Genomic DNA, 144,179 nt, shown 5'->3' with positions numbered 1-144,179 from the left:
TCTCTTGAGTGTGGCTCTGTGATTTTGAGTGAGTGACTCTGTGAGTCTCTTGAGTGTGGCTCTGTGAGTCTGAGTGAGTGACTGTGAGTCTCTTGAGTGTGGCTGTGAGTCTCTTGAGTGTGGCTCTGTGAGTCTGAGTGAGTGACTGTGAGTCTCTTGAGTGTGGCTGTGAGTCTCTGAGTGTGGCTCTGTGAGTCTGAGTGAGTGACTCGTCATCACCATCGTCATCAACATCATCATCACCGTCGTCATCATCTTCATCACCACCTCCATTACCCAGGTGCCATGGGGTCGACACGCTGAGATGGGATGGGTGGCCAGCACCACGCCTGGCCGCCTTTGTCTCCTCCCATTCACCGAACCTGGATACTCATTTTAAGGCAGAATAGACCTGGGATGGGACCGAGATTGGTTCAGATACTCGTCACCGATGTTGGCCGTGAGTGGGAATAGAACTCGGGTCGCCGGATCCCGTCGCACGGTGCGCTAACCACTTCGGCACCGCTCCCCATGTAATCCTCACTTCAAGCACACACCTCATCACCGACACAGCTTCCACATCGTCATATCCACCACTCCTCCCCCAGCCCCATCGCTTACAACACTCTCACCCCTTCCCTCTCCACAATGCCGATGCACCTCACACTCCCCACACCTCCCATGCTCCCACCAGCAGCTTCCACTCCCGATGACGCCTCCTCACAATACCCCTTCACTCCCTCCCATCGGACCGCCGTTCTCAAACTATAACTTTTAAACTAAACTATATTTTGATTTAAAGCTTTCGTGAATGCAGGGATTCATATTCTTGGTTCTTTCGGTAAAGTCACGTAGAAGGGAAACAATAAAATAATAAAAATATAAAACAATAAAATTCTCACGACGTTTCGACTGCAACACAAGCAATCATCATCACCTGATGATCATCATCATCTGATGATTGCTTGTGTTGCAGTCTAAACGTCGTGAGAATTTTATTATTTTATATTTTTATTATTTTATTGTTTCCCTTCTATGCGACTTTACCGAAAGAACCAAGAATACAAACTATATTTTTTATTTTACCAGTTTGAGGCCCCACTGAGCTATGGAGCTATTTTTCAGAAGCAACCTGGCTATCACAAATGTTATCTTCAACGAAGAGGCTTATCCCGTCGAAATTTATAGAGGCTAAATACTCTAAACGCGTGATGTTTATTCTAAATGTAGTGAGAGAGACATGCAACCTCAAAATATACAGCAGGCGACAGGGTCCGGATTGAATCCACGGCCTCCTGCGTACCAGGCGAGGTAGTTAACATATTGCCACTGTGGTGCCCTGTGGTCACGTGAGGCCTACCACTTCTGAATGGCTTGTGATGCATATTTGAACATTACTGCAAGCGTCTTAGCCTCATTCATTAGTCAGGTATTCGAAGGGAATATTGTCATTTGGTAACGCTATTTCAAATATCGCTCATTAAACGTTCAATTTTAATGCAATGCAATTGAGGGACTTTGTGGAGTCTTGTCGTGGTCTGGAGCTGTGGTTGTTGTGTTGCTACCTTGCCCAAGCTTGCATTTGTTGACAAATTGGCCGGAATGTATGTACTTTGTATTTTTAGCAATTTGCTTACATTTTCTCCATCTTACCTCTCATTGGTTTTGGAAATAGCTCGCTGACCCGCCCCTACTGTACATATGTGAAAAGATCTTCATAGCTCATCGGATTCCTCCAGGATATAAAAAAGATTCTGATTAATCAGTGGCGCTGTGAACAACCTATTACCTGTATTGCTGCAGAAATCTGCATCCACACTTGATCAAGCACCCCTGTGTAATTCAATACACATGGTTCCTTTATCATAGACATGTAATTCTGCAAATGTGCAGAAATGTCTACCGTATGCGACTGACTCCAGACAAGTTTAGACGATTAAACGTGACCTGTTGTGACACGTCTAATGTGTATTGTGTGGTCGTTAGCACAGAAAGATGCGTCTGGTAATGTCCTAATGGACCAAAAATAGTCAAAAGGAGGCTGGGTCTGTGTTGTTCAGAGTGACCACCATATACAGACTCTTGTACGTACAAACGAGTTCGGTTCCAGAGGTCTGTTCGTCAGTCGATTTGTTCGTGAGTCCAACTTTGCTCCCGTCGATTTCAAACACGTTTTACGGCTTGTACACTAAACACGGGGAATGGCTTTAAAAGTTGCCTCTGGTTCTTCACGTTCTGCAGATGTAGATGCCACCATCACCACCTATTGTGCGGCGGTTGAACTTACGACTCTCGGTCCGAACAGGAAACTGGACATATGGACAGGTTTGACCATATCTCTGAAAGTTCGTAAGTCGAATGTTCGTAAGTAGAGGAGTCCCTGTGTAGTGGCATAGAATGGTAATGTAACAGTATTGCGCTGGCTGCTGGCAGGGAAAGGGATCTGCGGCTTACGGCCCTGATGTCAGCAGGCCAGGTTATACACCAGAGGGGGATCTAGGGAAAGGTCGCAGAAGGGGCACTGAAGTCATAATGATACAATAATTCAGTAACACTGTACAAGTGTACAGCACGCCAGATCATTACATGGCCTAACCCTGGTTGGAAAAACCGTGGGAGTGAAGAAGATGGATTAATAATCATTATTATTTACATTTGTAAGGTGCATTTCATCCGTATGCCACCAGACTTAACTTGAAGTGTCGAAATTCCCTTTGCCCACCAGAATGAACAGACCTCATCTTTCCCACCCCTGCAGACTTGGTATTGAAGTAGATACATGCTAATGTTTACAAAGTAACGGACTCTTGACCAATTTCATTTCCACATAAATCAATCATTCGGAAATAGGCCCCACTATACCCCACCGACTACAGCACTCTAATCTTGCCTCCTCGTTTTGCCTCTTCCACCTGCCTCATGCTCGTCAGCACCGCCTTTTGTGCAGCCATGCGGGTGTGAGGTCATCATCACGAGAGGCCGTGCACTTCATCGTTCGCACGCGGCGGAGGAACCACTGAAGTCAAACGTTTACATACGTGCGGTTTAGTGGGGTCATTTCCGAGCGAACTCTGTTTGAAAGTGTTTATCGTTAAATGTGGAAGGGTTTGGGTTAGTTTTCGGGTTACCACCTTTTCCACTATGGAGATCAAACCCAGACCTATGTTTCAGTCTGTCTAGGTCTGTCAACAACCATGCAGTAGTAAAGTTCAGCACAGTACCGGTACCAGATCTCGGTACAAATTAATTCATGCCACCCAAACACAGATGCCAATTCACAGACTGTCTCGGCTGGACCGGGACAGGAGGTAACCCAAGGGTAGTGGGAGGATAACCGCTTTGTGAGCTATTTGTAAGTATGCGTTTAGAGTATTTGGCTGCTATAAATTTCCACTTCGTTAAGCTATAATTTGTGGCCAGGTCGCTTCTGAGAAAGAGCTATATAGCTCTCAATGGGCCTTACCTGGTAAATAAAAAATAGTTTACTTTAATGGTATACGTAGTTGAATTTTACTGCGGATGTTTTAAAACATGTCCTGTCTAACTGTCAAATTTGTTTGAATTTCAGTGGGAGAAGATGCTTCTCACACAGACGTTAAAGCAGGTACCAGAGTCCACCTGAAGCTCCTGCAGTGTGCGCCTCATATAGGATTCCGTCCATTACTGTTGGTGCGATGGTTTGGATTTTCAAGTTGAAATCTAGTTCATTTTATTTTTACCCAGGCGACAACTCAATTGTCAAGGGTAGTCCTGTTTGGAAGAGGCTATCCTCGTCTCTTGAGTTCCACATCTTGGAGAGGATGTGATAAGTCAGCATCGATGCCATTTTAGTTGGTGTCACGCATCATGCGTGCATTCTTAAATTACTGACGCCGACTGAAGACTGAAGATGCAAGTGTACCATCTGACAATGAAAGTTATGAAGCCATTTTTTGTCATTGCCAATCTTCCTTTGTGCTCTGTCACAGTCTGGGATAACACGGCCTTGGTGAAGTCCCCTGGACTTGTGTAATTTCTGTATCAATTGTTTTTTTCATTTTGAAACCTCTGCTCCACGTCCTTCAATTGCATCCATCTGCACCTCCAATTAGCACGGCTGACTGACGTACGGCGCGAAAGAGGTTCAACGTACATACCTACAAGGAGTGTAAATTCATACGGTGCCAGAAACTCTGCACGAGTTCGTGCCGCGTTCTCCCGATGTTGCCGTCGATGTTTGTCCAGCGACAAGCCATTCGTTGCCACGCGCGAACCTGTCTCACCTCCACAATCACAGGGCCGAGTGCGTGACGTGTCCGGCAAGCCGTGTGATGTGTCTGCGGATGATAATCTTCAGCAGAGGCCTGTGCCTTCTCCCACAGACGCCACGCAACTGACGCCGCTCCCATCGCCGCCGACCTCTGCTTCCCCGGCCACGGCCACGGGGAGTTCCTCTCCTCTGCTGGACACCCCGTGTGCTGGACCTGCTGTTCCACCACACTTGCCTGCCCACTATACAGGCACAAAGAGGTACGGGCAGAACTAATGCATAAACGCTTTCAACATAAGTTGGAGAGAGCTGAGCCTTTCTAGGAATTCGGCAATGCTTTCCCACCTGTGACTGCTCCCGATATATGACTCGAGAGCATGTAGGTTTTGCTTGCAGGCCACACACACACACACATGAATGATGTGTTTGGTATTATCTCATGGAAAATAATAAATTGCACAAGGGCCAGGGTCATGCCCCATTCATTCTGAACGATTAAACCAAACTGACCCACGTTCACACACGAGAGCAGAGAGGTTGGCTGCAGGGTGACGCACGTGAAGAACGCGTCACTGTGAAAGAGTTAGAAGGTTCCCCTTCGTACCTTCTTACTCTCCCTCCCACCCCCCTCCTTCCGGTCAGGTGATTTTGAAGTGTCGTCCTCACGCGAGGACGTGGACCGAGACAGCGCGTGGAACCAGTGGCTGTGCTCCGAGATCCCGGGGCTCTTCCTGCTGGCCCTGCACACGTTTACCGTGAGTCGGTGCAGATGTGGCCTCGCGACTGGGGCTGCCACCTGTCTGTGTTTGACCCCCGGACAGTGTTCGGGTGGCAGCAGGAATTGATTTGGGCCAAGATCTGGTACCCCGGGTATGGCTATGGTTGAATTTTATCACCGTGAACTGCACAGTTTTAACAATAGACCTGGGCTCGCTGAGAAATGTGCCTGGGTTTGCTTTGTCGTAGAAATGGTGGCAACTGTACTTGGGGCATCGGCACGTTTATTTGCGCTCCGGCTCCATTTACACCGAGAGTCACGTGCTCGTCTCGTGTGGGGAGTGGTGGTGTAGCTGTTAGGGGGCATCCATTTAGTATGTATGCATGGAGGGGGGAGGAGGGGTTAACCCAAATGCGTACGCTTGCGTATGGGGGGTCTACTGACAATGTGTAAGCCGACTGCAACGGCATGAATCTGCCCATCGCAGTGACATGGGGAAGTAATTGCTTCCGACAAAGGCGTTCTATAACCTTTTAAATCGTACTCAGGTTTGAGAACGGGGACAGTTTGCATTCATGATCCTGAATCATGACAATTCCTTGACTCTCCGGCAGTGGTGAATCGTGTCAACCATCAGTAGGAATCGTGTATATGTGTGTACGTGTATGCACAGCTGTACCCATTGGCTTCTGTTATGGTCATGTACGTTTATTTTTTATTTCGTGGAATATCACTTGCTGTACTCCACGCGGTGAGTGCTTTGTGTATATAGGAATCATGTTATGTAGAGAATATAAATCTAATTCAGTACCTCTATATGTCTCCCACAGACGAGCGGGGAGACAGCAGCCAGGCGGTGAGCCGGCACTCCCAACAATCGCCCAAGCTCTGCGGTTCTCTTTACATTCCGATATTTGCAGCCACTTACTGAGTGTTTACATGTGGGGGGAAACCAGTACACTCGCAGAAAACGAATGAATGTGAGCAAGGGGGCAACGTTCTATCCCGTGCAGATGGAAAGGATTCCACAGTTGTGTTTCACTGCCTCCTGGCAAGCCAGGGTATGACTCATCCTCGATGTCCACCGGAAGGGAGATTGCACACTTGCAATTTAATTCCCTGAGATTATTTATATCATGGGGTAGGCAGTGACAAAGCCCCTGACTCACTTAACACGAACATGCGGTCCAGTGCATTGTACGTGCAAGGATACTCGCTTTCCAAAATGTATGAATGTGTGTTGAACTTGAATCTTGACTTAAAGCTTTTGTGACTGCAGGAATTCATATTCTTTGGGTCTTTCGGTAAAGTCACCTAGATAGAACAATAAAATAATAAAAATAAAGTGAATACAAAATAATAATAAAAATATCACGACGTTTTGATCACAACACATGCAATCGTCTTCATTTTTCTCCTGATGACGATTGCTTGTGTTGCGATCGAAACGTCGTGATATATTTTACTTTTTTATTCACTTTATTTTTATTATTTTATTGTTCTATCTACGTGACTTTACGGAAAGACCCAAAGAATATGTGTTGAACTTCTTTTGCAGTGTACGTAGCCATCCGTGCTAATCTGTGGTACATTAACACCTTGCCACAAATGCCCTGTTGCTCATGAGCACACCGACTCAAATGAATCAGGCGCAAGGTTTGCGTGATTAATTCTTACAAAGTGGGGTCTATAATGAACAATATGGCTGAAGCTCGAGTTCTATTCATTTAAAACCAAACGTGTTTCTTACCAACCATACCTGGTGTTTGCACACAGATACAGATTATGGGCGATGCGTTCTACACCATTCGGAATGCGCTGTTGCAATGTGCAGCCACAGCCGCTATAAAAATATTTGTCTCGGTTTGATCCACTGAACAATATCCACTGACCACACCGCACGCGCAACAATGATATAACTATGAACAAAAATATGAATAAATTAGGATGGTTTATTAAATATATTGCACGTAAGAAAATACAGCAATAGACGTAAAAATACATGGCAGTTTAACACGTAGGCTTTCGCGACAAATATTCATAATACAGGTTTTATGGGTTGGATCGCGTAAATATGTCGTTAAACCCGCCACCACCCGACAGGCAACTAGTAAGGGTTGTCACGTAAACAGAACATGCCAATTCATCACTAGTACAGCACACCGGTGTGTGGTGTGTTGGAGAGCCAAGCCACAACATTTACTATCAGAGTACGACGTTTCAGTAATTACAACTAGCTTCATCAGGCAACACAAGGTTTGGGAGAAGTCCACCTGTTTAATTCCTTATATAGAGGCGTAGATGTGATGACAACACTTGTGCTCTCTTTGAGCGCACAGTGGGGGGGGGGGGGATTAATGAATCAACGTACATTATACATGCACATTATGCGAGCCCATTAATCTTGTAGTTAGTGTCCATTGTGTGTACTAAAATAGCCGTACAAACGGTAATTTGATGATTCTCTTCCATGCAGCACTAAGTCGGTAGCTATCCAAACGATTGCAGTTATTTTTATTTCTTTAAATTTCGATAGATTCTGTAATTAGTCTTGGCCAGTAGTAACAAGTTTTGCACAAAACTTCAACATTATCAAAATCAATTGAGTGTCTTTGTGGGCACGCATGTTCTGCTACTGCTGACAGTTGTATTTGTGAGCATTTCATATTTCTGTGGTATTCTTTTAGTCTCGTGCTGATCATTCGTCCTGTTTGCCCAACATCGCATTTGCCACAAGTGTAATTAATCCGGTACACACCTTCTGTTGATAGCGTCAGTAATATAACAGCAAAGAAATATTCAATAGTCCTTTTCGTAGGTTTCCATATGCCTTCTGAATTTGCCTGGCTGATCAAAGTTTCGACCGCAGATGCCACTGGTCAGGGGTCTCTTTGTCCGTTCTCATGTGGGACTCTAGGCATGATGGCAGTTGGAATGCTTTCCCACAGACTTGGCAAGACATTTGTTTTCTCACTCTAGTGACTATGGGAGTGAGGTGGAGTCGAGACGGGCGCTGGTCAGGCGTGGCGTTTCCCAGCAGGCGCCTTCGTTCCATGCGCGGTGGCTGTGATAGCAATAACTTCGTTGCACGCAGGTGCGCCCTTTGCAGAAGGTGGCATTGTCTGCAACTCTGCCTCCTCACCACCAGGACTCGACAAGCTGCTGGAGCTGCTGGTGCCATCCATGGCAAAGGCAATTCTTCCAGCACCATGACTCGCAGCCGAGTAGCTCTGACACACCTTCAACACCGCATTGGCAAAATTGCCGTCATTCACCATGCCACGTGCGCCCCTTGAGTTCTTTCCGTGGGTTACTCCATATGCCTTCTGAGTTTGTAGGGCCGATCAAAGCTTTGATCGCAGATGTTGCAGCTTTGACCACCGGTCTTGTGCATTCTCATGTGGGACTCTAGGCACCATGCCAGTTGGAATGTTTTCCTGCAGACATCGCAAGAGATTCGTTTTCTCACTCTAGTGACTCTATCAGATTCTAGTGACTCTATCGGATTCAACACCGCATTGGCAAAACTGCCGTTATTCACCAAGCCTGGTGCACCCTTTATCATGTAATACTTTTCGTGGGTCTTCAAATGCCTTTTGAATTTTCCTGGCTGATCAAAGCTTTGTCCGCATATGCCGCCCCATTGATCACGGGTCTCCTTGTGCGTTCTTACGTGGGATTCTAGGCACCATGCCAGTTGGAATTTTTTCCCACAGACGTCACAAGAGATGAGTTTTTTCGCTCTTGTAACTCTACCGGATTGAGGTGGGGTCGAGACGGGTGCTGGTGAAGTGCCATCGATGGTAAAGGCAATTCTCCCAGCACCACCATGACTCGCAGCGGAGTTGCTCTCACACATCTGATACAAAAGACAAAGGTTACGCGCATGACACCCGTGTCACGAGTGTACTCACAAAAGCATACTTAAGGTGACATGAGATTAATTACAACAGATTCATTATAACAGAACTCCTCAATAGTGCAGATCCTATCATCTACTATTTTACTCCTTATCAACCAAAATAAGTACTCTTTGGTTCTTTCGGTAAAGTCACGTAGGCAGGAAAAATAAAATAAAAAATAATATATCACGACCATAAATGACGCCACGCGATTGTGGACGATTTTTGACCCCCCCCCCCCTCGTCACACGGCGTCACAAAAAGTCAGACCCCCCCCCCTCAAGTATGACGTCACAAAGCTCTGCCCCCCCCCCAAAAAATATTTTCATTTTGAAAATAAAACATGCTTCAAATCGCTTTAAACTATTGTCATTGTATTTAATGTGGCGCTGCACTCTGATGTAGGAGAAAACATTTATTAAAAAGTCTATTTAACTAAATAGAACGTGTTGTCTATATTTATTTAAAGTTGCGCATTTTGACGGGACGTCACATTTCTCAAACCCCCCCCCCCGTCACAAATGTCTGACCCCCCCCCTCCCCAGGTGCGTGACGTCATTTATGGATGGCCCCCATCGCCTTAAAACGCGAACTCGCGCTTGCAAACTGAAACCGCGGAACTTTTTTTGTTCCGCAGCGCGATCCTCCGCAAGATGTAATGAGTCGGCCTCGCGCTGTGAGTGAGACAGCATCGTCCCCCACTCCTCATGTCGAGGGTAAATGGGCGAGGTTTAAGCCTGTGACTCATGCAGCTGCAATGGCTGCTTTGCGTACGCGGTCCAGACCTCCCCAGAGACCCTGGCTGACAGAGGAGGCGTTCAGGATGGTTGAGAAAAAGCGACAGGCTTTTAGTTGAGCGGCATTATATTTTCATCGGTTGTGTAACGTGTGGAAGCTACCTGGTCTGTCGCTCCGCATGAAGCTTCGGGTCTTCTCGGCCACAGTCATTCCCTCCCTTCTCTACGCTTGTGAAACGTGGACCCCCTTAATGCAGCATCTTCGCCGGTTGGAAACATTTAAGCTGGCCTGCCTACGATCAATCCTGGGTTTAACCAGGCTGGATTGTGTGAGGAGCTGACAAATCCGCGAAAGATCTGGACAAAGTCCCATCGGTGAGCTCCTCCAGCAGGCAAGGCTGCGTTGGCTGGGCCATGTAACCCGCATGTCCAATCACCGCATGCCCAAACAGCTTTTGTTCGGCCGGATCGAGGGGGCTAAACGGGCGTGGCGACGGGCTAGAGAAGAGATGGAGCGATGTGGTACAGGAAGATGTGGAGCTGAGTAGACTTGCCGATGACTGGTACCAGCGGTGTCAAGATCGGCCTCTGTGGAGGATGCTCGTGAAGGATGCTACTGGGCAGTTGGAGGCAGTCGCCCTCCAACAACAACGGAGGGCGGAAGAGCGACGCTCACAGCAATGAGCGGAGCGTCGGGTGGCTAAAGCTCAGCAAATTGGCACAGTAGGGGGCACAGGTGGTGCATCAGCCAGTCACAAGCGTCGTGGTGCTATTTAATGGCGGTTGTTGTTTTGAGACAGTGAGAGAGTGTGAGCTCGACTCAGCCTCAGATGAGTACCTGGTATGGTGTGTCGTAAACATCGCTACTGGGGGAGACAAAGGCCGCCGTGGAGGAGAATCCTCCAGGTGCTCACCGACAACACTCACCATGCAACTCACCAACCTGACTCACCACCCCAATCACACCTCACCAACTGCACTCACCGCTCCAATCACACCTGGCAGCATCGACACGCCACAGGAGTGGCGACCAATGTGGCGTGTAGATGCTGCCACCTGCCGGCCAGCAATAGGGCGTGTAGATTTTGACTTAAAACTTTCGTGACTTCTGGAATTAATATTTTTGGTTCTTTCGGCAAAGTCACGTAGATTTGAAAATTAAAATTATATAACTTAATTTAAAAATATAAATTGAAAATAATAAAAGCTTTTATTATAATAAAATTTTAAATAATAAAAGCTTTCATTATAAAAGCTTTTATAATAAATTGAAAATAATAAAAGCTTTTATTATGAATTATATAAAAATACGAGTAATAAATTGAAAATAATAAAAGCTTTGATTATTTTCAATTGATTATTTTATCATTTTTATTTTGCTGCCACCTGCCGGCCACTAACGTGGCGTGTAGATTCTTTCAATTTAAAAAAAAGTTACAAATAAAAATCAGAAATTTAAAATAATAAGCAAAAACCCAGATTCATATTCTTGGTTCTTTCGATAAAGTCACGTAGATAGAAAATAAAACAAAAAATAAAATAATAACATAAAATTAAAACTTTTACAAAAGCTTTTATTATTTTCAATTTATTATTTAAAAAATAAAAATTCAAATAATAAATAGAAAATAATTAAAGCTTTTCTTATTTTCAATTTATTATTTAACATTTTAAAAATACAAATAACAAATTGAAAATAATAAAAGCTTTTATTATTTTCAATTTTCAAATAATACATTTATAATAATAAAAGCTTTTATTATTTTCAAATTATTATTTTAATTGTATTATTTTTATTTTCTATCTACGTGACTTTACCGAAGGAAGCAATAATATGGCGTGTAGATTCTGCCATCAGCCGGCCACCAATGTGTCGAATAGATTGTGACTTCAAACTTTCGTGACTTCAAGAATTCATATTCTTGGTTCTTTCGGTAAAGTCACGTAGATAGAAAATAAAAAAGAATCAAATCAAATAAAAATGTGAAATTTAATATAATAAAAGCAAAAAACCCACATTCATATTCTTGGTTATTTTGGTAAAGTCACAGAGATTAAATTTTTTTTTAAATAATCAATTGAATAAAAGCTTTTAATATTATTTAAGGTTTTATTAATTTTAATTTATTATTTAAAGTTTTTAATTGGCAGAATCTACACGCCATATTCTTGTTTTTTTCGGTAGTCACGTAGATTTTAAAATACAAATGATATTATGTAATACAAAAATACAAATAATAATTTGAAAATAATTAAAGCTTTTATAATTTAAATTTAGTCTTTATTATTATTTTCATTTTCTATTACGTCACTTTACCGAAAGAACCAAGATTATGGCGTGTAGATGCTGCCATCTTCCGGCCACCAACGTGGTGTGTAGATTCTGCAAATTAAAAAAATTCCAAAAAAATAATAAATTGAAAATAATAAAAGCTTTTATTATTTTCAATTTATTTATTGTATTTTTTTATTTAATTTAATTTATTTTCCTTTATTCTTTTCTTTTTATTTTCAATCTACATGACTTTACCGAAAGAACCAAGAATATGAATCTGGATTTTTGCTTATTATTTTCACGCACTCACAGCGCGAGGCTGACTCATTACATCTCGCGGAGGATCGCTCCGCTGAACAAGGAAAGTTCCGTGGTTTCAGTTTGCACGCGCGAGTTCGCGTTTTCAGGCGATATAAAATAATTTATATTTCATGCCAGTTGGTTCTGAAGTGCGGCTGTTTGTAATTTGGGCGTTCGTAAGTCGAGGACTGTCTGTAAATAAAGATTCCGATTGTGGATGTGGGGCTTTCACCGTGGGATGAGCTTGGCCCGATCCGCGGGGGCGTGGCTTGCACGACAGTGGGCGGGGCATAGCCGTGACGGGCGTGGCTTATCCAGGAAGTGGGAGGAGGAGTCTCGAGCCTACGTGGGGGCGTGAAATAACAAAGGGGGCGTGGCGTGTCACCCTGGGTGACGCCTGCGCTGACCAATCGCAGAGGAGACCGCGATCGCTGGACTGCAAGCCAGAGAGAAGCGCGCTCCTTTTAAAGTTAACAACAACATTGTTAATACATTACTTGTGGTGCCGTGAGTCGAGTGAAATGAGTCAATAACCTTGCTAGACATGGCTAAGCTTTTAATAAGGGGCGCCGCGGTGTCGAGATGTTAACTACCTCGCCAGGCCTACAGCAGCGTGGAGGTTCCATCCAGACCCTGACGCCTGCTCTGTATTTATTTTTTTCCCCTGTGGTCGCGAAGATTCTTCTCCTGGTCCTTCGGTTTTCCCCTCCACATTTAGAAACGTGAGTTTAAAGTACTTGACTGCTATAAATGTCCACATGATAAGCCACTTTCGTTGAGCTATCATTAATGTCCAGGTCGCTTCTGATAAGAGTTATATAGCTCAGTGGGCCTTACCTGGTAAAATATAAATAGTTTATAGTTTAGTTTATAGTTCATAAGAACTCGTGACAAGGGTCAGTGTCTACTTCAAATATTGTTCAGGCTCTGAAGACCTCCAAAGTTATTCGTGGTGTTATACATTTGGTTCGTTTTGAGCATAATCGCGACCTTGTATAATTATTACGTGATACACACGCTGAATATACGCACACAAACATCGTGTACACGTGTGTCGTGCCCTCTATTGTCCACATAGACGACTTGTGCTGACTAGAGAACGATCTTAAAGTACAATGTCGTGACATGTATCAGCCCTTTGTCGATCCAGCGTTTTGATAGAGGCCTCCCCCACACCATGTCGTTCGTGGGAGTTGTTTAACCATACTTCACCATGCCGGTCAATGCGGGTTTGGTGAAGTGAGGAGGCCCAGAAACTTGTATATGCAGATACGAGTTTGCCTGTGCTTGCATCTGCAGAATTACATTCTCACACATCTTCAAGTGTAGTTTAATACTTCTAAAAATGCATTTATTCTTGAGGATTCCATAAAGTACTGTGGTAAAAAGAAAACAACTTGATTTGAATAAATTTCGATTTAAAGCTTTCGTGACTGCAGGGATTCATCTTCTTGGTTCTTTCGGTAAAGTCACGTAGAAGGGAAATAATAAAATAATAACAATAAAACATAATAAAAGAAAATTCTCACGACGTTTCGGCCACAACACAAGTAGCCTTCCTCAGGTGAAGAAACAGAACTGTCGGAAAGACAGCGCTCCAATGAACACTGCTAAGCTTCGTAGCGTATTTTAAGCTGGGTGGGAGGAGCAGAGCGCCTTGCCAAAAGAGTTTACATATCAACAGAATAATTTAGCATTGAAGTAGCTGTGTTAATGTGATAGATTAGCAGGATGTTAAAGTCAGAAATTAGCATGTAACTGTGAGATTAGCATGATGTTAATGTGAGGAATTAGCATGTAACTGGTCACGGAAGTAGCTATGTTAAAGTCAGAGTTTATATATCAACAGAGGCATTTAGTATATTGACGCTAAAGAACTGCAACTACCCAACAATCATACAATAAACCGATGTGAAAGAACTAAATATAAACTACATCAATATAATCAATGTACTCAATATATTCTCCATTAAGTTGAGCTACTAACAATAAGTTATTATACATTACACTTCTATGTCGCAAAAAATATTATTATATGCCTTCAAATAATATTTTTATTATAAACTGGCATAGACAGACCACAACATTGAATTATACACTGAGTTACTATACACTACCCAATACGTTAGATTATAGTAATATTAGACTTGTAATATTACACTATGTATTATTTTACCAACCCTACTGTATACCACACTGCTGTAGATTCACTATACAATTACGATACTATATATTACCAAATAAATTATATTAAACATTACACTGAGTACTTTGTTGAACAGGGAATGCTTTGAGCTTGTGGGTTGAATCCATCTGTGTGGAGTTGTGTTATTTCCCAATATGCAAGGTGGGGTCTCTCTGGGTTCCACTCACACAAACATCTCAATGCAATGGGACCTTTCTGAAAATGCAGTACTTAGACTCAATGAAGCTTTCCTGGGTAACTAGTTAACATTGTAATATTAGCATGAGAGATAATGACGTTCACTTATAAGTGCCATTAATAGTACTATACTGTACTTTTAATGAAGACTATTTTACGTAGTTTTTTGTAAAAAAGTGTCCATTCTCAAAACTTTTTGATCGGCCCTCGTACAGAAATTATATTACAATCTTATATGGAAATTGCGAGTCAGAGTGTTGTGAATAGTGGAGTGAACATGTAGTGCCATCATTATATTGTTGGTGTGTATATACAGAAAGGCCTATTGGGTGGGTAACATTAGGAAATTGTAGGTAGATAGTCATTGTTGTTTAGAAACAAAATATTACTTGGGTGGATAAGAGGGTAAAATCGTACATGATAGGAACTGCAATATTGTGGAGTTCTGGTATAATGAGTTGTGGTATATATGAATCTTATGTCACCTTAAGTATGCCTGTGTGAGTACACTCGTGACACGGGTGTCATGCGCGTGACCTTTGTCTTTTGTATCAGATGTGCTGGAGCAACTCCGCTGCGAGTCATGGTGGTGCTGGGAGAATTGCCTTTACCATCGATGGCACTTCACCAGCACCCGTCTCAACCCCACCTCAATCCGGTAGAGTTACAAGAGCTAAAAAACTCATCTCTTGTGACGTCTGTGGGAAAAAATTCCAGCTGGCATGGTGCCTAGAAGCCCACGTAAGAACGCACAAGGAGATCCGTGAGCAATGGTGCGGCATATGTGGACAAAGGTTTGATCAGCCAGGAAAATTCAAAAGGCATTTGAAGAGCCACAAAAAGGATTATATGATAAAGGGTGCACCAGGCTTGGTGAATAACAGCAGTTTTGCCAATGCGGTGTTGAATCCACCGTCGCCCTATGAGATGTGCTCAGTCTGCGGATTTTTAAGTCCTATTGAAATCCTGAAAACTCATGAAAGTCTTCAAGCACAGTTCTTGTACAGACCGAAGCCTGAACATGATTACACTTCGACAAAAGATAGCGGCGTTAAGATAAATGACATGAAATCCAATTTTCTTGAATGCTTTGGCCTAGTTCCACATCAACAAACTGCTTCACCAGTCAGTGAGAATAAACCATACGCTGCTCTTGATCCTATTACGAGCATGAAAGTGTTGATGGCCTTGCAGCAGAAAAAGAAGGAAAAGCGAAGTAGACCTAAGCCCATTAAAATAAAGAAGACCACCACCAGCGTCACCAATTGCAGCAGTAGCAACAGCCAGAATTCGGACATCAAGAGGATGGACTGCACGGAAGCAGGAGGCTGCGTGGAGCAGAGCATCCCCAAGGTGGATGAACCCAACCTGGCACCTTTAGGTACGTCCTAGTAATGCACACACTACATTTCATTTGGATGTAATTCATAATTTCACAAATTTGTTAATGTACGCATATGTTGACCATATTTGTATGCCTGCGCTGAGGAGTCTAGAGATCTGATGTGGTGCTGCTCGGATGTTGGGTTAAACCGTGAACCGGGAACCGGGAAAATGTTCCCGGTTAAACCGGGAACATTTTTGAATGTATAGACCGAGTCATTTCCACAATGGGAATTTCCTCTTCATTGTACTAACACCTAACTTCCATGCACATTTACTCATTCTTTTGCAGGTTATTATTGTGTAATAAATGAGCTGTAATAGAATAATCTGGCTCAACCACCTCAATGTTAAATTATAGTTGTTGCTCTGCATCAACATCAACCACACGAAGAAGTGCAAAATGTTGGGGCTTCAAAATATGCCCCAAAAATGTGTTCTTCTGATATTTTGCAGGAAATCAGTATCTTGCTTTTCTACTATTTGTACGTATGTTGAACTTCTTTCGTACCATACATAGCCACCCGTGCTAATCGGAGGTATTTGTTGCTGGCCATTTGGCATTTTGGGCCTTTGGGCCTGTGGTTAGCAACCGTGATTGATAAAACGTCCCATATACATAGTGATGCAATGGCATCCACTGCATGGTGATGAATAAATTATGTATTAGCACGTGCGTGTGCTCAACGGTGGATGTCTTGTGTTCCAGAGGAAAAGCCCTTCCCGTGCAGTGACTGCTCGTACGGAGCGACGCAGAAGTCGAAGCTCAAGAGACACGTCCTGAGCGTTCACCACGTGCCCTTCGATAGCGCGCTGGACTCCGACTGCCCCAAGAAGAGAAGGCGGCTGGCTGGGTGCCGAGACCGCGGCTCAACTCTGGATTTGGAGCGCGCACGATGCTCACGGAGAACTCCCTGATGATTTATTTCATCCTGAGGCTGAGGTACCACATGTGGGGCGATGAACTCAAGGTTTTGTGCAGCGGACATTTCCATGATTAAATTTCGTCACGTTCACTGCTGCGAGGTTACATCTATTGCCGTATATTTCTAGTCAATTGCTGTATTTTCTTGTATTCAATATATTTAATAAATTGTCCTAATTTCATAACAAAGGTTTTTGGGTTAGATCGTGTAAGCATAAATGTGTCATAACTCTCCACCACCTGACACAGCCAATTAGTAAGGAATTTGTCACGTAAACAAAACTCCACTTAGTTACTACTTCAGCCCACCGGTGTTTTGGAGAGTAAATCCACAAGATGAGTACGACGTTTCACTGGTAATTACATCCAGCATCATCGGGCGATTTGCCAGAATAGTGAAGCCATCCCCCTGCTTCCGGTCTTAAATAGAGAAAGGCGATGTCATCACTGAACCCATCAGGTGCAGAAATCAGAGGCGGGGAGGGGGATTATTGAAATTATATAATTGATAAGTAATAATTAAATTAGTATGTTTCCTCTATAAGTAATGCTAAATGTGAGATGTCTTCTTCCTCCACGCGTTTGTTCCAATCACGTGGGGTCCGCCGTCCTTGCCACCTTCTCCACACCGCCCCGTCCCGCGCCATCTCTCCCTCCGCTCCTTGGGCCACCACGTTCGACCGCATCACCACATCGCCCCACGTCTTCTTCTTCTGCCTTCATCTCCTCATCTTACAATCACAATAACTTAATAATACGCTTCCAGGCCGCACTAAGCCTGTAGCTGTTAGAGAGGTTAAAATAATACAAATTTTCTCAGTTTCAATGGATTCTCGAATTTGTCTTGGCCAGTAATAATGAGTTTTACACAACACTTCATCGTTATCAAAATACATTAAGTGTTCTTGTTGGCAAGCATGTACTGCAACTTCCGACAGTTATGTTTGAGAGTGTTTAATATTTATTTGGTGTTCTTTTAGTCTTGCGCTGTTACATCCCGTCTGTGCAATGTAACATCTGCCACGTAAGGCATTAATCCGATACACACCATCCGTTGATGACTTAAGCAATCAATCTTTAGTACAAGATACAATTTTTTGAATTTTGTGTACCGTGCCAAATCGTACTTAGATTTTTAGCTTTTTGCTTTTCCAAAACTCGCGCTAATTTGTCAGTTACTCCCATGATATGTGGTATTTAATTGTTTAATAACCTGATCACTTTCAGCAGTATTGCTGCTCGATCTTGGTTTGGCATTCACTGCTCTGTTAATTTGAGCATTATTGTAGACATTCAATCGTCGCATTTCTTTGACATGTTTAATCTCTCTCCTCAGACTTTCACCATCTGACACTGTTTTAGCCAGATGTATGAGCATCTTGATGAGAGAGGTTTTCTGTGCGGGGTGATGATGCGAATCTGCATTCAGATAGGCATCAGTGTGTGTTATACCATTTAGGCCTCGTCCGAGAAATCACCTCTCCAAAGGAAATAAGTATTTAGAGGCCACACGGGACCCAGGGAGGGGGGGGGGGAGTTTATTGTTGTGTCTGTTGCTGAGAGCAGATAGCGCGCAATGGAGAGCTTGCTCAGAGCGGAGCTGGGCACGGACTCGGTGAGGACGCTGGGCGCTTCGGCCGGTGGAGGCTGCATCAGCACCGGGCAGAGCTACGAGACGGGGCACGAACACGTGTTCACCAAGATCAACGCCAAGAGCGGGGCACCCTCCTCTACGCCTCCTCACCACGCCACCTCAACACCTCACCTCCTGTACCCTCCTCTTTGCCTCCTCTACACCATCTTGCATCCACGCCTCAACCTTCATTCATTCAGCCCTGTATCACTTTTTTTTTTCGCTGCGACTACTAGCACCACCGTGGTGAATGTTGCAGTGAACTTCACCTCGTTGATTCCCCCCTGCACCCACGTTAAGGGACTCGGTCTACCAGAAACTTTGACCACTTCGTCTCATTCACTCCGCGTTCAACCACCGCGCCTCACTGCAGGTCACAACAACGCACTCAACTAAACAACTCGGTCACCCACTCATCCAGTCACTAACTCATCCAGTCACTAACTCAATCACCCTATCACACACTCATCCAGTCACCCACGCATCCAGTCGCCCACTCATCCAGTCACCCACGCATCCAGTCACCCACGCAATCACCCTATCATCCAGTCACCCACTAACTCAATCACCCGATCACACATTCATCTCGTCACTAATTCAATCACACACTCAGCTAGTCACTCAGTCAATCATCCTATCACACACTCATCCAATCACCCACTCACCCAGTCACCCATTCATCCAGTCACCCATTCAATCACGCACTCATCCACTCACCCACTCATTCAGTCACGCACTCATTCAGTCACCCACTCATTCAGTCACCCACGCAATCATCCTATCACCTACGCATCCAGTCACCCACGCATCCAGTCACTCACGCATCCGGTCACTGACTCAATCACCCTATCACTCACTCCTCCACTCGTTTACTCAAACACTCACCCATTTACTCACCCACCCGCTCACCACCATGCAGGTCACCTCACTCTTCTTTTCAGCTTCATTAGTTTGCACTGCTCCACTCTGGAATCCACACCCGGTCTTCCTGTTTTTCCAAACTCTTGCAACAACAAACTTGATCAATTTAAGGAACACGTTTCTTTGATCTTAATTATCTAATTTCTCATTGGACAGTTATGTATTATTATTTTTGTTGTTGCTGGCCGCTTGGCGTTTTGTATTGTGTGGGGTTTGCATCGCTGTCAACCCCTTATCAGTGCCTTCCTTATTACAGGACAATTCAGACCTTGTTGGTCACCCCGTGCCCCTTATAAGTCCCATGACAAGGGAGAAACACACAAATAAACTTAACAAAAATGTTCTTCTTTGGTTCTTTCGGTAAAGTCACGTAGAATGAGAATAAAATAATAAATTGATAAAATAAAATAACACAATAATATTCTCACGACGTTTCGGCCACAACACAAGCGGCCTTCATCAGGTGAAGGGGGCGAGACTGTCTGGTAGGACAGCGCTGGAGTGAGAGAGCCACGTTCAGATCACGGCTTTTAAGCTGTGTGAGAGGAACAAAGAGCCTTGACAAAGGAATTAGCATAAAATTTAGCATTGAAATGGCTGAATGATTAGCTTGTGACTGGTCACAGAAATAGCTATGTTAAAAGTTAAAGCATACACATCCGCAGAGGCACCCATTGTTAAAAGGAATTAGCATAGAATTTAGCATTGAAATAGCTAAGTTAAGGCATACACATCCGCAGAGGCACCCCTTGACAATGGGATTAGCATAGAATTTAGCATTGAAATGGCTGAGTGATTCGCTTGTAACTGCTACAGAAATAGTTACGTTGAAGTCAGAGCATACACATTCACCGAGGCACTTAGTACAAATCAAACAGGAGAATTTAGCATTGAAATAACTAGGCGAATTTAGCATTGAAATAACTGGGTGATTTGCTAGTGACTGGTCACAGAAATGACTACACATCTGAGCTATTCAGAGTACTATATAGTGAACCAATAAAAACTAAAATATAAATTACCTTCATGTTATCAATAAACTCTATATTCTCCAATCAGCTAAGCTACCAACCATAAGTCGTTATATATCACAATGCTATATGGCGAAAAAATGGGTGGATTCTTACCCTCAAATTTCCGTACCACGGATAGCTACGGGCCCCGTTCAGACGGACGTAGCTATAAAACACAAAGTTGGAGGAAAGTTTATCTCGGGGAGTTAACCCACAACACCTGGGTCTGTCCCGCGTGTTCACACGATAACGCGTTTTCACTACGTTGAGATTTATAAGGGCACGGGGTGACCAATAAAGTCTGAATTGGTCTGTAATAAGCTCGGACATGATAAGGGGTTAACAGATATGAAATAATCGAGCAGACAGACACGGGCCTGACTTCATCCACAGATGCCTTGTTGAGTCTCTAATTTTTAGGATTCTGCTTGAGACGTCTTGCCAGTTCCTCACCAAATAATGTGTACGTGTGAGTAACCAGACCTACCTGAGATCTCACGCCTCGTAGAGAGCCAAAAGAAATATCGTACGTTTATAGATTGCTCGGTACCCTCCGTTCCATGCTGCCATCGACTGGCCAAGAATGTGGCCTGTAGATGCTGCCATCTGCTGGCCACTGATGTAGATGGCAGCATGGAAGGTGGTGAATTGCGGTCGTTAAGATGAGTTTTGATTGGTGAGATGAGTGAGGTTGGTGCTGTGGATGAGATGGGTGCAGTCAGTATAGTGACTGTGTGGTTGGTGTGGTGAATGTAGTGGTTGGTGTGATGAATGTAGTGGTTGGTGTGGTGAATGTAGCGGTTGGTGTGGTAAATGTAGTGTTTGGTGTGGTGAATGTAGTGGGTGGTGTGGTGAATGTGGTGGTTGGTGTGGTGAATGTAGTGGTTGGTGTGGTGAATGTAGCGGTTGGTGTGGTGAATGTAGTGGTTGGTGTGGTGAATGTAGTGGGTGGTGTGGTGAATGTAGTGGTTGGTGTGGTGAATGTAGTGGTTGGTAGTGGTGAATGTAGTGGGTGGTGTGGTGACTGTGTGGTTGGTGTGGTGAATGTGTGGTTGGTGTGGTGAATGTAGTGGGTGGTGTGGTGAACGTAGTGGGTGGTGTGGTGAATGTAGTGGTTGGTGCGGTGAATGTAGTGGGTGGTGTGGTGACTGTGTGGTTGGTGTGGTGAATGTAGTGGTTGGTGTGGTGAATGTAGTGGGTGGTGTGGTGACTGTGTGGTTGGTGTGGTGAATGTAGTGGGTGGTGTGGTGAATGTAGTGGGTGGTGTGGTGAATGTAGTGGTTGGTGTGGTGAATGTAGTGGTTGGTGTGGTGAATGTAGTGGTTGGTGTGGTGAATGTAGTGGTTGGTTTGGTGAATGTAGTGGGTGGTGTGGTGAATGTAGTGGGTGAGATGAGTGTAGTAGGTGTGATGAGTGCCATTTGTGCGGTTAGTGGAGTTGGTGTTTGGTGAGTGAGGTGAGTGTGGTGTGATTGGTGAGGTGTAATTGGTGAGGTTAGGTTTGTGAGGTGTAATTGGGGTGGTGAGGTGGGTGAGGTGTAATTGGTGAGGTAAAGTTGGTGAGTGTATCAATGAGCACCTGGAGGATTCTCCTCCACGGTCGCCTTTGTCTCCCCCAGTAGCGATGTTCACTCCACACCGCACCAGGAACTCATCTGAGGCTGAGTCGACCTCACACTCTCTCACTGTCTCACAACAACAACAACCGCCATTCGCCACTAAGTGGCGGTGACGTCACCACGACGCTTGTGCCAGGCCATGTGCACCTTGAGGCCACGTGAAGTGTCGAACGCCCGCTGGCAGGAGGTCACGGGGCAGACCCAGGTGGTGCCACGGGTCGACTGACTGAGATGACTGAGATGACTGGCTGATGCACCACCTGTGCCCCCTGCTCACACTCACGCACACGCACTCACTCACAAGCGCGAGTTCGCGTTTTCAGGCGATATAAAATAATTTATATTTCATGCCAGTTGGTTCTGAAGGGCGGCTGTTTGTAATTTGGGCGTTCGTAAGTCGAGGACTGTCTGTAAATAAAGATTCCGATTGTGGGGCTTTCACCGTGGGATGAGCTTGGCCCGATCCGCAGGGGCGTGGCTTGCACGACAGTGGGCGGGGCATAGCCGCGACGGGCGTGGCTTATCCAGGAAGTGGAGACCGCGATCGCCGGACTGCAAGCCAGACAGAAGCGCGCTCCTTTTAAAGTTAACAACAACATTGTTAAATGTAAGTGGCGCCTCTCTACTTTATTATTGTTTTATTTGTTTAATACATTACTTGTGGTGCCGTGAGTCGAGTGAAATGAGTCAATAACCTTGCTAGACATGGCTAATCTTTTAATAAGGGGCGCCGCGGTGTCGAGATGTTAACTACCTCTTTAGGCCAACAGCAGCGTGGAGGTTCCATCGAGACCCTGACGCCTGCTCTGTATTTGTTTATTTTTTTCCCCTGTGGTCGCGTAGATTCTTCTCCTGGTCCTTCGGTTTCCCCCTCCACATTTAGAAACGTGAGTTTAGAGTACTTGACTGCTATAAATGTCCACATGATAAGCCACTTTCGTTGAGCTATCATTTGTGTCCAGGTCGCTTCTGATAAGAGTTATATAGCTCAGTGGGCCTTACCTGGTTAAATAAAAATAGTTTATAGTTTATTTTATAGTTCATAAGAACTCGTGACAAGGGTCAGTGTCTACTTCAAATATTGTTCAGGCTCTGGAGACCTCCAAAGTTATTCGTGATGTTATACATTTGGTTCGTTTTGAGCATAATCGCGACCTTATATAATTATGACGTGATACACACGCTGAATATACGCACACAAACATCGTGTACACGTGTGTCGTGCCCTCTATTGTCCACATAGACGGCTTGTGCTGACGAGAGAACGGTCTTAATGTACAATGTCGTGACATGTATCAGCCCTTTGTCGATCCAGCGTTTTGATAGAGGCCTCCCCCACACCATGTCGTTCGTGGGAGTTGTTTAACCATACTTCACCATGCCGGTCAATGCGGGTTTGGTGAAGTGAGGAGGCCCAGAAACTTGTATATGCAGATACGAGTTTGCCTGTGCTTGCATCTGCAGAATTACATTCTCACACATCTTCAAGTGTAGTTTAATACTTCTAAAAATGCATTTATTCTTCAGGATTCCATAAAGTACTGTGGTAAAAAGAAAACAACTTGATTTGAATAAATTTCGATTGAAAGCTTTCGTGACTGCATGGATTCATCTTCTTGGTTCTTTCGGTAAAGTCATGTCGAAGAGAAATACTAAAATAATTAAAATTAAACAATAAAATTCTCACGACGTTTCGGCCACAACACAAGTAGCCTTCCTAAGGTGATGAAACAGAACTGTCGGAAAGACAGCGCTCCAATGAACACTGCTAAGCTTGGCAGCGTATTTTAAGCTGGATGGGAGGAGCAGAGCGCCTTGACAAAGGCGTTTACATATCAACAGAATAATTTAGCATTGAAGTAGATGTGTTAATGTGAGATATTAGCAGGATGTTAACGTCAGAAATTAGCATGTAACTGGGAGATTAGCATGATGTTAATGCGAGGAATTAGCATGTAACTTGTCACAGAAGTAGCTATGTTAAAGTCAGAGTTTATATATCAACAGAGGCATTTAGTATATTGACGCTAAAGAACTGCAACTACCCAACTATCATACAACAAACCGATGTGAAAGAACTAAATATAAACTACATCAATATAATCAATGTACTCAATATATTCTCCACTAAGCTGAGCTACTAACAATACGTCATTATACATTACACTTCTATGTCGCAAAAAATATTATAATATGCCTCCAAATAATGTTTTATTATAAACTGCCATAGACAGACCCCAACATTGAATTATACGCAGCGTTACTATACACTACCCTATACCTTAGATTATAATAATATTACACTGTATTCTTTTACCAACCCTACTGTATACCACACTGCTATATATTGACTATACAATTACGATACTATATATTACCAAATAAATTATATTAAACATTACACTGAATACTTTGTTAAACAAGGAATGCTTTGAGCTTGTGGGTTGAATCCATCTGTGTGAAGTTGTGTTATTTCCCCATATGCAAGGTGGGGTCTCTCTGGGTTCCACTCACACAAACATCTCAATGCAATGGGACCTTTCTGAAAATGCAGTACTTAGACTCAATGAAGCTTTCCTGGGTAACTAGTTAACATTGTAATAATTAGCATGAGAGATAATGACGTTAAGTTATAAGTGCCATTAATAGTACTATACTGTACTTTTTTTGAAGACTATTTTACGTAGTTGTTTGTAAAAAAAAGTGTCCATTCTCAAAACTTTTTGACGGGCCCTCGTACAGAAATGATATTACAATCTTATATGGAGATTGCGAGTCAGAGTGTTGTGAATAGTGGAGTGAACGTGTGGTGCCATCATTATATTGTTGGTGTGTATATACAGAAAGGCCTATTTGGTGGGTAACATTAGGAAAATGGAGGTAGTTCGTCATTGTTGTTAAACAAAATCTTATTTGGGTGGATAAGAGGAGTAAAATCGTACATGATAGGAACTGCAATATTGTGGAGTTCTGGTATAATGAGTTGTAGTATATATGAATCTTATGTCACCTTAAGTATGCCTGTGTGAGTACACTCGTGACACGGGTGTCATGCGCGTGACCTTTGTCTTTTGTTTCAGATGTGCGAGAGCAACTCCGCTGCGAGTCAAGGTGGTGCTGGGAGAATTGCCTTCACCATTGATGGCACTTCACCAGCACCCATCTCAACCCCACCTCAATCCGGTAGAATTACAAGAACGAAAAAACTTATCTCTTGTGACGTCTGTGGGAAAAAATTCCAGCTGGCATGGTGCCTAGAAGCCCACGTAAGAACGCACAAGGAGACCCGTGATCAATGGTGCGGCATATGCGGAAAAAGATTTGATCAGCTAGGAAAATTAAAAAGGCATTTGAAGACCCATGAGAAGGATTACATGATAAAGGGTGCACCAGGCTTGGTGAATAACGGCAGTTTTGCCAATGCGGTGTTGAATCCACCATCGCCCTATGAGATGTGCTCAGTCTGCGGATTTTTAAGTCCTATTGAAATCCTGAAAACTCATGAAAGTCTTCACGCACAGTTCTTGTACAGACCGAAGCCTGAACATGATTACACTTCGACAAAAGATAGCGGCGTTAAGATAAATGACATGAAATCCAATTTTCTTGAATGCTTTGGCCTAGTTCCACGTGAACAAACTGCTTCACCAGTCAGTGAGAATAAACCATACGCTGCTCTCGATCCTATGACGAGCATGAAAGTGTTGATGGCCTTGCAGCAGAAGAAGAAGGAAAAGCGAAGTAGACCTAAGCCCATTAAAAGAAAGAAGACCACCACCAGCGTCACCAATTGCAGCAGTAGCAACAGCCAGAATTCTGACATCAAGAGGATGGACTGCACGGAAACAGGAGGCTGCGTGGAGCAGAGCATCCCCAAGGTGGATGAACCCAACCTGGCACCTTTAGGTACGTCCTAGTAATGCACACACTACATTTCATTTGGATGTAATTCATAATTTCACAAATTAGTTAATGTACGCATATGTTGACCATATCTGCAAAATGTTGGGGCTTCAAAATAAGCCCCAAAAATGTGTTCTTCTGATATTTTTTAGGAAATCAGTATCTTGCTTTTCTACTATTTGCACGCATGTTGAACTTCTTTCGTACCATACGTAGCCAACCGTGCTAATCGGAGGTATTTGTTGCTGGCCATTTGGCATTTTAGGCCTTTAGGCCTTTGGGCCTGTGGTCAGCAACCGTGATTGATAAAACGTCCCATATACATAGTAATGCTATGGCATCCACTGCATGGTGATAAATAAATTATGTATTAGCGCGTGCGTGTGCTCAACGGTGGATGTCTTGTGTTCCAGAGGAAAAGCCCTTCCCGTGCAGTGACTGCTCGTACGGAGCGACGCAGAAGTCGAAGCTCAAGAGACACGTCCTGAGCGTTCACCACGTGCCCTTCGATAGCGCGCTGGACTCCGACTGCCCCAAGAAGAGAAGGCGGCTGGCTGGGTGCCGAGACCACGGCTCAACTCTGGATTTGGAGCGCGCACGATGCTCACGGAGAACTCCCTGATGATTTATTTCATCCTGAGGCTGAGGTACCACGTGTAGGGCGATGAACTCAAGGTTTTGTGCAGCGGACATTTCCATGATGAAATTTCGTCACGTTCACTGCTGCGAGGTTACATCTATTGCCGTATATGTTTAGTCAATTGCTGTATTTTCTGGTATACAATATATTTAATAAATTGTCCTAATTTCATAACAAAGGTTTTTGGGTTAGATCGTGTAAGTATAAATGTGTCATAACCCTACACCACCTGACACAGCCAATTAGTAAGGAATTTGTCACGTAAACAAAACTCCACTTAGTTACTACTTCAGCCCACCGGTGTTTTGGAGAGTAAATCCACAAGATGAGTACGACGTTTCACTGGTAATTACATCCAGCATCATCGGGCGATTTGCCAGAATAGTGAAGCCATCCACCTGCTTCCGGTCTTAAATAGAGAAAGGCGATGTCATCACTGAACTCATCAGGTGCAGAAATCAGAGGCGGGGAGGGGGATTATTGAAATTATATAATTGATTAGTAATAATTAAATTAGTATGTTTCCTCTATAAGTAATGATAAATGTGAGATGTCTTCTTCTTCCACGCGTTTGTTCCACTCACGTGGGGTCCGCCGTCCTTGCCACCTTCTCCACACCGCCCCGTCCCGCGCCATCTCTCCCTCCGCTCCTCGGGCCACCACGTTCGACCGCATCACCACATCGCCCCACGTCTTCTTCTGCCTTCATCTCCTCATCTTACAATCACAATTACTTAATAATACGCTTCCAGGCCGCACTAAGCCTGTAGCTGTCAGAGAGGTTAAAATAATACAAATTTTCTCAGTTTCAATGGATTCTCGAATTAGTCTTGGCCAGTAATAATGAGTTTTACACAACACTTCATCGTTATCAAAATACATGACGTGTTCTTGTTGGCAAGCATGCTGCAACTTCCGACAGTTGTGTTTGAGAGTGTTTAATATTTATTTGGTGTTCCTTTAGTCTTACGCTAATGTTACATCCCATCTGTCCAATATAACATCTGCCACATAAGCCATTAATCCGATACACACCATCCGTTGACAACTTAGGCAATTCATCTTAAGTACAAGATACTATTTTTTGAATTTTGTGTACCGTGCCAAATCTTACTTAGATGTTTAGCTTTTTGCTTTTCCAAAACTCGAGCTAATTTTTCAATTACTCCCACGATATATGGTATTTTAATTGTTTAATAACCTGATTCAGCAGTATTGCTGTTCGATCTTGGTTTAGCATTCATTGCTGTTAATTATTTGAGCATTATTGTAGACATTCAATCGTAGCGTTTCTTTGACATGTTCAATCTCTCTCCCCAGACATTCACCATCTGACACTGTTTTATCCAGATGTATGAGCATCTTGATGAGAGAGGTTTTCTGTACGGGGTGATGATGCGAATCTGCATTCAGATAGGCATCAGTATGCGTTCCCTTTTGGTAAACGCTGTGTGTTATTTTACAATTTAGGCCTCATCCGATAAATCACCTCTCCCAAGGAAATAAGTATTTAGAGGCCACACGGGACCGGGGGGGGGGGGGGGGGGGGGGAGTTTAACGTTGTGTCTGTTGCTGCGAGCAGATAGCGCGCAATGGAGAGCTTGCTCAGAGCGGAGCTGGGCACGGACTCGGCGAGGCCGCTGGGCGCTTCGGCCGGTGGAGGCTGCATCAGCACCGGGCAGAGCTACGAGACGGGGCGCGGACACGTGTTCACCAAGATCAACGCCAAGAGCGGGGCACCCTCCTCTACGCCTCCTCTACGCCTCCTCACCACCTCACCTCCTCTACCCTTCTCCTCGCCTCCTCTACGCCTCCTCACCATGCCACCTCACCACGCCACCTCACCTCCTCACCACGCCACCTCACCTCCTCACCACGCCACCTCACCTCCTCACCACGCCACCTCAACACCTCACCACCTCACCTCCTCTACCCTCCTCTTCGCCTCCTCTACACCACCCCGCATCCTTGCCTCAACCTTCATTCATTCAGCCCTGTCATTAATGTATCACTTTTTTTTAGCTGCGACTACTAGCTAATGTGTCAGTTACTCCCACGATATATGGTATTTTAATTGTTTAATAACCTGATTCAGCAGTATTGCTGTTTGATCTTGGTTTAGAATTCACTGCTCTGTTAATTTGAACATTATTGTAGACATTCAATCGTAGCGTTTCTTTGACATGTTTTAATCTCTCTCCTCAGACTTTGACCATCTGACACTGTTTTAGCCAGATGTATGAGCATCTTGTTGAGAAAGGATTTCTGTGCGGGGTGATGATGCCAATCTGCATTCAGATAGGCATCAGTATGTGTTCCCTTTCGGTAAACGCTGTGTGTGTTACTTTACCATTTAGGCCTCGTCCGAGCAAAATATCCAGGAAAGGGAGTGTGTTATTCACCTCCATTTCCATGGTGAACTGGATGGCCGGTTTTTGTGAATTGAGATGATTTAGACATTCATTCATTAAGTGTATCCTTCCCATGTCGCCAGACAACCAAAGTGTCATCTACATATCTACACCAAAAAGTGGGTTTTAATGTACTTGAAGCAAGTGCTCTTGCAACCCGGGGGTTGAGGACCCCTGTGTTAGAGGCCACACGGGACGGGAGGGGGGGAGTTTAACGTTGTGTTTGTCGCTGCGAGCAGACAGCGTGCAATGGAGAGCTTGCTCAGAGCGGAGCTGGGCACGGACTCGGCGAGGCCGCTGGGCGCTGCGGCCCGTGGAGGCTGCATCAGCACCGGGCAGAGCTACGAGACGGGGCGCAGACACGTGTTCACCAAGATCAACGCCAAGAGCGGGGCACCCTCCTCTACGCCTCCTCACCACCTCACCTCCTCTACCCTCCTCTTCGCCTCCTCTACACCACCTTGCATCCTCGCCTCAACCTTCATTCAGTCAGCCCTGTATCACTCTTTTTTCGCTGCGACTACTAGCACCACCGTGGTGAATGTTGCAGTGAACTTCCCCTCGTTGATTCCCCCCTCCACCCACGTTAAGGGACTCGGTCTACCAGACACTTTGACCGCTTCGTCTCATCCACTCCGCGTTCAACCACCGCGCCTCACTGCAGTTCACAACAACGCACTCAACTAAACAACTCGGTCACCCACTCATCCAGTCACTAACTCAATCACCCTATCACACATTCATCCAGTCACTAACTCAACCAGTCACTAACTCAATCACCCTATCACACACTTATCTCGTCACTAATTCAATCACCCTATCACCCACTCATCCAGTCACCCACTCATTCAGTCACCCACTCAATCACCCTATCACCCACTCATCAAATCAGCCACGCATCCAGTCACCCACTCATCCAGTCATCCACGCAATCACCCTATAACCCACTCATCCACTCATCCAGTCACCCACTCAATCACCCTATCACATACTCATCTAGTCACTAATTAAATCACCCTATCACCCACTCATCCAGTCACCCACTCATCTAGTCACCCACTAATTTAGTCCCCCACTCAATCACCCACTCATCTAATCACCCACGCATTCAGTCACCCACGCATCCAGTCACCCACTCATCCGGTCACTGACTCAATCACCCTATCACACACTCCTCCACTCGTTTACTCAAACACTCACCCATTTACTCACCCACCCGCTCACCACCATGCAGGTCACCTCACTCTTCTTTTCAGATTTATCAGTTTGCACTGCTCCACTCTGGAATCCCCACCCGGTCTTCCTGTTTTCCCAAACTCTTGCAACAATAAACTTGATCAATTTAAGGAACGCGTTTCTTTGATCTTAATTATCTAATTACTCATTGGACAGTTATGTATTATTATTTTTTATTGTTACTGGCCGTTTGGCGTTTTGTATTGTGTGGGGTTTGCATCGCTGTCAACCCCTCATCAGTGCCTACCTTATTACAGACCAATTCAGACCTTGTTGGTCACCCCGTGCCCCTTATAAATCCCAACGTCCATCCTACAAAGTCCCATGACAAGGGAGAAACACAAATAAACTTAACAAAAATGTTGCCCGTATTGAAACGGCCGTCTGCCGTATGGACCTGACAACTCACTTTCCCCCAACAGGATACGGGTAAACCGTGTGGGTTGGCGGCTATGGGTTTTGTTGTGTTTGCGAGTCCAAGTTCTAGGACTGCACCCTGGGTTGTGCGTGGTTCTCATTGGTGGGAGATTCCCTTCGCTGTGTTGCACGCCAGTGGCTGGGGGCTGCCTGGGGCCAGTGACGTGTGAGCCGGTCCCAATGTGCACCGGCAAACATTTACCGCCAGGTGGCCCCAGTGTTTATTGCCCGTCCACACGTGGATACCTGAAACCCATGTCAATCCACTGCTGGATGAGTCCCGCAATGAAGATACAATCAGTACATCCACTTTGCTTTTGGACACCACCTGTTCCATTGGCGGCCGAATGCGAATCTAAATGTGCATACGTTAGAGACTGGTTAATGCGCATAGAAATCAAACCAATTGACCTACGACCCCATCAACTTTTGTAGAATTTTAGACGTGCATTACAGCTACTTTAGCCGGATGGTTGTGGTGGCTATGTATCCCTGTAATCAACGACTACGTGGAGGTGAGGGTTGGTGGATCACAAAAATGTTGCGACAACTCCCACCTCTTGGTCGTCAAGGAGGTAGAGAAGGCGGTGTGGAATAATGTGGACTCCGCCTGTTTCATCTGTAGATTTGTGATAGAGCATTGGCCCCCCCATTTCCTTGGATTTCTCCAGGTGCTCCGATTTCCTCCCACATGTAAACACTCATTAATCTTGATTTGAAGCTTTCGTGACTGCAGGAATCCTTACTCTTTGGTTCTTTCGGTAAAGTCACGTAAGTAGAAAAAACTAATTTAAAAAATCGTCGATTGCTTGTGCGGCGATCGAAACGTCGTGATCCATTATTATTTGTTCTACCTACGCGACTTTACCTAAACAACCAAAGGGTACAAACTCTCATGAATTGGCCGATAACATCTTTATATAAAGAGGACAACAGAGCATGGGCAGGAGTGGTGGGGGGGATTTGTTGCCAGCTGCTCACCATTTGACTGCCGCCTTCCCTCATCTGTAGTTCCTCGCGCCAAAGTGAAGGAATTCTGTGTGCCAGTTACAATTATCACTTGAACGTAACTTGATGTTTCAATGAAAGCAGCCACTGAGATTTAATACTGAAAATCTTTATTTTTCACATGCAGTGAAACAATGTTGTTAGTAGGCTTGTTTCCCTGGGAAAGCCTCACTGAGTCTCAAGACTCTTTTTCAGGAGGGGCCTGCCAACTTTTCGCAGGAGTAATTTGGATGTTTGGCTAGTACCAGTTACATTGTATGTTGTTGTTGTTTTGCTATGGGAGTAAACCCATACAGAGAAAGGGACCAGAATGAGGAAAGCGAAGCCAGGCAGTCCTTCAGAAGATGTCATGCACGGGCGTGACCACTGCACCACCCTGCCGCCCAAACAAATGTAATTTTAATAATGTACAATACTGGCAAATAAACCCTATTAGTATCAACTGAATTTCTGGCCAATGTGGCACGTGTATAGCTGCATCAGTGTTTCTAAAAGTCGTGTTCAAATTGCTTATTAATAATATTATAAAGAACAGGTTTCCCACATCTGGTTTCATTTGACTTACCGGTTGTCCTCATTATGTGTGTCACAGGTAATATGGCAAGGAAAATATTACCCAGCACGAGTTGTAGGATTAGGGCAATTATGGTGACACACGTGACCCCCTCTACACAAGTAACAGCTGAGAGTCAATGCTGGGATGTTGTGCGATTGGTGCAAGCGACCCATCATTGTGTTTTGATGTTGAGCTGTTAAAATTGCACTGTTGTGAGGTGAGGTCAAGGCCGATGACTGCTTCCAGCGGTGTCAAGATCAGCAATTTGAAGAGGCTCGCGGAGGATGATACTGGGCACTAGGGTGCAGTCTCCCTCCATGAACAAAAGAGGGCAGAGGAGCGACGCTCACAACAATTATTGGCGGAGCACCGGGCGTATAAAACACAAAGTTGGAAGAAAGTTTATCTCGGGGAGTTAACCCACAACACCTGGGTCTGTCCCGCGTGTTCACACGATAACGCGTTTTCACTACAACGCGTTTTCTTTACTTTAGGGAACGCTTCTCGCACAACGCGGAACGCGCTCCATCACAACGCGCTTTCTGAGCGGACTACTTTCTTGAGCAGTGAAATTTATTAAAATCTTTTGCTCTGCCATTTGATTTTAAATTACGACTCTTCAAAGAGCTTTGGTTGTAGTAAGCAATATTTGAATTTGTTTAAGCGACCTGTATTCTCTTACAACATGTTTTATATTCCTAGGCATTAAATGTGTACTAAAGATTCAGACTAATTGTAAATCTAATGGGACCACTTTAATCGATGTCCGATAATATATGTAGGCGTGGTAAGGTTTCGAGACGCACTCGGCGATGCGTGAAACGCAGTCCGTGTCCTTCCTCGTCCATTTGTCTTCATTCCAACGTCAACTTTGTTCTGCCGGTCTCTCTCATTAAGGCCACATGGCCACACTGTGTTTCTTAGTTCTTGCAAGCTAAGCTGGAGTCAGTTTCTCTCATTAAGGCCACATGGCCACACTGTGTCTCTTAGTTCTTGCAAGCTAAGCTGGAGTGAGTCTCTCTCATTAAGGCCACATGGCCACACTGTGTCTCTTAGTTCTTGCAAGCTAAGGTGGAGTCAGTCTCTCTCATTAAGGCCGCATGGCCACACTATGTCTCTTAGTTCTTGCAAGCTAAGCTGGAGTGAGTCTCTCTCATTAAGGCCACATGGCCACACTGTGTCTCCTAGTTCTTGCAAGCTAAGCTGGAGTCAGTCTATCTCATTAAGGCCGCATGGCCACACTATGTCTCTTAGTTCTTACAAGCTAAGCTGGAGTCATTCTCTTTTCGACATATGTCCCACCAAATTCTGTAATAATAATGTTCCAGTTTCTCTATATGTTTTTAAATTTAGATTTAAATAAATCTACATTTAAAAAACCACAAATCTGGCTGCCTCCTGATGACGCTGGTTGTAATTACTGGCGAAACGTCGTGCTCAGATTGTTAATGTTGTGGCGTTGCTCTCTAACACACAACCGGTGTGCTGTACTAGTAACGAATTGGCATGTTCTGTTTAAGTGACAAACCTTACTAATTGGCTGTTTCGGGTGGTGGTGGGTTTTCCGACATTTTTATATTTACGTGATCTTACCTAAAAAACCTGTATTATGTAAAAATACATTTATTTTCCTCCTTTCTTTTTGGACAGTTTCAAATCTCTAACGTCTTTCAAATTGTTCTGATGTACAGTGCTACATTTCAAATTACTGTCATGTTTGCAACGGGTTGTTTAAAATATATTTAAATGGTGTAGATTCATGTTTAAACTCGCTTCGAATCTGCATTCATCATTTTCTTCTTAAGCAGTCCGTAACCACAATTGGTGCATCGATGCATGACCCATTTGATTATTGTTTGTTGGTCTTAATGTATCAATTATAACGTTGAGTGTGCCAAATCCTAAAGAGTGGCGTTTGAGTCGACCTTATTTATTTTATATTCACATCTGAAACGCCTGTGCACATGAATGTAATCCAGTTACACACTCTCCTACTTGTTCATCAACTCTCTTCGTGGTGTAGATTTGATGGCTTGTATAGCAACCATAAACAAACACAACAAGTCCGGGTGACTCATGATCCATGACTCACGATGCCAGTGGGCCAGGTTTCACTCTCAACTCTCTACCTGTGTGGCATGAATAAAACGCACCTGTAAATTTGACCTGAAATGATTGCACAACAATTGCCCCGCCTTCATGCGATGTTTATCCTCCACTGTTTATCTGGCTTTGACCTGAATTATATAAAAGTGCGGCTCTGCAACTGCTGTAGAGTCACATTGGTATAAACACATTTTACAATATGAACAGCACATTGAAAACGCGTACTATTTTATGTATTGTTTAACAAGTGTGTTCACAAATCCACACTGAGAAACACGATGATTGGCAGAGGGGAGTAAATTATGTTTTCGATAGTGTATTTAAATAGAGCTTATGTAGGTAAGTAGTTTTCAGTTTTAAAGGCGTAGTTTAACAAGACAACACTTGCCACCATCCTTCAAACCCATTGGTGAAAAAGAGCAAAGTTTATGTTTACATTATAATATGTTTACATTATATATAATATATAATATAATGTTTATATTATAATATAATGTTTTCATTATATATAATGTAATGTTTATATATAATATAATGTTTACATTATAATACAATGTTTACATTATATATAATATAATGTTTATGCAAGAGCCGGGGACTTATGGGACCCCGGGGTCCCACCATAAGGTTCATATGAATGGTTACCTAATAACCTTTGAAACACGGTAATCACTGTGAAGTGCAGTTTCCAATTCTTATTGTTGACTCAATCTCTCTGGCCTTTCTATGCAATATGAAGAAGGGTCATTGCCCGAAACGTCGCTTATCGGATGTTTTCCCTTTTTCAAGGCCCCAGTCCTACTGATGCATGAATTTGTTTGGTATTTGAAATGATACGAAGGCTCAGCAAGTGATTCCTTGCAGACATAAACAGAAGCGATACGCGCCACCCCAGCCACCCATGTCGCGAATCAATCGATTATCGCGATTGAGGGCTCGTGAATAAATTCTAGATTCAACGCCTTGTTTTAAAACGTGAACACAGCCGGCTCTAGTGACTGGAGTGGGTGGGTGTTGGACAATGTGAAACAATGACACGCAACGTATACAAATCTAAAACATAAATTCTTACGCACGCGATCCGGTGTGCATATCGCGATCTTCAGGATGAATGATCACGTCCGAATCAATGCGTCGTCGTTGCTCCCCTAGCATGCGCTCTGCGTAACCCGCTCGTGTTGTTGTTGTTTGCGGCAGAGTTTAGGACCTTCGTGGCCAAGAGCCGCAGCTCCCGAGGCAAAGGAGTGATGGCACGCTTCAAGGTGCCGGACTTGCTGAAGCATCTCATGGAACGATACGGGGCTCCGGATATTCACGATCTGGGCATCCGTATCACCAGCATACCTCTGGGCATTTCCGTACGTGCCGTGCCTGCGTGTACGAGCGTGTGTGTGTGTGTGTACGTGTGTATGCATTGCGTCGCTTGTTGACTGCGAATTGTATTATTATTGGATGCCTCAAGTTATACTCTTTGGTTCTTTCGGTAAAGTCACGTAGGTATAAAATAAAATAAATCACGACGTTTCGGGCGCGACACAAGCGTCCGTCATCAGGTGAGAAAGCCTTGGTGTGCTGCTGAGGCAGACTGTTTTAAATTGTTTGAAATGTGTGTAGCCCATGGGTCATAAAGAAGTGGCCAGGGCTAGTGATGTTAACGTGAGAAATTAGCGTGTAACTGTAAGGTAGGAAAGCGGCCTCCTCCTCGATTTTACGTGACTTTACCGAAAGAACCAAAGAGTCTGGATTCCTGCAGTCGCGAAAGCTTCAAATCAAGATTGCCTCAAGTATGTATTGTTGTTGCCCTTGAGGGGGTTTACTTTCGGAATTAAATGCGTTCTTGAATTGCTGACACACAGCCACAACGTACGTGTCGCTGTGTTCACACCTGAGAGTGACACTGCATCAGCCTTTTACCAATATTCCCCCGCCCCTGCGTTTGCCTTACACGGCCACAATGCTGAGCTATCCTCAGTTGCTCAGGCACACAAGTTTCACACCTGTCTCCCTGTCAAGTGAATGTGGTGTATCCTTTTGTCATGCAGTCTGAGACAGACTTCCAACACGACTTCAGTTTTGTGGGTGCAGTGCTGCGACAAGAGCACTGAAGTAACTGCTCGTGTAAGTACATCATGTTACTATATATCGTATTGAAGGCTGAGGCCTATTTTACTGTACCGCTCCTTACAGAAATCTTCTTTCCCGAGTGGTTGTGCATTTGTCGCTTGTTTCAGAGGTTCGCGATTCGATCCCAGAAGTCGCCCTAGTTAATATTGCGGGTGTATTATCCAAAACTGCATTTCTATATGCTTCACAAATAATGTAAAAAAAAATCCCGTGTTGTTATTAATGAATGAGGAGGACATGTGTGCCGGCGTCAGAATCAAAATTTGCAAATCTAAACAAGTACTCAGAAATGACTGGATTGGGTAAAACCACATGTATATATGTTCAACTTCTTTCGCACTGTACGTAGCCAACTGTGCTTATCGGAGGTGTGGAGGACAACAAACTGAACACAAAAAGCAGTTCTAAAGAAATTGTTTTCAATATAGATTTAAAAGTGCATAGCTCCAATGGCTTCCTGATATCGGAAGGAAGAGCATTCCAGTTGGCCGCAGAAGCCCATCTGAAAGCGAGTGATGCGGTGACTGTCTTTGTTCGATGGCTTGCCAAAAGCCACTGCTGCTAGGATGATCCACCAATCCCATCTCTCGATTGCAATCGTGCATTAGCAGCACACCTTGCATTCGCTGTTGAACCACTCGTCCATCACGTGTTCCATCATCGCAACTACAGCACTGCCCTGCACCTGTGGCCGCCACAGTTGCTAACATTGTGTTGTTTGTTTAGGTGATCGGCAAGGCCCAGAAAGGCGAGCGGGAGGCGATGGACCGTGGGCTGGCTCGCATCGAGTGTGACATCAAGCAGGAGGTGGAGGGCCGGCCACACAAGATCAAGAAATACCTGTTGGAGTCGTTCCCCTTGCCAGGGACGAGCGCCGATCTTCGCCGACAGTTCACGACACAGCCGGCGGCCGAGATGGTGCTGCAGGTCTTCCAGAACGCCGAGGACATCTTTGTGAATAAGCTGAAGAAGGTGGGGGCCATGGCGTCTGGACTTAATGCAACAAAATTACCGTGCGAGAAAGTTCATGCATTTGCTTACATTTGTCAAAGATTTTACATAATACATTTGTCCTCGGAATTATTTAATGAGTGATAATCGCCATACGTTTCAAGTCTGTGGATACTTCCACCATTATCAAAAAACTTTCTCTACCACTGAATTAACTCTCCTCTATAATATTTAGGGCCATCGCTTTCACAAAATTCAGTCACACGTTGAGACAAAAGTAAGGGGGGGCATTGAAATTGGTCGGACATCTATGCATGTATCACCCTCTATTTGTCCCAACAGAGTGATATGGCTGCAAGTGGTTTGGGTCCTTTGTTGTTTCCACCAACAGTGTGTGCAGGACTTCCTGGGGCAGGTGAAAGGGGACACGCTGGCCCGGAAGCTGTTTCAGTTGGCCCTGTGCTGTGGCTCCCTCGAGACTCCTCGCGACCTCGTGGTCAAGGAGAAACCGGCCGCGTTTTTCGGCAACATCAGCACTCCCGACACCAGACCGCCGCTTCTTCCGTGGAGTAAGGAGACAAATTTTCACATACATTAGACTCTCGATTATCCGCGCTAATTACGGGGAAGATGGCTGCGGATGATAAAAAATCTCGGATGATCCAAAGATATCTATTTTCTGCGGATCTCTATGCCACAAACTAACGATCAACCGATCGATGCACGTGGTCGGTGATAACACTTTCCTGCTCCCGAGCAGAAGACTCGGCCCTCTAAGTGGATAGCAGAGCCACGCCAATCACCATCAATCAAACTCCACCCACTGTTGTAAAGATATGCAACTACTGTACTGTCGAGGTGATCACGTAGATTTCGGATTCATGGGCGCACATATTTGCTCGATATAAGCACGTGACTTGTAACAAACATTTCCAAGAATTACAATGTATAACTATTTTTAGATTATTAATTTGGACCTAAGGGAAAATCCGTGAGTTATTAATAAGTAAAAATCTCATGTGCGTGGTTAATCCGCAAATCAGATAAACCGCACACGGATAATCAAGAGTCTACTGGATTGCACGCGCGCTGAATTGTCGTAGCTTCTCTAAACACCTTATTTCACATCTCGTCTCGATTATTACTAATGCATTAGTAAGAGTTTGGCATATAACGACGCATCAGTTTGTCAAATTTACGTCGAGATGACCCGGGTGGCTGAGAGAGATTATTAGCATTGAGCTGGAAACGCTGAGATCCTGGGTTCGAATCTGGGTAACCACCTGTGATTAAACTTGCTTTTGTCAAGTGCAGCCAGTTGAAGGTCTCAGCTCGGTCATTAATGACTGTCAAAAAAAGCCAAAACTTACTAAATAAATGGCTATGCACTTAATTTGACCAAGTCCAATATCGGCTCAACAGAGTGGGTGGGAATGTGCTTCCCTTTACTCTGTGGACCAGAGGTCACTAGAAGCAATGTCAGAGGTAGCTTTGTGATGTTCTCTTCTGCGGGCCATTCTCCAATAGGACGGGTTCCGCTGCTCCGTGAGAGATCCGAGTGGATACTCCGTCTCATGACACGATATCGAAAGCACAATCTGAATAAAATGTAGTTTCTTGTATTGTACATAGGGGGTCAGACCACGGAGGACCTTCAGAATGTTGAGTGTGATCTTGAAATTAATCCTGGACTGGTTCGGGGGTTAGTTGAACAATTCGAATATTGGGGCGATATCGTCTTGCATACGGGTGTGAGAAGTTTGCCAGTGGTTTTTTTACTCCATCTAGATTTTTGGGTTAGATCATGTAAACATGCACTCAATAATACGCGTTAATATGCACTATTTACGTGACCTAACCCAAAAATCTCAATTATGGATAATATTGGTCGCGAAGGCCTTCGTGTTAAACTTGTTTTTTGAGTCATCTGGAGAGTGATGATGAAACTTATCGGGAGGCCGTAGATGAGACGTGGAGGTGGGGGGGCAGAGAGAGAGTTGCAGTTGTTGAGTCTATTGGAGCGAGTTACAGCATCGTTGTCCTCTCCTACAATGGCATTGCTTCTCTCCTTCGCAGAGGCGGTAGCCGAGCATCTGGTCCGTCTGCTGAGCCACGCAAATAAGATGGCAGAGCCCCTGGGCCTACCCACGCTGTCACGCGTGGAGAAGCAGCTTGCCGAGCTTTTGACTCGCGCGACCTCCCCAGCCTGGGCCTCGGCTCCTTCTTGGACATCCTCCATCGCAACGCCCAGGTGCGTACGTGGCGTGCGTGAGCCCACCCGCCTCCAGCTGGTAAGAGGCAGTACAGCAAGTAGGTGTACGACACTGCCCGTGCAAAGTTTGAGTGTACTTATCGCCTCCGAGTGGCGCTCAATGTTAAGTTTGTTTTCAAAATTGTGCGCGGTAATATTAGTTTATTATTACGAACTTAAAACTCATTTGTCGATAACACAAATACGTTCAAGCGTTATGTAATCACTGCCAATGCAGAGCACAACAAAGTGTCACGTAAGATGCATGGGTTTTCTCTTGTCACTCTTAAAAAATATCTGTGAATTTGGCAAACATCCCAAAGGTAGATATTGAAAATCACCGTTAAAATTGAGTGTACAGCGGTGACATTCAGATAAAATATATGATAACACTATATATGCAAAGTGGACGGGTGGCTCAGAGATCAAAGCGGTGATTTGGCAATAATGAGATTCTGGGCTTGAATCTGGATTTTGACCGCTTGGGTTGAAACCGAGGTCTCAAGTCTTATCAAGTCGATCGTCCGAGCCCTGTCACCAGCGACTGCACAAATTTACAGTCTCATTAAACTTGGGTTTTGCACTTCATTTTCCTAATTCCGTCTCTGAGAATAACAATTTCAGCTTGACTCTCGTGCGCCACACAATCTCATAACACAGCTAATGTGAAAGTGTTGGCTCCTATTGTGTACAAGATAAAAGGCCACCCACCGCATTTTATGACACAGGGCCTGCACGGCTATGCGAGATTTACGAATGGATGATTTATTTGTCTCTTGACATTACGCCGATAGCGCATTTGGAAAACTAAAATTGAGAACGAATTTTGTGTTAATTTGCAAACTTAAATCTGTATTATTTAATCAGTTTTCGTGCACTGCATTGTGAGATGCAGCTCCATGCGTATCGTTTAGCTTTAAGCCGGTGTTTGCCTTGCGGTCGCCTCGGTGTCAACCAACTGATGTTGACGGATTTGTTGTGTCTGTGGTAGCTGTTGGAGGAGACTGGGGTTGTGATCTCTGTCCTGGGTGGATCTGGAGCCACAGCGGGAAGCTTCTGCCCAAAGCGCGACGAGCTGCTGGAGTTCATCCACCAGTGCGGCAGCCTCGACACCGCAGCGGTGAGACACGGGGCCCCAGTAGGGGCCACAGGGGTGGCTCAGAGATGGGGATAAGGATTTGGAGATATAGGGCGCTCACGTAAATAAACTCTTCAACTCAAAGCGCCTTACAGCAACGTCTCATCTCAAGCATTCCATTGCTCTGCGGCAGTCTACCCGAGGGGACCCCCCCCCCCCCCAATGGCAGCTGTTCCTATTTGGCACGTGGTGCACGCACTACCGGCCTGTGAATGGACATGTCTGCCATTTGGGAGCGATGTTTGAGTTTCCTACATGGTTTTTTCCCCGATAAAGTAATTTGCAAGTACTTGATCTGATTTGGCAAATTTGCAACATGATGCGGTTACACGTGGCCAATTCAGTTTTTTTAATACAGCGTCACAGGATTATTATCATACATTGTGAAACAGATCTCTTTGTTTGTGGTGAATAAACTGGCAACATTAACCAGGGCGGATGCTGGGCTTGAACCGAGAACCACCACTCGGCCATGTTTCCATAAATTTGTGCAGTCACATTAACGCTGTTCACGTCGTACGCAATGGACACTTTATTATTAGCACCACCTCTGGACCTGTTTGGCCCCTGGTCCATCTTGAGTGGTCTTGTAAGGGCGACGTATTACAGTTTGATTTTATATCGGCACAGCAACTAGCCAATGGAAAACCACCCGTTCCGTGGGGGTGCTACGCGCTGGCACGGATCGGATGCGCCAGTGGAAAAGGGCTGCTAGCAACTCGGCCGCCTCCAAACGAAAGAGAGAGGGTTCCAGGTCTCTGTTGTTGGCTGTGTGCTCTGCAGCTGCCGGCCGTGGACTGCGCTTTGGGGCAGGACTACGGCGTGCATTCCTGCCGCAACCTTGGGCACGGCCCCGTGGCCAACCTGGTAAAACTGGCGCAGAAGGCCAAGCCCGGTGGCAGCAGCGGCGGTGCCCATCGGTGCGCCGTGTTGTACGAGGAGACGGCGCTGTGTGCTCGCGACTCGAGGTTTGGCAGTCCCCTCCAAAGTGCCCTCCTCCTCACCCCTCTGCTCACCTCGTGATCTGCCTGACTGCCACGGGTCACTCCTCAAAATTGTTGAGTCGGCGACAGACACTTGGGGTTCTTTAATCTTTCACATCAAAGGGTCAGTGAGCCACACCAATATGCCATTGGTAATGTAACTTAAGGATTCAATGTTCAAGGCAAGTGATTGTCGAGACAAACTGATGATTGTGTGTGTTACACCCCTCTGGCAGTCCACTGCCTGATGAAGGCCTCGCCACGTTGCTTTGGTCATGGGGGTTGTTGCACCAAACTTTACCACGCTTGGTGAAGGGGGCGGGGATTAGGTTCAGGACTTGTTCAGATATCAGTCACCACTGACGTTAGCCATGGCTAGGAATCCAACTCGGATCGCCACGTTAGTATCGCAGTGCACCAAACATTCCAGCAGTGCTTCAGAAATCATTCCGAAGTTGCTTGATATTGCACACAGTTTGAATAAACCATCATTACTTCAGGAAATCTATTTTTAATTAAAATTTAACTTTGTACATGCTGTGATCGTAATAAAGAGTTGTGCTAGTTAGTAGTAACAGCGCGATACATTGGTTAACTCGATTAATATTTATTATTAAGCTGACAATTCATGTATTGAATTGCACGTGTAAGAATCAACTTCTAAAAAATTGTATCCCTTTTTATTTTAATAGTTTCACATTGCCACTGCAGAGAGTCGACATGATCAGTGTAAGTTCAAAAGAACTGACACACCTTGTGAAAAATCCAACGCAGAAGATCCCTGGGCTTGATATTCCACGAAGATCATGGTCCCCCTAAACCGCATCTGTACAAACCATGGCAGATGCGGATACCTGATGCACAAATGGAAAATTTTAAACTCTCCAGTGTTTGACTGTGGTCATCTAGAACAGATCGTACAACGTGAAACGACGCAATAGAAAATTAAAGTCAAGCCACAGTGCGATTGTGACCATCCAACCCAAGCTATTCACGATATTGTGAACCACAGTCGTTTGTGCTCCTTCAACGGAGTAGTTTTAGTTTAGTTTAGTTTTCATTTATTTGGTATAGCCCTGTGAGCCATTCGGCTCTTGAATCGGGTGCAACCTCAACAAACAAAAAAGACAAAAACATGAACAAGAAAACATCTTAAAGTGACTTTGTGCATGTGCAAACAGAAAATCCAGGAAAAAACGTCAAAATATTCCTGATATAGCACCGTACACCAACGCTGTGTGCAAAAATCCCAGTTGGATGCAAGACAAACAACAACAACAAAAAGAAAACTTAGATTAAGGCCATCAGTCTAACTCCGTACTACAATAAACAAAAACATGGCCAAACCAAAAAACTTTTAGAAATCACCAAAATAAAGCTATACATGCAATGTAACAGTGATCGTAGGAACTGTGACCGAATTTTTTACAATAAACTACATAAATAACATGTATCACCAAACCCTAGAGCCACAGCTGGCTGCATGAGTCACTCCACAAACAACAGGAGGAGCAGGAATTGTAACCCTACATGAAGCCCTCTCGTCGTGACCAGCAGACCTCGGACATTGGCTTATGGCTCCTGAACATGTTGCCCTCATGCGCAGGAATAGAATAGCTCAGGGGTTGGCAATCTGCGTCTCCCGGTGCCGCATGCTGCACTTTAAAGACTGTTTGGTGATGTTGTTTATGAAGGACCACTGTCTCGTATTCACCACAGTGCATTGCGCCTCTTGAAATATTGAGTTGAGTAATCCCGGTAGTTGAGAAACTAAGGTAGTTGAGTACCCCGGGAACACGCTGTGGTTCGTGTCGCGTTAATAGCTCCGTACCGTGCCGTGTAACTCACTAAGCAGCCGATTGCTCGCGTGCAGTGGTAGTGCCGTGTTCATTGATAACACTGCACACTCCGTGCAGTGGTAGTGCCGTGTTCATTGATAACGCTGCACACTCCGTGCAGTGGTAGTGCCGTGTTCATTGATAACGCTGCACACTCCGTGCAGTGGTAGTGCCGTGTTCATTGATAACGCTGCACACTCCGTGCAGTGGTAGTGCCGTGTTCATTGATAACACTGCACACTCCGTGCAGCGTTGTGTGAGGATGGCTCACTAATTGAAAGGAGAGTCGTAGCTATTGCACTGTGGGGTGGTCATCGCCCTCCTCCCCCTGGGCATGTGCCGTGTGTGTTGTGTGCGTCGTGAGTGGTGGCGATGTAAACCCGGGGTAGCTCCTCTCTCCGTCTCTTCGTTTGTTGCTGTCCCGGCGAAGCTCGAGTTGGTGAGCGCAACGCGTGGCAGATCCGGCTTCACCCGTTCCCACTCCTCCCAGTCAGCGACTCCCAAACCCCCACTCAATAATCGCAGATCACTACCCAGGTCCTTATCAACCAAATGATTTTTAACTAAACTATTTTTTGTATTCTTAACAATGTATCCACAGTTCAGTTTTTAAGTACAATTTTACCGGCGCACTGTATGTTTTCCTGGTGTGGACTGTGGCTGTTTTTGCTATTGTTTTACTGCCTTTTCCAAGCTTGGAAATGTATGTATGAATGAAATTGGAACTTATATACTTCATTTATTTACTAATTGACAAACTATTTATATTTTACCAGGTAAGGCCCACTGAGCATATATAGCAGTTTTTCAGAAGCGACCTGGCCATCGCAAATGATAGCTCAACGAAGTGGCTTATCGTCACGTGGACATTTATAGCAGACAAATATACAGCATGCGTCAGGGTTGGGATGTAACCCACGACCTCCTGCGTACCAGGGGAGGTAGTTAACATCTCCCAGTCACCGTGGTGCCCTGTGGTCACGTGAGGCCTTCCACTTCTGAATGGCTTGCGATGCATATTTGAACATTACTGCAAGCGTCTTAGCCTCGTTCATTCGGTATTCGAGGGGAATATTGCCATTTAGTAACGCTGTTTCAAATATCGCGCATTGAACTTTCGATTTTAATTTGCAATGTAATTGAGGGACTGTGCGTTGTCTTGTCGTGGTCTGGTGCTGTTGTTGTGTTGCTGCCTTGCCCAAACTTGCATTTGTTGACAAATCGGCAGGAATCTATGTACTTTGTATTTTTAGCAACATGCTTACATTTTCTCCATCTTGCCTCTCATATCGTTTTTGTACATACCTCGCTGACCCGCCCCTACTGGACATATGTGAAAAGAGCTTCATAGCTCATTGGATTCCTCCAGGATGAAAAAAAGATTCTGATTAATCAGTGGCACTGCCAACAGCCTACATCCACACACGACCAAGCACCCCTTGTAATGCCATACACATGGTTCCTTTCCCATAGACATGTAATTCTGCAAATGTGCAGAAATGTCTGCCGTATGCGAATTACTCCAGACAATTCTTAGTTTTTTCGGTAAAGTCACGTTGAAGGGAAACAACAAAATAATAAAATATATATAAAACAATAAAAAATTCTCACGACGTTTCGACCATAACTCAAACGGTCATATATATTATATTATTATTTTGTTGTTTCCTTCAACGTGACTTTACCGAAAAAACTAAGAATATGAATTACTGCAGTCACGAAAGCTTTAAATCAAAATTTACTCCAGACAAGTTTAGAGTATTAAACGTGACCTGTTGTGACTCGTCTAATGTGTATCGCGTGGTCGTCAGCACAGAGAGATGCGTCTGGTAACGTCCTAATGGACCAAACATCGTAAAAAGGAGGCTGGGTCTGCGTTGTTCAGTGACCACCATATACAGGGACTCTTCTACTTACGGACGAGTTAGGTTCCAGAAGTCTGTTCGTAAGTCCAACTTTACTCCTGTCGATTCCAAACATGTTGTACGGCGTGTACACTAAACACAGGGAATGGCTTTAAGAGTTGTATAATCTCCTGTAGACGTAGACGCCACTGGTTCTTCACGTTGTGTAGATGTAGATGCCACCACCACCATCTATTGCGTGGCGGTTGAACTTATGAATCTCGGTACAAACAGGCAACTGGACATATGGACAGGTTTCTTTGTATCTCTGAGACTTTCTAAGTTGAATGTTTTTTAAGTGAAGGAGTCCCCATAAATATTTTTGAGGACCACTGGGATCTTTAGTTTAAACCGTGAGTCTTGGAGTCATTGGACCAGAAAGAAGCGAGATAAAAGCGACAGTAACATTGAAAAATATGTACACAGAGCAGGGAGGGCCCAGCCGCATGACAGGATTTATTCAGCGCTATCGTCACGGTAACAGAAACAGTGCTCCCGAATGAATCGCAGAATCCCCCGAATATTCCGCCTCAGGCGGGAGAATCTCCGTCCAGACCCGCGTGACGCCTTTGGCCCAATCTTGTCGACGGCATCATCATCATCATCATCCTCCTCCTCGTTGTTGTTGTTGCCTGGTTGGAGAGCAGGGCCCCGCCTGGCAAATGGACGCACGCGCCATCGTTAGCACGGTCGGCTACGGTTAGCACGGTCGGCTACGTACGCGTTCAAAATTATTTCAACGTACAGACATGCGCGTATCTATAATGCCACCGTCTGCCCCATCGTGCATTCTCGGCTGTGCTTACACTGGTTGCTGCAGTGCACCTCACATGTGTCCGGCCGCTCAAATGCGAGGTAGGAGGATACCACACATCTCTCACTATGGCCAGTAGCGGAATGCTACATTCCTATAACAGGAGCCAATGGTGGTGTATAATAGGATCACCGCTGTTGACTTCCCACAAAATGGGATTCATTATTTGACTATAGCTCGGGTTGATAAATAAGCTGTTAACCTTCTTGACCTGGATTTTGAACTCGCAAGCGTACAGTGATCGTGGAGTGCTCTAACCGCAGCACCTCCAAGTGGGATGCAGTGCAATTCATATATTTATAATTAAGATATATATTTTTACTAGGAATGCATTTAGCTGCAGATTGGTGGAGATGAGGTTAGGGATAAGATATTACATCCTGTGGAGCCCTGGGATATTTACATCTTCAAGTGAGATGAACTAAAGAGGTGAATGCCATTACAGAATCCTCATTTCACAACTCCTCATGAAACAGATTCCCCGTTCTTACAATACAGAACTTGTCTCATCTGATACAGAACCCAAATCTCATGTGTCCTCAATATTTTTTACTTCCTCTCAATCGTGAATACTACATTGTGGGAATCAACAGTGGTTGTAATATAAATAGACTTGCCCTTGCTATAGGAATGTGTAATTTACTCAAATAACTAATTTATGATGATGATGGTGTTTGCTATATGCTAATTTATATCAGGAGACACTTTGTCTGAATGACCTCCCCAATACACATTTTTCTCAAGGTGCACTTCTGCCTGGAGACTCACTCTTGTCTCGTGGCCGACTCCATCTCCTCCTCCTCCTCCGCGATGACGTCATTGGTGCCACCACTTTGGGGAATTTTTCAGACAGGCGTGTTACCGCACAGTCACCTGCTGACTCCACTCCCCACTCCGACTCCATTCCCCAATCAGAGTTTGAAGCCCACTCGCTCACAGAAACTGAGCCTGCAGTATTCTGATTTGTCCAAGTGGACTCCGAAGTCTGCTCGCTTGCTGCAGGGACTTGGAAATCTCCCTCACAGAGACAGGGGATTGCCGAGAGGCTGCAGGCCACCATCGGCTCCATTTCCTCTTCAACGATGACGTCATTGGTGCTGTCACGTTGATCGAAGAGTTTTTCAGACATTCGTGTTACCGCACAGTCACCTGCCGACTCCACTCCCCACTCCGACTCCATTCCCCAATCAGAGTTTGAAGCCCACTCGCTCCCAGAAACTGAGCCTGCAGTATTCTGATTTGACCAAGTGGACTCCGAAGTCTGCTCGCTTGCAGCAGGGACTTGGCAATCTCCCTGGCTGAGACGGGGGACTGCCGAGAGGCTGCAGGCCGCCACCGGCTCCGTGTCCATGGCTGGGCAAGGCGGGAAGTTCGCTTGCGGTGGCACGGTCCTGCCGCCCAACAATAATGGGTGGTTGAGGGCCTCCGTGGGTGTGAGGCGACGTTGGGGATCCCACCTGCCAAGGAGGCAAACGGAGGGAGTCAGGTGCCTGTTGCATTCTAAAATCGCTTCATTGAATCGTGGTCTGGGGTGAAATGCGCAATTCTATCCTCAACACTTTTGTCAGAAACGATATTTATTTTAAAAAGCGACGAGATGAAGAAACGATGCCCCGGTGTGACACGAAACTTTGCAGTCCTAGCCCAAACGACACGTGAGGTCTAAGATCGTTTCCAGTAATGTTGATGGTAGACGCAAAGTGATTTATATTTAATTATTTGTACGAGGTGAAATGTAGACAATAGTAACAAGTCTCTTACTGAAGGCACCCGCGGAGAAAATTGATGAACTTTTGATTGCGGGTTCCCAGAACCGCCTTCAAAGACACGGAGCACGGGACGATCCGTTTCCCGTTGACGACGGGGCGATTCTTTTTGTCTGTTTATTGGAGAGAGAAAAAGAGAGAAACACTGAATTAGTTGTGGCGATCAGTGCAATGCGGCGGCGGTCCTTAACCCTCCAATTGCGATGTTTGCAAATATGATTCCATGTTGGCGGTCGACTACAGCCTGTCATCCCTCCAGGGTCGATAAAATTTGTAACCGTTTGTGAGACGTTTGCAGTAGTCGTGTGGAAAGGATGGCTTCTAAGCGTTAAAGTGAAATTCCCACTCTCAACTCTGGGCCACCGGAGGAGACGAGAACCTCCTGATACTTGTTTGAGCAAGGAGACACTTTGATGTTTATTTTAGTATTATATTATTATTTGCATCACTTGGAGAGGATGGTAATTTGTTGTACAAGCGTGCTTTTAAGCATAATATATTTCTCAATCAAGGACCCAGAGTTTGTGTGGAGGGTTGTTCTCTGTGGTTGTTTTGTACTATGGTAGAACTGCTCTATGCTGATTTAGGATACCGTCGCATCTGCCACACAATTTTTAAAAATTGTGCTAAGTCATGCTGAAATTAAAAAAAACGGCCACTCATCTTTATTAAAAATGTGATGGCCAGAATTCCATGTAATTAATACACACGTCCTCTGTTGGATTGCAAATCCCTATGGGTTTTCCAAATATACTAAGCTACCTAAACATTACCGTTCCTTTTAAAGTATTTTTTTCATAAGACTCCTTACTGTCGCACTAATTCAACACGTACTGACAAGTATGTTGCCAAGACCGTTGTGACTTTTAAACCCAAATAAAGCACAGTTCATTTTTAAATTACGCGAAGCAGTTTCCATGCCTTTCTATTCAAGCACAGAGCACGAGACACGCGGCTGCACGGCCACGACTCTCCGGGCAGTGACAGCAGCAGCAGCAGCAACAGCTACGAACTCCAACACCACCACCTCACCACCCCCCCTGTCCACTCACCAAAGGAGATAATGTTGTGGGTCGAGGCGTCAATCATGGCTTTGGGTGGGAGCCCCAACATCTGAAACCAAGATCACAAGAGGGATGAGTTGGATGAGGTCCGTCGCTCGAGTGAACAGAGCGTACATACGCTGCACTTTGTCTCATTGAAACGTCGATGTACAATGAACTTTGCCTGCTCTTGTACATACTGTTTGCAGATATTTATCTCTATCATCAGGCGAGGCATACATATTTGGTCTTTAATTGATGACGTGGTTACTACGTGCGGCTTCGTTGCTCTCCAACACAGGCTGTGAAAGCCTCGGGGATTAACAACAAACCACAATAATCATAACAATAGTAATCATTCCGAAGGACATCAGCCTGCCGCTCTGATTCTCTGGTATTACCGATGAACCCGAAATCTCTCTTTACTTCTTTACTCATGCAAATGGTGCGTGATCACGCAGTGAACACGTCCACTCCTCTCACGTGTACCGGCAGCTGAGCGACATTTTTTGACCAGTGAAAGGCCCAGAGGATGACGACAGCCCTGCACGTAACCAGCTTTGTCGCATGAGCCATCGCACAGCGGGTCTGTATGCTGGTGGATCGTCGTGCGCCATCAGTCATAACCAACCCCCTGCTGCTGCTGTTGTTTATCGTGGACTCCATCGTTGGTTCAAATTCGAATTAAACCCTCCCTCCTCCTTTATATGGCGCAGTTGGAACGGTCCCATGGGAAATATGACGCCCGGTTTGGTGGTGCCGTATCAGGCTCGAGGTTTGTTACAATAAAAATTATTGAATTCATCAGTATGTATATATTATAATAATTAATATTTGTAAGGCGCATTTAATCCGAGGATCCCAATGCACCCCGTGTATGGAAAGCAGGGAAATGAGACGACCAAAACGAGGAAATGAGACGACCAAAACTATGGGGAATAGGCCATTTTACCGAGGTGAGTTTTCATGGCGAGATTTAAATAGCTTTAAAAATTCTGTCTTATTATCAGAGGCCAACGTGTTCCATAGTCTCGGAGCTGCACTGGCAAAAAGCCCGATCGCCCCCAGGAATTGAGACTTGACCTCAGAAAACTGAGTAGGAGATCAGAAGATCTCAAGGACCTCATTGGTGTACATGAGTGGATCAGCTCCTGTAAGTATTGTGGGGCTAACCCACTGACAGCCTTGTAGCTCAACAGCAGGACCTTATAACCAACTGGATATATATTCAATGGTGTTTTCCTACGCGTCAGATACCTGGATGAGATAGCCGATGTGGTCTTCCGAGCTTGTCTTGAAGAGCGGGTTCCCGAGGAGCATCTCGGCCACCACACATCCGAGTGACCACATGTCCGCGCTGCATGTGACCGGGAGCCCAAAGTACATTTCGGGGGCCATGTACCACATCGAGCCAAGACACCAAGCTCCTAGCAGCACACGGACAGACAGGTGACCAAACAAGGTGGCACTTGCACATTATTCACCTGTACTTGTGAAGTGCAGAATAGATGAGGGTATGCACACGCAGTCACGTATGGCACTCAAAATGCGCACAATGACAAAGATCGCCCACATAAATGCGTGTATCAGCTGGGTAGCACTTAGAAATTTAAATGATTTTCATTACACTGGTGCCAGCTATCATAGAGTGCAGCTGTCGTGTCGCGAGAGTTCTCTGCGGTGAGTAACAACTTCTTTAAAAGCAACGGCGCTGCGACGCCTCTCTGAATAAAATTAACGCCGAGCCGCTTTGCGCGTTTCAAGATTCAGTGATGAACCGGGGACACCTACCACCACCCTGAAAACGTGCAGACGTCTCGGAACGGGAAAAGGTTAAGTGAGGAATGAGGACAAAGGAACTTAGGGCTGCCATGCGATCTGTACATTTGCAATCGTAAATCACATGTAAATCACACGTAAATCAGCCATCCGCGACGAAAATTCCAATGGGATTGTCTACTGGCTCCAGACTTTCAATACCAGCAATCGATTATGAAAATTGTTACCGGTTTACTGGTTACTGTTTGACAACTACCCTCCTCAAACCTGGGAGGTTGAGAGTTGAAATCCTGGCCAAATGATTGACGAAATGTAACGTTTGAAGGGTATCAGTGTCACTACCACACTTTGTTTAAGCGGTGCTAACCACCACGCCACCACAGCACGAAGACAAAGACCCCCCCATATAGCTTAAACAGGCTTGTAGCGCAGCGTGCTAACCGTTAACACCACCGCTCCCCACAAACACTGTGACACGCACACACACATGCTGCTACACACGTACACACATTCACAGGGCAGCTAGATCACTCACTTGGGCAGGTCTCGCTGATGCTCAGGCCAAAACCTGTGAGCCTGATATTGCCACTGATGTGGTCTTTGACCAAGATGTTTGCCTGCAAAAAAGACAGTGGTTGTCAGTGAAACTCGTGGTGTGTCGGTGAGATTGCGTCTTGTTGAATTGGTTCATGGCGGTTTACTCAAAGATTTCATGTACTCATTTTTGTTGAACACTTAATGCCCTTTGTAAATGTAATCATGCTTGAAGATCTCCCTACCCCATGCCGTGTTAATCAAGGGGGTTGTATGGCCATACCTCACCATGCTGCTCAGGGGGCTGTTGAAGGCAATGGGATCCAGGACCGGTTCAGATATCGCCCAAACCCTGGTTTTAGCCGTGGCCAGAAATCGAATTCGGGTCATTAACCTCTGAGTGCAGTTTGCGAACTACCCCACCACTGCTACGCCCATCATTTAGCTTTGGCCTTCGGAATTGTTGCTTAGGGCAGTGGTCGTTGTTGTTTAACGCAAATTAGAAAATATTAAATGTTCCGCGGAGCGTTGGTTGTTGAGAGCAAACAGAGATCCACGTGAAAAGTTGTATTTGTATGCAAGTTTTGGCTATCTGTGTTTATGAAATAGCAAGTCGTGGCATGAGTGTTGTTGCGGTGTAGAATAAGATATCTCGAAATCCTGTTACTAAGGTTTACAAGAGTGTTCTCATATTCTTAGTTCTTTCGGTAAGAAAGAACTAAGAATATGAATTACTGGAGTCACGAAAGCTTTAAATCAAAATTTAAGAGTGCTCTCATTTTCTACAACTGCACGAACTGAGGCACTAACTCCATACTGACGGACAAAAGACGCAGCGGGCTGCTTAGTTTACTAACCGGCTTCAGATCCGCGTGAATGATGTGCATCGCCTTCAGCTTTGCCAGGGCCCGCAGCAAGGAGCCCACGTACGGCGTCAATTCCGTCATGTATAAGCCATAGGTCTCGTCCAGCTTCTGGAGGAGGTCTCCGCTGCGTGACGGCACAAAACGTGAACGGTTACAGTTTCTTCCTGCTTGTGACCCATTCCCTGATTGGCCCCTTGAACAGGAGCACACGTGCTTGGCTGAGGCGAAGCCGCACGGAGTAACCATACAGGGTTGCCGCTCAACTCAAAACATAGTCAATGAGGCAGGAAGGCATTATAAACAGTTATGTCTGACCATGGAGCCGCGTACAAATACAATAATTCTAGGGCATTCTGAAAGCCTATGGACATTTATTCTACATCCAAATGATTCATGTGTGTGAACACACGGACGCATCGGTGTTTGGGGGAGCGGTGGTGCAGCGTTTAGCGCGTTGCTCTACAATTCCCGTTCACGGCCAAGACCGGTGACGATTATCTGAACCAATCCTGAGCCTCCCCTAGATCGACTCAGCCTCAAATGAGTACCTGGTGCGGTGTGTAAACATCGCCACTGGGGAGACAAAGGCTGCCGGGCGTGGTGCTGCCCACCCACCCCCTCGTGTGCCTTGCCCGTCTTCATAGGTGCTACTTGCTAACAGCACTTGCCCCAACAATCTTCTCAGGCTATACTGGTTAATCTTTGTCTTTGGATCGGTGTTCACCGGACGCCATGACACTCACCTGATGAGCTCCAGGACGACGCAGTTGTGTCCCCGGAAGGTGAAGTTGTCCAGGAGGGTGACGATGTTGTTGTTGTCAGGGTCCCCCTTGCTCTGCAGGATCTTCATGATCTCCAACTCCAGCTGCTGTCTCTTGTTGTTGATGCTCTGGGGTGGGGGGGGAGAACGCACGGAATGAGAGTTGTCACCTCGCTCTGAGCATCGCAACACGCAGGGGCGGAGGCAATGCTCATTCATCCTCCATGAGTGGTCCTAAGCCAAGAGTGTGAATCCCACTGGCTGAGGGAGCCATTAAACACACCGTCAACACGCTGTTTGTGTTTAGTTTGTTGCCCTTCCTCTGCACCTCCGATTAGCATGGTCGGTTACATACGGTGCGAAAGAAGTTCAACATTACATACTTACAATGAATGTCAGAATCGGCATGTGTATTTATACTGGAGGAATTTGATGAGCTGCAAATAACTTTTTCACAAATATAATTATATAATTTTATATTTTTTTCTCTTTAAACCAAAGTCACAAATATGCACACATTTTAGATTTTTGACTAAAATTGGGGGTGGGTGGGGGGGGGCAGCTGCATACATTTGTATTCATTTGTGATCTCTGTGTGTGGCTAAATGTGATCTATGACACGAGTTACAAGGCGATATAAGTTATTTGGGCTAAGGACAGGCATAGGGAGATTAATTTAGTGTCTGACGAATGCACAGCAATGGGGAAGCTGGCTTAAAATAATGTTAAAGTGGACACCACTACAGATTATCGTTCTGTATGTTTACTGTATAGATGTGTATTGTCTGCTCGTATTAAAAAAACGAAGTCGTTGACTATCGTTTAAAATATTACATCAATAAAAATATTTATTTTGGGTGAATATTGTTGCTGAGGAGCAGTTATGTTAACGTGTTAAGATGGTGATTTTATCTCAAAGTGATTCCCATCCGATATTTTGAGGGGGTAATTGACGAAAGTAACAGGCCTCATATCATCGTGGGAGAGGAATATTGGCGGGCGTATTGCGTCTCTGTACAAGGATTGTTGTTGTTGTTGTCACGGTAAACTCTCAGTGACAGTGGTGTGCTACGTGGAGCAAAATCCCAACGTGAGGCTGAAGAGGAGGTGGACGAGGTGGTGACACCGCCGAGAGGAGGAGGAGGAGGAGAGCCATCAGGGGTGGCCAGGCCTTGCCGAGAGGATCTCAAGGAGCGCTCCCCCCCCCCCATTGACACCACAAGGGAGGAGGAGGAGGGAGCAGACATCGCGGAGTTGCCGCTCATCTCCCGTAGCAGCAGCAGCAGCAGCCAGAGAGCCCCACCACGACTGCCGTGCCACGCGACTGTCACTGCGACTCCGGGAGTCGGGGCTCTCACCACCACCACCACCACCGCCGCCCTTCTGCGTCGACTCACAGCGGAGCTCCACAGCAGCAGCAGCAGCGTGACCCCTGCCGACCCGCGCGGTCTTCTACGCCGTCTTCTTGGGCGGCGGGGACATTGAGTTTGCGGCTCCTTACGGCGTACGGACGTTTCAATAGGGGTTAAAAAACACAATGTCTCTGTGTGGTGTTTCTCCCTTGTCATGGGGACTTTGTAGGATGAACGGTGGAGATTGTTAAGGGGTGACCGATAATGTCTGAATTGGTCTGTAATAAGGTAGGGCACTGATAAGGTAATGACGACACGTGTGCACTAGCGATGAGAACATTGACGCACTTTTGTCGAAGCGTTACTGAGTTTCAAGTCTCTGTTCCCGACAGTTTTGTTTGGTGGAGAGGATATTTGGGGCCTCCTGACAAAGACTTTTCTAGCTAAGCTCTACTACCATCGTAGAGTAACAACAACAACAGCAGCAGCACTGTCCTCATAATAGAAACACTCCTCCTCCTCCACACGTGCGTGCATTCACTTACTGCCACCTAGACACCGCTGGAACTTGTGCAGAGACATTTCGTGAGGTTCAAATGTCAAAGTTTGTGCTCAGAGAGCCAGCCGGAGCCGTCGAGAGTTTGCGGATTGGCGATGCCTTTGTCGAGGCAAGACGCAGCCACACTCGGGCACAATTAGAACCTTTAGATAACTGCAATTGTCTGAGGACTTTGAGTGCACGAGTTATGTGAAACAGTTCTCGGTGGCAATTGTTATTTTGTTAGTTTTAAATGTTTGTTTGGCCTCCTCCATACAATTGTCCTACTGGTGGTGTATTTAATGGGCTGTGAGCTGCTGTTGGTCATTGCTGGTCGATGATGATGATGTGTGGATGTTCAGAGTTGGGACGTGGCGGTGGTGGGGAGGTGAGGACAGAGAACGTTGGGCATAACCCCCCTGACTCTACTCCACATTATCATCATCACATTCAACCTCCTCATTATCTCGCTGCTGCTGCTCATCATCATCATCATAGACTTCACAAGGCAGTAGTAGTAGAATGTGTGTGGTGGTGGGTGCCTTGTGTTTCGGCTCTTAGCAATGTGATCACAAGTTCCACATCGATACCCACACACGCCTCAATTACATTTTTTGGCGGGAAAGTTTATTTAAAATCTTTATTTAAAGCAGTCCTGGGCACAATGTAGGAGATATGTGTTGCTGGATGTTGCTGTGCTCGTGGATATGAAAGAAAAGCGAGACCACTGTGTGTTGTAAGGACAACATTGTGGTGCTCACTCTGTGAGGAGTTTGTGTGCACCTTCCCAGGCAGGGTCGCCATCCGAGCCCCGTGGTCTCATCGCGGCCTACCTAAGTATTGCTTCCTGCGTGTCTGCCGCATTATTACCGCTGATTTAAGTTGTTGTCGCTGTCCAGCTCATTATATGACCGCTCCATCTTCGTGAACCAGCGTGTTGGGACGCTAATTCACTACTTTGAAGGAACAAACGCGTGTTGTAGGATGTGGCAGTGCATTTGTCTGCGTGGTTGTTGATACTGCGAAGGGGCAGTGGTGGCTGCTGAAGTGCGACTTCTGGAGCTTCTTCCTCCTCCTCCTCCACACATTATTTTAAGTGCACCACAGTACTTACAATAATTATTAGTCCATCTGTGGGTTGTATGAATGTCTCCTAACGCAGTGTTGGTCACAGGAAGTATTTGACTATACTTCACCATTCCTGGTGGGTGAGGGCTGGGGAAAGCCCTCCGATTCTATCCACCACACGGGGAATGTTAACAACACGCACTGCGCTTCTGGTCAAATAATTCGCACGGCATGGCAAGGCCCTCATCCAGCAGTGGATGGACCAGGGCTGCCCACGCTGCCTGCGTTGTGTTTGTGAGCGAGGGTGTGGGGAGCGGTGGCGCAGCGGTTAGCGCTACGCTGCGCTACGAACCCGGCGACCCGAGTTCGATTCCCGCTCACGGCCACCAACACCGGTGACGATTATCTGAACAGGTCTTGGGCCTCCCCTAGGTCGACTCGGCCTCAAATGAGTACCTGGTTGCGGTGTATAAACATCGCCAATGGGGGAGACAAAGGCGGCCGGGCGTGGTGCTGGCCACCCACCCCCTCGTGTGCCGTGCCGGCCTTCGTAGGTGCTCGCTAACAGCACTTGCCCCTACAGTCTGTTAAGGGTTCACTGGGGATCTTTGTTTTTGTTTGTCAGTCTGTGTGAGTGAGTTACTTTGTGAGTTCATGTGAGTTACTCCGAGTCTGTGAGTGTGTTACCCGGTGAGACTGAGTTGAGTGGGAGTGACTGTGAGTTACTGTGTAAGTCTGTGAGTGTGTGAGTTACTCTGAGTCTGTGTGAGTCTGAGTGAGTCTCCGAGTGTCAGAGTGAGTGACTCTGTGAGTCTCTGAGTGAGTGACTCCGTGCGTCTCTGAATGTGGCTCTGTGAGTCTGTGGCTCTGAGTCTCTGAGTGAGTGACTTTGTGAGTCTCTGAGTGAGTGACTGTGAGTCTCTGAGTGAGTGACTGAGCGTGACTCTGTGAGTCTCTGAGTGCGTGTTACTCTGCGAGTCTGTGTGTGTGTCAGAACTAGTATGTGAGTGTGAGTCTGTGTGTGAGTTACTCTGTGAGTCTGTGTGAGTGAGTCTGTGAGTGAGTCTGTGGGTCTCCTTGAGTGAGTGTGAGTCTGTGTGAGTGACTGTGATTCTCGGAGTGACTCTATCAGTCTCTTGAGTGTGGCTCTGTGAGTCTGAGTGAGTGACTCTGTGAGTCTCTGAGTGTGGCTCTGTGAGTCTGAGTGAGTGACTCTGTGAGTCTCTGAGTGTGGCTCTGTGAGTCTGAGTGAGTGACTGTGAGTCTCTGAGTGTGGCTGTGAGTCTGTGGCTCTGTGAGTCTGAGTGAGTGACTGTGAGTCTCTTGAGTGTGGCTGTGAGTCTCTTGAGTGTGGCTCTGTGATTCTAAGTGAGTGACTGTGAGTCTCTGAGTGTGGCTCTGTGAGTCTAAGTGAGTGACTGTGAGTCTCTGAGTGTGGCTCTGTGAGTCTGAGTGAGTGACTCGTCATCACCATCGTCATCAACATCATCATCACCGTCGTCACCATCTTCATCACCACCTCCATTACCCAGGTGCCATGGGGTCGACACGCTGAGATGGGATGGGTGGCCAGCACCACGCCTGGCCGCCTTTGTCTCCTCCCATTCACCGAACCTGGATACTCATTTTAAGGCAGAATAGACCTGGGATGGGACCGAGATTGGTTCAGATACTCGTCACCGATGTTGGCCGTGAGTGGGAATAGAACTCGGGTCGCCGGATCCCGTCGCACGGTGCGCTAACCACTTCGGCACCGCTCCCCATGTAATCCTCACTTCAAGCACACACCTCATCACCGACACAGCTTCCACATCGTCATATCCACCACTCCTCCCCCAGCCCCATCGCTTACAACACTCTCACCCCTTCCCTCTCCACAATGCCGATGCACCTCACACTCCCCACACCTCCCATGCTCCCACCAGCAGCTTCCACTCCCGATGACGCCTCCTCACAATACCCCTTCACTCCCTCCCATCGGACCGCCGTTCTCAAACTATAACTTTTAAACGAAACTATATTTTGATTTAAAGCTTTCGTGAATGCAGGGATTCATATTCTTGGTTCTTTCGGTAAAGTCACGTAGAAGGGAAACAATAAAATAATAAAAATATAAAACAATACAATTCTCACGACGTTTCGACTGCAACACAAGCAATCATCATCACCTGATGATGATCATCATCACCTGATGATTGCTTGTGTTGCAGTCGAAACGTCGTGAGAATTGTATTGTTTTATATTTTTATTATTTTATTGTTTCCCTTCTATGCGACTTTACCGAAAGAACCAAGAATACAAACTATATTTTTTATTTTACTAGTTTGAGGCCCCACTGAGCTATGGAGCTATTTTTCAGAAGCAACCTGGCTATCACAAATGTTATCTTCAACGAAGTGGCTTATCCCGTGGAAATTTATAGAGGCCAAATACTCTAAACGCGTGATGTTTATTCTAAATGTGGTGAGAGAGACATGCAACCTCAAAATATACAGCAGGCGACAGGGTCCGGATTGAATCCACGGCCTCCTGCGTACCAGGCGAAGTAGTTAACATATTGCCACTGTGGTGCCCTGTGGTCACGTGAGGCCTACCACTTCTGAATGGCTTGTGATGCATATTTGAACATTACTGCAAGCGTCTTAGCCTCATTCATTAGTCAAGTATTCGAAGGGAATATTGTCATTTGGTAACGCTATTTCAAATGTCGCTCATTAAACGTTCAATTTTAATGCAATGCAATTGAGGAACTTTGTGGAGTCTTGTCGTGGTCTGGAGCTGTGGTTGTTGTGTTGCTACCTTGCCCAAGATTGCATTGGTTGACAAATTGGCACGAATGTTTGTACTTTGTATTTTTAGCAATTTGCTTACATTTTCTCCATCTTGCCTCTCATCGGTTTTGGAAATAGCTCGCTGACCCTCCCCTACTGGACATATGTGAAAAAGATCTTCATAGCTCATCGGATTCCTCCAGGATATAAAATAGATTCTGATTCTGATTAATCAGTGGCGCTGCGAACAACCTATTCCCTCTATTGCTGCGGGAATCTGCATCCACACATGATCAAGCACCCCTGTCTAATGCAATACACATGGTTCCTTTGTCATAGGCATGTAATTCTGCAAATGTGCAGAAATGTCTACCGTATGCGACTTACTCCAGACAAGGTTAGACTATTAAACGTGACCTGTTGTGACACGTCTAATGTGTATTGTGTGGCCGTTAGCACAGAAAGATGCATCTGGTAATGTCCTAATGGACCAAAAATAGTAAAAAGGAGGCTGGGTCTGTGTTGTTCAGAGTGACCACCATATACAGACTCTTGTACGTACAAACGAGTTCGGTTCCATAGGTCTGTTCGTAAGTCGATTTGTTCGTGAGTCCAACTTTACTCCCGTCGATTTCAAACACGTTTTACGACTTGTACACTAAACACGGGGAATGGCTTTAACAGTTGCCTCTGGTTCTTCACGTTCTGCAGATGTAGATGCCACCATCACCACCTATTGTGCGGTGGTTGAACTTGCGACTCTCGGTCCGAACAGGAAACTGGACATACGGACAGGTTTGATCATATCTCTGAAAGTTCGTAAGTCGAATGTTCGTAAGTAGAGGAGTCCCTGTGTAGTGGCATAGAATCGTAATGTAACAGCATAGCGCCTGCTGCTGGCAGGGAAAGGGATCTGAGGCTTACGGCCCTGACGTCAGCAGGCCAGGTTATACACAAGAGGGGGATCTAGGGAAAGGTCGCAGAAGGGGCACTGAATTCATAATGATACAATAATTCAGTAACACTGTACAAGTGTACAGCACGTCAGATCATTACATGGCCTAACCCTGGTTGGAAACACCGTGGGAGTGAAGAAGAAGATTGATTAATAATCATTATTTACATTTGTAAGGTGCATTTTATCCGTATGCCACCAGACTTAACTTGGAGTGTCTAAATTCTCTTTGCCCACCAGAATGAATAGACCTCATCTTTCCCACCCCTGCAGACTTGGCATTAAAGTAGATACATGCTAATGTTTACAAAGTAACGGGCTCTTGACCAATTTCATTTCCACATAAATCAATCATTTGGAAATAGGCCCCACTATACCGCACCGACTACAGCACTCTGATCTTGCCTCCTCGTTTTGCCTCTTCCACCTGCCTCATGCTCGTCAGCACCGCCTTTCGTGCAGCCATGCGGGTGTGAGGTCATCATCACGAGAGGCCGTGCACTTCATCGTTCGCACGCGGCGGAGGAACCACTGAAGTCAAACGTTTACATACGTGCGGTTTAGTGGGGCCATTTCCGAGCGAACTCGGTTTTAAAGTGTTTATCGTTGAATGTGGAAGGGTTTGGGTTAGTTTTCGGGTTACCACCTTTTCCACTATGGAGATCAAACCCAGACCTATGTTTCAGTCGGTCTAGGTCTGTCAACCTTGCAGTAGTAAAGTTCAGCACAGTACCGGTACCAGATCTCGGTACAAATTAATTCATGCCACCCAAACACAGATGCCAATTCACAGACTGTCTCGGCTGGACCGGGACAGGAGGTAACCCAAGGGTAGTGGGAGGATAACCGCTTTGTGAGCTATTTGTAAGTAATGCGTTTAGAGTATTTGGCTACTATAAATTTCCACGTGATAAGCCACTTCGTTAAGCTATAATTTGTGGCCAGGTCGCTTCTGAAAAAGAGCTATATAGCTCTCAATGGGCCTTACCTGGTAAAAAAAAAGTTTACTTTAATGGTATACATACTTGAATTTTACTGCGGATGTTTTAAACATGTCCTGTCTAACTGTCAACTTTGTTTGAATTTCAGTGGGAGAAGATGCTTCTCACACAGACGTTAAAGCAGGTACCAGAGTCCACCTGAAGCTACTGCAGTGTGCGCCTCATATAGGATTCCATCCATTACTGTTGGTGCGATGGTTTGGATTTTCAAGTTGAAATCTCCTGGTTCATTTTATTTTTACCCAGGCGACAACTCAATTGTCAAGGGTAGTCCTGTTTGGAAGAGGCATCCATGTCTCTTGAGTTCCACATCTTGGAGAGGATGTGATTAGTCAGCATCGATGCCAGTTTAGTTGGTGTCACGCATCATGCGTGCATTCTTAAATTACTGACGCTGACTGAAGACTGAAGATGCAAGTGTGCCATCTGACAATGATAGTTATGAAGCCATTTTTTGCCATTGCCAATCTTCCTTTGTGCTCTGTCAGATTCTGGGATAACACGGCCTTGGTGAAGTCCCCTGGACTTGTGTAATTTCTGTATCAATTTTTTTTGTTTCATTTTGAAATCTCTGCTCCACTTCCTTCAATTGCATCCATCTGCACCTCCGATTAGCACGGCTGGCTGACGTACGGCGCGAAAGAGGTTCAACGCACATACCTACAAGGAGTGTAAATTCATACGGTGCCAGAAACTCTGCACGAGTTCGTGCCGCGTTCTCCCGATGGTGCCGTCGATGTTTGTCCAGCGACAAGCCATTCGTTGCCACGCGCGAACCTGTCTCACCTCCACAATCACAGGGCCGAGTGTGTGACGTGTCCGGCAAGCCGTGTGATGTATCTGCGGATGATAATCTTCAGCAGAGGCCTGTGCCTTCTCCCACAGACGCCGCGCAACTGAGCCGCTCCCAGCGCCGCCGACCTCTGCTTCCCCGGCCACGGCCACGGGGAGTTCCTCTCCTGTGCTGGACACCCCGTGTGCTGGACCTGCTGCTCCACCACACTTGCCTGCCCACTACACAGGCACAAAGAGGTACGGGCAGAACTAATGCATAAATGCTTTCAACATAAGTTGGAGAGAGCTGAGCCTTTCTAGGAATTCGGCAATGCTTTCCCACATGTGACTGCTCCCGATATATGACTCGAGAGCATGTAGGTTTTGCTTGCAGGCCACACACACACACATGAATGATGTGTTTGGTATTATCTCATGGAAAATAATAAGTTGCACAAGGGCCAGGGTCATGCCCCATTCATTCTGAACGATTAAACCAAACTGACCCACGTTCACACACGAGAGCAGAGAGGTTGGCTGCAGGGTGACGCACATGAAGAATGCGTCACTGTGAAAGAGTTAGAAGGTTCCCCTTCGTACCTTCTTACTCTCCCTCCCACCCCCCTCCTTCCGGTCAGGTGATTTTGAAGTGTCGTCGTCGTCACGCGAGGACGTGGACCGAGACAGCACGTGGAACCAGTGGCTGCGCTCCGAGATCCCGGGGCTCTTCCTGCTGGCCCTGCACACATTTACCGTGAGTCGGTGCAGATGTGGCCTCGCGATTGGGGCTGCCACCTGTCCGCGTTTGACCCCCGGACAGTGTTCGGGTGGCAGCAGGAATTGATTTGTGTCGAGATCTGGTACCCCGGGTATGGCTATGGTTAATTTTATCACCGTGAACTGCACAGTTTTAACAATAGACCTGGGCTCGCTGAGAAATGTGCCTGGGTTTGCTCTGTCGTGGAAATGGTGGCAACTGTACTTGGGGCATCGGCACGTGTATTCGCGCTCCGGCTCCATTTACACCGAGAGTCACGTGCTTGTCTCGTGTGAGGAGTGGTGGTGTGGCTGTTAAGGGGGCATCCATTTAGTATGTATGAATGGAGGGGGGAGGAGGGGTTAACCCAAATGCGTACGCTTGCGTATGGGGGGGTCTACTGACAATATGTAAGCCGACTGCAATTGCATGAATCTGCCCATCGCAGTGACATGGGGAAGTAATTGCTTCCGACAAAGGCGTTCTATGACCTTTTAAATCGTACTCAGGTTTGAGAACGGGGACAGTTTGCATTCATGATCCTGAATCATGACAATTCCTTGACTCTCCGGCAGTGGTGAATCGTTCCAACCATCAGTAGGAATCGTGTATATGTGTGTATGTGTATGCACAGCTGTAGCCATTGGCTTCTGTTAAGGTCATGTACGTTTATTTTTTATTTCGTGGAATATCATTTGCTGTACTCCACGCGGTGAGTGCTTTGTGTAGATAGGAATCATGTTATGTAGAGAATATAAATCTAATTCAGTACCTCTATATGTCTCCCACAGACGAGCGGGGAGACAGCAGCCAGGCGGTGAGCCGGCACTCCCAACAATCGCCCAAGCTCTGCTGTTCTCTTTATATTCCGATATTTGCAGCCACTTACTGAGTGTTTACATGTGGGGGGAAACCAGTACACTCGCAGAAAACGAACGAATGTGAGCAAGGAGGCAACGTTCTATCCCGTGCAGATGGAAAGGATTCCACAGTTGTGTTCCACTGCCTCCTGGCAAGCCAGGGTATGACTCATCCTCGATGCCCACCAGAAGGGAGATTGCACACTTGCAATTTAATTCCCTGAGATTATTTATATCACGGGGTAGGCAGTGACAAAGCCCCTGACTCACTTAACATGAACATGCGGTCCAGTGCATTGTACGTGCGAGGATACTCGCTTTCCACAATGTATGAAAGTGTGTTCAACTTGAATCTTGACTTAAAGCTTTCGTGACTGCAGGAATTCATATTTTTTGGGTCTTTCGGTAAAGTCACGTAGATAGAACAATAAAATAATAAAAATAAAGTGAATACAAAATAATAATTATAAAAATATCACGACGTTTTGATCACAACACAAGCAATCTTCATCATTTTTCTCCTGATGACGATTGCTTGTGTTGCGATCGAAACGTCGTGATATATTTTTCTTTTTTATTCACTTTATTTTTATTATTTTATTGTTCTATCTACGTGACTTTACGGAAAGACCCAAAGAATATGTGTTGAACTTCTTTCGCAGTGTACGTAGCCAACCGTGCTAATCTGTGGTACATTAACACCTTGCCACAAATGCCCTGTTGCTCATGAGCACACCGACTCAAATGAATCAGGCGCAAGGTTTGCGTGATTAATTCTTACATAGTGGGGTCTATAATGAACAATATGGCTGAAGCTCGAGTTCTATTCATTTAAAACCAACGTGTTTCTTACCAACCATACCTGGTGTTTGCACACAGATACAGATTCTGGGCAATGCGTTCTACACCATTCGGAATGCGCTATTGCAATGTGCAGCCACAGCTGCTGCAAAAATATTTGTCTCGGTTTGATCCACTGAACAATATCCACTGACCACACCGCACGCGCAACAATGATATAACTATGAACACAAATATGAATAAATTAGGATGGTTTATTAAATATATTGCACGTAAGAAAATACAGCAATAGACGTAAAAATACATGGCAGTTTAACACGTACGCTTTCGCGATAAATATCCAGAATACAGGTTTTATGGGTTGGATCGCGTAAATATATAAATGTGTCATTATGAGACCTCCTTTGCCAGTAGCAAGATATAGTAATAGATTTTTACCCTTTTATCTGGCACCAAAACTGACACCTTTATACAAGGAATCATGTTTGCAATAACCACAACACAAGCAATCAAAATGCAAACAAAAAGGGACAACTCTGATAATGATATACACTGTCCTTGAAGTTGATTGGTCCACACCCGAGACGGCTTTTCTTAGAGCCTAGTCTCCACTGGTGTTGATCCAGATGACACCAAAAGGCATACAACTCAAAAACAGCGCACTATCAGAGTATTGAGAGCTCGGGGTAAGCATTTACATTATGAGACCTCCTTTGCCAGTAGCAAGATATAGTAATAGGTTTTTACCCTTTTATCTGGCACCAAACTGACACCTTTATGCAAACATGATCCCTTGTATAAAGGTGTCAGTTTTGGTGCCAGATAAAAGGGTAAAAACCTATTACTATATCTTGCTACTGGCAAAGGAGGTATCATAATGTAAATGCTTACCCCGAGCTCTCAATACTCTGATAGTGCGCTGTTTTTGAGTTGTATGCCTTTTGGCGTCATCTGGTCCAACACCAGTGGAGACTAGGCTCTAAGAAAAGCCGTCTCGGGTGTAGACCAATCAACTTCAAGGACAGTGTATATCACTATCAGAGTTGTCTCTTTTTGTTTGCATTTTGACTGCTTGTGTTGTGGTTATTGCAAACATGATCCCTTGTATAAAGGTGTCAGTTTTGGTGCCAGATAAAAGGGTAAAAACCTATTACTATATCTTGCTACTGGCAAAGGAGGTCTCATAATGTATATTCTTACCCCGAGCTCTCAATACTCTGATAGTGCGCTGTTTTTGAGTTCTATGCCTTTTGGCGTCATCTGGTCCAACACCAGTGGAGACTAGGCTCTAAGAAAAGCCGTCTCGGGTGTGGACCAATCAACTTCAAGGACAGTGTATATCATTATCAGAGTTGTCTCTTTTTACTCATTGGTTTTTTCAGTAAAGTCATGTATGTAGAAATACCATAAAATTATATTAAAATAAATAAATCACGACGTTGCGACCGCAACACAAGCGATCTTCATCAGGTGTAAAAAAACAACAAATAGCGAGGGAGCATATAGGGCGACACCAACGCAACACATAGAGAGCGCCAAACTGCACGGAGGTAAATACAACAAGAAGATGAGAGACGAGAATTCAACAAACCTAAGAAAAAAATAACGTGATGCAAAACCAGTCAGGCCAACAACACAGTTAGACACTTGCCTGGCGGACCACGAATTGAAATTCGTTGAAATTCGTGGTCCGCCAGGCAAGTGTCTGCTTGTGTTGTGGTTATTGCAAACATGATCCCTTGTATAAAGGTGTCAGTTTTGGTGCCAGATAAAAGGGTAAAAACCTATTACTATATAAATGTGTCGTTAAACCCGCCACCGCCCGACAGCCAACTAGTAAGGGTTGTCACGTAAACAGAACATGCCAATTCATCACTAGTACAGCACACCGGTGTGTGGTGTGTTGGAGAGCCAAGCCACAACATTTACTATCGGAGTATGACGTATCAGTAATTACAACTAGCTTCATCAGGCAACAGCAAGATTTGGGAGAAGTCCACCTGTTTCATTCCTTATATAGAGGCGTAGATGTGATGACAACATTTGTGCGCTCTTTGAGCGCAAAGTAGGGGGGAGATTAATGAATCAACGTACATTATACATGCACATTATCCTAGCCCATTGATCTTGGACTTAGTGTCCATTGTGTGTACTAAAATATCCGTACAAACGGTAATTTGATTATTCTCTTCCATGCAGCACTAAGTCGGTAGCTATCCAAACGATTACAATTATTTTTCTTAATTTAAATTTCGATAGATTCTGTAATTAGTCTTGGCCAGTAACTAGTTTTGCACAGAACTTCAACATTATCAAAATCAATTGAGTGTCTTTGTGGGCACGCGTGTTCTGCTACTGCTGACAGTTGTATTTGTGAGCATTTCATATTTCTGTGGTGTTTTAGTTTCGAGCTGATCATTCGTCCTGTTTGCCCTACATAGCATTTGCCACAAGTGCAATTAATCCGGTACACACCTTCTGTTGATAGCTTCAGTAATAGAACAGCAAAGAAATATCCAATAGTCCTTTTGGTAGGTTTCCATATGCCTTCTGAATTTGCCTGGCTGATCAAAGTTTCGACCGCAGATGCCATTGGTCAGGGGTCTCTTTGTCCGTTCTCATGTGGGACTCTAGGCATGATGGCAGTTGGAATGCTTTCCCACAGACTTGGCAAGACATTTGTTTTCTCACTCTAGTGACTATGGGAGTGAGGTGGAGTCGAGACGGGCGCTGGTCAGGCGTGGCGTTTCCCAGCAGGCGCCTTCGTTCCATGCGCGGTCGCTGTGATAGCAATAACTTCGTTGCACGCAGGTGCGCCCTTTGCAGAAGGTGGCATTGTCTGCAACTCTGCCTCCTCACCACCAGGACTCGACAAGCTGCTGCTGGAGCTGCTGGTGCCATCCATGGCAAAGGCAATTCTTCCAGCACCATGACTCGCAGCCGAGTAGCTCTGACACACCTTCAACACCGCATTGGCAAAATTGCCGTCATTCACCATGCCACGTGCGCCCCTTGAGTTCTTTCCGTGGGTTACTCCATATGCCTTCTGAGTTTGTAGGGCTGATCAAAGCTTTTATCGCAGATGTTGCAGCTTTGACCACCGGTCTTGTGCATTCTCATGTGGGACTCTAGGCACCATGCCAGTTGGAATGTTTTCCTGCAGACGTCGCAAGAGATTCGTTTTCTCACTCTAGTGACTCTATCAGATTCTAGTGACTCTATCGGATTCAACACAGCATTGGCAAAACTGCCGTTATTCACCAAGCCTGGTGCACCCTTTATCATGTAATACTTTTCGTGGGTCTTCATATGCCTTTTGAATTTCCCTGGCTGATCAAAACTTCGTCCGCATATGCCGCACCATTGATCACGGGTCTCCTTGTGCGTTCTTACGTGGGATTCTAGGCACCATGCCAGTTGGAATTTTTTCTCACAGACGTCACAAGAGATGAGTTTTTTCACTCTTGTAACTCTACCGGATTGAGGTGGGGTCGAGACGGGTGCTGGTGAAGTGCCATCGATGGTAAAGGCAATTCTCCCAGCACCACCATGACTCGCAGCGGAGTTGCTCTCGCACATCTGATACAAAAGACAAAGGTCACGCGCATGACACCCGTGTCACGAGTGTACTCACAAAGGCATACTTAAGGTGACGTAAGATTCATTACAACAGATTCATTATAACAGAACTCCTCAATAGTGCAGATCCTATCATCTACTATTTTACTCCTTATCCACCAAAATAAGTCCTCTTTGGTTCTTTCGGTAAAGTCACGTAGGTAGGAAAAATAAAATAAAAAATAATATATCACGACCATAAATGACGTCACGCGATTTTGGACGATTTTTAACCCCCCCCCCCTCGTCACACGGCGTCACAAAAAGTCAGACCCCCCCCCTCAAGTATGACGTCACAAAGCTCTGCCCCCCCCCCCAAAACCATATTTTCATTTTGAAAATAAAACATGCTTCAAATCGCTTTAAACTATTGTCATTGTATTTAATGTGGCGCTGCACTCTGATGTTGTAGGAGAAAACATTTATTAAAAAGTCTATTTAACTAAATAGAACGTGTCGTCTATATTTATTTAAAGTTGCGCATTTTGACGTGACGTCACATTTCTCAAACCCCCCCCCCCCCGTCACAAATGTCTGACCCCCCCCTCCCCAGGTGTGTGACGTCATTTATGGACGGCCCCCATCGCCTTAAAACGCGAACTCGCGCTTGCAAACTGAAACCGCGGAACTTTTTTTGTTCCGCAGCGCGATCCTCCGCGAGATGTAATGAGTCGGCCTCGCGCTGTGAGTGAGTGTGAGTGAGACAGCATCGTCCCCCACTCCTCCTGATGTCGAGGGTAAATGGGCGAGGTTTAAGCCTGTGACTCATGCAGCTGCAATGGCTGCTTTGTGTACGTGGTCCAGACCTCCCCAGAGACCCTGGCTGACAGAGGAGGTGTTCAGGATGGTTGAGAAAAAGCGACAGGCTCACTCTAATCGTCTACAGCATCCCACGTCAGAGAATGAGGAGGCTTACCGCAGCCTTCGCTCGGAGGTTCGGAGAGCCGTGAGGCGCTGCAAGGATGGGTGGTGGTCGCGGGTTGCTGAGGAGATGGAGTCTGCCTCAATGGCCCGCGATCACAAATCCCTATTTAACTCCATCAAAAAAGTAACCTACAGCGCCACACCTATTACCATTGTAGGGGTAATCGTCACTCACCACTCTGTGGGCTGGTAGCTTCCCCTTATCGTCAATAGGGGGCGGAAGCGCTATCACGCCAGGGCTAATGTCCATGGCCCAAAAAGGGGCCAACGATAAACCCTAGCAAACGGATCCTGGGACACATTCCCCGGGGCCCCGGGAGGGGGGAACCGGGGGATGATGTCACCTTCCAGAGCGTTCTAGAAGGGAAGCGTGGCTAGGGCGGAGCAAGCCACGAACCAAAAGCCGGACCTCTCAGAGGTCTGGCTCAGTCATCTGCAAGCTGAAGAACGAAGACCTGGGCTGAAGATAGGACTCTGGACCCCAAGTACCATTGTCCTTCTAAGGGCCAGAGCTCAGTGAGCCCAGTGGTCAGGACCCACGGACCGGGTACGGTCAGGTCAAATAGCCTCTCCTATGGTCCCAGCCGGAGGAAGGGTAACGGGGTACCCAGTGATAGGGCCCTATAATCCGGAGGCCATACCTCCCCAGGGATCGGGTAAAGGGACCGATATACCCTTTGTGTTAGGGACTTGTAAGGAAGACAATAAATATCGTGTTGTCTCATCAGAATTTTATTCGTCAATTTATACCCACTACATCATTAGGGGAACGAAGGGTGATCCAATCTCCGACCCCCAGCGACAGGTTTGCAGATTTGCTGAGCATTTCTGTGAGATCCTGGGGGAGGGGGAATCCCTCAGCCTAGAAAACATCATGGGACAAAGTGGGGATGACCCTGCTGAGGATGCGGTGCCTCAAATATTGGAGGAGGAAGTCACCCTCTGTGAGTGGCTGGCTGAGGTACCATCCGTTGAGGAAGTACTGAGGGCGCTTCAGAGTCTGAGACCAGGAAAGGCACCGAGCAGAGATGATCTCCCAAGCGAAATGCTGAGGGAGGGTGGCGTTTGTGCGTAGACTGCCCTACATGACATCATAACAGCAGTCTGGGCCACTGGACGGGTTCCGCAGGATTGGAAGGATGCCCTGGCGGTCCCCCTCTTTAAGAAGGGGGACCGCACAGACTGTAACAACTACAGGGGCATCTAACTCCTCAGTGTGCCGGGAAAGGTCCTGGCAAGGATTATTCAACATCGCCTTGCTAGGTACGCTAAGGAGAGGCTTGCGGAGCCCCAATGCGGTTTCAGGAAAAGGCGGTCCTGCAAAAATGTCATATTTTCTGTCCGTCTGCTACAGCAGAGGTGGAGGGAATTCCAACTAGACCTACATCTCTGCTTTATTGACCTGGTTAAGGCCTATGATACCATCAGTAGGCCTGGACTCTGGGTTGTTCTTCGTGCTTTCAGAGTCCCTGACCCTCTGCTCACACTCATTAAGGACCTTCATGATGGTGAGCAGACCCGAGTAAAACTACATAGCCGGGAGTCAGAGCCATTCCCTGCGACAGGGATGTCCTCTGGCTCCAACATTATTTAACATCTATTTCGACCACATAGTTCGTGAAGCCGTCAGTAGCTGTACCAGAGGAATTTACGTCTGGTACAGATACAATGGGAGGCTGATCGATGCCCAGGTGCGGTCAAGGGATGTCTCCCTATTGGTCAACCACATTATGTATGCCGACGACCTGGTAATTGCTGCTCATTCAGAGGAGGAGTTGGAGGCGCTGCTGCTGAAACTGGAGTGTGCCACTAAGAGGTGGGGCCTTACCATCAGCCCCACCAAAACGAAGCACCTGCCTGGGTATGTTGTGCCATTGGGCACTCTACCCCCACAACTCCCAATCGGTGATGGGGCAGTTGGGGAGAGAGTGGAGAGTTTTCCATACCTGGGCAGTGTGCTCATGATCGGCTCCGGTTTAACAGCAGAGGTCTCACTCCGAATTAGTCGAGCAGCATTATCTTTTCATCGGTTGTGTAACATTGTGTGGAAGCTACCTGGTCTGTCGCTCCGCATGAAGCTTCGGTTCTTCTCGGCCACAGTCATTCCCTCCCTTCTCTACGCTTGCAAAACGTGGAACCCCCTAATGCAGCATCTTGACCGGTTAGAAACATTTAGGCTGGCCTGCCTACGATCAATCCTGGGTTTAACCAGGCTGGATTGTGTGAGGAACTCACAAATCCTCGAAAGATCTGGACAAAGTCCCATCGGTGAGCTCCTCCAGCAGGCAAGGCTGCGTTGGCTGGGCCATGTAGCCCGCATGCCCAATCACCGCATGCCCAAATAGCTTTTGTTCGGCCGGATCGAGGGAGCTAAACGGGCGTGGCACGGACTAGAGAAGAGATGGAGTGATGTGGTACAGGAGGATGTGGAGCTGAGTGGACTTGCCAATGACTGGTACCAGCGGTGTCAAGATCGGCCTCTGTGGAGGAGGCTCGTGAAGGACACTACTGGGCAGTTGGAGGCAGTCGCCCTCCAACAACAACGGAGGGCGGAGGATCGACGCTCAGAAAAACGAGCAGAGCGTCGGGTGGCTAAAGCTCAGCAAGTTGGCACAGTAGGGGGCACAGGTGGTGCATCAGCCGGTAATCTCAGTCATCTCAGTCAGTCGACCAGTGGCACCTGGGTCTGCCCCGTGACCTCCTGCCAGCCGGCGATCGACACTTCACGTAGCCTCAAGGTGCACATAGCCTGGCACAAGCGTCGTGGTGACGTCACCGCCACTTAGTGGCGAATGGCGGTTGTTGTTTTGAGACAGTAAGAGAGTGTGAGGTCGACTCAGCCTCAGATGAGTACCTGGTGCGGTGTGTCGTAAACATCGCTACTGGGGGAGACAAAGGCCGCCATGGAGGAGAATTCTAAAATAATAAAAAGCTTTTATTATAATAAAAGCTTTTTATTATTATTATAATAAAAGCTTTGATTATAATATTATGATATTATAATAAAAGCTATACTAAAAGCTTTTTAAATAAAAAATACAAAAAATTTTGAAATAATGAAAGCTTGTATTATTTAAAATGTATTATTTAATTTTTAAATTGGCAGAATCTACACGCCATATTCTTGGTTCTTCAGGTAAAGTCACGTCGATTTGAAAATAAAAATAATTAAATTAAAAAATATAAATTATAATATTTAAACTAATAAAAGCTTTTATTATTTTCAATTTATTATTTTCAATTTATTATTTTAATTTTATTAACAGGTCCCTGCAGGGTGGGCTGGTAGGACAAGTCTCTGCGCTGTCTATTGCTGATTTTACACCCAACAGCACGAGATTTCACTTCGTTAAAGTATTGAAAGGGGACGGACGGACGGACACATTAATCTATTGCAGGCTGGTACACTCAGTTTACAACTTCGTTCCTACCAGTATTACACTTCATTAAAGTATTGAAAGGGGACGGACGGACACATTAATCTATTGTAGGCTGGTACACTCAGTTTACAACTTTGTTCCTACCAGTATTACACTTCGTTAAAGTATTGAAAGGGGACGGACGGACGGACACATTAATCTATTGTAGGCTGGTACACTCAGTTTACAACTTCGTTCCTACCAGTATTATGACTTTACCGAAGGAAGCAATAATCTGGCGTGTAGATGCTGCCATCTGCTGGCCACCATTGTTGGGTGTAGATTGTGACAAAACTTTCGTGACTTCAGGAATTCATATTCTTGGTTCTTTCGGTAAAGTCACGTCCATAGAAAATAAAAAAATATCAAATCAAATAAAAATGTGAAATTTTAAATAATAAAAGCAAAAAACCCACATTCATATTCTTGGTTCTTTCGGTAAAGTCGCGGAGATAAAAAAAAATACAATTTTAAAATAATCAATTGAATAAAAGCTTTTAATATTATTTAAGCTTTTGTTATATTCAATTTATTATTTTAATTTTTAAATTGGCAGAATCTACACGCCACGTTGGTGGCCGGCAGGTGGCAACATCTACACGCCGAATTCTTGTTTTTTTCGTTAAAGTCACGTAGATTTTAAAATAAAAAATAATATAATTTAATTAAAAATATAAATAATAAATTGAAAATAATAAAAGCTTTCATAATTTTCATTTTTTATTTTTTTAATTATTTTCTATCTACGTGACTTTACCGAAAGAACCAAGAATCTGGCGTGTAGATGCTGCCATCTGATGGCCACCAACGTTGGCAGGTGGCAGCATCTACACGCCAGATTCTTGGTTCTTTGGGTAAAATATAAATAATAAAGAAAAGAAAAAATAATAATTCATGATTTAGTATTTTTTAATTTAATTCTATTTTTTTCATTTTCAAATCTACGTTACTTTACCGAAAGAACCAAGAATATGGCGTGTAGATTCTGCCAATTTAAAAAAAAATTAAAATAATAAATTGAAAATAATAAAAGCTTTCATTATTTTCCATTTATCTTTTGTATTTTTTTTATTTTATTATTTTTATTTTCAACCTACATGGCTTTACCGAAAGAACCGAGAATATGAATCTGGATTTTTGATGATTATTTTCAATCTATTTTAATTTTTAAATTGGCAGCATCTACACGCCATATTCTTGGTTCTATCGGTAAAGTCACGTCGATAGAAAAAAAGTCAAATCAAATAAAAAGTGTGAAATTGAAAATAATAAAAGCAAAAAACCACATTCATATTCTTGGTTCTTTCGGTAAAGTAACAGAGATTAAAAAAAAATGAAACAAAATTTTGATTTTAAAAGAATAAATTGAAAATAATAAAAGCTTTTATTATAATAAAAGCTTTTATTATTTTCCATTCATTTTTTTGTATTTTTAAATTGGCAGAATCTACACGCTATATCCTTAGTTCTTTGGGTGAAGTCACGTAGATAGAAAATATAAATAATAAAAGAAAAGTAAACATCTAAATAATATTTTTAAAAAATATATTTTATTGTTTCCCTTCTACGTGACTTTACTGAAAGAACCAATAATATGAATCACTGCAGTCACGAAAGCTTTAAATCAAAATATAATAATAACAATTCATGATTTTCATTTAATTATTTTCTTTTTATTTTCAAATCAACGTGAGTTTACCCAAAGAACCAAGAATATGGAAAAGGGTTTAACCAGGCTGGATTGTGTGAGGAACTCACAAATCCTCGAAAGATCTGGACAAAGTCCCATCGGTGAGCTCCTCCAGCAGGCAAGGCTGCGTTGGCTGGGCCATGTAGCCCGCATGCCCAATCACCGCATGCCCAAATAGCTTTTGTTCGGCCGGATCGAGGGAGCTAAACGGGCGTGGCACGGACTAGAGAAGAGATGGAGTGATGTGGTACAGGAGGATGTGGAGCTGAGTGGACTTGCCAATGACTGGTACCAGCGGTGTCAAGATCGGCCTCTGTGGAGGAGGCTCGTGAAGGACACTACTGGGCAGTTGGAGGCAGTCGCCCTCCAACAACAACGGAGGGCGGAGGATCGACGCTCAGAAAAACGAGCAGAGCGTCGGGTGGCTAAAGCTCAGCAAGTTGGCACAGTAGGGGGCACAGGTGGTGCATCAGCCGGTAATCTCAGTCATCTCAGTCAGTCGACCAGTGGCACCTGGGTCTGCCCCGTGACCTCCTGCCAGCCGGCGATCGACACTTCACGTAGCCTCAAGGTGCACATAGCCTGGCACAAGCGTCGTGGTGACGTCACCGCCACTTAGTGGCGAATGGCGGTTGTTGTTTTGAGACAGTAAGAGAGTGTGAGGTCGACTCAGCCTCAGATGAGTACCTGGTGCGGTGTGTCGTAAACATCGCTACTGGGGGAGACAAAGGCCGCCATGGAGGAGAATTCTAAAATAATAAAAAGCTTTTATTATAATAAAAGCTTTTTATTATTATTATTATAATAAAAGCTTTGATTATAATATTATGATATTATAATAAAAGCTATACTAAAAGCTTTTTAAATAAAAAATACAAAAAATTTTGAAATAATGAAAGCTTGTATTATTTAAAATGTATTATTTAATTTTTAAATTGGCAGAATCTACACGCCATATTCTTGGTTCTTCAGGTAAAGTCACGTCGATTTGAAAATAAAAATAATTAAATTAAAAAATATAAATTATAATATTTAAACTAATAAAAGCTTTTATTATTTTCAATTTATTATTTTCAATTTATTATTTTAATTTTATTAACAGGTCCCTGCAGGGTGGGCTGGTAGGACAAGTCTCTGCGCTGTCTATTGCTGATTTTACACCCAACAGCACGAGATTTCACTTCGTTAAAGTATTGAAAGGGGACGGACGGACGGACACATTAATCTATTGCAGGCTGGTACACTCAGTTTACAACTTCGTTCCTACCAGTATTACACTTCATTAAAGTATTGAAAGGGGACGGACGGACACATTAATCTATTGTAGGCTGGTACACTCAGTTTACAACTTTGTTCCTACCAGTATTACACTTCGTTAAAGTATTGAAAGGGGACGGACGGACGGACACATTAATCTATTGTAGGCTGGTACACTCAGTTTACAACTTCGTTCCTACCAGTATTATGACTTTACCGAAGGAAGCAATAATCTGGCGTGTAGATGCTGCCATCTGCTGGCCACCATTGTTGGGTGTAGATTGTGACAAAACTTTCGTGACTTCAGGAATTCATATTCTTGGTTCTTTCGGTAAAGTCACGTCCATAGAAAATAAAAAAAATATCAAATCAAATAAAAATGTGAAATTTTAAATAATAAAAGCAAAAAACCCACATTCATATTCTTGGTTCTTTCGGTAAAGTCGCGGAGATAAAAAAAAATACAATTTTAAAATAATCAATTGAATAAAAGCTTTTAATATTATTTAAGCTTTTGTTATATTCAATTTATTATTTTAATTTTTAAATTGGCAGAATCTACACGCCACGTTGGTGGCCGGCAGGTGGCAACATCTACACGCCGAATTCTTGTTTTTTTCGTTAAAGTCACGTAGATTTTAAAATAAAAAATAATATAATTTAATTAAAAATATAAATAATAAATTGAAAATAATAAAAGCTTTCATAATTTTCATTTTTTAATTATTTTCTATCTACGTGACTTTACCGAAAGAACCAAGAATCTGGCGTGTAGATGCTGCCATCTGATGGCCACCAACGTTGGCAGGTGGCAGCATCTACACGCCAGATTCTTGGTTCTTTGGGTAAAATATAAATAATAAAGAAAAGAAAAAATAATAATTCATGATTTAGTATTTTTTAATTTAATTCTATTTTTTTCATTTTCAAATCTACGTTACTTTACCGAAAGAACCAAGAATATGGCGTGTAGATTCTGCCAATTTAAAAATAAAATAAAATAATAAATTGAAAATAATAAAAGCTTTCATTATTTTCCATTTATCTTTTGTATTTTTTTTATTTTATTATTTTTATTTTCAACCTACATGGCTTTACCGAAAGAACCGAGAATATGAATCTGGATTTTTGATGATTATTTTCAATCTATTTTAATTTTTAAATTGGCAGCATCTACACGCCATATTCTTGGTTCTATCGGTAAAGTCACGTCGATAGAAAAAAAGTCAAATCAAATAAAAAGTGTGAAATTGAAAATAATAAAAGCAAAAAACCACATTCATATTCTTGGTTCTTTCGGTAAAGTAACAGAGATAAAAAAAAAATGAAACAAAATTTTGATTTTAAAAGAATAAATTGAAAATAATAAAAGCTTTTATTATTTTCCATTCATTTTTTTGTATTTTTAAATTGGCAGAATCTACACGCTATATCCTTAGTTCTTTGGGTGAAGTCACGTAGATAGAAAATATAAATAATAAAAGAAAAGTAAACATCTAAATAATATTTTTAAAAAATATATTTTATTGTTTCCCTTCTACGTGACTTTACTGAAAGAACCAATAATATGAATCACTGCAGTCACGAAAGCTTTAAATCAAAATATAATAATAACAATTCATGATTTTCATTTAATTATTTTCTTTTTATTTTCAAATCAACGTGAGTTTACCCAAAGAACCAAGAATATGGCGTGTAGATTATGCCAATTGAAAAATTACAAATAAAAGTAATTTTATTATTTCCGATTGTTTTTATTTAATTTATTTCATTATTTTTAAATCTACGTGACTTTACCGAAAGAACCAAGAATATGAATCTGGATTTTTGCTTATTATTTTCAATTTATTATTTTTATTTTTCAATTAGCAGAATCTACACGCCACGTTGGTGGCCGGCAGATGGCAGCATCTACACGCCATATTCTTGGTTCTTTCGGTAAAGTCACGTAGAATGAGAATACAGTAATAAATTGATAAAATAAAATAACACAATAAAATTCTCACGACGTTTCGGCCACAACACAAGCGGCCTTCATCAGGTGAAGGGACGAGACTGTCTGGAGGACAGCGCTGGAGCGAACAAAGCCAAGCTCAGATCGAGACCTTTAAGCTGTGAGAATAAACAAAGCGCCTTGACAAAGGAATTAGCATTGAATTTAGCATTGAAATGGCTGAGTGATTAGCTTGTGACTGGTCACAGAAATGGCTATGTTAAAGTCAAAGCATACACATTCACAGAGGCACTGTGAAAATATTACGCAGCACGAGTTGTAGGATTAGGGCAATTATGGTGACACACGTGACCCCCTCTACACAAGAAACAGCTAATATTCATATTCTTGGTTCTTTCGGGAAAGTCACGTCGAAGGGAAACAATAAAATAATACAAATATAAAACAATAAAATTCTCACGACCTTTTGACTGCAACACAAGCAATCATCATCAGGTGTGAAAACCACAACAAGAAAATTTGAAAGAACCAAGAATATGAATCTCTGCAGTCACTAAAGCTTTAAATCAAAATTTAACAGCTGAGAGTCAATGCTGGGATGTTGTGCGATTGGTGCAAGCGACCCATCATTGTGTTTTGATGTTGAGCTGTTAAAATTGCACTGTTGTGAGGTGAGGTCAAGGCCTATGACTGCTTCCAGCGGTGTCAAGATCAGCATTTTGAAGAGGCTCGCGGAGGATGATACTGGGCACTGGGGTGCAGTCTCCCTCCATGAACAACAGAGGGCAGAGGAGCGACGCTCACAACAATTATTGGCGGAGCGCCGGGCGTATAAAAGACAAAGTTGGAAGAAAGTTTATCTCGGGGAGTTAACCCACAACACCTGGGTCTGTCCCGCGTGTTCACACGATAACGCGTTTTCACTACGTTGATATTTATAAGGGCACGGGGTGACCAATAAAGTATGAATTGGTCTGTAATAAGCTCGGCCCTGATAAGGGGTTGACAGATATGAAATAATCGAGCAGACAGACACGGGCCTGACTTCATCCACAGATGCCTTGTTGAGTCTCTAATTTTTAGGATTCTGCTTGGGACGTCTTGCCAATTCCTCACCAAATAATGTGTACGTGTGAGTAACCAGACCTACCTGAGATCTCACGCCTCGTAGAGAGCCAAAATAAATATCGTACGTTTATAGATTGCTCGGTAACCTCCGTTCCATGCTGCCATCGACTGGCCAAGAATGTGGCCTGTAGATGCTGCCATCTGCTGGCCACTGATGTAGATGGCAGCATGGAAGGTGGTGAATTGCGGTCGTTGAGATGAGTTTTGATTGGTGAGATGAGTGAGGTTGGTGCTGTGGATGAGATGGGTGCAGTCAGTCTGGTGACTGTGTGGTTGGTGTGGTGAATGTAGTGGGTGGTGTGGTGAATGTAGTGGTTGGTGTGGTGAATGTAGTGGTTGGTGTAGTGAATGTAGTGGTTGGTGTGGTGAACGTAGTGGGTGGTGTGGTGAATGTAGTGGGTGGTGTGGTGAATGTAGTGGTTGGTGTGGTGAATGTAGTGGTTGGTGTAGTGAATGTAGTGGTTGGTGTGGTGAACGTAGTGGGTGGTGTGGTGAATGTAGTGGGTGGTGTGGTGAATGTAGTGGTTGGTGTGGTGAATGTAGTGGGTGGTGTGGTGAACGTAGTGGGTGGTGTGGTGAATGTAGTGGTTGGTGTGGTGAATGTAGTGGTTGGTGTAGTGAATGTAGCGGTTGGTGTGGTGAATGTAGTGGTTGGTGTAGTGAATGTAGTGGGTGGTGTGGTGAATGTAGTGGTTGGTGTGGTGAATGTAGTGGTTGGTGTGGTGAATGTAGTGGTTGGTGTGGTGAATGTAGTGGGTGGTGTGGTGACTGTGTGGTTGGTGTGGTGAATGTAGTGGGTGGTGTGGTGAATGTAGTGGTTGGTGTGGTGAATGTAGTGGTTGGTTTGGTGAATGTAGTGGTTGGTGTGGTGAATGTAGTGGGTGAGATGAGTGTAGTAGGTGTGATGAGTGCCATTTGTGCGGTTAGTGGAGTTGGTGTTTGGTGAGTGAGGTGAGTGTGGTGTGATTGGTGAGGTGTAATTGGTGAGGTTAGGTTGGTGAGGTGTAATTGGGGTGGTGAGGTGGGTGAGGTGTAATTGGTGAGGTAAAGTTGGTGAGTGTATCAGTGAGCACCTGGAGGATTCTCCTCCACGGTCGCCTTTGTCTCCCCCAGTAGCGATGTTCACTCCACACCGCACCAGAAACTCATCTGAGGCTGAGTCGACCTCACACTCTCTCACTGTCTCACAACAACAACAACAACCGCCATTCGCCACTAAGTGGCGGTGACGTCACCACGACGCTTGTGCCAGGCCATGTGCACCTTGAGGCCACGTGAAGTGTCGAACGCCCGCTGGCAGGTCACGGGGCAGACCCAGGTGGTGCCACGGGTCGACTGACTGAGATGACTGAGATGACTGGCTGATGCACCACCTGTGCCCCCTGCTCACACTCACGCACGCGCACTCACTCACAAGCGCGAGTTCGCGTTTTCAGGCGATATAAAATAATTTAGATTTCATGCCAGTTGGTTCTGAAGGGCGGCTGTTTGTAATTTGGGCGTTCGTAAGTCGAGGACTGTCTGTAAATAAAGATTCCGATTGTGGGGCTTTCACCGTGGGATGAGCTTGGCCCGATCCGCGGGGGCGTGGCTTGCACGACAGTGGGCGGGGCATAGCCGCGACGGGCGTGGCTTATCCAGGAAGTGGAGACCGCGATCGCCGGACTGCAAGCCAGACAGAAGCGCGCTCCTTTTAAAGTTAACAACAACATTGTTAAATGTAAGTAGCGCCTCTCTACTTTATTATTGTTTTATTTGTTTAATACATTACTTGTGGTGCCGTGAGTCGAGTGAAATCAGTCAATAACCTTGCTAGACATGGTTAATCTTTTAATAAGGGGCGCCGCGGTGTCGAGATGTTAACTACCTCGCTAGGCCTACAGCAGCGTGGAGGTCCCATCGAGACCCTGACGCCTGCTCTGTATTTGTTTATTTTTTCCCCCTGTGGTCGCGTAGATTCTTCTCCTGGTCCTTCGGTTTTCCCCTCCACATTTAGAAACGTGAGTTTAGAGTACTTGACTGCTATAAATGTCGACATGATAAGCCACTTTCGTTGAGCTATCATTTGTGTCCAGGTCGCTTCTGATAAGAGTTATATAGCTCAGTGGGCCTTACCTGGTTAAATAAAAATAGTTTATAGTTTAGTTTATAGTTCATAAGAACTCGTGACAAGGGTCAGTGTCTACTTCAAATATTGTTCAGGCTCTGGAGACCTCCAAAGTTATTCGTGATGTTATACATTTGGTTCGTTTTGAGCATAATCGCGACCTTATATAATTATGACGTGATGCACACGCTGAATATACGCACACAAACATCGTGTACACGTGTGTCGTGCCCTCTATTGTCCACATAGACGGCTTGTGCTGACGAGAGAACGGTCTTAATGTACAATGTCGTGACATGTATCAGCCCTTTGTCGATCCAGCGTTTTGATAGAGGCCTCCCCCACACCATGTCGTTCGTGGGAGTTGTTTAACCATACTTCACCATGCCGGTCAATGCGGGTTTGGTGAAGTGAGGAGGCCCAGAAACTTGTATATGCAGATACGAGTTTGCCTGTGCTTGCATCTGCAGAATTACATTCTCACACATCTTCAAGTGTAGTTTAATACTTCTAAAAATGCATTTATTCTTGAGGATTCCATAAAGTACTGTGGTAAAAAGAAAACAAATTGATTTGAATAAATTTCAATTTAAAGCTTTCGTGACTGCAGAGATTCATCTTCTTGGTTCTTTCGGTAAAGTCACGTAGAAGGGAAATAATAAAATAAAACATAATAAAATAAAATTCTCACGACGTTTCGGCCACAACACAAGCAGCCGTCCTCAGGTGACTTAACAGAACTTCGGAAAGACAGCGCTCCAATGAACACTGCTAAGCTTGGCAGCGTATTTTAAGCTGAGTGGGAGGAGCAGAGCGCCTTGCCAAAAGAGTTTACATATCAACAGAATAATTTAGCATTGAAGCTGTGTTAATGTGATAGATTAGCAGGATGTTAAAGTCAGAAATTAGCATGTAACTGGAAGATTAGCATGATGTTAATGTGAGGAATTCGCATGTAACTGGTCACGGAAGTAGCTATGTTAAAGTCAGAGTTTACATATCAACAGAGGCATTTAGTATATTGACGCTAAAGAACTGCAACTACCCAACTATCATACAATAAAGTCACGTAGAATGAGAATAAAATAATAAATTGATAAAATAAAATAACACAATAATATTCTCACGACGTTTCGGCCACAACACAAGCGGCCTTCATCAGGTGAAGGGAGCGAGACTGTCTGGTAGGACAGCGCTGGAGTGAGAGAGCCACGTTCAGATCACGGCTTTTAAGCTGTGTGAGAGGAACAAAGAGCCTTGACGAAGGAATTAGCATAAAATTTAGCATTGAAATGGCTGAATGATTAGCTTGTGACTGGTCACAGAAATAGCTATGTTAAAAGTTAAAGCATACACATCCGCAGAGGCACCCATTGTTAAAAGGAATTAGCATAGAATTTAGCATTGAAATAGCTAAATTAAGGCATTCGCTTGTAACTGCTACAGAAATAGTTACGTTGAAGTCAGAGCATACACATTCACCGAGGCACTTAGTACAAATCAAAACAGGAGAATTTAGCATTGAAATAACTAGGCGAATTTAGCATTGAAATAACTGGGTGATTTGCTAGTGACTGGTCACAGAAATGACTACACATCTGAGCTATTCACAGTACTATATAGTGAACCAATAAAAACTAAAATATAAATTACCTTCATGTTATCAATAAACTCTATATTCTCCAATCAGCTAAGCTACCAACCATAAGTCGTTATATATCACAATGCTATATGGCGAAAAAATGGGTGGATTCTTACCCTCAAATTTCCGTACCACGGATAGCTACGGGCCCCGTTCAGACGGACGAGTTTGTCCATGGTCGGAACAGAGGAGGGGGAGAGAGACAGCTGCGAAGCCCTAGTATACTCCATGTTGTAAACCATACCATTAACCGTGGTGTGAGAGGTATTAAGAGGCAATGCTGGCGAAAGAGCTGCGGTCTGAAGGTCATCGTAAAATTACAATTAATTAAGAACAGAAATGATTTAACACATCTTTCCAGTGGTTACTAAGCCTGAATCCATCTTCTCGGTTGAAATTGTCTCTGTGCTTGTATATGTGAATGGCCTCATGAACGAATCTCTCATGGTAGCCAGTTGGTTTGCAAAGAACCTCCGTCTTGGAGAAGTCAATGTCATGTGAGCCCACTGAATTGTAACAGTGATCTGCCACGGCAGAGGAGTTCGTCTTACCGTGTTTCAAGTCTGCTTTATGTTCGCGGATGCGGTCCGAGATATGTCTTTTGGTTTCTCCAATGTAGCTACTGCCACAGAGGCACTTTAGTTTGTAAACGCCCGGGTACTGTATGTCTGGAAGAGCATCTTTTACAGATGGAACTAAATCACGGATTTTGTGTACTGTGTTGAATCGGACCTGGATCTTGTGTTTATTCAGGATTTTGGAGATCTTTTTAGTGACCCCTGCAATGTAGGGTAAGGTGATGGTTTTGAGTGGCTCCACAAGAGGATCCTTCTCCATGACTGGAGTGATGGCTTTGCGGATTGTGTAGTCGGAGTAGCCATTAGCCCTGAGAGCCTGGTGTACGTGCTTGAGTTCACTGGTAATGTGTTCCTGGTCGGAAATGCATTGGGCTCTATGGTATAGAGTCTTGATGAGGCAGTTCTTCTGGGATGGATGGTGGTGGGAATCCGGTTTCAAGTAAGCATCTGTATGGGTAGCTTTCCTGTAGACAGAGTGGCTCATTGAACCATCATGTCTCCTTTTAATTAAGACATCCAGAAAGGGTAGTTTGCCATCTTTTTCGACCTCCATGGTAAATCTGATGGCTGGGTGTATGGAATTGATGTGGTCGCGGAATTGGTCTAGAGCAGGCTGGCCATGTGGCCAGATGACAAAGGTGTCATCAACGTACCTCTTCCATAAGGTCGGGCGTAGAGTGGCAGTCTGGATGGCGTCAGTTTCAAATTTTTCCATGAATACGTTGGCTACAACCGGAGATAGGGGGGAGCCCATTGGGGTGCCCTCAGTTTGTTTGTAGAAAGTTCCATTCCAGGTGAAGTATGTGTTGGTTAAGCAATGTCTCACCAGGGGGGGTACATCAGTATGCAGTCCTTGATGAACCAGGTCTTCAATGATAGCGATGGTGTCAGGTACCGGGACTTTGGTGAACAAGGACACCACATCAAAACTGACAAGCAGGTCGTTTGGGGACAGGGAAATGTCTTTGATTGTCGATACCAGGTGAGTAGAATTTAGTACCGCAGAGGTGGTTTTTCCAGTGAAAGGTCGCAGTATATCAGCCAGAAAACGTGCCAGTTTGTAGGTGGGGGAGCTGATAGTCGAGACGATGGGACGAAGGGGTGTATCTTCTTTGTGTATCTTTGGAAGGCCATATAATCTCGGTGGTCTGGCAGCAGAGGGTTTCAACAAGAACTGTTTGTTCTCATCAATTAATGCTGTTGAATCAGAGATAATTTTGTTCGTTTTGGTGACCAGGCTGTTGGTGTGATCTCTTTTTATTTTTGTATAGCTGCCATCGTTGAGTAGTTCTTGAATTTTGTTGTTATATTCTGTTTTGTCCATGATGACAGTGGCATTGCCTTTGTCGGCTGAGAGAACGACAATATCATCCCTCTTTTTTAATTGAGATAATTCAAAACGTTCGTCTTTGCTGATGTTGCTAGGTGGCAACTTAGCGTTTTTGAGGGTTGCAGCAATTTCAGATCTTGCTACGTCTGCAGAGATGTGACTCAAGCCCTTGAGTGCAACGTCGACATGGGCAATGATATCATTAACCGGTAAGTGTCTCGGTGTGACAGCAAAGTTTAGACCTTTAGCTAAAACGGATTTCAGACCGTCAGAAATGGAACTGTTACTGCGATTAATTACGACTTTGTTGACGTCTATCTTTTCGGTGTGTGGATCCGATTTTTTGCTGGAGAGGTGATTGAATTTGGAAATCAAATTGTCCTTACATTTGTTCGACATAGTGGCAGCCGAAGAGGTAGTCATATTGTGTTGTGGCCGAAACGTCGTGAGAATATTATTGTGTTATTTTATTTTATCAATTTATTATTTTATTCTCATTCTACGTGACTTTACCGAAAGAACCAAAGAAGATGAATCATTGCAGTCACGAAAGCTTTAAATCGAAATTTAACCGCCTCTACGGGGAGGGATTCCACACATCCTTAAGATCATTCAACAGACTTCGGGATAAGAAGGCTCAACTAATCGAGTCTCTCACCTTTCTGAAGAGATGCCGCGACTCTAAGGTAATACCAACCGCATTTACACTAACCTCTGCTGTTGCAACTTCTCTCAATGCAAAACGAATTCTAGCTAGAACTAGCTTCGCTCTTATCTCGGAAAAAATCAGACTTACATGCACCGAACTCGATCAGTTAGACAAGACACTCTACAAATCACACTTAAAATTGACAGCAACAATGTCTACATCGGATTGGGAACATGTAGACAATATGACTACCTCTTCGGCTGCCACTATGTCGAACAAATGTAGGGACAATTTGATTTCCAAATTCAATCACCTCTCCAGCAAAAAATCGGATCCACACACCGAAAAGATAGACGTCAACAAAGTCGTAATTAATCGCAGTAACAGTTCCATTTCTGACGGTCTGAAATCCGTTTTAGCTAAAGGTCTAAACTTTGCTGTCACACCGAGACACTTACCGGTTAATGATATCATTGCCCATGTCGACGTTGCACTCAAGGGCTTGAGTCACATCTCTGCAGACGTAGCAAGATCTGAAATTGCTGCAACCCTCAAAAACGCTAAGTTGCCACCTAGCAACATCAGCAAAGACGAACGTTTTGAATTATCTCAATTAAAAAAGAGGGATGATATTGTCGTTCTCTCAGCCGACAAAAGCAATGCCACTGTCATCATGGACAAAACAGAATATAACAACAAAATTCAAGAACTACTCAACGATGGCAGCTATACAAAAATAAAAAGAGATCCCACCAACAGCCTGGTCACCAAAACGAACAAAATTATCTCTGATTCAACAGCATTAATTGATGAGAACAAACAGTTCTTGTTGAAACCCTCTGCTGCCAGACCACCAAGATTATATGGCCTTCCAAAGATACACAAAGAAGATACACCCCTTCGTCCCATCGTCTCGACTATCAGCTCCCCCACCTACAAACTGGCACGTTTTCTGGCTGATATACTGCGACCTTTCACTGGAAAAACCACCTCTGCGGTACTAAATTCTACTCACCTGGTATCGACAATCAAAGACATTTCCCTGTCCCCAAACGACCTGCTTGTCAGTTTTGATGTGGTGTCCTTGTTCACCAAAGTCCCGGTACCTGACACCATCGCTATCATTGAAGACCTGGTTCATCAAGGACTGCATACTGATGTACCCCCCCTGGTGAGACATTGCTTAACCAACACATACTTCACCTGGAATGGAACTTTCTACAAACAAACTGAGGGCACCCCAATGGGCTCCCCCCTATCTCCGGTTGTAGCCAACGTATTCATGGAAAAATTTGAAACTGACGCCATCCAGACTGCCACTCTACGCCCGACCTTATGGAAGAGGTACGTTGATGACACCTTTGTCATCTGGCCACATGGCCAGCCTGCTCTAGACCAATTCCGCGACCACATCAATTCCATACACCCAGCCATCAGATTTACCATGGAGGTCGAAAAAGATGGCAAACTACCCTTTCTGGATGTCTTAATTAAAAGGAGACATGATGGTTCAATGAGCCACTCTGTCTACAGGAAAGCTACCCATACAGATGCTTACTTGAAACCGGATTCCCACCACCATCCATCCCAGAAGAACTGCCTCATCAAGATTCTATACCATAGAGCCCAATGCATTTCCGACCAGGAACACATTACCAGTGAACTCAAGCACGTACACCAGGCTCTCAGGGCTAATGGCTACTCCGACTACACAATCCGCAAAGCCATCACTCCAGTCATGAAGAAGGATCCTCTTGTGGAGCCACTCAAAACCATCACCTTACCCTACATTGCAGGGGTCACTAAAAAGATCTCCAAAATCCTGAATAAACACAAGATCCAGGTCCGATTCAACACAGTACACAAAATCCGTGATTTAGTTCCATCTGTAAAAGATGCTCTTCCAGACATACAGTACCCGGGCGTTTACAAACTAAAGTGCCTCTGTGGCAGTAGCTACATTGGAGAAACCAAAAGACATATCTCGGACCGCATCCGCGAACATAAAGCAGACTTGAAACACGGTAAGACGAACTCCTCTGCCGTGGCAGATCACTGTTACAATTCAGTGGGCTCACATGACATTGACTTCTCCAAGACGGAGGTTCTTTGCAAACCAACTGGCTACCATGAGAGATTCGTTCATGAGGCCATTCACATATACAAGCACAGAGACAATTTCAACCGAGAAGATGGATTCAGGCTTAGTAACCACTGGAAAGATGTGTTAAATCATTTCTGTTCTTAATTAATTGTAATTTTACGATGACCTTCAGACCGCAGCTCTTTCGCCAGCATTGCCTCTTAATACCTCTCACACCACGGTTAATGGTATGGTTTACAACATGGAGTATACTAGGGCTTCGCAGCTGTCTCTCTCCCCCTCCTCTGTTCCGACCATGGACGAACTCGTCCGTCTGAACGGGGCCCGTAGCTATCCGTGGTACGGAAATTTGAGGGTAAGAATCCACCCATTTTTTCGCCATATAGCATTGTGATATATAACGACTTATGGTTGGTAGCTTAGCTGATTGGAGAATATAGAGTTTATTGATAACATGAAGGTAATTTATATTTTAGTTTTTATTGGTTCACTATATAGTACTGTGAATAGCTCAGATGTGTAGTCATTTCTGTGACCAGTCACTAGCAAATCACCCAGTTATTTCAATGCTAAATTCGCCTAGTTATTTCAATGCTAAATTCTCCTGTTTTGATTTGTACTAAGTGCCTCGGTGAATGTGTATGCTCTGACTTCAACGTAACTATTTCTGTAGCAGTTACAAGCGAATGCCTTAATTTAGCTATTTCAATGCTAAATTCTATGCTAATTCCTTTTAACAATGGGTGCCTCTGCGGATGTGTATGCTTTAACTTTTAACATAGCTATTTCTGTGACCAGTCACAAGCTAATCATTCAGCCATTTCAATGCTAAATTTTATGCTAATTCCTTCGTCAAGGCTCTTTGTTCCTCTCACACAGCTTAAAAGCCGTGATCTGAACGTGGCTCTCTCACTCCAGCGCTGTCCTACCAGACAGTCTCGCTCCCTTCACCTGATGAAGGCCGCTTGTGTTGTGGCCGAAACGTCGTGAGAATATTATTGTGTTATTTTATTTTATCAATTTATTATTTTATTCTCATTCTACGTGACTTTACCGAAAGAACCAAAGAAGATGAATCATTGCAGTCACGAAAGCTTTAAATCGAAATATCATACAATAAACCGATGTGAAAGAACTAAATATAAACTACATCAATATAATCAATTTACTCAATATATTCTCCACTAAGCTGAGCTACTAACAATAAGTTATTATACATTACACTTCTATGTCGCAAAAAATATTATAATATGCCTCCAAATAATATTTTTTATTATAAACTGGCATAGACAGACCAAAACATTGAATTATACACTGAGTTACTATACACTACCCTATACGTTAGATTATAATAATATTAGACTTGTAATATTACACTATGTATTATTTTACCAACCCTACTGTATACCACACTCTGTAGATTCACTATACAATTACGATACTATATATCACCAAATAAATTATATTAAACATTACACTGAGTACTTTGTTGAACAGGGAATGCTTTGAGCTTGTGGGTTGAATCCATCTGTGTGGAGTTGTGTTATTTCCCAATATGCAAGGTGGGGTCTCTCTGGGTTCCACTCACACAAACATCTCAATGCAATGGGACCTTTCTGAAAATGCAGTACTTAGACTCAATGAAGCTTTCCTGGGTAACTAGTTAACATTGTAATTTTAGCATGAGAGATAATGACGTCCACTTATAAGTGCCATTAATAGTACTATACTGTACTTTTAATGAAGACTATTTTACGTAGTTTTTTGTAAAAAAGTGTCCATTCTCAAAACTTTTTGACGGGCCCTCGTACAGAAATTATATTACAATCTTATATGGAGATTGCGAGTCAGAGTGTTGTGAATAGTGGAGTGAACGTGTGGTGCCATCATTATATTGTTAGTGCGTATATACAGAAAGGCCTATTGGGTGGGTAACATTAGGAAATTGGAGGTAGTTAGTCATGTTGTTTAGAAACAAAATATTACTTGGGTGGATAAGAGGGTAAAATCGTACATGATAGGAACTGCAATATTGTGGAGTTCTGGTATAATTAGTTGCAGTATATATGAATCTTATGTCACCTTAAGTATGCCTTTGTGAGTACACTCGTGACACGGGTGTCATGCGCGTGACCTTTGTCTTTTGTTTCAGATGTGTGAGAGCAATTCGGCGGCGAGTCATGGTGGTGCTGGGAGAATTGCCTTTACCAGCGATGGCACTTCACCAGCACCCGTCTCAACCCTACCTCAATCCGGTAGAGTTACGAGAGCTAAAAAACTAATCTCTTGTGACGTCTGTGGGAAAAAATTCCAGCTGGCATGGTGCCTAGAAGCCCACGTAAGAACGCATAAGGAGACCCGTGAGCAATGGTGCGGCATATGTGGACAAAGGTTTGATCAACCAGGAAAATTCAAAAGGCATTTGAAGAGCCACGAAAAGGATTATATGATCAAGGGTGCACCAGGCTTGGTGAATAACAGCAGTTTTGCCAATGCGGTGTTGAATCCACCATCGCCCTATGAGATGTGCTCAGTCTGCGGATTTTTAAGTCCTATTGAAATCCTGAAAACTCATGAAAGTCTTCACGCACAGTTCTTGTACAGACCGAAGCCTGAACATGATTACACTTCGACAAAAGATAGCGGCGTTAAGATAAATGACATGAAATCCAATTTTCTTGAATGCTTTGGCCTAGTTCCACATCAACAAACTGCTTCACCAGTCAGTGAGAATAAACCATACGCTGCTCTCGATCCTATTACGAGCATGAAAGTGTTGATGGCCTTGCAGCAGAAGAAGAAGGAAAAGCGAAGTAGACCTAAGTCCATTAAAAGAAAAAAGACCACCACCAGTGTCACTAATTGCAGCAGTAGCAACAGCCAGAATTCGGACATCAAGAGGATGGACTGCACTGAAGCAGGAGGCTGCGTGGAGCAGAGCATCCCCAAGGTGGATGAACCCAACCTGGCACCTTTAGGTACGTCCTAGTAATGCACACACTACATTTCATTTGGATGTAATTCATAATGTCACAAATTAGTTAATGTACGCATATGTTGACCATATCTGTATGCCTGCGCTGAGGAGTCTAGAGATCTGATGTGGTGCTGCTCGGATGTTGGGTTAAACCGTGAAACTCTGGGTTTCAGTCACCGAGCCATTAAACTGGCTTCTCATTGATGGTCTTATCCAGTTACCAAACTTCTTCCAGCAAACACTTCTGATGTCGCGTGATGTATAGGAAATTGCAATCACCTCCTAGTGGATAAAAAACGGTCACGAAGGGATGTCATGAGTAGTGCAATGATATCTCCTTCCACGAGCTGTTCTCTTACATGAGGTGGTTCACTGCTGTGTGAGAGTTGCACAGGGATACTTCATCTCATGACATGGAGCCAATATCACCATTGGAAGGAAACTGAGCAAAATACATTGCTTGACAAATTCCAAAAAGTATCTATTTCTTAACCGTGGTAAATTTTACTTAAACAAGTGGGTAAATTTAGGGAACATTTTTGAATGTATAGACCGAGTCATTTCCACAATGGGAATTTCCTCTTCATTGTACTAACACCTAACTTCCATGTGTATTTACTCGTTCTATTGCAGGTAATTATTGTGTAATTAATGAGCTGTAATAGAATAATCTGGCTCAACCACCTCAATGTTAAATTATAGTTGTTGCTCTGCATCAACATCAACCACACGAAGAAGTGCAAAATGTTGGGGCTTCAAAATAAGCCCCAAAAATGTATTATGATATTTTTCAGGAAAGCAGTATCTTGCTTTTCTACTATTTGTACGTATGTTGAACTTCTTTCGTACCATACGTAGCCAACCGTGCTAATCGGAGGTATTTGTTGCTGGCCATTTGGCATTTTGGGCCTTTGGGCCTGTGGTCAGCAACCGTGATTGATAAAACGTCCTATATACATAGTAATGCTATGGCATCCACTGCATGGTGATAAATAAATTATGTATTAGCGAGTGCGTGTGCTCAACGGTGGATGTCTTGTGTTCCAGAGGAAAAGCCCTTCCCGTGCAGTGACTGCTCGTACGGAGCGACGCAGAAGTCGAAGCTCAAGAGACACGTCCTGAGCGTTCACCACGTGCCCTTCGATAGCGCGCTGGACTCCGACTGCCCCAAGAAGAGAAGGCGGCTGGCTGGGTGCCGAGACCACGGCTCAACTCTGGATTTGGAGCGCGCACGATGCTCACGGAGAACTCCCTGATGATTTATTTCATCCTGAGGCTGAGGTACCACGTGTGGGGCGATGAATGCAAGGTTTTGTGCAGCGGACATTTCCATGATGAAATTTCATTACGTTCACTGCTGCGAGGTTACATCTATTGCCGTATATTTTTAGTCAATTGCTGTATTTTCTGGTATACAATATATTTAATAAATTGTCCTAATTTCATAACAAAGGTTTTTGGGTTAGATCGTGTAAATATAAATGTGTCATAACCCTACACTACCTGACACAGCCAATTAGTAAGGAATTTGTCACGTAAACAAAACTCCACTTAGTTACTACTTCAGCCCACCGGTGTTTTGGAGAGTAAATCCACAAGATGAGTACGACGTTTCACTGGTAATTACATCCAGCATCATCGGGCGATTTGCCAGAATAGTGAAGCCATCCCCCTGCTTCCGGTCTTAAATAGAGAAAGGCGATGTCATCACTGAACCCATCAGGTGCAGAAATCAGTGGCGGGGAGGGGGATTATTGAAATTATATGATTGATTAGTAATCATTTAATTAGTATGTTTCCTCTATAAGTAATGATAAATGAGAGATGTCTTCTTCCTCCACGCGTTTGTTCCACTCACGTGGGGTCCACCGTCCTTGCCACCTTCTCCACACCGCCCCGTCCCGCGCCATCTCTCCCTCCGCTCCTCGGGCCACCACGTTCGACCGCATCACCACATCGCCTAACGTCTTCTTCTTCTGCCTTCATCTCCTCATCTTACAATCACAATAACTTAATAATACGCTTCCAGGCCGCACTAAGCCTGTAGCTGTCAGAGAGGTTAAAATAATACAAATTTTCTCAGTTTCAATGGATTCTCGAATTAGTCTTGGCCAGTAATAGTGAGTTTTACACAACACTTCATTGTTATCAAAATACATTAGGTGTCCTTGTTGGCAAACATGTTCTGCAACTTCCAACAGTTATGTTTGAGAGTGTTTAATATTTATTTGGTGTTCTTTTAGTCTTACGCTAATGTTACGTCTCATCTGTCCAATATAACATCTGCCACATAAGCCATTAATCCGATACACACCATCCGTTGACAACTTAGGCAATTCATCTTAAGTACAAGATACTATATTTTGAATTTTGTGTACCATGCCAAATCTTACTTAGATGTTTAGTTTTTTGCTTTTCCAAAACTCGAGCTAATTTCTCAATTACTCCCACGATATATGGTATTTTAATTGTTTAATAACCTGATTCAGCAGTATTGCTGTTCGATCTTGGTTTAGCATTCATTGCTGTTAATTTGAGCATTATTGTAGACATTCAATCGTAGCATTTCTTTGACATGTTCAATCTCTCTCCCCAGACATTCACCATCTGACACTGTTTTAGCCAGATGTATGAGCATCTTGATGAGAGAGGTTTTCTGTACGGGGTGATGATGCGAATCTGCATTCAGATAGGCATCAGTATGCGTTCCCTTTTGGTAAACGCTGTGTGTGTTATTTTACCATTTAGGCCTCGTCCAATAAATCACCTCTCCTAAGGAAATAAGTATTTAGAGGCCACACGGGACCGGGGGGGGGGGGGGGAGTTTATCGTTGTGTCTGTTGCTGCGAGCAGATAGCGCGCAATGGAGAGCTTGCTCAGAGCGGAGCTGGGCACGGACTCGGCGAGGACGCTGGGCGCTTCGGCCGGTGGAGGCTGCATCAGCACCGGGCAGAGCTACGAGACGGGGCGCGGACACGTGTTCACCAAGATCAACGCCAAGAGCGGGTCACCCTCCTCTACGCCTCCTCTACACCTCCTCACCACCTCCTCTACCCTTCTCCTCACCTCCTCTACGCCTCCTCACCACGCCACCTCACCACGCCACCTCACCTCCTCACCACGCCACCTCACCTCCTCACCACGCCACCTCACCTCCTCACCACGCCACCTCACCTCCTCACCACGCCACCTCAACACCTCACCACCTCACCTCCTCTACCCTCCTCTTCGCCTCCTCTACACCACCCTGCATCCTTGCCTCAACCTTCATTCATTCAGCCCTGTCATTAATGTATCACTTTTTTTTTAGCTGCGACTACTAGCTAATTTGTCAGTTTCTCCCACGATATATGGTATTTTAATTGTTTAATAACCTGATTCCGCAGTATTGCTGTTTGATCTTGGTTTAGCATTCACTGCTCTGTTAATTTGAGCATTTTTGTAGACATTCAATCATAACGTTTCTTTGACATGTTTAATCTCTCTCCTCAGACTTTGACCATCTGACACTGTTTTAGCCAGATGTATGAGCATCTTGTTGAGAAAGGATTTCTGTGCGGGGTGATGATGCCAATCTGCATTCAGATAGGCATCAGTATGTGTTCCCTTTCGGTAAACGCTGTGTGTGTTACTTTACCATTTAGGCCTCGTCCGAGCAAAATATCCAGGAAAGGGAGTGTGTTATTCACCTCCATTTCCATGGTGAACTGGATGGCCGGTTTTTGTGAATTGAGATGATTTAGACATTCATTCATTAAGTGTATCCTTACCATGTCGCCAGACAACCAAAGTGTCATCTACATATCTACACAAAAAAGTGGATTTATATGTACTTGAAGCAAGTGCTCTTGCAACCCGGGGGTTGAGGACCCCTGTGTTAGAGGCCACACGGGACGGGGGGGGAGGGGGAGTTTAACGTTGTGTTTGTCGCTGCGAGCAGACAGCGTGCAATGGAGAGCTTGCTCAGAGCGGAGCTGGGCACGGACTCGGTGAGGCCGCTGGGCGCTGCGGCCGGTGGAGGCTGCATCAGCACCGGGCAGAGCTACGAGACGGGGCGCGGACAGGTGTTCACCAAGATCAACGCCAAGAGCGGGGCACCCTCCTCTACGCCTCCTCACCACCTCACCTCCTCTACCCTCCTCTTCGCCTCCTCTACACCACCTTGCATCCTCGCCTCAACCTTCATTCAGTCAGCCCTGTATCACTGTTTTTTCGCTGCGACTACTAGCACCACCGTGGTGAATGTTGCAGTGAACTTCCCCTCGTTGATTCCCCCCTCCACCCACGTTAAGGGACTCGGTCTACCAGACACTTTGACCGCTTCGTCTCATCCACTCCGCGTTCAACCACCGCGCCTCACTGCAGTTCACAAGAACGCACTCAACTAAACAACTCGGTCACCCACTCATCCAGTCACTAACTCAATCACCCTATCACACACTCATCCAGTCACCCACGCATCCAGTCGCCCACGCAATCACCCTATCATCCAGTCACCCACTCACTCAATCACCCTATCACACACTCATCTCGTCACTAATTCAATCACACACTCAGCTAGTCACTCAGTACATCATCCTATCACTCACTCATCCAATCACCCACTCATTCAGTCACCCATTCATCCAGTCACCCATTCATCCAGTCACCCACTCATCCAGTCACCCACTCATCCAGTCGCCCATTCAATCACGCACTCATCCACTCACCCACTCATTCAGTCACCCACTCATCCAGTCAACCACACAATCATCCTATCACCTACGCATCCTGTCACCCACTCATCCAGTCACCCACTCATCCAGTCACCCACTCATCCAGTCACCCACTCATCCAGTCACTCACGCATCTGGTCACTGACTCAATCACCCTATCACACACTCCTCAACTCTTTTACTCAAACACTCACCCATTTACTCACCCACCCGCTCACCACTATGCAGGTCACCTCACTCTTCTTTTCAGCTTTATCAGTTTGCACTGCTCCACTCTGGAATCCACACCCGGTCTTCCTGTTTTCCCAAACTCTTGCAACAATAAACTTGATCAATTTAAGGAACGCGTTTCTTTGATCTTAATTATCTAATTACTCATTGGACAGTTATGTATTATTATTTTTTATTGTTGCTGGCCGCTTGGCGTTTTGTATTGTGTGGGGTTTACATCGCTGTCAACCCCTCATCAGTGCCTACCTTATTACAGAACAATTCAGACCTTGTTGGTCACCCCGTGCCCCTTATAAGTCCCATGACAAGGGAGAAACACAAATAAACTTAACAAAAATGTTGCCCGTATTGAAACGGCCGTCTGCCGTATGGACCTGACAACTCACTTTCCCCCAACCGAATACGGGTAACCCGTGTGGGTTGGCGGCTATGGGTTTTGTTGTGTTTGCAAGTCCAAGTTATAGGACTGCACCCTGGGTTGTGCGTGGTTCTCATTGGTGGGAGATTCCCTTCGCTGTGTTGCACGCCAGTGGCTGGGGGCTGCCTGGGGCCTGCCTGGGGCCAGTGACGTGTGAGCCGGTCCCAATGTGCACCGGCAAACATTTACCGCCAGGTGGCCCCAGTGTTCATTGCCCGTCCACACGTGGATACCTGAAGCCCATGTCAATCCACTGCTGGATGACTCCCGCAATGAAGATACAATCAGTACATCCACTTTGCTTTTGGACACCACCTGTTCCATTGGCGGCCGAATGCGAATCTAAATGTGCATACGTTAGAGACTGGTTAATGCGCATAGAAATCAAACCAATTGACCTACGACCTTTACCCCATCAACTTTTGTAGAATTTTAGATGTGCATTACAGCTACTTTAGCCGGATGGTTGTGGTGGCTATGTATGCCTGTAATCCACGACTACGTGGAGGTGAGGGTTAGTGGATCACAAAAATGTTGCGACAACTCCCACCCCTTGGTCGTCAAGGAGGTAGAGAAGGCGGTGTCGAATAATGTGGACTCCGCCTGTTCCATGTGTAGATTTGTGATAGAGCGTTGGCCCCTCATTTGCTTGGATTTCTCCAGATGCTCCGATTTCCTCCCACATGTAAACACTCATTAATCTTGATTTGAAGCTGTCGTGACTGCAGGAATCTATACTCTTTGGTTCTTTCGGTAAAGTCACGTAGGTATAAAAAACAAATAAAAAAAATCGTCAATTGCTTGTGTGGCGATCGAAACGTCGTGATCCATTATTATTTGTTCTACCTACGTGACTTTACATAAACAACCAAAGAGTACAAACTCTCATTAATTTGCCGATAACATCTTTATATAAAGAGGACAACAGAGCATGGGCAGGAGTGGTGGGGGGGGATGTTGCCAGCTGCTCACCATTTGACTGCCGCCTTCCCTCGTCTGTAGTTCCTCGCGCCAAAGTGAAGGAATTCTGTGTGCCAGTTACAATTATCACTTGAACGTAACTTGATGTTTCAATGAAAACAGCCACAGATTTAATCCTGAAAATCTTTATTTTTCACATGCAGTGAAACAATGTTGTTAGTAGGCTTGTTTCCCTGGGAAAGCCTCACTGAGTCTCAAGACTCTTTTTCAGGAGGGGCCTGCCAACTTTTCGCAGGAGTAATTTGGATGTTTGGCTAGTACCAGTTACATTGTATGTTGTTGTTGTTTTGCTATGGGAGTAAACCCATGCAGAGAAAGGGACCAGAATGAGGAAAGCGAAGCCAGGCAGTCCTTCAGAAGATGTCATGCACGGGCGTGACCACTGCACCACCCTGCCGCCCAAACAAAAGTAATTTAAATAATGTACAATACTGGCAAATAAACCCTATTAGTATCAACTGAATTTCTGGCCAATATGGCACGTGTATAGCTGCATAGGTGTTTCTAAAAGTTGTGTTCACATTGCCTGAAATTAATAATATAAATAACAGATTTCCCACCTCTGATTTCATTTGGATTACCGGTTGTCCTCATTATGTGTGTCACAGATAATATGGAAAGGAAAATATTACGCAGCACGAGTTGTAGGATTAGGGCAATTATGGTGACACACGTGACCCCCTCTACACAAGAAACAGCTAAGATTCATATTCTTGGTTCTTTCGGGAAAATCACGTCGAAGGGAAACAATAAAATAATACAAATATAAAACAATTAAATTCTCGCGACCTTTTGACTGCAACACAAGCAATCATCATCAGGTGTGAAAACCACAACAAGAAAATTTGAAAGAACCAAGAATATGAATCTCTGCAGTCACTAAAGCTTTAAATCAAAATTTAATAGCTGAGAGTCAATGCTGTGGTGTTGTGCGATTGGTGCAAGCGACCCATCATTGTGTTTTGATGTTGAGCTGTTAAAATTGCACTGTTGTGGGGTGAGGTCAAGGCCGATGACTGCTTCCAGCGGTGTCAAGATCAGTATTTTGAAGAGGCTCGCGGAGGATGATACTGGGCACTAGGGTGCAGTCTCCCTCCATGAACAACAGAGGGCAGAGGAGCGACGCTCACAACAACAATTGGCGGAGCACCGCGCGTATAAAACACAAAGTTGGAAGAAAGTTTATCTCGGGGAGTTAACCCACAACACCTGGGTCTGTCCCGCGTGTTCACACGATAACGCGTTTTCACTACAACGCGTTTTCTTTACTTTAGGGAACGCTTCTCGCACAACGCGGAACGCGCTCCGTCACAACGCGCTTTCTGAGCGGACTACTTTCTTGAGCAGTGAAATTAATTAAAATCTTTTGCTCTGCCATTTGATTTTAAATTACGACTCTTCAAAGAGCTTTGGTTGTAGTAAGCAATATTTGAATTTGTTTAAACGACCTGTATTCTCTTACAACATGTTTTATATTCCTAGGCATTAAATGTGTACTAAAGATTCAGACTAATTGTAAATCTAATGGGACCACTTTAATCGATGTCCGTTAATATATGTAGGCATGGTAAGGTTTCGAGACGCACTCGGCGATGCGTGAAACGCAGTCCGTGTCCTTCCTCGTCCATTTGTCTTCATTCCAACGTCAACTTTGTTCTGCCGGTCTCTCTCATTAAGGCCACATGGCCACACTGTGTCTCTTAGTTCTTGCAAGCTAAGCTGGAGTCAGTCTCTCTCATTAAGGCCACATGGCCACACTGTGTCTCTTAGTTCTTGCAAGCTAAGCTGGAGTAAGTCTCTCTCATTAAGGCCACATGGCCACACTGTGTCTCTTAGTTCTTGCAAGCTAAGCTGGAGTGAGTCTCATTAAGGCCACATGGCCACACTGTGTCTCTTAGTTCTTGCAAGCTAAGCTGGAGTCAGTCTCTCTCATTAAGGCCACATTGCCACACAGTGTCTCTTAGTTCTTGCAAGCTAAGCTGGAGTCAGTCTCTCTCATTAAGGCCACATGGCTACACTGTGTCTCTTAGTTCTTGCAAGCTAGCTGGAGTGAGTCTCTCTCATTAAGGCCACATGGCCACAGTGTGTCTCTTAGTTCTTGCAAGCTAAGCTGGAGTCAGTCTCTCTCATTAAGGCCACATGACCACACTGTGTCTCTTAGTTCTTGCAAGCTAAGCTGGAGTGAGTCTCTCTCATTAAGGCCACATGACCACAGTGTCTCTTAGTTCTTACAAGCTAAGCTGGAGTCAGTCTCTCTCATTAAGCCACATGGCCACACTGTGTCTCTTAGTTCTTGCAAGCTAAGCTGGAGTGAGTCTCATTAAGGCCACATGGCCACACTGTGTCTCTTAGTGCTTGCAAGCCAAGCTGGAGTCAGTCTCTCTCATTAAGGCCACATGGCCACACAGTGTCTCTTAGTTCTTGCAAGCTAAGCTGGAGTCAGTCTCTTTTCGACATATGTCCCACCAAATTCTGTAATAATAATGTTCCAGTTTCTCTATATGTTTTTAAATTTAGATTTAAATAAATCTACATTTTAAAATCCACAAATCTGGCTGCCTCCTGATGATGCTGGTTGTAATTACTGGCGAAACGTCATACTCAGATTGTTAATGTTGCGGCTTTGCTCTCTAACACACAACCGGTGTGTTGTACTAGTAACGAATTGGCATGTTCTGTTTAAGTGACAAACCTTACTAATTGGCTGTGTCGGGTGGTGGTGGGTTTACCGACATTTTTATATTTACGCGATCTTACCCAAAAAACCTGTATTATGTAAAAATACATTTATTTTCCCCCTTTCTTTTTGGACAGTTTCAAATCTCTAACGTCTTTCAAATTGTTCTGATGTACAGTGCTACATTTTAAATTACTGTCATGTTTGCAACGGGTTGTTTAAAATATATTCAAATGGTGTAGATTCATGTTTAAACTCGATTCGAATCTGCATTCATCATTTTCTTCTTAAGCAGTCCGTAACCACAATTGGTACATCGATGCATGACCCATTTGATTATGGTTTGTTGGTCTTAATTTATCAATTAAAATGTTATTGAGTGTGCCAAATCCTAAAGAGTGGCGTTTGAGTCGACCTTATTTTATATTCACATGTGAAACGCCTGTGCACATGAATGTAATCCAGTTACACACTCTCCTACTTGTTCATCAACTCTCTTCGTGGTGTAGATTTGATGGCTTGTATAGCAACCATAAACAAACGCAACAAATCCGGGTGACTCATGATCCATGATTCACGATGCCAGTGGGCCAGGTTTCACTTTCAACCTGTGTGGCATGAATTAAACGCACCTGTAAATTTGACCTGAAATGATTGCACAACAATTGCCCCGCCTTCATGGGATGTTTATCCTCCACTGTTTATCTGGCTTTGACCTGAATTATATAAAAGTGCGGCTCTGCAACTGCTGTAGAGTCACATTGGTATAAACGCATTTTACAATATGAACAGCGCATTGAAAACGCGTACTATTTTATGTATTGTTTAACAAGTGTGTTTACAAATCCACACTGTGAAACACGATGATTGACACAGGGGAGTAGATTATGTTTTCGATAGTGTATTTAAATAGAGCTACTGTAGGTAAGTAGTTTTCAGTTTTAAAGGCATAGTTTAACAAGACAACACTTGCCACCATCCTTCAAACCCATTGGTGAAAAATACCACAGTTTATGTTTACATTATAATATGTTTATATAATATAACGTTTATATTATAATATAATGTTTACATTATATATAATATAATGTTTATATATAATATAATGTTTACATTATAATACAATGTTTACATTATATATAATATAATGTTTATGCAAGAGCCGGGGACTTATGGGACCCCGGGGTCCCACCATAAGGTTCATATGAATGGTTACCTAATAACTTTTGAAACACGGTAATCGCTGTGAAGTGCAGTTTCCAATTCTTATTGTTGACTCAATCTCTCTGGCCTTTCTATGCAATATGAAGAAGGATCATTGCCCGAAACGTCGCTTATCGGATGTTTTCCCTTTTTCAAGGCCTCAGTGCTACTGATGCATGAATTTGTTTGGTATTTGAAATGATACGAAGGCTCAGCAAGTGATTCCTTGCAGACATAAACAGAAGCGATACGCGCCACCCCAGCCACCCATGTCGCGAATCAATCGATTATCGCGATTGAGGGCTCGTGAATAAATTCTAGATTCAACGCCTTGTTTTAAAACGTGAACACAGCCGGCTCTAGTGACTGGAGTGGGTGCGTGTTGGACAATGTGAAACAATGACACGCAACGTATACAAATCTAAAACATAAATTCTTACGCACGCGATCCGGTGTGCATATCGCGATCTTCAGGATGAATGATCACGTCCGAATCAATGCGTCGTCGTTGCTCCCCTAGCATGCGCTCTGCGTAACCCGCTCGTGTTGTTGTTGTTGTTTGCGGCAGAGTTTAGGACCTTCGTGGCCAAGAGCCGCAGCTCCCGAGGCAAAGGAGTGATGGCACGCTTCAAGGTGCCGGACTTGCTGAAGCATCTCATGGAACGATACGGGGCTCCGGATATTCACGATCTGGGCATCCGTATCACCAGCATACCTCTGGGCATTTCCGTACGTGCCGTGCCTGCGTGTATGAGCGTGTGTGTGTGTGTGTACGTGTGTATGCATTGCGTCGCTTGTTGACTGCGAATTGTATTATTATTGGATGCCTCAAGTAGACTCTTTGGTTCTTTCGGTAGAGTCACGTAGGTATAAAATAAAATAAATCACGACGTTTCGGGCGCAACACAAGCGTCCGTCATCAGGTGGGAAAGCCTTGGTGTGCTGCTGAGGCAGACTGTTTTAAATGGTTTGAAATGTGTGTAGCCCATGGGTCATAAAGAAGTGGCCAGGGCTAGTGATGTTAACGTGAGAAATTAGCGTGTTACTGTAAGGTAGGAAAGCGGCCTCCTCGATTTTACGTGACTTTACCGAAAGAACCAAAGAGTCTGGATTCCTGCAGTCGCGAAAGCTTCAAATCAAGATTGCCTCAAGTATGTATTGTTGTTGCCCTTGAGGGGGTTTACTTTCTGAATTAAATGCGTTCTGGAATTGCTGACACACAGCCACAACGTACGTGTCGCTGTGTTCACACCTGAGAGTGACACTGCATCAGCCTTTTACCAATATTCCCCCGCCCCTGCGTTTGCCTTACACGGCCACAATGCTGAGCTATCCTCAGTTGCTCAGGCACGCAAGTTTCACACCTGTCTCCCTGTCAAGTGAATGTGGTGTATCCTTTTGTCATGCAGTCTGAGACAGACTTCCAACACGACTTCAGTTTTGTGGGTGCAGTGCTGTGACAAGAGCACTGAAGTGACTGCTCGTGTAAGTACATCATGTTAATATATATCGTATAGAAGGCTGAGGCCTATTTTACTGTACCACTCCTTACAGAAATCTTCTTTCCCGAGTGGTTGTGCATTTGTCGCTTGTTTCAGAGGTTCGCGATTCGATCCCAGGAGTCGCCCTAGTTAATATTGCGGGTGTATTATCCAAAACTGCATTTCTATATGCTTCACAAATAATGTAAAAAAAAATCCCGTGTTGTTATCAATGAATGAGGAGGACATGTGTGCCGGCGTCAGAATCAAAATTTGCAAATCTAAACAAGTACTCAGAAATGACTGGATTGGGTAAAACCACATGTATATATGTTGAACTTCTTTCGCACTGTACGTAGCCAACTGTGATAATCGGAGGTGTGGAGGACAACAAACTGAACACAAAAAGCAGTTCTAAAGACATTGTTTTCAATCTAGATTTAAAAGTGCTGTTGTATATGTGGGTGTGTGAAAATTGATGAAAAATAATTAAAATTAAATGAAATTCGAAATTTGCATAATTAATCCGAAATTATGCTAATTCGTGTAATTATGCGTGTAACTATGCTAATTAGAGAGGTAATCGTATTCATTTATACGAGTGGGTGTGGTTGTGTTAATGATAGCCTTTATGATAATCAGGCCCCGCCTCGTTGACGAGGTGGGGTTATCAATCAGGATAACGCAATCAATCGTGTGCAGTTACGCTAGTGTCAATTCGGCCTCGTTGTCTAACTTCGTATTATTGATCAGCATAATACAATGATTCTCGCTTTAACACTCCCCGAGTGTTCATATTTTAGGTCCCAAGTTCATATCATTCGCTTTAAAGTTTAATGAGTGTGGATTGGTGTGTTTATAGTTTAGGTTCCCGAGTTCATATCTCGTCGCAGGATACAGATCTTATGCAAAAATTTCAGGAAAGAATCACACGACCACTTCTGTATTAATCAATTTATTTTCTAATTAAACCTTAACTATAATATGTATGTGAACTCTCAATCTCGGAACTTCAACACGGTATCCACACGGTATCAAGACAGTATCATCAACGACTGTACGATTTCACTTTGATAACACATGGACCCCGCATAAAGCGATTGCTGTTAGTGAGAGAGAGAGTCAGGACATGCAAATGCTATGCTACACAAAAGCTTATACATTATAATATGAACGATTATTATGCTTGAAATGGTCAGCACATTATCACAGGCGATTGATTAACATGCCACGGTATTCATATAAAAAGACAATCAAACAGTTATTATTTCCAAAGGCATAAATGTAACAACAGATCCACCGGACAGACTATAAGATTACCGAAATGGCTTAGTGTGAGGGTATGCGGTGGAACGTGTTATCTCACGGGATATTAATTAATTAATTCGTGAATAAGATTGTATGATCAGAAAATCGGTTTAGCACGATTCCTCCGCGGGAGCGTAGCTCCGTGGCGAAGGCTCCAAGGGTTAATTCGTATTGATGGATCGGTTGGTAACTTATGCGATTAGAAGTACAGTCCAAAACAAAATATTAAAGAGGGAAATTATGAATATACTTATAAATGTCAGACTGTTATCACACGATCGATGCTTCCACAGCCAGATGGTTCACGGACTTGAGTGTTCGCCTCTGGTTAAGGACCCATGTATGTTTGAGTGATATTAATTGTTTTGAATAGTCAGTGTTTGGAATTTCGATTTAAATTTCGATTTAAAGCTTTCATGACTGCAATGATTCATCTTCGTTGGTTCTTTCGGTAAAGTCACGTAGAATGAGAATAAAATAATAAATTGATAAAATAAAATAACACAATAATATTCTCACGACGTTTCGGCCACAACACAAGCGGCCTTCATCAGGTGAAGGGGGCGAGACTGTCTGGTAGGACAGCGCTGGAGTGAGAGAGCCACGTTCAGATCACGGCTTTTAAGCTGTGTGAGAGGAACAAAGAGCCTTGACAAAGGGATTAGCATAAAATTTAGCATTGAAATGGCTGAATGATTAGCTTGTGACTGGTCACAGAAATAGCTATGTTAAAAGTTAAAGCATACACATCCGCAGAGGCACCCATTGTTAAAAGGAATTAGCATAGAATTTAGCATTGAAATAGCTAAGTTAAGGCATACACATCCGCAGAGGCACCCCTTGACAATGGGATTAGCATAGAATTTAGCATTGAAATGGCTGAGTGACTCGCTTGTAACTGCTACAGGAATAGTTACGTTGAAGTCACAGCATACACATTCACCGAGGCACTTAGTACAAATCAAACAGGAGAATTTAGCATTGAAATAACTAGGCGAATTTAGCATTGAAATAACTGGGTGATTTGCTAGTGACTGGTCACAGAAATGACTACACATCTGAGCTATTCACAGTACTATATAGTGAACCAATAAAAACTAAAATATAAATTACCTTCATGTTATCAATAAACTCTATATTCTCCAATCAGCTAAGCTACCAACCATAAGTCGTTATATATCACAATGCTATATGGCGAAAAAATGGGTGGATTCTTACCCTCAAATTTCCGTACCACGGATAGCTACGGGCCCCGTTCAGAAGGACGAGTTCGTCCATGGTCGGAACAGGAGGGGGAGAGAGACAGCTGCGAAGCCCTAGTATACTCCATGTTGTAAACCATACCATTAACCGTGGTGTGAGAGGTATTAAGAGGCAATGCTGGCGAGAGAGCTGCGGTCTGAAGGTCATCGTAAAATTACAATTAATTAAGAACAGAAATGATTTAACACATCTTTCCAGTGGTTACTAAGCCTGAATCCATCTTCTCGGTTGAAATTGTCTCTGTGCTTGTATATGTGAATGGCCTCATGAACGAATCTCTCATGGTAGCCAGTTGGTTTGCAAAGAACCTCCGTCTTGGAGAAGTCAATGTCATGTGAGCCCACTGAATTGTAACAGTGATCTGCCACGGCAGAGGAGTTCGTCTTACCGTGTTTCAAGTCTGCTTTATGTTCGCGGATGCGGTCCGAGATATGTCTTTTGGTTTCTCCAATGTAGCTACTACCACAGAGGCACTTTAGTTTGTAAACGCCCGGGTACTGTATGTCTGGAAGAGCATCTTTTACAGATGGAACTAAATCACGGATTTTGTGTACTGTGTTGAATCGGACCTGGATCTTGTGTTTATTCAGGATTTTGGAGATCTTTTTAGTGACCCCTGCAATGTAGGGTAAGGTGATGGTTTTGAGTGGCTCCACAAGATGATCCTTCTTCATGACTGGAGTGATGGCTTTGCGGATTGTGTAGTCGGAGTAGCCATTAGCCCTGAGAGCCTGGTGTACGTGCTTGAGTTCACTGGTAATGTGTTCCTGGTCGGAAATGCATTGGGCTCTATGGTATAGAGTCTTGATGAGGCAGTTCTTCTGGGATGGATGGTGGTGGGAATCCGGTTTCAAGTAAGCATCTGTATGGGTAGCTTTCCTGTAGACAGAGTGGCTCATTGAACCATCATGTCTCCTTTTAATTAAGACATCCAGAAAGGGTAGTTTGCCATCTTTTTCGACCTCCATGGTAAATCTGATGGCTGGGTGTATGGAATTGATGTGGTCGCGGAATTGGTCTAGAGCAGGCTGGCCATGTGGCCAGATGACAAAGGTGTCATCAACGTACCTCTTCCATAAGGTCGGGCATAGAGTGGCAGTCTGGATGGCGTCAGTTTCAAATTTTTCCATGAATACGTTGGCTACAACCGGAGATAGGGGGGAGCCCATTGGGGTGCCCTCAGTTTGTTTGTAGAAAGTTCCATTCCAGGTGAAGTATGTGTTGGTTAAGCAATGTCTCACCAGGGGGGGTACATCAGTATGCAGTCCTTGATGAACCAGGTCTTCAATGATAGCGATGGTGTCAGGTACCGGGACTTTGGTGAACAAGGACACCACATCAAAACTGACAAGCAGGTCGTTTGGGGACAGGGAAATGTCTTTGATTGTCGATACCAGGTGAGTAGAATTTAGTACCGCAGAGGTGGTTTTTCCAGTGAAAGGTCGCAGTATATCAGCCAGAAAACGTGCCAGTTTGTAGGTGGGGGAGCTGATAGTAGAGACGATGGGACGAAGGGGTGTATCTTCTTTGTGTATCTTTGGAAGGCCATATAATATTGGTGGTCTGGCAGCAGAGGGTTTTAACGAGAACTGTTTGATCTCATCAATTAATGCTGTTGAATCAGAGATAATTTTGTTCGTTTTGGTGACCAGGCTGTTGGTGGGATCTCTTTTTATTTTTGTATAGCTGCCATCGTTGAGTAGTTCTTGAATTTTGTTGTTATATTCTGTTTTGTCCATGATGACAGTGGCATTGCCTTTGTCGGCTGAGAGAACGACAATATCATCCCTCTTTTTTAATTGAGATAATTCAAAACGTTCGTCTTTGCTGATGTTGCTAGGTGGCAACTTAGCGTTTTTGAGGGTTGCAGCGATTTCAGATCTTGCTACGTCTGCAGAGATGTGACTCAAGCCCTTGAGTGCAACGTCGACATGGGCAATGATATCATTAACCGGTAAGTGTCTCGGTGTGACAGCAAAGTTTAGACCTTTAGCTAAAACGGATTTCAGACCATCAGAAATGGAACTGTTACTGCGATTAATTACAACTTTGTTGACGTCTATCTTTTCGGTGTGTGGATCCGATTTTTTGCTGGAGAGGTGATTGAATTTGGAAATCAAATTGTCCCTACATTTGTTCGACATAGTGGCAGCCGAAGAGGTAGTCATATTGTCTACATGTTCCCAATCCGATGTAGACATTGTTGCTGTCAATTTTAAGTGTGATTTGTAGAGTGTCTTGTCTAACTGATCGAGTTCGGTGCGTGTAAGTCTGATTTTTTTTTGTTTGGAATTCTTTGCGTTGCCATACGCTGAAGTTGGCATCGCTTGTAGAAGTAGCCTCGCTCCCTTTAGAGTGGTGAGGTGTGTGAGAGTTGTGCATCATACGTATCGGCGTTCCCTCCTCCACACAGCAGCCAGCCTCTGTCCACGGGGGAGAGTTGCTTGATCGCTCTCAGTTCTGCTCAGTGGACACCTCTCTCCACTGCTGGATGAGCTGCGCGATCACGCTCGTGCTGGTTCGCTGACAGCAGTTTCTCTCCGCTGTTGGATGAGCTGCATCGGCACGCTCCCTCTCTCTGGGTGGAGAACTCGAACGTGCTCGTTGCTGGTTTGCTGAAAGCAGGTTTTTCTCCACTGCTGGATGACTCAAGTCGCACGTGCTCTTGCTCTGGTTTGCAGAAGCTCTTGCTTGGTGCGTCGGTCGCTCTGCAGCTGGACTCAATGTAGAATAATCTTTCAGCAATACTCTGTCTTTCAGCTCTTGGAAATCACACTAGGTGACGCCTCACTACCCTGCGAGTCTTGCCAACGTCAGTGGGTAGCGACGGGGCCACTTTGGCTTCTGCTCGCCGCCCCCTGCTCTGCAGCTCGCCGGCTGGCGACCTGTTGCTCTCGTTCCCGATTGGAACGGCTCCTGAGCCGACCCACTGGTCGAACTCCCCGCGTTCCGACCTCCTCCGAGTCGAACTCCCCGAGTTCCGACCCCCCTGGTCGAACTCTTCCGAGTTGCTCCTCCGAGTCAAACTGTCTCCCGAGAGTCGACCCCCCGGTCGAACTCTGGTGAGCCGACCCCCCCCGGGTCGAACTCTGGTGACCCGACCCACTCCTGTCGAACTGATGTTTCAATGCTCAGGATCCTCTTTTTATGCCCAAAAATCCCTTCACTCGGATCCTGCCCACAAGGCGGGGTTTCTTTCGATTTTTGCTGTGTCAGGATTTGTCCGTATGTATCTGTGTCCGTGTGTGTCCGTACGTGTGTCAGTGTGTGTCCTTGTGCATCACCCACGGTATATTCCGTTGTCATACTCCTACCATAAAACCCACAAGTAAAACAATCAAATGTTATAAATTGTCTCGAAGGCGCCTCTCTGTCTGGGTGCACAACCTGGAGGGAGGGGCGATATTCCCTCCGACTTTCACCGACGCACAAAGAAATGGTTAAAAAGTTTTAAGTTAACATTTCATTTCATCAGAGTTCAATAGTTATGATTCTGTATTAATCCAAGGTCTGAGTCAGCTTCTCGTTGTGGTGTTTGACTCGTGTTTCCCCAAGCGTATACACACTCCTACCCCGCGCTGCAGGGATACAAAGACGGCCGGGATTTCGCTTTCTCTCCGACCCTGGGTTTAACATCGCCCTTTGCTTACGTTGCAGTTTTGCTGTGCGCTTGCATTCCTTTTCCTCTCTACTCTTACTTTAACCCTGCTTATTATTTGTGTATGGGTGGAGGCTAGAGCATTTATGTTGACTTAGGAAAACCTGATTGTTATAGGCTTCGGGTCAAGTCGTATAGAAATTATTAAAATATGGAAATACATTTCATATTAAATTAATAGACGGTTGATGGTTACATTGATGTAGCTATTGGCAGGGTTCAATTGAAGTTGGTGTGAAGATCAATAACTTTAGCCTACCCTGTCGTTGAATTCCGATTTTAAGTTACTTTAATAGTAATGTAGAACCAATCAGCTTTTTGACTGAACTATATCTAGGCTAACGCAAACTCCCAGTGACCCTGGCTTGGTGTGTTTACGTCAGCCCCTGGCAATCCGCTGTGCTCTGCTCTCTATCTGCTCCCGCTGACCCTGGGAGGGCTCTTAATGTCAAAATCGTGTTAGTGGGTCATGGTAAAGATAACCTCCACATGCCATGCGGAGGCCTGGTTTGGTGTTTTTATTCATTATTATAAAAAAAAAACAATAGAAACATGTATCTATATGTATCGGAAAATTACCTGTTAACATTAAGATGGAAAAGGGGCCTAGATACAACAGTGCATAGCTCCAATGGCTTCCTAATATCGGAAGGAAGAGCATTCCAGTTGGCCGCAGAAGTCCATCTGAAAGCGAGTGATGCGGTGACTGTCTTTGTTCGATGGCTTGCCAAAAGCCACTGCTGCTAGGATGATCCACCAATCCCATCTCTCGATTGCAATCGTGCATTAGCAGCACACCTTGCATTCGCTGTTGAACCACTCGTCCATCACGTGTTCCATCATCGCAACTACAGCACTGCCCTGCACCTGTGGCCGCCACAGTTGCTAACATTGTGTTGTTTGTTTAGGTGATCGGCAAGGCCCGGAAAGGCGAGCGGGAGGCGATGGACCGTGGGCTGGCTCGCATCGAGTGTGACATCAAGCAGGAGGTGGAGGGCCGGCCACACAAGATCAAGAAATACCTGTTGGAGTCGTTCCCCTGGCCAGGGACGAGCGCCGATCTTCGCCGACAGTTCACGACACAGCCGGCGGCCGAGATGGTGCTGCAGGTCTTCCAGAACGCCGAGGACATCTTTGTGAATAAGCTGAAGAAGGTGGGGCCATGGCGTCTGGACTTAATGCAACAAAATTACCGTGCGAGAAAAATCATGCATCTGCTTAGATTTGTCAAAGATTTTCCAAAATACATTTGTTCTCGGAATTATTTAATGAGTGATAATCGCCATACGTTTCAAGTCTGTCGATACTTCCACCAGTATCAATGACTTGCTCTACCACTGAATTAACTCTCCTCTATAATATTTAGGGCCATCGCTTTCACAAAATTCAGTCACACATTGAGACAAAAGTAAGGGGGGCATTGAAATCGGTAGGACATCTATGCATGTGTCACCCTCTATTTGTCCCAACAGAGTGATATGGCTGCACGTGGTTTGGGTCCTTTGTTGTCTCCACCAACAGTGTGTGCAGGACTTCCTGGGGCAGGTGAAAGGGGACACGCTGGCCCGGAAGCTGTTTCAGTTGGCCCTGTGCTGTGGCTCCCTCGAGACTCCTCGCGACCTCGTGGTCAAGGAGAAACCGGCCGCGTTTCTCGGCAACATCAGCACTCCCGACACCAGACCGCCGCCTCCTCCGGGGAGTAAGGAGACAAATTTGCATATACAGTAGACTCTCGATTGTCCGCGCTAATGACGTGGAGGATGGCTGCGGATAATTAAAATGACAGATGATCCAAAGATATCTATTTTTTGCGGCTCTCTATGCCACAAACTAACGATCAACCGATCGATGCACGTGGTCAGTGATAACACTTTCCTGCTAATTTGACCAAGTCCAATATCGGCTCAACTTTCATGTGACGGACGTTACTCTCACGTTCAGAGTGGGTTGGAATGTGCTTCCCTTTACTCTGTGGACCAGAGGTCACTAGAAGCAATGTCAGAGGTAGCTTTGTGATGTTCTCTTCTGCGGGCCATTCTCCAATAGGACGGGTTCCACTGCTCCGTGAGAGATCTGAGTGGATACTCCGTCTCATGACACGATATCGAAAGCACAATCTGAATAAAATGTAGTTTCTTGTATTGTACATAAGGGGTCAGACCACGGAGGACCTTCAGAATGCTGAGTGTGATCTTGAAATTAATCCTGGACTGGTTCGGGGGATAGTTGAACAATTCGAATATTGGGGCAATATTGTCTTGCATACGGGTGTGAGTGAGAAGTCTGCCAGTGGTTTTTTGAGTCCATCATCTAAATTTTTGGGTTAGATCATGTAAACATGCACTCAATAATACGCGTTAATATGCGCTTTTTATGTGACCTAACCCAAAAATCTCTATTATGGATAATATTGGTCGCGAAGGCCTTCGTGTTAAACTTGTTTTTTGAGTCATCTGGAGAGTGATGATGAAACTTATCGGGAGGCCGTAGATGAGACGTGGGGGTGGGGGGGCAGAGAGAGAGAGTTGCAGTTGTTGAGCCTATTGGAGCGAGTTACAGCATCGTTGTCCTCTCCTACAATGGCATTGCTTCTCTCCTTCGCAGAGGCGGTAGCCGAGCATCTGGTCCGTCTGCTGAGCCACGCAAGTAAGATGGCAGAGCCCCTGGGCCTACCCGCGCTGTCACGCATGGAGAAGCAGCTTGCCGAGCACTTTGACTCGCGCGACCTCCCCAGCCTGGGCCTCGGCTCCTTCTTGGACATCCTCCATCGCAACGCCCAGGTGCGTACGTGGCGTGCGTGAGCCCACCCGCCTCCAGCTGGTAAGAGGCAGTACAGCAAGTAGGTGTACGACACTGCCCGTGCAAAGTTTGAGTGTACTTATCGCCTCCGAGTGGCGCTCAATGTTAAGTTTGTTTCCAAAATTGTGCGGGGTAATATTAGTTTATTATTACGAACTTAAAACTAATTTATCGATAACTCGAATACGTTTAAGCATCATGTAATCACTGCCAATGCAGAGCGCAACAAAGTGTCACGTAAGATGCATGGGTTTTCTCTTGTCACTCTTAAAAAATATCTGTGAATTTGGCAAACATCCCAAAGGTATAGGTATAAAAATCCCAAAGGTAGATATTGAAAATCACCGTTAAAATTGAGTGTGCAGCGGTGACATTCAGATAACATATATGATAACACTATATATGCAAAGCGGCCAGGTGGCTCAGATATCAAAGCGGTGCGTTGGCAATAATGAGATGCTGGGCTTGAATCTGGATTTTGACCGCTTGGATGGAAACCGAGGTCTCAAGTCTTATGAAGTCGATCATCCAAGCCCAGTCACCAGCGACTGCACAACATTACAGTCTCATTAAACTTGGGTTTTGCACTTCATTTTCCTAATTCCATCTCTGAGAATAACAATTTCAGCTTGACTCTCGTGCGCCGCACAATCTCATAACACAGCTCATGTGAAAGTGTTGGCTCCTATTGTGTACAAGATCAAAGGCCACCCACTGCATTTTATGACACAGGGCCTGCACGGCTATGCGAGATTTACGAATGGATGATTTATTTGTCTCTTGACATTACGCCGATAGCGCATTTGGAAAACTAAAATTGAGAACAAATTTTGTGTTAATTTGCAAACTTAAATCTGTAATATTTAATCAGTTTTCGTGCACTGCATTGTGAGATGCAGCTCCATGCGTATCGTTTAGCTTTAAGCCGGTGTTTGCCTTGCGGTCGCCTCGGTGTCAACCAACTGATGTTGACGGATTTGTTGTGTCTGTGGTAACTGTTGGAGGAGACTGGGGTTGTGATCTCTGCCCTGGGTGGATCTGGAGCCACAGCGGGAAGCTTCTGTTCATCCACCAGTGCGGCAGCCTCGACACCGCAGCGGTGAGACACGGGCCCCAGTAGGGGCCACAGGGGCGGCTCAGAGATGGGGATAAGGATTTGGAGATTTAGGGCGCTAGTGGAAATAAACTCTTCAACTCAAAGCGCCTTACAGCAGCGTCTCATCTCAACCATTCCATTGCTCTGCGGCAGTCTACCCGAGGGGACCCCCCCCCATTGGCAGCTGTTCCTATTTGGCACGTGGTGCACGCACTACCGGCCTGTGAATGGACATGTCTGCCATTCGGGAGCGATGTTTGATTTTCCTACGTGGTTTTTCACCGATAAAGTAATTTGCAAGTATTTGATCTGATTTAGCAAATTTGGAACATGATGCGGTTACACGTGGCCAATTCTATTTTTTTAATACAGCGTCACAGGATTATTATCATACATTGTGAAACAGATCTCTTTGTTTGTGGTGAATAAACTGCCAACATTAACCAGGGCGGATGCTGGGCTTGAACCGAGAACCACCACCCGACCATGTTTCCATAAATTTGTGCAGTCACATTAACGCTGTTCACGTCGTACGCAATGGACACTTTATTATTAGCACCACCTCTGGACCTGTTTGGCCCCTGATCCATCTTGAGAGGTCTTGTAAGGGCGGCGTATTACAGTTTGATTTTATATCGGCACAGCAAATAGCCAATGGAAAACCACCCGTTCCGTGGGGGTGCTACGCGCTGGCACGGATCGGATGCGCCAGTGGAAAAGGGCTGCTAGCAACTCGGCCGCCTCCAAACGAAAGAGAGAGGGTTCCTGGTCTCTGTTGTTGGCTGTGTGCTCTGCAGCTGCCGGCCGTGGACTGCGCTGTGGGGAAGCACTACGGCGTGCATTCCTGCCGCAACCTTGGGCACGGCCCCATGGCCAACCTGGTAAAACTGGCGCAGAAGGCCAAGCCCGGTGGCAGCAGCGGCGGTGCCCATCGGTGCGCCGTCTTGTACGAGACGGCGCTGTGTGCTCGCGACTCGAGGTTTGGCAGCCCCCTCCAAAGTGCCCTCCTCCTCACCCCTCTGCTCACCTCGTGATCTGCCTGACCGCCACGGGTCGCTCCTCAAAATTGTTGAGTCGGCGACAGACACTTGGGGTTCTTTAATCTTTCACATCAAAGGGTCAGTGAGCCACACCAATATGCCATTGGTAATGTAACTTAAGGATTCAATGTTCAAGGCAAGTGATTGTCGAGACAAACTGATGATTGTGTGTGTAACACCCCTCTGGCAGTCCACTGCCTGATGAAGGCCTCGCCACGTTGCTTTGGTCATGGGGGTTGTTGCACCAAACTTTACCACGCTTGGTGAAGGGGGCGCGGATTAGGTTCAGGACTTGTGCAGATATCAGTCACCACTGACGTCAGCCATGGCTAGGAATCCAACTCGGATCGCCGCGTTAGTATCGCAGTGCACCAAACATTGCAGCAGTGCTTCAGAAATCATTCCGAAGTTGCTTGATATTGCACACAGTTTGAATAAACCATCATTACTTCAGGAAATATATTTTTAGTTAAAATTTTACTTTGTACATGCTGTGATCGTAATGAAGAGTTGTGCTAGTTAGTAGTAACAGCGCGATAAATCGGTTAAATCGATTAATATTTATTATTCAGCTGACAATTCATGTATTGAATTGCACGTGTAAGAATCAACTCTTAAAAAATTGTATCCCTTTTTATTTTAATAGTTTCACATCGCCACTAGAGAGAGTCGACATGATCAGTGTAAGTTCAAATGAACTGACACACCTTGTGAAAAACCCAACGCAGAAGATCCCTGGGCTTGATATTCCACGAAGCTCATGGTCGCCCTAAACCGCATCTGCACAAACCATGGCAGATGCGGATACCTGATGCACAAATGGAAAATTTTAAACTCTCCAGTGTTTGACTGTGGTCATCCAGAACAGATCGTACAACGTGAAACGACGCAATAGAAAATTAAAGTCAAGCCACAGTGCGATTGTGACCATGCAACCCAAACTATGCACGATATTGTGAACCACAGTCGTCTGTGCTCCTTCAACGGAATAGGAATAGTAACCCTACACGAAGTTTCTCCTGAAGCCCTCTCGTCGTGACCAGCAGACCTCGGACATTGGCTTATGGCTCCTGAACATGTTGCCCTCATGGGCAGGAATAGAATAGCTCAGGGGTTGGCAATCTGCGTCTCCCGGTGCCGCATGCTGCTCTTTAAAGACTGTTTGGTGATGTTGTTTATGAAGGACCACTGTCTCGTATTCACCACAGTGCATTGCGCCTCTTGAAATATTGAGTTGAGTAATCCCGGTAGTTGAGAAACTAAGGTAGTTGAGTACCCCGGAAACACGCTGTGGTTCGTGTCGCGTTAATAGCTCCGTACCGTGCCGTGTAACTCACTAAGCAGCCGATTGCTCGCGTGCAGTGGTAGTGCCGTGTTCATTGATAACACTGCACACTCCGTGCAGTGGTAGTGCCGTGTTCATTGATAACACTGCACACTCCGTGCAGTGGTAGTGCCGTGTTCATTGATAACGCTGCACACTCCGTGCAGTGGTAGTGCCGTGTTCATTGATAACGCTGCACACTCCGTGTAGTGGTAGTGCCGTGTTCATTGATAACGCTGCACACTCTGTGCAGTGGTAGTGCCGTGTTCATTGATAACGCTGCACACTCTGTGCAGTGGTAGTGCCGTGTTCATTGATAACGCTGCACACTCCGTGCAGTGGTAGTGCCGTGTTCATTGATAACGCTGCACACTCCGTGCAGCGTTGTGTGAGGATGGCTCACTAAATGAAAGGGGAGTCGTAGCTATCGCACTGTGGGGTGGTCATCGCCCTCCTCCCCCTGGGCATGTGCCGTGTGTGTTGTGTGCGTCGTGAGTCGTGGCGATGTAAACCCGGGGTAGCTCCTCTCTCCGTCTCTTCGTTTGTTGCTGTCCCGGCGAAGCTCGAGTTGGTGAGCGCAACGCGTGGCAGATCCGGCTTCACCCGTTCCCACTCCTCCCAGTCAGCGACTCCAAAACTCCCACTCAATAATCGCAGATCACTACCTAGGTCCTTATCAACCAAATTATTTTTAACTAAACTATTTTTTGTATTCTTAACAATGTATCCACAGTTCAATTTTAAAGTACAATTTTACCGAGGCACTGCATGTTTTCCTGGTGTGGACTGTGGCTGTTTTTGCTATTGTTTTACTGCCTTTTCCAAGCTTGGAAATGTATGTATGAATGAAATTGGAACTTATATACTTCATTTATTTACTAATTGACAAACTATTTTTATTTTACCAGGTAAGGCCCACTGAGCATATATAGCAGTTTTTCAGAAGCGACCTGGCCATCGCAAATGATAGCTCAACGAAGTGGCTTATCGTCACGTGGACATTTATAGCAGACAAATATACAGCATGCGTCAGGGTTGGGATGGAACCCACGACCTCCTGCGTACCAGGGGAGGTAGTTAACATCTCCCAGCCACCGTGGTGCCCTGTGGTCACGTGAGGCCTTCCACTTCTGAATGGCTTGCGATGCATATTTGAACATTACTGCAAGCGTCTTAGCCTCGCTCATTCGCTATTCGAGGGGAATATTGCCATTTAGTAACTTTGTTTCAAATATCGTGCATTGAACTTTCGATTTTAATTTGCAATGTAAGTGAGGGACTGTGCGTTGTCTTGTCGTGGTCTGGTGCTGTTGTTGTGTTGCTGAATTGCCCAAACTTGCATTTGTTGACAAATCGGCAGGAATCTATGTACTTTGTATTTTTAGCAACATGCTTACATTTTCTCCGTCTTGCCTCTCATATCGTTTTTGAACATACCTCGCTGACCCGCCCCTACTGGACATATGTGAAAAGAGCTTCATAGCTCATTGGATTCCTCCAGGATGAAAAAAAGATTCTAATTAATCAGTGGCACTGCCAACAACCTGCATCCACACACGACTAAGCACCCCTTTGTAATTCCATACACATGGTTCCTTTCCCATAGACATGTAATTCTGCAAATTTCCAGAAATATCTGCCGTATGCGAATTACTCCAGACAAGTTTAGAGTATTAAACGTGACCTGTTGTGACTCGTCTAATGTGTATCGCGTGGTCATTAGCACAGAAAGATGCGTCTGGTAACGTCCTAATGGACCAAACATCGTAAAAAGGAGGCTGGGTCTGCGTTGTTCAGAGTGACCACCATATACAGGGACTCTTCTACTTACGGACGAGTTAGGTTCCAGAAGTCTGTTCGTAAGTCCAACTTTACTCCTGTCGATTCCAAACATGTTGTACGGCGTGTACACTAAACACAAGGAATGGCTTTAAGAGTTGTATAATCTCCTGTAGACGTAGACGCCACTGGTTCTTCACGTTGTGTAGATGTAGATGCCACCACCACCATCTATTGCGTGGCGGTTGAACTTATGAATCTCGGTACAAACAGGCAACTGGACATATGGACAGGTTTCTTCGTATCTCTGAGACTTTCTAAGTTGAATGTTTGTAAGCGAAGGAGTCCCCGTAAATATTTTTGAGGACCACTGGGATCTTCAGTTTAAACCGTGATTCTTGGAGTCATTGGACCAGAAAGAAGTGAGACAAAAACGACAGTAACATTGAAAAATATGTACACAGGGCAGGGAGGGCCCAGCCGCATGACAGGATTTATTCAGCGGTATCGTCACGGTAACAGAAACAGTGCTCCCGAATGAATCGCAGAATCCCCCGAATATTCCGCCTCAGGCGGGAGAATCTCCGTCCAGGCCCGCGTGACGCTTTTGGCCCAATCTTGTCGACGGCATCATCATCATCCTCCTCCTCGTTGTTGTTGTTGCCTGGTTGGAGAGCAGGGCCCCGCCTGGCAAATGGACGCACGCGCCATCGTTAGCACGGTCGGCTACAGTTAGCACGGTCGGCTACGGTTAGCACGATCGGCTACGTACGCGTTCAAAATTATTTCAACGTACAGACATGCGCGTATTCATTATGCCACCGTCTGCCCCATCGTGCATTCTCAGCTGTGCTTACACTGGTTGCTGCAGTGCACCTCATATGTGTCCGGCCGCTCAAATGCGAGGTAGGAGGATGCCACACATCTCTCACTATGGCCAGTAGCGGAATGCTACATTCCTATAACAGGAGCCAATGGTGGTGTATAATAGGATCACCGCTGTTGACTTCCCAAAAAATGGGATTCATTATTTGACTATAGCTCAGGTTGATAAATAAGCTGTTAACCTTCTTGACCTGGATTTTGAACTCACAAGCGTACAGTGATCATGGAGTGCTCTAACCGCAGCACCTCCAAGTGGGATGCAGTGCAATTAATATATTTATAATTAAGATATATATTTTTACTAGGAATGCATTTAGCTGCAGATTGGTGGAGATGAGTTTAGGGATAAGATATTACATCCTTTGGAGCCCTGGGATATTTACATCTTCAAGTGAGATGAACTAAAGAGGTGAATGCCATTACAGAATCCTCATTTCACAACTCCTCATGAAACAGATTCCCCGTTCTTACAATACAGAACTTGTCTCATCTGATACAGAACCCAAATCTCATGTGTCCTCAATATTTTTTACTTCCTCTCAATCGTGAATACCACATTGTGGGAATCAACAGTGGTTGTAATATAAATAGACTTGCCCTTGCTATAGGAATGTGTAATTTACTAAAGTAACTAATTTATGATGATCGATGGTGTTTGCTATATGCTAATTTATATCAGGAGACACATTGTCTGAATGACCTCCCCAATACACATTTTTCTCAAGGTGCACTTCTGCGTGGGAACTCACTCTTGTCTCGTGGCCGACTCCATCTCCTCCTCCTCTGCGATGACGTCATTGGTGCCACCACTTTGATTGGGAAATTTTTCAGACAGGCGTGTTACCACACAGTCACCTGCCGACTCCACTCTCCGCTCCGACTCCATTCCCCAATCAGAGTTTGAAGCCCACTCGCTCACAGAAACTGAGCCTGCAGTATTCTGATTTGACTAAGTGGACTCCGGAGTCTGCTCGCTTGCAGCAGTGACTTGGCAATCTCCCTCACAGAGACAGGGGATTGCCGAGAGGCTGCAGGCCACCATCGGCTCCATTTCCTCTTCAACGATGACGTCATTGGTGCTGTCACGTTGATCGAAGAGTTATTCAGACAGGCGTGTTACCGCACAGTCACCTGCCGACTCCACTCCCCACTCCGACTCCATTCCCAAATCCGAGTTTGAAGCCCACTCGCTCCCAGAAACTGAGCCTGCAGTATTCTGATTTGACCAAGTGGACTCCGAAGTCTGCCTCCTTGCAGTAGGGACTTGGCAATCTCCCTGGCTGAGACGGGAGACTGCCGAGAGGCTGCAGGCCGCCACCGGCTCCGTGTCCATGGCTGGGCAAGGCGGGAAGTTGGCTTGCGGTGGCACGGCCCTGCCGCCCCACAATAATGGGTGGTTGAGGGCCTCCGTGGGTGTGAGGCGACGTTGGGGATCCCACCTGCCAAGGAGGCAAACGGAGGGAGTCAGGTGCCTGTTGCATTCTAAAATCGCTTCATTGAATCGTGGTCTGGGGTGAAATGCGCAATTCTATCCTCAACACTTTTGTCAGAAACGATATTTATTTTAAAAAGCGACGAGATGAAGAAACGATGCCCCGGTGTGACACAAAACTTTGCAGTCCTAGCCCAAACGACACGTGAGGTCTAAGATCGTTTCCAGTAATGTTGATGGTAGATGCAAAGTGATTTATATTTAATTATTTGTACGAGGTGAAATGTAGACAATCGTAACAAGTCTCTTACTGAAGGCACTCGCGGAGAAAATTGATGAAATTTTGATTGCGGGTTCCCAGAACCGCCTTCAAAGACACGGAGCACGGGACGATCCGTTTCACGTTGACGACGGGGCGATTATTTTTGTCTGTTTATCGGAGAGAGAAAAAGAGAGATACACTGAATTAGTTGTGGCGATCAGTACAATGCGGGGGCGGTCCTTAACCCTCCAATTGCGATGTTTGCAAATATGATTCCATGTTGGCGGTCGACTACAGCCTGTCATCCCTCCAGGGTCGATAAAATTTGTAACCGTTTGTGAGACGTTTGCAGTAGTCGTGTGGAAAGGATGGCTCCTAAGTGTGAAAGTGAAATTCCCACTCTCAACTCTGGGCCACTGGAGGAGACGAGATCCTCCTGATACTTGTTTGAGCAAGGAGACACTTTGATGTTTATTTTAGTATTATATTATTATTTGCATCACTTGGAGAGGATGGTAATTTGTTGTACAAGCGTGCTTTTAAGCATAATCTATTTCTCAATCAAGGACCCACAGTTTGTGTGGAGGGTTGTTCTCTGTGGTTGTTTTGTACTATGGTAGAACTGTTCTATGCTGATTTAGGATACCGTCGCATCTGCCACACAATTTTTAAAAATTGTGCTAAGTCATGCTGAAATAAAAAAAAACGGCCACTCATCTTTATTAAAAATGTGATGGCTAGAATTCCATGTAATTAATACACACGTCCTCTGTTGGATTGCAAATCCCTATAAGGTTTTCCAAATATACTCTGCTACCTAAACATAACCGTTCCTTTTAAAGTATTTTTTTCATAAGACTCCTTACTATCACACTAATTCAACACGTACTGACGAGTACGTTGCCAAGACCGTTGTGACTTTTAAACCCAAATAAAGCACAGTTCATTTTTAAATTATGCGAAGCAGTTTCCATGCCTTTCTATTCAAGCACAGAGCACGAGACACGCGGCTGCACGGCCACGACTCTCCGGGCAGTGACAGCAGCAGCAGCAACAGCTACGAACTCCAACACCACCACCTCACCACCCCCCCTGTCCACTCACCAAAGGAGATAATGTTGTGGGTCGAGGCGTCAATCATGGCTTTGGGTGGGAGCCCCAACATCTGAAACCAAGATCACAAGAGGGATGAGTTGGATGAGGTCCGTCGCTCGAGTGAACAGAGCGTACATACGCTGCTCTTTGTCTCATTGAAACGTCGATGTACAATGAACTTTGCCTGCTCTTGTACATACTGTTTGCAGATATTTATCTCTATCATCAGGCGAAGCATACATATTTGGTCTTTAATTGATGACGTGGTTACTACGTGCGGCTTCGTTGCTCTCCAACACAGGCTCTGAAAGCCTCGGGGATTAACAACAAACCACAATAATCATAACAATAGTAATCATTCCGAAGGACATCAGCCTGACGCTCTGATTATCTGGTATTACCGATGATCCCGAAATCTCTCTTTACTTCTTTACTCATGCAAATGGTGCGTGATCACGCAGTGAACACGTCCACTCCTCTCCCGTGTACCGGTAGCTGAGCGACATTTTTTGACCAGTGAAAGGCCCAGAGGATGACGACAGCCCTGCACGTAACCAGCTTTGTCGCATGAGCCATCGCACAGCGGGTCTGTACGCTGGTGGATCGTCGTGCGCCATCAGTCATAACCAACCCCCTGCTGCTGCTGTTGTTGTTTATCGTGGACTCCATCGTTGGTTCAAATTCGAATTAAACCCTCCCTCCTCCTTTATATGGCGCAGTTGGAACGGTCCCATGGGAAATATGACGCCCGGTTTGGTGGTGCCGTATCGGGCTCGAGGTTTGTTACAATAAAAATTATAGAATTCATCAGTATGTATATATTATAATAATTAATATTTGTAAGGCGCATTTAATCCGATGATCCCAATGCGCCCCGTGTATGGAAAGCAGGGAAATGAGACGACCAAAACGAGGAAATGAGACGACCAAAACTATGGGGAATAGGCCATTTTACGGAGGTGAGTTTTCATGGCGAGATTTAAATAGCTTTAAAAATTCTGTCTTGTTTTCAGAGGCCAAAGCGTTCCATAGTCTTGGAGCTGCACTGGCAAAAAGCCCGATCGCCCCCAGGAATTGAGACTTGACCTCAGAAAACTGAGTAGGAGATCAGAAGATCTCAAGGACCTCATTGGTGTACATGAGTGGATCAGCTCCTGTAAGTATTGTGGGGCTAACCCACTGACAGCCTTGTAGCTCAACAGCAGGACCTTATAACCAACTGGATATATATTCAATGGTGTTTTCCTACGCGTCAGATACCTGGATGAGATAGCCGATGTGGTCTTCCGAGCTTGTCTTGAAGAGCAGGTTCCCGAGGAGCATCTCGGCCACCACACATCCGAGTGACCACATGTCCGCGCTGCATGTGACCGGGAGCCCAAAGTACATTTCGGGGGCCATGTATCATATCGAGCCAAGACACCAAGCTCCTAGCAGCACACGGACAGACAGGTGACCAAACAAGGTGGCACTTGCACATTATTCATCTGTACTTGTGAAGTGCAGAATAGATGAGGGTATGCACACGCAGTCACGTATGGCACTCAAAATACGCACAATGACAAAGATCGCCCACGTAAATGCGTGTATCAGCTGGGTAGCACTTAGAAATGTAAATTATTTTCATTACACTGGTGCCAGCTATCATAGAGTTCAGCTGTCGTGTCGCGAGAGTTCTCTGCGGTGAGTAACAACTTCTTTAAAAGCAACGGCGCTGCGACGCCTCTCTGAATAAAATTAACGCCGAGCCGCTTTGCGCGTTTCAAGATTCAGTGATGAACCGGGGACACCTACCACCACCCTGTAATGTGCAGATGTCTCGGAACGGGAAAAGGTTAAGTGAGGAATGAGGACAAAGGTACCTAGGGCTGCCATGAGATCTGTACATTTGCAATCGTAAATCACATGTAAATCACACGTAAATCAGCCATCCGCGACGAAAATTCCAATGGGATTGTCTACTGGCTCCAGACTTTCAATACCAGCAATCGATTATGAAAATTGTTAGCGGTTTACTGGTTACTGTTTGACAACTACCCTCCTCAAACCTGGGAGGTTGAGAGTTGAAATCCTGGCCAAATGATTGACGAAATGTAACGTTTGAAGGGTATCAGTGTCACTACCACACTTTGTTTAAGCGGTGCTAACCAACACGCCACCACAGCACGAAGACAAAGACCCCCCCCCATATAGCTTAAACAGGCTTGTAGCGCAGCGTGCTAACCGTTAACACCACCGCTCCCCACAAACACTGTGACACGCACACACACATGCTGCTACACACGTACACACATTCACAGGGCAGCTAGATCACTCACTTGGGCAGGTCTCGCTGATGCTCAGGCCAAAATCCGTGAGCCTGATATTGCCACTGATGTGGCCTTTGACCAAGATGTTTGCCTGCAAAAAAGACGGTGGTTGTCAGTGAAACTCGTGGTGTGTCGGTGAGATTGCGTCTTGTTGAATTGGTTCATGGCGGTTTACTCAAAGATTTCATGTACTCATTTTTGTTGAACACTTAATGCCCTTTGTAAATGTAATCATGCTTGAAGATCTCCCTACCCCATGCCGTGTTAATCAAGGGGGTTGTATGGCCATACCTCACCATGCTGCTCAGGGGGCTGTTGAAGGCAATGATCATCAGGTGATGATGATTGCTTGTGTTGCAGTCGAAACGTCGTGAGAATTGTATTGTTTTATATTTTTATTATTTTATTGTTTCCCTTCTACGTGACTTTACCGAAAGAACCAAGAATATGAACAATATTTTTTATTTTACCAGTTTGAGGCCCCACTGAGCTATGGAGCTATTTTTCAGAAGCAACCTGGCTATCACAAATGTTATCTTCAACGAAGTGGCTTATCCCGTGGAAATGTATAGAGGCCAAATACTCTAAACGCGTGATGTTTATTCTAAATGTAGTGAGAGAGACATGCAACCTCAAAATATACAGCAGGCGACAGGGTCCGGATTGAATCCATGGCCTCCTGCGTACCAGGCGAGGTAGTTAACATATTGCCACTGTGGTACCCTGTGGTCACGTGAGGCCTACCACTTCTGAATGGCTTGTGATGCATATTTGAACATTACTGCAAGCGTCTTAGCCTCATTCATTAGTCAGGTATTCGAAGGGAATATTGTCATTTGGTAACGCTATTTCAAATATCGCTCATTAAACGTTCAATTTTAATGCAATGCAATTGAGGGACTTTGTGGAGTCTTGTCGTGGTCTGGAGCTGTGGTTGTTGTGTTTCTACCTTGCCCAAGCTTGCATTTGTTGACAAATTGGCAGGAATGTATGTACTTTGTATTTTTAGCAATTTGCTTACATTTTCTCCATCTTGCCTCTCATCGGTTTTGGAAATAGCTCGCTGACCCGCCCCTACTGGACATATGTGAAAAAGATCTTCATAGCTCATCGGATTCCTCCAGGATATAAAAAAGATTCTGATTAATCAGTGGCGCTGCAAACAACCTATTCCCTGTATTGCTGCGGGAATCTGCATCCACACATGATCAAGCACCCCTGTGTAATGCAATACACATGGTTTCTTTATCATAGACATGTAATTCTGCAAATGTGCAGAAATGTCTACCGTATGCGACTTACTCCAGACAAGTTTAGACTATTAAACGTGACCTGTTGTGACTCGTCTAATGTGTATTGTGTGGTCGTTATCACAGAAAGATGCATCTGGTAATGTCCTAATGGACCAAAAATAGTAAAAAGGAGGCTGGGTCTGTGTTGTTCAGAGTGACCACCATATACAGACTCTTGTACGTACAAACGAGTTCGGTTCCATAGGTCTGTTCGTAAGTCGATTTGTTCGTGAGTCCAACTTTACTCCCGTCGATTTCAAACACGTTTTACGACTTGTACACTAAACACGGGGAATGGCTTTAACAGTTGCCTCTGGTTCTTCACGTTCTGCAGATGTAGATGCCACCATCACCACCTATTGTGCGGTGGTTGAACTTGCGACTCTCGGTCCGAACAGGAAACTGGACATACGGACAGGTTTGATCATATCTCTGAAAGTTCATAAGTCGAATGTTCGTAAGTAGAGGAGTCCCTGTGTAGTGGCATAGAATCGTAATGTAACAGCATAGCGCCTGCTGCTGGCAGGGAAAGGGATCTGAGGCTTACGGCCCTGACGTCAGCAGGCCAGGTTATACACAAGAGGGGGATCTAGGGAAAGGTCGCAGAAGGGGCACTGAATTCATAATGATACAATAATTCAGAAACACTGTACAAGTGTACAGCACGTCAGATCATTACATGGCCTAACCCTGGTTGGAAACACCGTGGGAGTGAAGAAGAAGATTGATTAATAATCATTATTTACATTTGTAAGGTGCATTTTTATCCGTATGCCACCAGACTTAACTTGGAGTGTCTAAATTCTCTTTGCCCACCAGAATGAATAGACCTCATCTTTCCCACCCCTGCAGACTTGGTATTAAAGTAGATACATGCTAATGTTTACAAAGTAACGGGCTCTTGACCAATTTAATTTCCACATAAATCAATCATTTGGAAATAGGCCCCACTATACCCCACCGACTACAGCACTCTAATCTTGCCTCCTCGTTTTGCCTCTTCCACCTGCCTCATGCTCGTCAGCACCGCCTTTCGTGCAGCCATGCGGGTGTGAGGTCATCATCACGAGAGGCCGTGCACTTCATCGTTCGCACGCGGCGGAGGAACCACTGAAGTCAAACGTTTACATACGTGCGGTTTAGTGGGGTCATTTCCGAGCGAACTCGGTTTTAGAAGTGTTTATCGTTGAATGTGGAAGGGTTTGGGTTAGTTTTTGGGTTACCACCTTTTCCACTATGGAGATCAAACCCAGACCTATGTTTCAGTCTGTCTAGGTCTGTCAACAACCATGCAGTAGTAAAGTTCAGCACAGTACCGGTACCAGATCTCGGTACAAATTAATTCATGCCACCCAAACACAGATGCCAATTCACAGACTGTCTCGGCTGGACCAGGACAGGAGGTAACCCAAGGGTAGTGGGAGGATAACCGCTTTGTGAGCTATTTGTAAGTAATGCGTTTAGAGTATTTGGCTACTATAAATTTCCACGTGATAAGCCACTTCGTTAAGCTATAATTTGTGGCCAGGTCGCTTCTGAGAAAGAGCTATATAGCTCTCAATGGGCCTTACCTGGTAAATAAAAAATAGTTTACTTTAATGGTATACATACTTGAATTTTACTGCGGATGTTTTAAAACATTTCCTGTCTAACTGTCAACTTTGTTTGAATTTCAGTGGGAGAAGATGCTTCTCACACAGACGTTAAAGCAGGTACCAGAGTCCACCTGAAGCTACTGCAGTGTGCGCCTCATATAGGATTCCATCCATTACTGTTGGTGCGATGGTTTGGATTTTCAAGTTGAAATCTCCTAGTTCATTTTATTTTTACCCAGGCGACAACTCAATTGTCAAGGGTAGTCCTGTTTGGAAGAGGCATCCATGTCTCTTGAGTTCCACATCTTGGAGAGGATGTGATTAGTCAGCATCGATGCCATTTTAGTTGGTGTCACGCATCATGCGTGCATTCTTAAATTACTGACGCTGACTGAAGACTGAAGATGCAAGTGTGCCATCTGACAATGATAGTTATGAAGCCATTTTTTGCCATTGCCAATCTTCCTTTGTGCTCTGTCAGATTCTGGGATAACACGGCCTTGGTGAAGTCCCCTGGACTTGTGTAATTTCTGCATCAATTTTTTTGTTTCATTTTGAAATCTCTGCTCCACTTCCTTCAATTGCATCCATCTGCACCTCCGATTAGCACGGCTGGCTGACGTACGGCGCGAAAGAGGTTCAACGCACATACCTACAAGGAGTGTAAATTCATACGGTGCCAGAAACTCTGCACGAGTTCGTGCCGCGTTCTCCCGATGTTGCCGTCGATGTTTGTCCAGCGACAAGCCATTCGTTGCCACGCGCGAACCTGTCTCACCTCCACAATCACAGGGCCGAGTGCGTGACGTGTCCGGCAAGCCGTGTGATGTGTCTGCGGATGATAATCTTCAGCAGAGGCCTGTGCCTTCTCCCACAGACGCCGCGCAACTGACGCCGCTCCCAGCGCCGCCGACCTCTGCTTCCCCGGCCACGGCCACGGGGAGTTCCTCTCCTCTGCTGGACACCCCGTGTGCTGGACCTGCTGCTCCACCACACTTGCCTGCCCACTACACAGGCACAAAGAGGTACGGGCAGAACTAATGCATAAATGCTTTCAACATAAGTTGGAGAGAGCTGAGCCTTTCTAGGAATTCGGCAATGCTTTCCCACATGTGACTGCTCCCGATATATGACTCGGGAGCATGTAGGTTTTGCTTGCAGGCCACACACACACACATGAATGATGTGTTTGGTATTATCTCATGGAAAATAATAAGTTGCACAAGGGCCAGGGTCATGCCCCATTCATTCTGAACGATTAAACCAAACTGACCCACGTTCACACACGAGAGCAGAGAGGTTGGCTGCAGGGTGACGCACGCGAAGAACGCGTCACTGTGAAAGAGTTAGAAGGTTCCCCTTCGTACCTTCTTACTCTCCCTCCCACCCCCCCTCCTTCCGGTCAGGTGATTTTGAAGTGTCGTCGTCGTCACGCGAGGACGTGGACCGAGACAGCGCGTGGAACCAGTGGCTGCGCTCCGAGATCCCGGGGCTCTTCCTGCTGGCCCTGCACACATTTACCGTGAGTCGGTGCAGATGTGGCCTCCGATATTTGCAGCCACTTACTGAGTGTTTACATGTGGGGGGAAACCAGTACACTCGCAGAAAACGAACGAATGTGAGCAAGGGGGCAACGTTCTATCCCGTGCAGATGGAAAGGATTCCACAGTTGTGTTCCACTGCCTCCTGGCAAGCCAGGGTATGACTCATCCTCGATGCCCACCAGAAGGGAGATTGCACACTTGCAATTTAATTCCCTGAGATTATTTATATCATGGGGTAGGCAGTGACAAAGCCCCCGACTCACTTAACATGAACATGCGGTCCAGTGCATTGTACGTGCGAGGATACTCGCTTTCCACAATGCATGAAAGTGTGTTGAACTTGAATCTTGACTTAAAGCTTTCGTGACTGCAGGAATTCATATTTTTTGGGTCTTTCGGTAAAGTCACGTAGATAGAACAATAAAATAATAAAAATAAGTGAATACAAAATAATAATAAAAATATCACGACGTTTTGATCACAACACAAGCAATCTTCATCATTTTTCTCCTGATGACGATTGCTTGTGTTGCGATCGAAACGTCGTGATATATTTTACTTTTTTATTCACTTTATTTTTATTATTTTATTGTTCTATCTACGTGACTTTACGGAAAGACCCAAAGAATATGTGTTGAACTTCTTTCGCAGTGTACGTAGCCAACCGTGCTAATCTGTGGTACTTTAACACCTTGCCACAAATGCCCTGTTGCTCATGAGCACACCGACTCAAATGAATCAGGCGCAAGGTTTGCGTGATTAATTCTTACAAAGTGGGGTCTATAATGAACAATATGGCTGAAGCTCAAGTTCTATTCATTTAAAACCAAACGTGTGTCTTACCAACCATACCTGGTGTTTGCACACAGATACAGATTATGGGCGATGCGTTCTACACCATTCGGAATGCGCTGTTGCAATGTGCAGCCACAGCCGCTGTAAAAATATTTGTCTCGGTTTGATCCACTGAACAATATCCACTGACCACACCGCACGCGCAACAATGATATAACTATGAACAAAAATATGAATAAATTAGGATGGTTTATTAAATATATTGCACGTAAGAAAATACAGCAATAGACGTAAAAATACATGGCAGTTTAACACGTAGGCTTTCGTGACAAATATCCATAATACAGGTTTTATGGGTTGGATCGCGTAAATATGTCGTTAAACCCGCCACCACCCGACAGCCAACTAGTAAGGGTTGTCACGTAAACAGAACATGCCAATTCATCACTAGTACAGCACACCGGTGTGTGGTGTGTTGGAGAGCCAAGCCACAACATTTACTATCAGAGTACGACGTTTCAGTAATTACAACTAGCTTCATCAGGCAACACAAGGTTTGGGAGAAGTCCACCTGTTTAATTCCTTATATAGAGGCGTAGATGTGATGACAACACTTGTGCTCTCTTTGAGCGCACAGTGGGGGGGGGGGATTAATGAATCAACGTACATTATACATGCACATTATGCTAGCCCATTAATCTTGTAGTTAGTGTCCATTGTGTGTACTAAAATAGCCGTACAAACGGTAATTTGATGATTCTCTTCCATGCAGCACTAAGTCGGTAGCTATCCAAACGATTGCAGTTATTTTTATTTCTTTAAATTTCGATAGATTCTGTAATTAGTCTTGGCCAGAAGTAACATGTTTTGCACAAAACTTCAACATTGTCAAAATCAATTGAGTGTCTTTGTGGGCACGCGTGTTCTGCTACTGCTGACAGTTGTATTTGTGAGCATTTCATATTTCTGTGGTATTCTTTTAGTCTCGTGCTGATCATTCGTCCTGTTTGCCCAACATCGCATTTGCCACAAGTGTAATTAATCCGGTACACACCTTCTGTTGATAGCGTCAGTAATAGAACAGCAAAGAAATATTCAATAGTCCTTTTCGTAGGTTTCCATATGCCTTCTGAATTTGCCTGGCTGATCAAAGTTTCGACCGCAGATGCCATTGGTCAGGGGTCTCTTTGTCCGTTCTCATGTGGGACTCTAGGCATGATGGCAGTTGGAATGCTTTCCCACAGACTTGGCAAGACATTTGTTTTCTCACTCTAGTGACTATGGGAGTGAGGTGGAGTCGAGACGGGCGCTGGTCAGGCGTGGCGTTTCCCAGCAGGCGCCTTCGTTCCATGAGCGGTTGCTGTGATAGCAATAACTTCGTTGCACGCAGGTGCGCCCTTTGCAGAAGGTGGCATTGTCTGCAACTCTGCCTCCTCACCACCAGGACTCGACAAGCTGCTGCTGCTGCTGGTGCCATCCATGGCAAAGGCAATTCTTCCAGCACCATGACCCGCAGCCGAGTAGCTCTGACACACCTTCAACACCGCATTGGCAAAATTGCCGTCATTCACCATGCCACGTGCGCCCCTTGAGTTCTTTCCGTGGGTTACTCCATATGCCTTCTGAGTTTGTAGGGCCGATCAAAGCTTTGATCGCAGATGTTGCAGCTTTGACCACCGGTCTTGTGCATTCTCATGTGGGACTCTAGGCACCATGCCAGTTGGAATGTTTTCCTGCAGACGTCGCAAGAGATTCGTTTTCTCACTCTAGTGACTCTATCAGATTCTAGTGACTCTATCGGATTCAACACCGCATTGGCAAAACTGCCGTTATTCACCAAGCCTGGTGCACCCTTTATCATGTAATACTTTTCGTGGGTCTGCAAATGCCTTTTGAATTTTCCTGGCTGATCAAAGCTTTGTCCGCATATGCCGCCCCATTGATCACGGGTCTCCTTGTGCGTTCTTACGTGGGATTCTAGGCACCATGCCAGTTGGAATTTTTTCCCACAGACGTCACAAGAGATGAGTTTTTTCGCTCTTGTAACTCTACCGGATTGAGGTGGGGTCGAGACGGGTGCTGGTGAAGTGCCATCGATGGTAAAGGCAATTCTCCCAGCACCACCATGACTCGCAGCGGAGTTGCTCTCGCACATCTAATACAAAAGACAAAGATCACGCGCATGACACCCGTGTCACGAGTGTACTCACAAAGGCATACTTAAGGTGACATAAGATTCATTACAACAGATTCATTATAACAGAACTCCTCAATAGTGCAGATCCTATCATCTACTATTTTACTCCTTATCCACCAAAATAAGTACTCTTTGGTTCTTTCGGTAAAGTTCACGTAGGTAGGAAAAATAAAATAAAAATAATATATCACGACCATAAATGACGTCACGCGATTTTGGACGATTTTTGACCCCCCCCCCCCTCGTCACACGGCGTCACAAAAAGTCAGCCCCCCCCCCCCTCAAGTATGACGTCACAAAGCTCTGCCCCCCCCCCCAAAAACATATTTTCATTTTGAAAATAAAACATGCTTCAAATCGCTTTAAACTATTGTCATTGTATTTAATGTGGCGCTGCACTCTGATGTAGGAGAAAACATTTATTAAAAAGTCTATTTAACTAAATAGAACGTGTTGTCTATATTTATTTAAAGTTGCGCATTTTGACGTGACGTCACATTTCTCAAACCCCCCCCCCGTCACAAATGTCTGACCCCCCCCCCCTCCCCAGGTGCGTGACATCATTTATGGACGGCCCCCATCGCCTTAAAACGCGAACTCGCGCTTGCAAACTGAAACCGCGGAACTTTTTTTGTTCCGCAGCGCGATCCTCCGCGAGATGTATTGAGTCGGCCTCGCGCTGTGAGTGAGTGAGACAGCATCGTCCCCCACTCCTCCTGATGTCGAGGGTAAATGGGCGAGGTTTAAGCCTGTGACTCATGCAGCTGCAATGGCTGCTTTGCGTACGCGGTCCAGACCTCCCCAGAGACCCTGGCTGACAGAGGAGGCGTTCAGGATGGTTGAGAAAAAGCGACAGGCCCACTCTAATCGTCTACAGCATCCCACGTCAGAGAATGAGGAGGCTTACCGCAGCCTTCGCTCGGAGGTTCGGAGAGCCGTGAGGCGCTGCAAGGATGGGTGGTGGTCGCGGGTTGCTGAGGAGATGGAGTCTGCCTCAATGGCCCGCGATCACAAATCCCTATTTAACTCCATCAAAAAAGTAACCTACAGCGCCACACCTATTACCATTGTAGGGGTAATCGTCACTCACCACTCTGTGGGCTGGTAGCTTCCCCTTATCGTCAATAGGGGGCGGAAGCGCTATCACGCCAGGGCTAATGTCCATGGCCCAAAAAGGGGCCAACGATAAACCCTAGCAAACGGATCCTGGAGCACATTCCCCGGGGCCCCGGGAGGGGGGAACCGGGGGATGATGTCACCTTCCAGAACGTTCTAGAAGGGAAGCGTGGCTAGGGCGGAGCAAGCCATTAACCAAAAGCCGGACCTCTCAGAGGTCTGGCTCAGTCATCTGCAAGCTGAAGATCGAAGACCTGGGCTGAAGATAGGACTCTGGACCCCAAGCTCCGTTGTCCTTCTAAGGGCCAGAGCTCAGTGAGGCCAGTGGTCAGGACCCACGGACCGGGTACGGTCAGGTCAAATAGCCTCTCCTAGGGTCCCAGCCGGAGGAAGGGTAACGGGGTACCCAGTGATAGGGCCCTATAATCCGGAGGCCATACCTCCCCAGGGATCGGATAAAGGGACCGATATACCCTTTGTGTTAGGGACTTGTAAGGAAGACAATAAATATCGTGTTGCCTCATCAGAAGTTTATTCGTCAATTTATATCCACTACATCATTAGGGGAACGAAGGGTGATCCAATCTCCGACCCCCAGGGACAGGTTTGCAGATTTGTTGAGCATTTCTGTGAGGTCCTGGGGGAGGGGGAATCCCTCAGCCTGGAAAACATCATGGGACAAAGTGGGGATGACTCTGCTGAGGATGCGGTGCCTCAAATATTGGAGGAGGAAGTCACCCTCTGTGAGTGGCTGGCTGAGGTACCATCCGTTGAGGAAGTACTGAGGGCGATCCAGAGTCCGAGAACAGGAAAGGCACCGAGCAGAGATGATCTCCAAAGCGAAATGCTGAGGGAGGGTGGCGTTTGTGCGTAGACTGCCCTACATGACATCATAACAAGTCTGGGCCACTGGACGGGTTCCGCAGGATAGGAAGGATACCCTGGTGGGCCCCCTCTTTAAGAAGGGGGACCGCACAGACTGTAACAACTACAGGGCATCTCACTCCTCAGTGTGCCGGGAAAGGTCCTGGCAAGGATTTGTTCAACATCGCCTTGCTAGGTACCCTGAGGAGAGGCTTGCGGAGCCCCAATGTGGTTTCAGGAAAGGGCGGTCCTGTACAGATGCCATATTTTTGTCCGTCTGCTACAGCAGAGGTGTAGGGAATTCCAACAAGACCTACATCTCTGCTTTATTGACCTGGTCAAGGCCTATGATACCATCAGTAGGTCTGGGCTCTGGGTTGTTCTTCGTGCTTTCGGAGTCTCTGACCCTCTGCTCACGCTCATTAAGGACCTTCATGATGGTGAGCAGGCCCGGGTAAAACTACGTAGCCGGGAGTCAGAGCCATTCCCTGTACACCTTGGGATGTGACAGGGATGTCCTCTGGCTCCAACATTGTTTAACATCTATTTCGACCACATAGTTCGTGAAGCCTTCAGTAGCTGTACCGGAGGAATTTCTGTCTGGTACAGATACAATGGGAGGCTGATCGATGTCCGGGTGCGGTCAAGGGATGGCTCCCTATTGGTCAACCACATTATGTATGCCGACGACCTGGTAATTGCTGCTCATTCAGAGGAGGAGTTGGAGGCGCTGCTGCTGAAACTGGAGTGTGCCACTAAGAGGTGGGGCCTTACCATCAGCCCCACCAAAACGAAGCACCTGCCTGGGTATTTTGTGCCATCGGGCACTCCACCCCCACAACTTCCAATCGGTGATGGGGCAGTTGGGGAGAGAATGGAGAGTTTCCCATACCTGGGCAGTTGGCTTATGACCAGCTCCGGTTTAACAGCAGAGGTCTCACTCCGAATTAGTTGAGCGGCATTATATTTTCATTGGTTGTGTAACGTTGTGTGGAAGCTACCTGGTCTGTCGCTCCGCATGAAGCTTCGGGTCTTCTCGGCCACAGTCATTTCCCTCCTCTACGCTTGTGAAACGTGGACCCCCTTAATGCAGCATCTTCGCCGGTTGGAAACATTTAAGCTGGCCTGCCTACGATCAATCCTGGGTTTAACCAGGCTGGATTGTGTGAGGAGCTGACAAATCCGCGAAAGATCTGGACAAAGTCCCATCGGTGAGCTCCTCCAGCAGGAAAGGCTGCGTTGGCTGGGCCATGTAACCCGCATGCCCAATCACCGCATGCCCAAACAGCTTTTGTTCGGCCGGATCGAGGGGGCTAAACGGGCGTGGCGACGGGCTAGAGAAGAGATGGAGCGATGTGGTACAGGAAGATGTGGAGCTGAGTAGACTTGCCGATGACTGGTACCAGCGGTGTCAAGATCGGCCTCTGTGGAGGATGCTCGTGAAGGATGCTACTGGGCAGTTGGAGGCAGTCGCCCTCCAACAACAACGGAGGGCGGAGGAGCGACGCTCACAGCAACGAGCGGAGCGTCGGTTGGCTAAAGCTCAGCAAATTGGCACAGTAGGGGGCACAGGTGGTGCATCAGCCAGTCACAAGCGTCGTGGTGCTATTTAATGGCGGTTGTTGTTTTGAGACAGTGAGAGAGTGTGAGCTCGACTCAGCCTCAGATGAGCACCTGGTATGGTGTGTCGTAAACATCGCTACTGGGGGAGACAAAGGCCGCCGTGGAGGAGAATCCTCCAGGTGCTCACCGACAACACTCACCATGCAACTCACCAACCTGACTCACCACCCCAATCACACCTCACCAACCGCACTCACCTCTCCAATCACACCTGGCAGCATCGACACGCCACAGGAGTGGCGACCAATGTGGCGTGTAGATGCTGCCATCTGCCGGCCAGCAATAGGGCGTGTAGATTTTGACTTAAAACTTTCGTGACTTCTGGAATTAATATTTTTGGTTCTTTCGGCAAAGTCACGTAGATTTGAAAATTAAAATTATATAATTAAATTTAAAAATATAAATTGAAAATAATAAAAGCTTGTATTATAATAAAATTTAAAATAATAAAAGCTTTCATTATAAAAGCTTTTATAATAAATTGAAAATAATAAAAGCTTTTATTATGAATTATATAAAAATACGAGTAATAAATTGAAAATAATAAAAGCTTTGATTATTTTCAATTGATTTTTATCATTTTTATTTTGCTGCCACCTGCCGGCCACTAACGTGGCGTGTAGATTCTTCCAATTTAAAAAAAAGTTACAAATAAAAATCAGAAATTGAAAATAATAAGCAAAAACCCAGATTCATATTCTTGGTTCTTTCGATAAAGTCACGTAGATAGAAAATAAAACAAAAAAATAAAATAATAACATAAAATTAAAACTTTTACAAAAGCTTTTATTATTTTCAATTTATTATTTAAAAAATTAAAATACAAATAATAAATAGAAAATAATAAAAGCTTTTCTTATTTTCAATTTATTATTTAACATTTAAAAAATACAAATAACAAATTGAAAAGAATAAAAGCTTTTATTATTTTCAATTTTCAAATAATACATTTATAATAATAAAAGCTTTTATTATTTTCAAATTATTATTTTAATTGTATTATTTTTATTTTCTATCTACGTAACTTTACCGAAGGAAGCAATAATATGGCGTGTAGATTCTGCCATCAGCCGGCCACCAATGTGTCGAATAGATTGTGACTTCAAACTTTCGTGACTTCAAGAATTCATATTCTTGGTTCTTTCGGAAAAGTCACGTAGATAGAAAATAAAAAAGAATCAAATCAAATAAAAATGTGAAATTTAATATAATAAAAGCAAAAAACCCACATTCATATTCTTGGTTCTTTTGGTAAAGTCACAGAGATAAAAAAAAACTTTAAAATAATCAATTGAATAAAAGCTTTTAATATTATTTCAGCTTTTATTATTTTTAATTTATTATTTAAAGTTTTTAATTGGCAGAATCTACACGCCATATTCTTGTTTTTTTCGGTAGTCACGTAGATTTTAAAATACAAATGATATTATGTAATACAAAAATACAAATAATAATGTGAAAATAAAGCTTTTATAATTTAAATTTAGTCTTTATTATTATTTTTATTTTCTATTACGTCACTTTACCGAAAGAACCAAGATTATGGCGTGTAGATGCTGCCATCTTCCGGCCACCAACGTGGTGTGTAGATTCTGCAAATTAAAAAAATTCCCAAAAAATAATAAATTGAAAATAATAAAAGCTTTTATTATTTTCAATTTATTTATTGTATTTTTTATTTAATTTATTTTCCTTTATTATTTTCTTTTTATTTTCAATCTACATGACTTTACCGAAAGAACCAAGAATATGAATCTGGATTTTTGCTTATTATTTTCACGCACTCACAGCGCGAGGCTGACTCATTACATCTCGCGGAGGATCGCTCCGCTGAACAAGGAAAGTTCCGTGGTTTCAGTTTGCACGCGCGAGTTCGCGTTTTCAGGCGATATAAAATAATTTATATTTCATGCCAGTTGGTTCTGAAGTGCGGCTGTTTGTAATTTGGGCGTTCGTAAGTCGAGGACTGTCTGTAAATAAAGATTCCGATTGTGGATGTGTTGCACGCCAATGGCTGGGGGCTGCCTGGGGCCAGTGACGTGTGAGCCGGTCCCAATGTGCACCGGCAAACATTTACCGCCAGGTGGCCCCAGTGTTTATTGCCCGTCTCCACGTGGATACCTGAAACCCATGTCAATCCACTGCTGGATGAGTCCCGCAATGAAGATACAATCAGTACATCCACTTTCCTTTTGGACTCCACCTGTTCCATTGGCGGCCGAATGCGAATCTAAATGTGCATACGTTAGAGACTGGTTAATGCGCATAGAAATCAAACCAATTGACCTACGACATTTGCCCAATCAACTTTTGTAGAATTTTAGATGTGCATTACAGCTACTTTAGCCGGATGGTTGTGGTGGCTATGTATGCCTGTAATCCACGACTATGTGGAGGTGAGGGTTGGTGGATCACAAAAATGTTGCGACAACTCCCACCCCTTGGTCGTCAAGGAGGTAGAGAAGGCGGTGTGGAATAATGTGGACTCCGCCTGTTCCATCTGTAGATTTGTGATAGAGCATATGCTTGGATTTCTCCAGGTGCTCCGATTTCCTCCCACATGTAAACACTCATTAATCTTGATTTGAAGCTTTCGTGACTGCAGGAATCCTTACTCTTTAGTTCTTTCGGTAAAGTCACGTAGGTAGAAAAAATAATAATGGATCACGACGTTTCGATCGCCACACAAGCAATCTCACTGAGTCTCAAGACTCTTGTTCAGGAGGGCCTGCCAACTTTTCGCAGGAGTAATTTGGATGTTTGGCTAGTACCAGTTACATTGTATGTTGTTGTTTTCCCATGGGAGTAAACCCATACAGAGAAAGGGACCAGAATGAGGAAAGCGAAGCCAGGCAGTCCTTCAGAAGATGTCATGCACGGGCGTGACCACTGCACCACCTTGCCGCCCAAACAAATGTAATTTAAATAATGTACAATACTGGCAAATAAACCCTATTAGTATCAACTGAATTTCTGGACAATGTGGCACGTGTATAGCTGCATCGGTGTTTCTAAAAGTCGTGTTCACATTGCCTGAAATTAATAATATTATAAAGTACAGGTTTCCCACCTCTGGTTTCGTTTTACTTACTGGTTGTCCTCATTATGTGTGTCACAGGTAATATAGCAAGGAAAATATTACGCAGCACGAGTTGTAGGATTAGGGCAATTATGGTGACACACGTGACTCCCTCTACACAAGAAACAGCTGAGAGTCAATGCTGTGGTGTTGTGCGATTGGTGCAAGCGACCCATCATTGTGTTTTGATGTTGAGCTGTTAAAATTGCACTGTTGTGGGGTGAGGTCAAGGCCGATGACTTCTTCCAGCGGTGTCAAGATCAGCATTTTGAAGAGGCTCGCAGAGGATGATACTGGGCACTAGGGTGCAGTCTCCCTCCATGAACAACAGAGGGCAGAGGAGCGACGGTCACAACAATTATTGGCGGAGCACTGGGCGTATAAAACACAAAGTTGGAAGAAAGTTTATCTCGGGGAGTTAACCCACAACACCTGGGTCTGTCATGCGTGTTCACACGATAACGCGTTTTCACTACGTTGAGATTTATAAGGGCACGGGGTGACCAATAAAGTCTGAATTGGTCTGTAATAAGCTCGGCCCTAATAAGGGGTTGACAGATATGAAATAATCGAGCAGACAGACACGGGCCTGACTTCATCCACAGATGCCTTGAGACTCTAATTTTTAGGATTCTGCTTGAGATGTCTTGCCAATTCCTCACCAAATAATATGTACGTGTGAGTAACCAGACCTACCTGAGATACCACGCCTCGTAGAGAGCCAAAATAAATATCGTACGTTTATAGATTGCTCGGTAACCTCCGTTCCATGCTGCCATCGACTGGCCAAGAATGTGGCCTGTAGATGCTGCCATCTGCTGGCCACTGATGTAGATGGCAGCATGGAAGGTGGTGAATTGCGGTCGTTGAGATGAGTTTTGATTGGTGAGATGAGTGAGGTTGGTGCTGTGGATGAGATGGGTGCAGTCAGTCTGGTGACTGTGTGGTTGGTGTGGTGAATGTAGTGGTTGGTGTGGTGAATGTAGTGGTTGGTGTGGTGAATGTAGTGGTTGGTGTGGTGAATATAGTGGTTGGTGTGGTGAATGTAGTTATTGGTGTGGTGACTGTGTGGTTGGTGTGGTGAATGTAGTGGTTGGTGTGGTGAATGTAGTGGTTGGTGTGGTGAATGTATTGGTTGGTGTGGTGAATGTAGTGGTTGGTGTGGTGAATGTAGTGGTTGGTTTGGTGAATGTAGTGGGTGGTGTGGTGAATGTAGTGGGTGAGATGAGTGTAGTAGGTGTGATGAGTGCCATTTGTGCGGTTAGTGGAGTTGGTGTTTGGTGAGTGAGGTGAGTGTGGTGTGATTGGTGAGGTGTAATTAGTGAGGTTAGGTTTGTGAGGTGTAATTGGGGTGGTGAGGTGGGTGAGGTGTAATTGGTGAGGTAAAGTTGGTGAGTGTATCAGTGAGCACCTGGAGGATTCTCCTCCACGGTCGCCTTTGTCTCCCCCAGTAGCGATGTTCACTCCACACCGCACCAGGAACTCATCTGAGGCTGAGTCGACCTCACACTCTCTCACTGTCTCACAACAACAACAACAACCGCCATTCGTCACTAAGTGGCGGTGACGTCACCACGACGCTTGTGCCAGGCCATGTGCACCTTGAGGCCACGTGAAGTGTCGAACGCCCGCTGGCAGGAGGTCACGGGGCAGACCCAGGTGGTGCCACGGGTCGACTGACTGAGATGACTGGCTGATGCACCACCTGTGCCCCCTGCTCACACTCACGCACGTGCACTCACTCACAAGCGCGAGTTCGCGTTTTCAGGCGATATAAAATAATGTATATTTCATGCCAGTTGGTTCTGAAGGGCGGCTGTTTGTAATTTGGGCGTTCGTAAGTCGAGGACTGTCTGTAAATAAAGATTCCGATTGAGGATGTGGGGCTTTCACCGTGGGATGAGCTTGGCCCGATCCGCGGGGGCGTGGCTTGCACGACAGTGGGCGGGGCATAGCCGCGACGGGCGTGGCTTATCCAGGAAGTGGAGACCGCGAACGCCGGACTGCAAGCCAGAGGGAAGCGCGCTCCTTTTAAAGTTAACAACAACATTGTTAAATGTAAGTAGCGCCTCTCTACTTTATTATTGTTTTATTTGTTTAATACATTACTTGTGGTGCCGTGAGTCGAGTGAAATGAGTCAATAACCTTGCTAGACATGGCTAAGCTTTTAATAAGGGGCGCCGCGGTGTCGAGATGTTAACTACCTCGCTAGGCCTACAGCAGCGTGGAGGTTCCATCCAGACCCTGACGCCTGCTCTGTATTTGTTAATTTTTTTCCCCTGTGGTCGCGTAGATTCTTCTCCTGGTCCTTCGGTTTTCCCCTCCACATTTAGAAACGTGAGTTTAGAGTACTTGACTGCTATAAATGTCCACATGATAAGCCACTTTCGTTGAGCTATCATTTGTGTCCAGGTCGCTTCTGGTAAGAGTTATATAGCTCAGTGGGCCTTACCTGGTTAAATAGAAGTAGTTTATAGTTTAGTTTATAGTTCATAAGAACTCGTGACAAGGGTCAGTGTCTACTTCAAATATTGTTCAGGCTCTGGAGACCTCCAAAGTTATTCGTGATGTTATACATTTGGTTCGTTTTGAGCATAATCGCGACCTCATATAATTATTACCTGATACACACGCTGAATATACGCACACAAACATCGTGTACACGTGTGTCGTGCCCTCTATTGTCCACATAGACGGCTTGTGCTGACGAGAGAACGATCTTAACGTACAATGTCGTGACATGTATCAGCCCTTTGTCGATCCAGCGTTTTGATAGAGGCCTCCCCCACACCACGTCGTTCGTGGGAGTTGTTTAACCATACTTCACCATGCCGGTCAATGCTGGTTTGGTGAAGTGAGGAGGCCCAGAAACTTGTATATGCAGATACGAGTTTGCCTGTGCTTGCATCTGCAGAATTACATTCTCACACATCTTCAAGTGTAGTTTAATACTTCTAAAAATGCATTTATTCTTCAGGATTCCATAAACTACTGTGGTAAAAAGAAAACAACTTGATTTGAATAAATTTCGATTTAAAGCTTTCGTGACTGCAGGGATTCATCTTCTTGGTTCTTTCGGTAAAGTCACGTCGAAGGGAAATAATAAAATAATTAAAATTAAACAATAAAATTCTCACGACGTTTCGGCCACAACACAAGTAGCCTTCCTCAGGTGAAGAAACAGAACTGTCGGAAAGACAGCGCTCCAATGAACACTGCTAAGCTTGGCAGCGTATTTTAAGCTGGGTGGGAGGAGCAGAGCGCCTTGACAAAGGAGTTTACATATCAACAGAATAATTTAGCATTGAAGTAGCTGTGTTAATGTGAGATATTAGCAGGATGTTAACGTCAGAAATTAGCATGTAACTGTGAGATTAGCATGATGTTATTGCGAGGAATTAGCATGTAACTTGTCACGGAAGTAGCTATGTTAAAGTCAGAGTTTATATATCAACAGAGGCATTTAGTATATTGACGCTAAAGAACTGCAACTACCCAACTATCATACAACAAACCGATGTGAAAGAACTAAATATAAACTACATCAATATAATCAATGTACTCAATATATTCTCCACTAAGCTGAGCTAATAACAATACGTCATTATACATTACACTTCTATGTCGCAAAAAATATTATAATATGCCTCCAAATAATGTTTTATTATAAACTGCCATAGACAGACCCCAACATTGAATTATACGCAGCGTTACTATACACTACCCTATACCTTAGATTATAATAATATTACACTGTATTATTTTACCAACCCTACTGTATACCACACTGCTATATATTGACTATACAATTACGATACTATATATTACCAAATAAATTATATTAAACATTACACTGAAAACTTTGTTAAACAAGGAATGCTTTGAGCTTGTGGGTTGAATCCATCTGTGTGAAGTTGTGTTATTTCCCCATATGCAAGGTGGGGTCTCTCTGGGTTCCACTCGCACAAACATCTCAATGCAATGGGACCTTTCTGAAAATGCAGTACTTAGACTCAATGAAGCTTTCCTGGGTAACTAGTTAACATTGTAATAATTAGCATGAGAGATAATGACGTTCACTTAATTGTACTATACTGTACTTTTATTGAAGACTATTTTACGTAGTTGTTTGTAAAAAAAAGTGTCCATTCTCAAAACTTTTTGACGGGCCCTCGTACAGAAATGATATTACAATCTTATATGGAGATTGCGAGTCAGAGTGTTGTGAATAGTGGAGTGAACGTGTGGTGCCATCATTATATTGTTGGTGTGTATATACAGAAAGGCCTATTTGGTGGGTAACATTAGGAAAATGGAGGTAGTTCGTCATTGTTGTTAAACAAAATCTTATTTGGGTGGATAAGAGGAGTAAAATCGTACATGATAGGAACTGCAATATTGTGGAGTTCTGGTATAATGAGTTGTAGTATATATGAATCTTATGTCACCTTAAGTATGCCTGTGTGAGTACACTCGTGACACGGGTGTCATGCGGGTGACCTTTGTCTTTTGTTTCAGATGTGCGAGAGCAACTCCGCTGCGAGTCAAGGTGGTGCTGGGAGAATTGCCTTCACCATTGATGGCACTTCACCAGCACCCATCTCAACCCCACCTCAATCCGGTAGAATTACAAGAACGAAAAAACGTATCTCTTGTGACGTCTGTGGGAAAAAATTCCAGCTGGCATGGTGCCTAGAAGCCCACGTAAGAACGCACAAGGAGACCCGTGATCAATGGTGCGGCATATGCGGGAAAAGGTTTGATCAGCTAGGAAAATTAAAAAGGCATTTGAAGACCCATGAGAAGGATTACGTGATAAAGGGTGCACCAGGCTTGGTGAATAACGGCAGTTTTGCCAATGCGGTGTTGAATCCACCGTCGCCCTATGAGATGTGCTCAGTCTGCGGATTTTTAAGTCCTATTGAAATCCTGAAAACTCATGAAAGTCTTCACGCACAGTTCTTGTACAGACCGAAGCCTGAACATGATTACACTTCGACAAAAGATAGCGGCGTTAAGATAAATGACATGAAATCCAATTTTCTTGAATGCTTTGGCCTAGTTCCACGTCAACAAACTGCTTCACCAGTCAGTGAGAATAAACCATACGCTGCTCTCGATCCTATGACGAGCATGAAAGTGTTGATGGCCTTGCAGCAGAAGAAGAAGGAAAAGCGAAGTAGACCTAAGCCCATTAAAAGAAAGAAGACCACCACCAGCGTCACCAATTGCAGCAGTAGCAACAGCCAGAATTCGGACATCAAGAGGATGGACTGCACGGAAGCAGGAGGCTGCGTGGAGCAGAGCATCCCCAAGGTGGATGAACCCAACCTGGCACCTTTAGGTACGTCCTAGTAATGCACACACTACATTTCATTTGGATGTAATTCATAATTTCACAAATTAGTTAATGTACGCATATGTTGACCATATCTGTATGCCTGCGCTGAGGAGTCTAGAGATCTGATGTGGTGCTGCTCGGATGTTGGGTTAAACCGTGAAACTCTGGGTTTCAGTCACCGAGCCATGATTAAACTGGCTTCTCATTGATGGTCTTATCCAGTTACCAAACACTTCTTCCAGCAAACACTTCTGATGTCGCGTGATGTGTAGGAAATTGCAATAACCTCCTAGTGGATAAAAAACGGTCACAAAGGGATGTCATGAGTAGTGCAATGATATCTCCTTCCACGAGCTGTTCTCTTACATGAGGTGGTTCACTGCTGTGTGAGAGTTGCACAGGGATACTTCATCTCATGACATGGAGCCAATAGCACCATTGGAAGGAAACGGAGCAAAATGCATTGCTTGACAAATTCCAAAAAGTATCTATTTCTTAACCGGGGTAAATTTTACTTAAACAAGTGGGTAAATTTAGGGAACATTTTTGAATGTATAGACCGAGTCATTTCCACAATGGGAATTTCCTCTTCATTGTACTAACACCTAACTTCCATGTGTATTTACTCGTTCTATTGCAGGTAATTATTGTGTAATTAATGAGCTGTAATAGAATAATCTGGCTCAACCACCTCAATGTTAAATTATAGTTGTTGCTCTGCATCAACATCAACCACACGAAGAAGTGCAAAATGTTGGGGCTTCAAAATAAGCCCCAAAAATGTGTTCTTCTGATATTTTTCAGGAAATCAGTATCTTGCTTTTCTACGATTTGCACGCATGTTGAACTTCTTTCGTACCATACGTAGCCAACCGTGCTAATCGGAGGTATTTGTTGCTGGCCATTTGGCATTTTAGGCCTTTGGGACTTTGGGCCTGTGGTCAGCAACCGTGATTGATAAAACGTCCCATATACATAGTAATGCTATGGCATCCACTGCATGGTGATAAATAAATTATGTATTAGCGCGTGCGTGTGCTCAGCGGTGGATGTCTTGTGTTCCAGAGGAAAAGCCCTTCCCGTGCAGTGACTGCTCGTACGGAGCGACGCAGAAGTCAAAGCTCAAGAGACACATCCTGAGCGTTCACCACGTGCCCTTCGATAGCGCGCTGGACTCCGACTGCCCCGAGAAGAGAAGGCGGCTGGCTGGGTGCCGAGACCACGGCTCAACTCTGGATTTGGAGCGCGCACGATGCTCACGGAGAACTCCCTGATGATTTATTTCATCCTGAGGCTGAGGTACCACGTGTGGGGCGATGAACTCAAGGTTTTGTGCAGCGGACATTTCCATGATGAAATTTCGTCACGTTCACTGCTGCGAGGTTACATCTATTGCCGTATATGTTTAGTCAATTGCTGTATTTTCTGGTATACAATATATTTAATAAATTGTCCTAATTTCATAACAAAGGTTTTTGGGTTAGATCATGTAAGTATAAATGTGTCATAACCCTACACCACCTGACACAGCCAATTAGTAAGGAATTGTCACGTAAACAAAACTCCACTTAGTTACTACTTCAGCCCACCGGTGTTTTGGAGAGTAAATCCACAAGATGAGTACGACGTTTCACTGGTAATTACATCCAGCATCATCGGGCGATTTGCCAGAATAGTGAAGCCATCCACCTGCTTCCGGTCTTAAATAGAGAAAGGCGATGTCATCACTGAACCCATCAGGTGCAGAAATCAGAGGCGGGGAGGGGGATTATTGAAATTATATAATTGATTAGTAATCATTTAATTAGTATGTTTCCTCTATAAGTAATGATAAATGTGAGATGTCTTCTTCCTCCACGCGTTTGTTCCACTCACGTGGGGTCCGCCGTCCTTGCCACCTTCTCCACACCGCCCCGTCCCGCGCCATCTATCCCTCCGCTCCTCGGGCCACCACGTTCGACCGCATCACCACATCGCCCCACGTCTTCTTCTGCCTTCATCTCCTCATCTTACAATCACAATTACTTAATAATACGCTTCCAGGCCGCACTAAGCCTGTAGCTGTCAGAGAGGTTAAAATAATAACATTTTTCTCAGTTTCAATGGATTCTCGAATTAGTCTTGGCCAGTAATAATGAGTTTTACACAACACTTAATCGTTATCAAAATACATTAAGTGTCCTTGTTGGCAAACATGTTCTGCAACTTCCAACAGTTATGTTTGAGAGTGTTTAATATTTATTTGGTGTTCTTTTAGTCTTACGCTAATGTTACATCCCATCTGTACTATATAACATCTGCCACATAAGCCATTAATCCGATACACACCATCCGTTGACAACTTAGGCAATTCATCTTAAGCACAAGATACTATTTTTTGAATTTTGTGTACCGTGCCAAATCTTACTTAGATGTTTAGCTTTTTGCTTTTCCAAAACTCGAGCTAATTTCTCAATTACTCCCACGATATATGGTATTTTAATTGTTTAATAACTTGATTCAGCAGTATTGCTGTTCGATCTTGGTTTAGCATTCATTGCTGTTAATTTGAGCATTATTGTAGACATTCAATCGTAGCGTTTCTTTGACATGTTCAACCTCTCTCCCCAGACATTCACCATCTGACACTGTTTTAGCCAGATGTATGAGCATCTTGATGAGACAGGTTTTCTGTACGGGGTGATGATGCGAATCTGCATTCAGATAGGCATCAGTATGCGTTCCCTTTTGGTAAACGCTGTGTGTGTTATTTTACCATTTAGGCCTCGTCCGATAAATCATCTCTCCAAAGAAAATAAGTATTTAGAGGCCACATGGGACCGGGGGGGGGGGGGGGAGTTTATCGTTGTGTCTGTTGCTGCGAGCAGATAGCGTGCAATGGAGAGCTTGCTCAGAGCGGAGCTGGGCACGGACTCGGCGAGAACGCTGGGCGCTTCGGCCGGTGGAGGCTGCATCAGCACCGGGCAGAGCTACGAGACGGGGCGCGGACACGTCCTCACCAAGATCAACGCCAAGAGCGGGGCACCCTCCTCTACGCCTCCTCTATGCCTCCTCACCACCTCACCTCCTCTACCCTTCTCCTCGCCTCCTCTACGCCTCCTCACCACGCCACCTCACCACGCCACCTCACCTCCTCACCACGCCACCTCACCTCCTCACCTCCTCACCACACCACCTCACCTCCTCACCACGCCACCTCACCTCCTCACCACGCCACCTCACCTCCTCACCACGCCACCTCACCTCCTCACCACGCCACCTCACCTCCTCACCACGCCACCTCAACACCTCACCTCCTCTACCCTCCTCTTCGCCTCCTCTACACCACCCCGCATCCTTGCCTCAACCTTCATTCATTTAGCCCTGTCATTAATGTATCACTTTTTTTTTGCTGCGACTACTAGCTAATTTGTCAGTTACTCCCACGATATATGGTATTTTAATTGTTTAATAACCTG

The sequence above is a fragment of the Petromyzon marinus genome, chromosome 25 (genome assembly GCF_048934315.1).
Source record: "Petromyzon marinus isolate PM22_M1 ecotype Great Lakes invasive population chromosome 25, UKy_Petmar_22M1.pri1.0, whole genome shotgun sequence".
NCBI classification, from domain to species: Eukaryota; Metazoa; Chordata; class Hyperoartia; order Petromyzontiformes; family Petromyzontidae; genus Petromyzon; species Petromyzon marinus.
Note: the sequence above shows the minus strand (reverse complement) of the source record.